Raw genomic sequence first — 144,179 nt, 5'->3', positions numbered from 1 at the left:
CAGTGCTGGAGAAGGTGAGTATAGAAATTCTTTTTATTTCACAGACACTTATGCGTTCTCCGGTGCGTGTCACACAGATCACATCCGTGCGGTCCATGTGACACCCGTGATGCCAGAGAAAAAAGGACATGTCTACGTGTGGATCCACATGGACACATGTATGCTCCACATGGACACACGGTACATGGCAAAACACACACGTGAGCGCAGACCATTGGTTTTAATGGGTCTACGTGTGCCCGTGTCTCCAGCATGTGAGGAAACGGACCAAACACGTACCGGAGACACGGATGTGTGAAGGCGGCTATAGAGGGAGTGTAGGATATTATTCTGCCATGCTGATGCCCTTCATGAGACAAATACTTTATACTAACTATATTGAGAGGAGTGATAAAAAAAAATACTTTATTAGAGGTTTATGGAAATAAGCAGCCCAGTCAGTCTCTTTAATGCAGCTGCTTATTTTTGAATTTTATTATATTTACGATGAAACTGATTTAAAATGATGTCTACTTGACAACTTTATTTAAAGCCTTAATAAAAGTGAAGAAGAAAGAACGGCTGCCATTGACACGCACAAGTACTGTAGAAATACACTCACTTAGCTGAGCTTTATGGGGAAGTTCTTTAAATTCTACTTTATGCGGCCCTGACATTTTTGTGAGTCTATTATGGAAATTACTGAGTGCCTTAAAACCATTAAGTATTGATTCAAGTTGACAAACATTTGCAAAAGATGAAAGATTTACTGTACACAGGTTTATACATCTGCAAGCTCTGACAACATAGATAACAATGAACTATAAATTTACAGGGATCTTGCGGGAGTTCACCACATTCAGTTTTCATTGGTGTCGTTAAACAACTTTGATAAATATTTGCCTCATTTCATTATACATTATTTCTGTGATTTTTTAGAAATAATTTTAGACACTGCTACCTATGTACAAGTGCATCTCAGTCATCAACATTAACAGAAATAAACACATGAAATAGAGCCCTCTGTGTGTAATGACTCTATATGATATATGCATTTCCCTGTTTGTATTGAATTACTGAAATAAATTAATTTTTTTATGATATTCTAATTTATTGAGATGCACCTGTATATTAGGATAAGTTACAACAATGACATTCCTTCTAGACACAGTCCTATGTTTTACAACCCCATGGTAATTAAGCCTAAATTACTATCTGTGCCTCATTCCAAGTGTCAGCAGTGTTTTGGATTCAACTTTCATCAGTGTTTAGTTTTTTACCTTCGGCAGTTCAACATTGATTTTTTGCTATCGAAAAAAAAATCAAATGCGAGGTTCTCCTATACAACACAATGTTAATCATGGAAACCACACTAATGACAATTTCCACAGAACTCATAGATATTTATTGGTATTTGATGCATGAGTCCACTCAAAAATGGAGATGTCTTCGTGAATTTTTTGCAGATATGGTAAACAAAAAACCCCCATGTGATTTGCCTTTTAGACTATTGGGGGTTTGCATTCTATCCGTGAAAATGACAGAACACCTACTTCATTTATGTACACTTGAATGATTCTTTATGGTATATATGTTTTGTCAGAGTAAATGGAAATCTATTTTACCATCATGAAGTCATGGCTCATAGATGAGATTGGGGATCGTGCAGTGCAAACATCATATGAATCTATATATATAATTGCCTTATTCTGTCTGTCTGTCTTGCTCCAAAATTATGTCGTTACAGTGACAACCGTCGCATTGGCCTCTCGCCTCGCCTTGGCTCCGCCCCCCCACATGGATTGGCCGCTCGGCCAGGCTCTGCCCCCTGCACGGATTGTCCGCTCGCCCTGGCCCCCTGCATGCATTGGCCGCTCAGCCAGGCCCCGCCCCCCTCAAACATTGGACGCTCGCCCTGGCACCGCCCCCCGCACGCATTCCCAGAACCCACATGGAGCATCGACTCCCAGGTGACTTCTGCACCCCCGGATGCCCACACCGGCAAGACAAAGTGAAGAAAAGCCGGATGTGTGAAACCACTAGCTTACCCCGGTTCCCGGCACACATGTGCCGGAGGCGGCATAGGCTGGTAATCATGGTACACATCGGGTAACTATAGAAACCGCTTTCCTCAGTTACTCGATGTGTAACATGGTTACTAGCTTACCATGGCTCCCGGCACACGTCAGCACTGTCGCTTTGAATAGTTACTTACCTTTTCTCCAGTTTGTCGGATCCGGCGCGCTCCCGGGCACTGTGTACACTACAGTGGCCGCGCGACAAGCTCTGATCACGTGTTGTCATGTGACCGGAGCATGTGACCAGGAAGTTGCAGCGTGGCCACTGTACTGTACACAGTGTATGGCTGCTTTCAGATGTCCGTGTTTAATCAGGTACCAGTCACAAGCATGGTTATAATCATACGTGTGACATCCGTGTTTGCATGCGTGTGACAGGTACCGGAGAAAACACGGGTCTGTGAAATAAAAATATTCTCCATAGTTACCTGCTTTCTCCGGCTCTGCTGCCTCCCGCTCCTGACCGCCTATCAACACACACACACACACACACACACTGAGCACATATACACACATAGCAGACACACATGGATACACCGAGCGCATACACACATAGCAGACATGCATGTATACACACATAGCGCACATGCATGTACACACACACACACACACTGAGCACACACACACTGAGCACACACACATAGCAGACAGACCCACACACATATAGCAGACACACATGGATACACTGAGCACATACACACATAGCTCACATGCATGTACACACACACACTCAGCACATATACACACTGAGAACACACACACTGAGCACACACACACAATGAGCACACACACACATAGCAAACACACATGGATACACCGGCGCATACACACATAGCGCACATGCATGTATACACACACACACACACACTGAGCACATATACACACATAGCAGACACACATGTATACACCATTCGCATACACACATAGCGCACATGAATGTACACACAAACACACTCTGCTGTATACTCACCCAGCGATGCGGTCCCCGGCACTGAAGTCCCCAGCGCTGTTTCCGCTTCCAGCTCCACAATGCACTGAATATTCAGTGAGTATAATGAGCGGCAATAAGGAGCGGGAGGCAGCAGAGCCGGAGACAGCATCACTGGAGAGAAGTAAATATAGAAAATATTTTATTAAAAAGACCCATATTTTCTCCGGTATGTTTTACACTAATGTCACACGGATCACATCAGTGTGCGATCCGTGTAACATCCGTGCTTCCGGAGATGCCTACGTGTGTGCGTGCGGGGTCATGAAAAGTCACACGGTCCGTGTGCAAACACGGACGTGTGAGGCACATCATAGAATAACATGGGTACGTGTGACATCCGTGTTAAAAACGGATGTCACATGTACCTAAAACACGGACGTCTGAAACCAGCCTACGGCAGCGCGCCGGATCCGACAAAGGGGAGAAAAGCCGGATGTGTGAAACCACTAGCTTACCCCGGAGCCGGCGTAGGCTGGTAACCATGGTACACATCGAGTAACTATAGAAACCGCTTTGCTTAGTTACCCAATGTGTAACATGGTTACTAGCTTACCCCTGCTCTCGGCACACGTGTGCCGGAGCCAGCGTACGCTGTTAACCAGCGTACACATCGGGTAACTATGGAAACCACTTTCCATAGTTACCCGATGTGTACCATGGTTACTAGCTTACCCCGGCTCCCTGCCCATTGAGATGGTTGGTCTCCCACTGTCAAACACGCTGATGCGTGCTGCACAGCAGGAGACCAATGAGCAAAAAATGAACCATCATTATTCAAGACTTACTGATTATATTATTATTCAATCTGCTAACCTACATACACATTCTAGACTACCCGATACGTTAGAATCGGGCCACCTTCTAGTATATCATAAAGGCCATTAGTAATTACTTTAGTAGTAGCAAGTGGTATATAGTGATGGTCGAGCACTACCATGCTCGGGTGCTCGATACTCATAATGCACAGTCAGACGCTTGGACGGGCTTGACTCATATACCAAGTATGATGGACGTCCATGGGGAACTCGAGCATTTTTATAGAAGATTTCTCAGAAAACGGCTCAAGTTTTCCATTGACTTTCCTTATACTTCCGTACTCAAATTACACCCATCTGAGCAACAACTGCTTGTTATGAGTGCCGATCACCCGAGTATGGTAGTGCTCGCTCAGCTCTAGTGGTGTACTTTAAGCGGTCTCACTAAAACAAGTGCACTATACTTATATCTATTGTTAATTAATCGTGCTATTTTCATGTTTCCTTTTGAATATGCTTAACCGAACACAGACACCAGCTGACAAAACCATGCCTGACTTCAATATCACGTAGTCCATTTATCAACATTGTGTAGGTAGTATATTTTACCCGCATCATTTTTTCTGCAGAAAATTTTCTACGTTTATTTATCCAAGCAAAGTGGATGTAGTTGTGCCACCCTAGCAGTGGATCGAACCACTTGGATCCGTGGGTAATATCCGTTCGTGGCTCGAGGGTCTCCGGACCCGGGGGCTCGGGGCCGCACTCTAAAGTTAAAGGGGGGTATTTACAAGGGGATGATAGTTTGTGACGCCAGCCATGGTTTGCGGTAATTGGGGGTACCACCGCTGCCATTGGTTAGAGTACCTGGGGTGATGGAATGGGACAGCCAGGTGTTGTTCCCCTCCACAGGTAGGGGTAGGTCCAGGGGCTCTGGAAGGTTATACTGAGTGCCGATACGGGGAGATCACTCATGTACTCACTCAGCCAATAAGCAGATGCTGACAATCGGGTAAACCAAGTCTCTGGTGCCGCTGCCTCTCTCGGGGAGCTCGTCCGGGTCCCGTCCCCTGCTGTGCTGCTTGGTGTACTGTGATCTGCTTCCTGGCACAAAGCTTAGATTTACTGAAGTGGCCCGGTAATTTTGAACTTGCTGGACCTCGCTCCCCACTGTGGCAAAGTGTGGGAGCCTGCTCTCGGGGCTCACGCTTGGGATCTTGTGGGCTGCATATGGGGAAGGCCCTATCCCCCTCGTTGCGCTAGTGCCCCGATTCTGGAGCTATTGGGAACAGTCCATAAAGTCACCGCTCTCCTCAGGTGAATTGTCGGGTTGCCTGAAGCTTCTCCCCGACCTAGGGTCTGTGTACCCCACCGTGCCTTTGGCCCCGGACCGGTGATAGGACCAGGCTGCTGACCGTCCTCTTGACAGGTCCCAGGTACCTAGCCTCAATCCCCTGCAACCGAGGGTCCGACTCCTCGAGATCCAGACACCACCTGCAACCTAGACAGCTGCTCTCGGAAGCCACCGCTCCCTGCTTCCTCCACTTCACTCCTCTTCCTTCTCTTCTCTTCACTTCACTTCACTGACACTTTCTTGACCCTCCCATCATGACCTCTAGGTGGGCGACCCTATTCCGCTCAAGCCACCCACTGGTGTGTCTGGTGGGTGTGGTGCAGGGTTTTCATAGGATTTGATTTGGTGTTGGAGGCAGCACTGTAAGATGGGGACCCAGAACCATGAGGGATTTGAATACTGCACTAAGGGAAAAGAGAGTGCAGTACCCTGTGACGACCTGATAGCCCAGGGGCGTCACATAAGTTGATGTAGACTCACATGCACCGTGTGTCAAAAGACAATATTAAACTCTGCAATTTTTGGGGCATTTTTTTCTCTGCAGCCTTTAATGGTGAGCTTGAAAAAAATGCATGGAAATAGTGTATTGAATGTATTGAAAAAAATCCTTGTCTGCTTTTTAAACGTAGAGAACCAGAGGTTTTCTTTACTACCCCCCACATCAGAATGCTGCTTTAAATCTTCACCAAAAATGCACCAAATAGGGAAAGTGTATAAAAAAATCTACAATGCAATAATCAAAAACAATTGCTATTAAGGATAATGGACATTTGCAGGATGTGTAAAAGGTGCTTATTGCCCTTCGTGTGCCGTGGTTTTGGTACATGTATGTTCTCCATGTGCTATCCATGATAACTTACACAGAACATTAACTTTCTGCTCACCTGACCCTGGCGCTGCTGTCTGTGGTGCTGATCTACAGTCTCCTGCCCTGCTGACTCCCTTCTGCTGCTGCTGCTTCCGGTCCACTATGCAATGAGCATAATGAGAGGGGGCCAAAAGTAAGTGACAAAAGTGACAACAGTGGTAGAGGCAGCAGCGCTAGAGAAGGTGAGTGTAGAAATTAATTTTATTTCACAGACACAAGTTTTCTCCAGTACATGTCACACTGATGTCACATGGTTCACATCCATTCGGTCCGTGTGACACTCATGCTGCCAGAGAAAAATGGACATGTCTACGTCTGGAGCACAGGGACACACGTGTGCTCCACACGGACACACGGTCCATGGCAAAACACGCATGTATGTGCAAACCCATTGATTTTAATGGGTCTACCGTGTGCTTGTGTCTCTGGTAGGTGTGAAAACAGACGTCACACGTACCGGAGACACACATGTGTGAGGGAGGCCTGTCACCAGATTTTTGCCACCTATTCTGAGAGCAGCATGTTGTAGAGACATTCTTAATAGGCTGCTTGCTATAATTTTGGTAAAATCACTGTTTTATCAGCAGTAGATTATCACTAGAGGATGAGTATACCTACTGCACTGTAGCTGTAACGCCCCATGGGGCAGGTGTTTTAGGCTACTCATTGCCGGGCCAGGGGTGCAGATCCTCTGCATCGTCACGGGGTGGCCTGGCCCAGTTCCGTTGCCCCAAGACATACAGAAAGGAGGGTTGGAGGGTGGTAGGGAAGCAGGATGGAGGATGTGGGTGGTAGTTGGAGGTTAGGAAAGTCTATTAGATGATCGTGATGCCACCTGTGGTACGCTGCCAGGGATGGGGGCCACCGCTGCCTGGTCTCTCACCGGGGCAGATGTTGGGTGCAGCCGGGATGATGTCGCTCCCCACAGAGGGAGCGGGATTACCCATGGGAGGATGATGGGGGTGGTAGTAGTCCCCGTTGGGCAGAGGCACTGAGCAACGGCACTGGTAAAGGAGATGCAGAGACAGGGGCTGCAGTTCCAGGTCTTTTACTCACAGGTAGTTTAAGCGCTGCCCCAGAGTACCAGTCTCCACCACGATGGTCTCCAGCCGATCCCGGATCCGTGAAAGGTCAAGTCCAGTGTGTGTGTCAGCCTGTGAGCCCTTTCCTCCTTTGATGCACTAATACTGGACCCACATGGCATGAAGCACTTGAGGGTCCTGATGTCGGTAAAGTGTTTCATTCTGTATGCTGATAGCGTGGTTCCATTATGGGGCCGGTCCTCAACCCCTGATCCTGTGTGCTATTTGCTAAAGACTCTTTGGGACGGGTCTGGTGACTGTTCTAAGCCGTTTCCCGCACACTTTGCAAAGTTGGTAGATAACGTGAAGTATTTCAGCCCTAGGATTCTGTATCCTGACAGCGCCGGTCCTATGGAAGCAGCCGCCTGCTTCTCCCCAACGACCGTGTTGATCGCCTTTGCCCACAGAGCTGCTTGTGGCATGTTCGCTCTGCTCTGTGTCTGAAGCTGTTCTCCTTTTTGTTGTAGTTGTGTTGTGTGTTCTGAGCTGTTGCCCCCAGCTGCTGCCACCAGCCAGTTCACTACTTTCAGTAGGTCAACCTGCTCTTCCCACTGTGTGCTCCTAACTCCCCCAGGTGGTTGCTTTTCACTGAACCCGGAGTCCCCGGTTCTAGTGGACGGGAAGCCCCTGGTGTGGTGGCATCCTGTAAACACACCTCTGTAGTGATCCCCTACTGTGATACGACCCTGACCCGGTTCCCATTGGGGAGGGCAACCCACTGACAATATGTTTGTGTGAGTGGAAACCGGCATCGACATTCCCTGGACCTGGAATAAGTACTAAACCCTAATGGGGGGTGCAGTACCCTGTGGCGCCTGAAGCCACAGGGGCGCCACATAGCCCTGTATAAGCCTGCCTGACCACTGATTGGCAGCTTTTGCCTATGGACAGTCTAGGCAGAAATCAGTCAATCAGTGGTGTAGTCGGGGTTGTGCAGAGCTCAGCATTAAGAAAAATGGTAGATCTGCAGCAAAGAAAGCAGTCATTTTAATCAAAACTGCAGAAACACAGCCCTGTAAGTGACACTGATTGCAATCAGGGTCTCTGCCCCTATATGATCAGATGGGATTTCAAACACAGATTCCCTTCTAAAGAGTTGTAATTTCTAAACCTTTGTTTGGATTTGCATGTATTGTAATTGAGTCTAAGGCGGGCTTTGCACACTACGACATCGCAGGCCGATGCTGCGATGCCGAGTGCGATAGTGCCCGCCCCCGTCGCAGCAGCGATATGTGGTGATAGCTGGCGTAGCGAAAGTTATCGCTACGCCAGCTTCACACACACACTCACCTGCCGTGCGACGTCCCTGTGGCCGGCGACCCGCCTCCTTGTTAAGGGGGCGGGTCGTGCGGCGTCACTGCGACGTCACACGGCAGGCGGCCAATCAGAGCGGAGGGGCGGAGATGAGCAGGATGTAAACATCCTGCCCACCTCCTTCCTTCCGCATATCCTACAGAAGCCGCAGTGAGGCCGGTAGGAGACGTTCCTCGCTCCTGCGACTTCACACACAGCGATGTGTGCGGCCGCAGGAGCGAGGAACAACATCGGACCATTGCGTCAGCGTAATTATGAATTACGCCGACGCTGTACCGATGATACGATTACGACGCTTTTGCGCTCGTTAATCGTATCATCCAGCCTTTACACACTGCGATGTCGCATGCGATGCCGGAAGTGCGTCATTTTCAATTTGACCCCACCGACATCGCACCTGCGATGTCGCAGTGTCCAAAGTGCCCCTTACAGTTATCAGCATTACTCTGTCTACGTTAAGGGGCACGACTGTTTTACTCTCGTATGAGAATATTGGTCCGCTTATGCTAATCACACTCTGGTCAGACCCTGATCAGAGTGTGATCTGATGTTCTGTAAATGTACAGAAGATTGCTAAAAAATATTTCTCCATTTTCTCCATTCTGTCAGCCCCTGAAAATCGGACTGCACTCGGATGGCATCTTAGCGCAGCACCCATTGATTTACAAGGCCAAGTGTCATCCGATTTATGGAGGCAAATAGTGTATGCTGCGATTTTTTTCCTCAGAGAGACTTTGACTGACAAAAAAATTTGGAAATGTGCCTGGCCCCATAGAATAACACGGGGACATAGTGATATCAGTCAAAATGATGGATAGCACTCATCCGAACTTTAGCCCTAATATTTATATATTCTTCACAAGTTTTAATGAAGCTGTGACTTATTTATACTTAATTAAAAATGTGTCAGCAAATATTCAGTAAATCTTTGATCATTGAAATTGAGGAGGCAGCATGGTGCACCAAAGCCATCTCATTTGCCTATCTAATAAAACTGTTTTTAGATAAAACCTCCAATATACAGTAAGTATGAATTTTATAGGGTCTGAATCTACTATATAAATGGTTTAATTCGGCTTTTGGAGGTTACAGACTCCCTCTAATGCAGCAATATTAAAAATATGTCACTGAAGACTAGGAACCTGTACCCCAAAGATTTTTTAAAGGAATTTTTATTACTGCAAACATCGGTATATTGTTGCCATACCACGCATACTGTAGTCTAGCTAGAATCTCCTCTAAGGAGTAAGTACGCCTAAGTACGTCCCCTAATGCACAGATGGGAACTGGCTTGAGTGGAGAAGAACCTGGAATGAAGTCACAATCATGTGACCCGAAGGGGCAGAGCTTGTGTGCAGAGACTGGGAAAGAAAGTGAAACTGACCAACTCCTCATGTGGTTAGAGCTCTCTGAACCTGGGGAATGCTGGGAGACAGTTGTAATTCTAGTTAGAATATACCCTTGTAACGGGGTGCCAGGGGTGCCTCGGGGATTGTAGTCGTGGCCCCTTCTGCTAGGCTTACCCCTGGTGCCGCCATCACTTTGGGGACAGGAGATGACTTGGTGGGGCAGAGTGTGGTGGTGCAGACGCCGTCGTCAGTTGTACAGAGACTCTGCAGACATGGATCAATTGAACCAGCAAGCATTTTTATTACGCACTTTTCTTCACAGAGGCACAACAATTCAGGTGACTTCACACTTTTTGGCTGAGGGGAAAACCTGCTCCTGATGTCTCCTCCAGTGAGGATGTGCCCGGCTAATCCTCTTCACCTGGCTCCCACTACGGCTACCCACAGACCGGACCCACACCAGTACTGCTTCACACTTGAGGTTCCGCCTTCTCCTCTTCTCTCCGGCTTTCCTATTCACCCAGCTCCCACACTCTGCCCCTTCTCTGCTTCTTCTCTCCCGTCCCGGACTCAACTGCTCGCTGGTTCTAGCTTTTTTTCTTAACAACTCTCCTCCCTCCCCTTTCTGCTGCCGGCTCCTCCTTTCCTCTGCCCTGTTTCTGTGGAGACAGCCGTCCCACCCGGCCACTAGGGGATCCCACTAAAAACAGTGTAATAACATTAAAACATTTTTATTAAATCACATCAACATTCCGGGGAAACTGTACCTCATTGTAAGGGGTCTGCCCACCCCTTACATACCTCCCCTCTTTAGGCCTAAGCCTCCCGGCAAGGCACGAACCTAAAAACACATTCATGTAATAAAGTCATGGTAATAAAACTATAAACATGTCCACCTTGGGGCACACGCAAGGGGCGTACCAGTCCGGCACCCGGAGTCCCTCCTGGGAGCTCCCGGTCTTAGAAGAAAGCGTGCCCGGAGGCCTTCAGTAAGCACTCCCGGTCTTTGCAGGTCTTCCGCCCGGAGGCTTTTGCAGCACTCCCGGTCTTAGACGGCAGGAACACAAAATAGCAAAGTTTCCTTTAACCTCAGTCCAGCGTCAGGCTCCTTCCGGGCTCAGTAGCTTGAACAAATTGCAAACAGCAGAACTTCTCCGGCTCTGAACAATGCCGGTATCTAACATAAACAGGTTCAATAGCTCCCGGTCATGGTAGCTCACTCAGGGTGATAAGCCCGTTGCCATTCAGCCCGTTGAGCCTTCACGTAGTCAGACAAGGACTGACCAGGCAACCGGCGCAGCCTCCGGAAGGGCTCATAATTGACGGTTGGCTCCGGTGTATCAGTCTCCGGTCTTGTCTCCTCAACCCCCGACGGGGGTGATGGGGTCGCTGCACGGGATGGCTGGGGGCTGCCCATGACAATCACCGGGTGAGTAACCAGGCTCTGTTGGATAGCCAGCACCGCCGGGGTCCCCTTCTCTGGGTCAGCGCTTGGTCCGGGCATGATTTCGGGGGCCACTGCCAGTGTGCTTTTCGGATGGGAAATCGCAGCCAGTACCGGTCTTTGCCGTGCACACCGCCGGTATTGGCATTCCTCCCACTCGATTTCTTGCTGCCATTGGGCAGCCTCTTGAGTAGTGGGCATCTGGGTCACTCCTACCGCAAAGAGGCCCCGGCATCCCACCTCTCTCATGAACCGCACTTTCTCTCCCGGGTATAAAGTGTGGAGGCGTTGTGGTAGGCCCTCGGTGTTCAGGTTCACCCGGTTGTAAAAGTAGTGATCACCGGTCTCTTCATCCTCGATGAAACCGTAGCCCTCTTTCTGGTTGAACTTCACTACAGTCCCGACGGTACACTGGCGTTCGAATTCTTCACTCTGGGGACCGGCCATCATTTCACGGGCTACGGTCTCGGCCAGTAGTCTCTCCTGTACCGGGTCGGGTTCTGGTGATGGGGACTTCCGCCGAGTCTGGGACGACGGCTGCACTGGATCCCAGAAGAAACCCCAGTCGTCCTTTTCTAGCTCCCGGGCGTGTGATTCTTCCGGGGCCGGAACTGTTGCATGGGTTGAAGATCCCACCGCGACCGGCGGGGGTACCTCCGGGCACCGATAGGGAGTTCCCAGGAGTCTGTTTCCCGACGGCAGCTGTGCCGTATAGGTAGCTCGGACCTCGGTTGTGGTCTCTCCGGTCGCGGCGTCCCAGGTGGTAACCCAGGTAACCTTCGTGGGTCGCTCCGATCCTCCGGGCACAGCCGGTAAGTTAGGGCTGAGTCCTTCCGCCGCCGCAGTCGCAGTCGGCTTCGGGTATCCTCTGCCCAGGCCAGTCGCGACCAACGCAGCCATCGCAGCTTGCTGTCTTTCGGGGTTCTCCATCTTGCTTGCAGTCAGCATTTCTGGTAAGGGCGTCAGGGTCAGTGGAGATGCTGGAGGAAGTGGAGGCGGGCCTACTTTTCCCGCTCTTGGGTATACTCCACCCCCAGTCTCGCACATCAGATCGACCCCTCCGCGGCGGTTCTTCTTTTTTTCTGGAACACTGCCCACTTCACATGTCTTCTTCAGCATCCTGGGGCCAGCACCTCCCCTCTTTGGGCGGAGTACTCCGTACTTCTTTTTCTTCACCGGCCAGCCCCAGGCTCTTCTTTTGGCGCCAAATCTTCGCGCTCCCACCGTGTCCATGAAGACGGCGGCCATCTTGCTGCCATCTTGTGCCCGGTCCAATGCCTTAGGCACCACTTCTTCTTCCCACCATGGGATCGGGACCCTTTTCCAATAATCCGGATCCTGTGCCCTAGGCACCACTTGGTCTCCATCTTCTCGGATCAGGACCCCTTGCATATAATCCGGATCCTGCCGATTACGCCACATGTAACGGGGTGCCTGGGGTGCCTCGGGGATTGTAGTCGTGGCCCCTTCTGCTAGGCTTACCCTTGGTGCCGCCGTCACTTTGGGGACAGGAGATGACTTGGTGGGGCAGAGTGTGGTGGTGCAGACGCCGTCGTCAGTTGTACAGAGACTCTGCAGACATGGATCAATTGAATCAGCAGGCATTTTTATTACGCGCTTTTCTTCACAGAGGCACAACAATTCAGGCGACTTCACACTTTTTGGCTGAGGGGAAAACCTGCTCCTGACGTCTCCTCCAGTGAGGATGTGCCCGGCTAATCCTCTTCACCTGGCTCCCACTACGGCTACCCACAGACCGGACCCACACCAGTACTGCTTCACACTTGAGGTTCCGCCTTCTCCTCTTCTCTCCGGTTTTCCTATTCACCCAGCTCCCACACTCTGCCCCTTCTCTGCTTCTTCTCTCCCGTCCCGGACTCAACTGCTCGCTGGTTCTAGCTTTTTTTCTTAACAACTCTCCTCCCTCCCCTTTCTGCTGCTGGCTCTTCCTTTCCTCTGCCCTGTTTCTGTGGAGACAGCCGTCCCACCCGGCCACTAGGGGATCCCACTAAAAACAGTGTAATAACATTAAAACATTTTTATTAAATCACATCAACATTCCGGGGAAACTGTACCTCATTGTAAGGGGTCTGCCCACCCCTTACACCCTCATAGAAAAAACTCACCAAAAATAAAGCCAAAAGCCATAAACTGATCAGATAGTGGCAAAAGCACATGCAAGATGCATACGGCCCCCCCATGATAAAGGTTGGAAGATCACAGGTGCAGAATGCCTATAAAACAACCACCCCCAGCCTATGATAACAGGAGGGGGAGGTTGTCTGGCAAAAAACTGCACACAAATAAGATCTATTATAGGGCGTCAGTCACACAGATACGTGCAATGCACAGTGTCCAGGCAAAGCCTATTAATCACGCCCTTCTATTAGGTCAGGCGGGCTGCCCAGCACCTAGGTGCACTGGCACAATGGACAGACATCCCAGGGGACCGGCTGCATCCTGCAAAATTGTGCGATAATAAAATGATAAAATTGATAATAAATGTGAGGTATTGGTCATATTTTGGCCATAATATATAAGCTCGTAACCCATACGTCAAGGGTCCCCACGCTTACAAGTCCCTAACCACATAAAAAAAAAAAAATTGCTTTTGCCACTATCTGACCAGTTTATGGCTGTTGGCTTTATTTTTGGTGAGTTTTTTCTATGAATTTATACTAATGTCCTATGATGAGCTTTTTTTGATGTGGTTAGGGACTCATAAGCGTGGGGACCCTTGACGTATGGGTTACGAGCTTATATATTATGGCCAAAATATGACCAATTGGCTTTATTTTTGGTGAGTTTTTTTCTATGAATTTATACTAATGTCCTATGATGAGCTTTTTTAGAATATACCCTCCCTTTAATATCACTGTCACATAGCCTAGACATGCTGGGAATTGTATTTTTCCTTATACCTCTTCCTTCCCTGTAATGCAGTTTCCAGGCTGTTATGTTCTCTAAAATAATCCTGTGCATTCTGGGACCAGGAATTCTCATATTAACTTCCTGACATGCCGCAGCGGCCTGGACATGCTGGGAGATTTGGGGTACGTGCCCACGATCAGTGTTCACAGCATTTTGGATGCAGCATGCTTCAGCTTTGTCCAAAACGCAGTATTGTACAGTACAAGCATAGTGGATAGGATTTCTAGAAATCCCATGCCCACTGTGCTTATTTTGTCCTCAGCAAACACTGATCTGTGGTGTGACTTTCCAAGCTGCAGCATTTCAATTGTTTTCTGTGGAGTCGCATGCGTCCTCCGTAGGGATAACACAGCAGGAGCCCGCAGCGCATTGAACCCTGATCGTGGGCATGGGCTGCTGCAGTCCATTACATTGTCCTGCGGAGGAGACGCATAGCCCTGCAGGTCAGGACCTGCTGTGTCCAGGATGCAGCGAGTCCTGATCATGTGCACATACCCTTAGTTTGCTCTTTTTTATACAAGAGGGTGTAGCTTGGTGTGGGAGCAGCTGGGGTATATACCCTAGCAGGGACAGTTAAGATTTTTCCTGCCCTAGGACCACAACAATATATACTTCATTAACCCCTCACCATCCTATATCACTGTGGCTGTGCACATTAACCCTTTCTCTGCTACAGACCACAATTTTATTAACCCTTTCTCTTAGGCCTGTTTCACATGTTAGTGAAAAACGCAGATGTTTTTCACTGGTGTGTAAAAAACGCATATGTCCCTCTGTGTGCCGTGAATCACACGTGGGTTGTCCATGTGCAATCCGTGATACGTACTCCATTTTCCATGATGGCACATGGAGATAAACTCATTTGTCCTCGCTCCTGCTGTCTGTGATGCTGAACTCTTCGGGCTCTGCTGTGTTTCCGCCCCCGCTGCAGCTACTTCCGGGTCAGCTGTGGCTGCATATATGAATATGCTTGCCAGTAATTACCTGCCTCTGAAGTAGCAGCATGCAGAGGCTGGAGAGAGCGTCGCTGGAGAAGGGGAGTTAAAAATGTTTTTTATTTTCAGTGTCCTTGTTTTTCTGATATGTGTGTGTGGTCTGGTCCATGGGACATCAGTGATGCCAGAAATAAAAACGGACATGTCTCCGTGCGGAAATCACGGACAGGCATGTGCACCGCATGAAGACATGGTCAGTGAAAAATCAATGGGTCTGCGTATGTCAGTGATTCTGGTAAGTATAATAACTAGCACACTGACGTGTGGAACAGCAGGAATGTGGCCCTTAACCCCGTCACTTTTAAGGTATGTTGATACGGAATGGGGAGTTATAATAGAAACTTCAATTTTTTTTTATTACTGCCCATATTTGGTATATTACTGTGCAAATTGTGTGTTACTGCACTCAAAAAATACTCTGCTGTACCCCCACCTTCAAAAGACATTGGGCTGTCACTAACAAGTTAAATACCTGAAAACCTTTTGTTATGAGGATGTGCAACTCAGTAAACACTTTTACTTTAACTGTAGCTGTTTATTACTGTTACATCTCTTCAAGGTGACTCAATGTTAAAATCGTAAATGTGTTCTGCATTGATATATTAAGAGTTACAACTACAGAGCGCATTTCTTCAACCACAGAAATAGATTGCACTCTCTTCTTCTTTACCACATTACAGTTATGTATTTTCTGTAAAGCATTTTGTTATGCAAGGAAGATCTGGTCTGATGATTCAATTACTTGTACTAGTCTTTCCACTGTGCTAGGTACTCTATCAACAAATAGATTATGGGCTCAGAATACAAAAAATCTGCCAGTGGTGGAGAAAGACCTTCACATTCAGAAAGCGCTAGAATGCCAGAGAACCAGCACAGGACAATAATTCACACATGAAAAAGCACATTAACATTGAAGTATTATTTCATATGGGAAATTAATGAGGAAAAGAAAAATAACATCCCTCTAGCCCTCCTTAGGGTGTTTTTATTTTTGCCCAAATTTTGTGGCTTTATTTCATTTGATGATTTACTTGATTAAAATTAAAGACAAAGACCATTTTTTACTTTTTGCAACAACTATTTACTTATTATACTTTCTTTACATAGTACCATCATATTCTGCAGAGCTTTACAAACACTGCTGTCCCCATCAGGGCTCACAATCTAAATTCCCCAAAAAGGTCAGTGGAGCCTCTATTCGGAGTCTCAATCAAGAAATAACACCTGGAACACCATTCTGAGTCTGAACTGGGTGCAAAAACCTAAAAAATCTATACTATATGGAGAGAAGGTATGCACACCAGTGACTATGTAAGGGGAATATATGAAAAGCAGAAACTGCTGTGTGAATACTGACATGAAAATTCCAATAGCTATATGTAAGAATGAAAATATGAAAAATGGTATCTGCATTACTGCCATGAACATATGAATCAAGAGAAATTTAGTTATTTAATTGATCAATGCAACAGAGCCACAACACTACGCCAAAGTATTTCTCTATGTTGGGGTCCCTAGCTTGTGTGTGTCCTCTCATGCAGTTAAAAAACTTACTGTGTATGGGAAGCTGAGACGCAGGCTATATATGCGTATAATGTGGACTGGCAATAGGTGTGGGTGGGGCCGGGTTCACAAACGAAAGACTTGATTGATTTCATATTTTCATTCTCACATATAGCTATTGGATTTTTCATGTCAGTATTCACACAGCAGTTTCTGCTTTTCATATATTCCCCTTACATAGTCACTGGTGTGCATACCTTCTCTCCATATAGTGTAGATTTTTTTAGGTTTTTGCACCCAGTTCAGACTCAGAATGGTGTTCCAGACGTTATTTCTTGATTGATTTGTAGCCTTTCGTTTGTGAACCCTCCCCACCCACACCTATTGCCAGTCCACATAATACGCATATATAGCCTGGGTCTCAGCTTCCCATACACGGTAGGTTTTTTAACTGCATGAGAGGACACACACAAGCTAGGGACCCCAACGTAGAGAAATACTTTGGCGTAGTGTTGGGGCTCTGTTGGATTGATCAATTCAATAGCTAAATTTCTCTTGATTCATATGTTCATGGCAGTAATGCAGATACCATTTTTCATATTTTAACTCTTACATATAGCTATTGGATTTTTCATGTCAGTATTCACACAGCAGTTTCTGCTTTTCATATATTCCCCTTACAAAGTCACTGGTGTGCATACCTTCTCTCCATATTATGTTAGGAGTCTCAACATGGAAAATGGCCAGATATGCCTCCGGGAAGGACCCAGCCAAGGAGTGGCTCTTTTTAGGAGACCACCACAACCACTATATTAAGTGGCCCTTTTAGTCAAAATCCAACTCTTGACGAGTTTAAAGATATGACAAGGGAAATACCAAGGCCAGGTATCCATCCACAGACAGCTGTTTCCCAGTATTGCCCCTCATCAGTGTGGAGAAGGATTCTGGCCATGTTGGAGCAATGCCTAGTAGACCATCAAGACAAAACAATCACTGATCATGATTTGCATACTTCCCAGGGGGCAATGCACCTAGGATTTCACTGTATTGAGCCCCTTTGTTGGCTGCCGGCAGTGTTTTCTCTGGGTGGTCACCCCGAGATCAGTGATTGTTTTGTGTTGATAATCTCATTTCCCCATCAGTCTTGTGAGAGGAAACCGAAGTACTCGGAGGAAACTTATTCAAACAGGGGAACATACAAACTCCTGGCAGATGTTGTCCTTAGTGGGATTTGACCCCAGAATCCCAGTGCTATAAAGCAACAGTGCTGTCAAAGAAGAACACATCTGTTTTAGGCCTCTGCCACACTCACGTGTCTCTGGAACGTGTGTGCCTTTTTTTCCACGTACCGGAGACACGTGCACACGGGGACCTAGGTAATCATAATGATTAGGACACACGTAAGTATTTCGGAACGGAACGTGTGTCCGTTCCGTACTTACGTGTGTCCATTTTTTCAAAACGGCAGCATGTCAGTTTTTTTCCGGGACCACGGGTGTCACACGGCCCGCACCCGTACCACTCGGATGTAGTGTGGATGCGGGTCAGTGTGACACGCGCCGGAGAAAGTCACGTGACATGTTAAAAATTAAATAAACACATACTCACCTCCACGAGTCCTGCTGTCTCTGCCGCGGCTGTCCCCTGCATCCGTCCCCCAGTGAATTTGAACAGCGCTTCTCCTTCACTGGGGGCCAGAAGTAGCGTCAGCGGGGCATGGCCTGGGGCGGAGACTGACATTCAGCACCGCAGACAGCACCGGAAGAAGTAGGTAAGTCGGGGCTTTCCGTTCTCCGTGTGTTATTACGTATAACACACGGAGAACACGTGCGTGCCACAAACACGGCACACACGGATCAAACCACCCCTTTAACACGTACGTGACAAAAATGGTACGTTTTGTCACGTAAGTGTGGCAGAGGCCTTAAACTGTTTAAACAGATTGGCTTTTTTATCTATCCAATTTTATAAGAAGTTTTGCTGTGGAACAAAAAAAACCCTAAAACATAAGGAGCCCCAATCATTACAGCATTTTTACCAGTTTTTTTATGTGAATAATTCACAGTAAGATATTTTTTGCAACAAATTCATCAAAGGACCTTTTTTAAAGTTTTCTTACGTTGCTTAATTTTTAAGTCAATGTGGCTTTTCCAGGTATTTTAGACCGATTGATAACATGCAATGTGCAAATGTACTCCAGTCATACATTTTGCCCAAATTGTGTGACATTTTGTAGAACACGCACATTTTTTATATAATAAAGGTACAAAAATGTTAACTTAAGAACAAAAATAAGACTATATTTGATTTTGTGTAAAATTATTTAACCATATGCATCATTTTGAAGAATTTGGCATTAAAAAACAACCACAAATACAAGACAAAAAAGAAAGGAGACAAAAGGAACAGTAAATGATGATTATGGGCCAAATGTAAATCTCACTGTTCCTAGATTACACTCAATGAGGCATTACTGTAACGGGAACCTGGCATGTAAAAAAATGCAATTGACCTGCTGATATGATGTTAAACTGCATGTTAATGGTGTTCTGATGCTACGTGGTTACTGCACTGAGAGCCCAGCTACTATGAGGAGACAAACTTTAAGCCTCAAGCTTTCAGTCACAGAGGTGCCACCGGAACTGTTTCGTTCACTACTCCATGCATAGTGGATGATAGTTGATAGTTGTAACCACACCCCCTTACATTGATTGACAGCTCAGCATTGCATCAATACACAGCCATGACTCAAGATGAGCCGGTGATGCCCAAATGACTGAAAGGGTTTGATCAAAGTATGGTATAACTTGGACAATAGTGCCTGAACCAAACTAAAATGATACTATGGAGCAGTGCTAATTAAGTTTTTTTTTTTTCTCATATTGACCTGGCATGAGAAAAAAAGCAGCGTGTTGTGATTTGCAACACAAATCAGATAGCACACACCCATTTGAGTCTATGGGTGCATGGCAATCATCAGACTGCACTCAGATGACATTCGCAAACTCACAAAATGGAGAAAATGGCAAAAATTTATTCTGCATCTTCTTTTCACCTGTGCTGTGATTCTCTCATAGAAAAAGATTGAATCACTCGAAGCTAGTGTGCCGCCCCCATGACAGCGGCCGAGCTGCTCAGTGGCTTGAGAGTCTCTGGACCCGGGGATCGTGCGGCAACGCAAATGAAGGGGATATTTCCAAGGGATTTTATAGAGTTTGTGACGCCACCCGTGGTATGTCGTAATTAGGAGTACCACCGCTGCAGTTGGGAGTATCCGGGGATGATGGAATAGGTCAGTTAGGTGTTATAACCCTCCACAGGTAGGGGAAATACCCCGGTACTCAGTGAGGGGTGCCGTGGGATGCAGGGGGTCCCTTTGGTACTCACTCAGTCCATTAAGCAGACACCGACAACTGGTGAAACAAGTCTCTTGACACCGCTGCCGCCGAGGGGAGCTTAGTTCAGGTCCCGTCCCCAATGGTGCTGCCTGGTGATCCGTAACCTGCCTCCTGGCACTAAGTTTACTTCTTTGGTGGTCCCAGTAGTGTGTAACTTGCCGGGTCCCGCTCCCCACTATGGCTAAGTGTGGGAGCTTGCTCTCAGGGCTCACGCTTGGGATTTTCTCGACTGTTTTGGATTGGAAAGTCTTATCCCCCTCTTTGCGCTAGTGCCCCGATTTTGGAGCGGTTGGGAACGAATCTTGAAGGCTCCGTTCTCCACGGGTAAATTATCAGGTTGCCTGAAGCTACTCCCCGACCTAGGGTCCACGTACCCCGTCGTGCCTGGGCTCCTCAACAGATCCATTCCCCTTGCCATGATCTTTTGCGACCGGGGGTCCAACTCCTCTAGGCCCAGACCACCGTCTGCCACCTAGATTGTTTCACAGAAGCCCCGCTCCCAATTTCCTCTCACTCTCACTCTTCGACTACTCTCTTCTTGACACTCCTCACTTCCCCTCCCCAACCCCCCAGGTGGGCGACTCTATTCAACTCAAGCCGTCTACTGGTGTGTTTGGTGAGTGTGGTGCAGGGTGTATCTAGGGTTTAAATTAAATAATTGTCCTAGGACAATGGTAAGCACTCAACCCAATTTACTTATAATTCTGCAGCTAGTTTTTAGGCAAAACCCCACAAAAAATGCCTAGGGATAAACTAATAATAAAATAGAGATTTTGTTCAAAAAACCAGCGCTGAATAATGGTAAAAATATTTCATTACTATCCTTATTCTTAAAAATTAACAATACTACCATATAGAGATTAACACACAACCTATAAATGAGTGTACAGAACTGTACAATCCACATATAACTTATAGGTACAAAGAAACCAAAAAGGTCGTCGGGCCCCGGCCGGCGGCAACCACGATCAAATAGATTGATTTAAATCAAGATTTTTAAAATATATAGTATTTTTCTCAAGAAAAAAATATATGAGGATTTTTTGGTTCAGTATACTACAAAACCAAGTCTTATAAAAAAAAAGTACTGTGCCAGTAATAATCCATGTATCACATCGATATTCTTGCTTAAAATATATTTCCAGAGGCTATTTCTTCACCGCTTTTTATAAATTTGATAAAAACCATGTCCCACGTAATTCAAGAGCTTTGGATGATACTATGTATACTGCGCTCCTAGCAGGGAGTCTAGTGGTAATTACACCAATGCACCGGGAACCCGTTACAGATCCCTCGTGCAGGTTACCTTACACCGGTATTGGGCGTGGTGTAATTTTCTCCTGCCTGGAGGGAGTTAGTTGAGTGTCAGCTCCTTTGCACATGATCTTCATATCCGAGAAACAGAGCTGGCAACGCGCTGTTAAGTGCAATATACAAGGAGTAAAGTCTTCCTAGAGTGAAGATTTCTCCGTTAGCTGCTTGGGTGTCCACCTGTTAGGGAGCTTACAGGCCCCGCAGTCATTCAGTAGTAATCAGACAGTTACGTCCTTTTCATAGATAATGAACTGAGCAAGATCCGATGCGCGTTTCGGGGGCGTTACCGGTCCCCTTCCTCAAGGATGGCTCAGTCGCTCCTTTGGATGCTATTTATACTTAAAATTTAGCTACGATATACCGCAGTTAAAAATGCATCAAACTGTACATAAAACCATACATAAAACCACACATAGAGTCCACATATAGTCCATATTCAGTGCAGAGATTTTTTTGGAGAATTTTTTTCTATCTCAATATTTTAAAAATTTTAAAAAATGCTTTGAATAATTTGTTTAATAAACCAAAATCTCTAGAGATGATAATTTTTACCCACAATTTGTAACAAACCCTTATAATAAAGTATATGTAACCACATGCAAATATTAATGGAAAAAATAATAAATATATATATATGTCTTTTGTTAAAAAAGTGAAAGTATAAAAATGTGAAAGTGTAAAAAATATATTTGTATAGAAAGTTTTTGCATTTATGAATATAAAACATTTTTTCCTTTTGATATATAAAAACCTTAAATAGCTAATATATAGACATTAATAAAAAATACTATATGAAAAATCTAAAAACCAGAACCATATATATATAAATTAATCAAAGGCAAAAAGCTCAATGTCATTATTAAGTCCATTCGGTTTTAATGTATTCAATTTGAAAATCCATTGGCTCTTAACCCTTGACATTTTTCTTATAAAATCACCTCCACTCCAATCCTTCATTACCCTTTGTATGCCCCAGACTTGAGACCCCCTAAATGATCCCCCATGCTTTAACAAGTAATGTTTAGATAACGTGTGTTTGTTACATTTATTTGTAATACTTCTAATATGTTCAACCACTCTTCTGCATAGGGGTCTAATTGTTCTCCCAACATATCTCTTTTGACAAGGGCACTGAATACAATAAATGACACCTTTTGTCTGGCAGGTGATCAAATCTTTAATAGTAATTTCTTCCTGTCCTTTCAAAAAAAATTTCGTGTAGTATTTTTACATACAATACATTTTTTGCATGGAAAGTAGCCTTTCAAGTTGCATATACCTCCTTTAACAGAAGGTTTATTCTTACCCTTTTGTATAGTTGGTGCCACCAAATTACCTATATTATTGGCCTTTCTGTAAACGAATTTTGGAAAAGGGGGCAACAAATCTCCAATTGTTTTATCCTCTTTGAGGAGGTTCCAATACTTTCTAATAATAATTTTTAAAAACTTCGCTTGTGCCGTATATTGCTATACTATCGGTATATTTAACGTATTTAATTCATGAGGCACAGAATCAGTAGGTTTGTCCTGGAGTAAACGTTTTCTCTCAATTAATTTAGTTTGTTGATAAATATCCTCCAGGAACCTTTCCTCATACCCTTTTCCACAAATTTGTTGGCTAAAACAGCAGCTTCCAATTCAAAATCCTTCATTCTGCTACAGTTCCTATAGGCCCTAATATATTGACTTTTTGGAACATTAAGATGCCAACTGGGTAAATGGCAACTGGTTAGTGAGATATAGCTGTTGGTATCAGTTGGTTTGTGGTAAGTTTTAGTTTCGACCTTACCATTTTCAACAAAAATATTCAAATCCAGAAAATTGATCATTTTTGTGCTAATTGTATAAGTAAATTTTAAATGAAATTCATTCGCATCCAAACCTTCCAAAAACTCAACAAGGGAGTTTTCATCACCTGACCATACAAACAAAATATCATCGACCGTTGTGCCATGGTCCCAGCCCGGTGATGGTGCAAGGCCACCGGCTGCCCTGCTCGACAGATCCGTGCCACCTGCCTTGATCTCCTGCAACCGGGGGTCCAATACCTCTAGTGCCAGACCACCGTCTGCCACCTAGATTGTTTCACAGGAGCCCCACTCCCAACCTCCTCTCACTCTCACTCCTCGACTACTCTCTCCTTGACACTCTTCACCTCCTCTCCCCAACCCCCCAGGTGGGTGACTCTATTATACTCAAGCCATCCACTGGTGTGTTTGGTGGGTGTGCTGCAGTGTGTATCTAGGGTTTGAATAGCTGATGTAGGCAACACCATATGGTTACGGACTCAAAACCAAGAAGGAGGTGGGTACTGCATGGGAGGGCAGATTGTGCAATACCCTGTGACGACCTGATTGTCCAGAGGCGTCACATTCCTCCTTGGTTAAACGTAGCTAGTCCTCGAGTTACAGGACATCAGAGGTTTATTTTTTTCTTTTTTTTTAAAATGAAAGATAGAAAAGGGAAAACATTTTTACTACAGGTTTCACCCCACATTAGGGAGGCTTTTCACTTAAACGTTACGGTAACTTTTCAGTTTATCATATCAACAATGGAACGCTAGCGGTTACGTTAGTAGCAGAGGCTCAACATGCTCCGTTGCAGCCTCTTCCTACGACAGTCCAGTCCCAATGTCCTGTATCCCATCAACCCGCCACCCAAACAACCTTACCCGCTGCATTCCTATTTGTGGGTCCTTGACCAGGTTAAGGTCCTGGGTGTTGCAAAACACGACTCTGTAACAGTCCTGAGCAACCTGGTAGCTGTTGCCCTTTTGCGCCGACCCCCACAGGGGCCTCCTGGTACTGTCTACCAGCACTGCACCGTCCAAGGCCCTGATGGCCTTTTCCCTGTAACAAAGGGTGGAAAAAGGTTCAAGAAGGAGGGTGCAGTCTAATATAGCTTAGTTACGCCTGTCACCTTCCATCATGAACCCTTCAGCCGCCCGCACCACTGCAGCCACCCTCCGCATTTTGACCCAGTCAGCCTCTCCAGGAGCAGCATCCTCGGTGGAGCAGTCACGCTTTCCCGACATCCTGACTTGGCGGTGTCCAGGAACGTTATGGCAGAGTTCTGGCTAGAGATGAGCGATGTTCGAGGGTCGAGGTTCGCCAATTTCATGTTCGAGTGATTTTGGGGGTGTTTGAGTCGTTCGACGAACTCGAACGATTTGGTAAAAGTTCAGTAGTTCGAGTTTCGTTCGAGAACGGTTCGATCAACAAAAAGCGTAGCTAGTTACTAGCTGGCTTCTCACTGTAATAGTGTGAGTTACTGTGAATCATGATATTATCAAAACGCAGCGTATAGTGTGCGGGGGGGAATGGGGTTTAGATCAGTGCTGCTGCTGAGTGCTGAAAGAATGCCGATCGCCATTTTTTTTTTTTTTCAAACCGCGCGTACAGTGGTGCGGACCAGGTTGTTAGCAAATCACAGACACACACACAGCAAAGTGGATTTTTGACAGATAAGCAAGGGCATGTGTCATAGGCTGTGCATGTCACATGTCCTTGCCCTATAAGACACGGCCATGTACCCCTTTGCCGCCATTATCTATCAGCTGTGGGTGGGTGACAGTCACCGCTCCCACTCCCACTGCTGCTGCTGTGTGCTCTATAGACATACAGTGCAATCTACACAGTGCTTTAGGGATTAGGGACTACTTGTAATTTCAGCCCATTTCAGGGCTGCATTACAGCCGTTCATAGGCATTGTTGCTAGGCAGGTACGTTCCAACGCTGTGCAGGGCTTTAAATAACAGCGTCTGGCTACATCAGCTCAGGCAATTCCTTGTTGCATTTTTTCATTGGCAGGAATAGAAACTGAGGCTTCCTTTGCTTTCCTGCTACCTACAGCACCTGTGCATTCTACACAGCTGCCCATTTTTGCTATGCAATTTTTATAGCAAACAGTGCTGACAGTGGCATACTAAAAGTCTGGGATACTAACTTAGTGTTCCTCTGGTGCCATGCAAGGTACACCACCTCAGCATTCTACACACCTGCTCATTTTTGCTACAAAAGTTTTATAGCAAACAGTGCTGGCACTTAGTGGCACACTAAAAGTGTCTGGGATACTAACTTAGTGTTCCTCTGGTACCACGCAATGTACACCACCTCTGCATTCTACACACCTGCCCATTTTTGCTACGCAATTTTTATAGCAAACAGTGCTGACACTTAGTGGCATACTAAAAGTGTCTGGGATACTAACTTAGTGTTCCTATCCGTACAAGCAAGGAACACCCCATGTGCATTCTACACTCCTCTCCATTTCTGCTGCGCAATTTTAATTACAAAAAGTGCTGATACTTTTAGGGGCATAGTAAAATTGTCAAGGATACAGGGATACTACTTTAGGGTTCCTGTCCTGTCAAGCAAGGAACACCACATGTGCATTCTACACTCCTCTCCATTTCTGCTATGCAAATTTAATTACAAAAAGTGCTGAAACTTTTAGGGGCATAGTAAAATTGTGAGGGATACTACCTTAGGGTTCCTGTCCTGTCAAGCAAGGAACACCACATGTGCATTCTACACTACTCTCCATTTCTGCAAAAAGTGCTGAGACTTTTAGCGGCATAGTAAAATTGTCAGTGATACTACCTTAGGATTCCTGTCCTGTCAAGCAAGGAACACCACATGTGCATTCTACACTCCTCTCCATTTCTGCTACGCAATGTTTAACTGCAGGTAGTCCAGGCAATCTGTAACAACGGTGCAGGCGTGGATATTATGTTTCCTTCATCCAAAGGTGGTTCTCTTGATGTCTGAGAGAGCTCAACACCAGCAGCTGTTTCCACTTCAAAAACAACTGACGATCTGCCAATCACACTGCCTGTAGCGGGGAAAGGGGTCGAAGGTCTGCGTAAAAAAACATGTGTGACTGCTGTCTCCACAGTCACAGAGGATGAAGAGCACGCAGATGCGCTTGATGGGGCACACGGTGTTTGCACAGCCCCGCTAGGCCGCATTGTAGCACAGTGAACTTCCCATTGCGACTTATGATTCATTTAAAGTAGTGTACAGGGTGGGCTACCCAGTATACAGCAAAACCACACACTAGGAAAAGGACTCTAGGCAGTTGGGTTGATAAATGATTGTTTAACTTTTCAAAAACAAACAATAGGAACCATGCATAAAACTGAAAGAATAGCAGAATCTATTCACAATTCCAAAAGCCTACACCCCTATGCTGCGACACTCGTATTGGCGATTTATACTCCCTGCTCACCAACTTTTGCTTAACCAAGGGACTGTCTAAACAGTTGCCTACTACCTGGTAATCCCTCTGCGTAGCACGAGTAATTGTGTATATGTGCGAACATGACTTACCAGTGTCGCATCACAAGAGTTAACAACTTAACTACCTAAACATAGACAAAATCCATTACCCCCCCCTGAGTACCCTTGTTAGCTTAAGCCTCACAGATAACGCAGATGATAATAGTGTGAAGGCAAACCACACAGCTCAGCAACACAGTCCTGTAAATCTTGTAAAGCAACAGTCAATGCAAACATGTGTCGCTGTCCCTCTATGATTTTAACTGTACCTGAGAAATTGACAGAGCAGAGGCATCAAGTCTTATTGTCTATATAGTCAGCCTAAGCAGAACAGATATGTGTTTTGCTAAGAAAACAAAGTGTTGCGTGCACGCATTACTGTCTGGTCCCAGCCTACCGTACCCGGGTACTGTGGTGTCCAGTTGTCATCAATACAGAGTTTACGATCCTCTCCCGGTAAACAGTATAGACAGCTGTGGAAGAATGTCGGTCTCTGGCACAGGATGCTGCTCACAGGTGTTACGGTCCTTCTCACCAAACTCCACCAGGAGTCCCCTCACAATTCACCAAAGTGTTTCCGCGGTGGCTCTTTGCTGTAATGCACACCTTTAGTTTTTCCTTCACTTCACAGACAGCACCTCCTCCACTCTCCAAGTCCACAGCCGAAGACCATTTTGCTATTGCTATAGTGACCAAACGGTCAAAGGCAGATGCAAAAAAACAGCAGCCCCTTGTGGGTAGTCTGCAACAATGCATACAATGAGCGGCAAAGAAGCATGTTGCATTCACAGTGGATAAAGCTCATCAATACACCCTCACGCTATCACTTCATATCCATGTGACAGTTCATGGACGAAGTACTCAAAGTAGTGAGTTTTTGGACTCTACTTAGAGATTGGTGACAAATCTTACAGATGACATGACTTGGGTGATCTTTTGCGATGTATAAAAAGCCCCAGGCTAGGCACGGCTTACAGCCCATGCGACCTGCAGAGCCACCACGACTTCTGCTCAAAGGCAGAGTTGTGGCTGAGGATTCAGTTGTTAAAGTGCTTCCAGTACTTTGTCTCTGTCCAGGAAGACGCAACGTAACCTCGTCGTCAGTAGCATCCTCCTCCACCTCCTCTGCTGACCTCATTGACTGGCTGACTTTGGTTTGAAAGTAAGTGGGATCTCCAACCTCATCATCACCCTGTGTGTTTTCAATCCCCTTGTCCTGACTCCTCCGAGCCAACCTCTTCCTGCCCTGACCGAATAGTAAAGTTGTCATTCCAATCAGGTATCTGAGTCTCCTCAGCATGTTCCCCATTGTCTCCACCAGGATGATTTACAGTTTGGGAATGAGGGTGTACATAATGATCAGCACCTTCTTCATCGGGTCCTGGATCCAACTTACAAAGCTTCTGTGCATCAGTGTAGATCATTTCCTTGTCTGTACTCACTGAAGCTTTGTAGCAGACCTCTGATTCCCAGGCAATTGTGTGACTAAACAGCTCTGCCGACTCAACCATCTCTGTTACCCCATACTCAGCAGGGCTGGTGGAAACTTGTGAGCTGTTTGGAATCAAGTGCGATTGGGTTGACTCCACAGAGGAATGGAGTATTTGGGATATTGAAGTGGAGGTTGAGAAGAGGCCACTTGATGAAGCACTGGTGATCCATTGAAGCACCTGCTTTTTTGTTGCCTCATCTATATTTGGTAGCGATGGTCATGTCCCTGAAAAAAGGGATCATAACAGATTATCCAAGGGAAGAAGTACACCTCTTATTTTGGCTGGTAGTTGGTGTTACGAATCGGTGCCACCATAGACGCTAGCAGCCAGCTGCGGTTCCAATTGCACCCAAGCGTCAGCTGCCATTTTTGTCCGTCCCTCGGGTCGTCCAGCTGGCTGCTTCCTCATCCACGTTTGAGTGTGGAGAGATGGCTAGTGTGCATGCGTGTGCCGATTTATCACAGACACAGCCTTAGTACAGTGTTTTGCCTAGTGAGCATGCTCAGCATGACTGTGCCATTCCTGAGGCTAAGTCCTCAGTTTGTGCTACTGTGCATTCTCCCACACTTAGTGCGAAAAGCCTCTTTGCACAGGTACCGTGTCTAAGTCCTGTGTTGGGCCTACAGAGCATGCAGAAGCTGATAGTCTGTTTTCTGAGACTGTTTTCAGGCAAATGAGCATGCTCAGGCACTTACTGCATCAGAGGCTAGGTCCATAAAGGAACTCAATGGTCATGTCCATGAGGTGTCACTCCATGATGCTCCGGAGGGCATCAGGTGTCTCGATGATGTGGCCACTCCGGACTGGCTCGCAGAGGCCCACCCCTATGATTTGGCACCTCATCATTGTTCATCAGATGATGACTGGTGAGGTGTTTGGGGCGTGGCTGCCATGAGGTCATCATTGAAGTAGCAGTTTCAGATAGGCCGCTGGTTATGTCACTGATGACGTGGCACTCTGCTTTTGGCTCATGGAAGGGCATTGTGGTCCACCCTGGGTTGGGGCGGAACCAGGTTAGAAAAGGGGCTGGAGACAGCAAGGAGGTGTGCAGTCTTCTATTATGCTCAGACAGAGTACACCTCCATGTGTTGAACCCATTGCAGCTTTAGGCCAGAGGTAGGCAGGGATAGGGAGGTGGTGCAGGACGCCACCACACTTGGTAACGCAGAACGGTTAATACCAGCTTCTGTCCTACTAGTCCTGCTGCTGCAGCACAGTGGCAGTAACTGAGCTGCGGCTGCTACGCCTGCTGTCCACAGGTGTGCCCCCTATGCACACAGACAGCGTACCCAATGGCCCCTGTGTTGTTAACAGGAAGTTCCTGGGCTGGGTGGGTGTGTGGACCCTGTGACGCTAACAGGGTTCCCAGTCTTCAGATCCGATTGTCGTCTAACTCGGTTCAGGCTACTATTTGTTTCAGAGCCACCCAGCTCAGTATCCTCCGCCCAACCTTCGGGTTGATAGCATGTCCTTTTCCATCTAGGAGCACGGTGGACCCCGACTGGTGATTGGGATATATACCTCCTTATCCAAATCTGCCAGTCCCCCCGTAACAGATGGTGTTTCTTCAGCAGATGTTACTGTTGCTTAAACACCAAACCCACGGACACAAACTTTTTTCTCCTTTCCAACACACCTGTTCCCCTTTCCACCAGCATATGGCCTTTTCCACTCATTTTGTATATGACCAAATTTGCAACTCTGCAGGGACACCCTACTCAACGCCGTCTCAGCACAGCATCCACCCCTCAGTCCCTCAGATGTGGATAAGTGAAAGACCATTTCCTCCTAGCCATGACAAAGCGTTGAGATTCATTCTGTGCAGCACTGGTGTTTAGTGGAAAAGCCGATCTAAGATTGCACACCAGCTTCTGCTGATACTCCTGCATTTGTGTGTCCCTTTCTATGGCGAGACTTATTTTGCCAAATTTTGTCTTGTACCGGGGATTTAAGGGTGTGGCCACTCAGTAGTCAGCATTCATTCGAATTCGGACAATCCGAGGGTCATGTTGTAAGTAGTGCAGCAAGAAGGCGCTCATGTGTCTTGCGTATCCAGGAGGACCAAGTCCTTGCTGTATTGGTGGTGGAGAGGTGAGAATCATGCTTCCTTCCTCTGCCCTCTCCCCCCAACCTCGCACAACAGAAATGTGATCAAGCTCTCCCTCATCTACTGAGTCTTCCATGCCCATCGACAGTTCGTCTTCCATTTCTTCCTGGGGTCCTGCACCTTCCTCAACAGTTTGGCTGATACTATGCGCCCTTGTTAATCCCTCTCCCCCACCGTCCCATGCCTGCCGCCTTGGTAGTGCTGAACGTGTGGACCTTGTAGATCTTGTTATCCCTTCCACATATGACACCTCCTGTACTTCCTCCCCTTCCTCTTGTCCCACCACCTGACTCCGAATAATGTTTAGAGTGTGCTCCAGCATGTAGATGACTGAAATTGTCATAATGATAATGGCATCGTCAGCGCTTAACATCTTCGTCGACATTTGTAAATTGTGAAGAAGGGTGCATAAGTACTTAATCTGAGACTACTCCAGCAGAGTGATCTGCCCCACCTCTGAATCTCGTTAGCCCAGGCTAACGTATTGCATAGTAATAACGTATTGCAGCAGTGCTCACCACAGGCACTGAAACGTGCAGATTCAACTTCCTGCCTGTCGACAAATCGCATTGCAGGCGGTGAACAGGCAGACCGAAAGACTTCTGGAGCAATGCAAGTTGTTCATCTGCTGGGTGTGAACGGTGGAAGTGAGCACATAGTGAGCATACCCTCTGCAGAAGGCCATGTAGGCCAGGACAGTGGTTTAAAAATTGCTGGACAACTAGGTTCAACACGTAAGCCATACAAGGCACGTGTGTCACATTGTCCCGGCGAAGGGCCGCACCAAGGTTTGCATCATTGTCGCACACAGCCTTCCCTGGCTGCTGATTGAGTGGAGACAACCATTGATGAAACTCGGTCTCCAGAGCTAACCGTCCACAACTCCTCAGCGGTGTGACTCACATTTCCCATACATTTCAAAGTAAAGATTTGACCGCCTGATGGCGTTGAGCTCTGCTGCCAGCAAAGTAAGGAGAGGTGTGTGGGATTCCTTGTGCACAGTTACAATGCGGGTGGCCTTACCAGACAGCTTTTGAGCGGAGGTTGAGGACCTAGACGAGGTTGAGGAGGCAGAAGCAGTGTAGGAACTTCTAAATACAGAGGAAGGATTGACACACAACTCGTGGGGACGGCAAGACTTGTACAACAGACCCTTCTCCATCTCTCACCATAGTTACCCAGTGCCCAGTCAGCGACATGTAACGCCACTGTCCATGCTTACTGGTCCAAGTATCTGTGGTGAAATGCACCCTGTCACACACAAAGTTTCTTAAGATAGCGGTGATGTTGTGTGCGACATGCTGGTGTAGCACGGGCACGCCTTTGTTGGAGAAGGAGTGGCGACTGGGCATGGGCTCTTGGGGCACTGCGATGGGCATCAGGTCTCGAAAATCCTCTGTGTACAAAGGGGGGAAAGGCAGCATTTCTGTAGCCAACAGCTTGCAGATGCAGAAAGTCAACCTCTTAGGCATGTCATGCCCTTCTAAAATCATGTAAAACACAGCAAGGGGACTCAAACCACAGTCTCCCTCGTTTCCAAAGATTGGGCCACACACACACACACACACACACACACACACACACACACACACACACACCAATTCACTGGCATCAGTTGTCCCCTTGTAGCAAGCTTAAAAAGATGATTTGAATGAAGCACTCTCAAAAATACACCAGCCTTTCACCTCCCCTGGAAGTCACAGGGGTAGAAATGTCCTCTGTGATCCATGACTTGTTCATCTTGGTTCATTTTTCAAAAGCAAGGGGACTCCAACCACAGTCTCCCTCGTTTCTAAAAATTGGGCCACACACAGACCACTTCACTGGCATCAGTTGTCCCCCAGTTGCAATCTTAAAAAGATGCTTTGCATGAAGCACTCTAAAAAATACACCAGCCTTTCACCTCCCCTGGATGACACAGGGGTAGAAAAGTCCTCTGTGATCCATGACTTGATCATCTTGATGAACGTTAGTCTGTCCACATTGTCACTGGACAGACACGTGCGCTTATCTATCACTACACCCAGCAGCACTGAATACACGTTCCGAGAGAATGCTGGCTGCGGGACACAACAAGATCCCCAAGGCGTAAGTGGCGAGCTCAAGCAATTTATCCAGATTGGAAGCCGAAAATGAGCAAGACTCAAGTTGCACAGTAATGGCATCAATGTTCACTTGCAGATACTCCGATATCTGAGTCTCCTCCTTTTTTTACTCGTCCAGCTCTTTTGTTTTCGCATGAGTATATGTCCTTGTCACTTTCCCATGTGTTTGTGGTGTCTTGGGACTTGTTTGTCACCTTGTGGACACCTTTGAAGGTGTTTTCTATGTGTTTTTATGTGTTTGTGTTTGCCTGCCATTGTTTTCAATGGGGTTCGAGTGGTTCGCCGAACAGTTCGTCGAACGGAGCCTCCGTTCTACGAACAGAACCAAACTCGAACACCAGGGGGGTGGTTCATCTCTAGTCCTGGCATCTCTGCTTTTTTTCTGCTGCTACATGCCGTCACGCCCCCTCGCTTTTCGCCCACCACTCACTTTGGTGCTGTGGCCCTCTGGGAACTTCCGGTTCCGGTCTCACTCTCATGATGAAGGGCGGGGCTTCTGCTTTGTGCGCTTTTGTAGAGAAGATGGTGTTTTGGCGCCAAAAGATGTCGGAAGATCGCAGAATTGGCGGGAAACTGGACTTTTGACTCGCGGTTTCGACTTCTAAGGTGCACGTCACCTAGGTAAGTGGGTCCAGCTCGAATCCTGTTCATGATGCCAGGAATTTGAGGGTGTACCACCCCTGTGCCAGCAGCCGAGCTGCTTGGTTCCGGGTTCTCAGTGGCTCGAGACTCTCTGGACCCGGGGGTTGTGCGGCCACTCAAATGAAGGGGATATTTAGAAGGGATTTTTTAGAGTTCGTGACGCCATCCGTGGTATGTGGTAATTAGGAGTACCACCGCTGCAGTTGAGAGTACCCGTGGATGATAGAATGGGGCAGCCAGATGTTAGAACCCTCCACGGGTACGGAGAATACCCCAGGACTCAGTGAGGGGTGCCGTTGGATGAAGGGGGTCACTTTGATACTCAGTCTATTAAGCAGACACCGACAACTGGTAAAACAAGTCTCTTGACACCGTTGCCACCGAGGGGAGCTTAGTTCAGGTCCCGTCCCCAATGGTGCTGCCTGGTGATCCGTGACCTGCCTTCTGGCACGAAGTTTACTTCTTTGGTGGTCCCGGTAGTGTGAAACTTGCCGAATCCCGCTCCCCACTATGGCTAAGTGTGGGAGCTTGGTCTCAAGGCTCACGCTTGGGATTTTCTGTTTTGGAAAGTCCTATCCCCCTCGTTGCGCTAGTGCCTTAATTTTGGAGCGGTTGGGAACGAATCTTGAATGCTCCGTTCTCCACGGGTAAATTATCGGGTTGCCTGAAGCTACTTCCCGACCGAGGGTCGTCTTACCCCGTCGTGCCTTGGTCCCAGCCCGGTGATGGTGCAAGGCCACCGGCTTCCCTCCTCGACAGATCCGTGCCACCTGCCTTGATCTCCTACGACCGGGGGTCCAATACCTCTAGTGCCAGACTGCCACCTAGATTGTTTCACAGGAGCCCCACTCCCAACCTCCTCTCACTCTCACTCCTCGACTACTCTCTTCTTGACACTCTTCACCTCCTCTCCCTAACCCCCCAGGTGGGTGACTCTATTACACTCAAGCCATCCACTGGTGTGTTTGGTGGGTGTGCTGCAGGGTGTATCTAGGGTTTGATTAGCTGATGTAGGCAATCCCATATGGTTAATGACCCAAAACCAAGAAGGAGGTGGATACTGCATGGGAGGGCAGATTGTGCAATACCCTGTGACGACTTGACAGTCCAGGAGCGTCACACTAGTGCCATGATCAAAGTATGATCAAGCGTCGATTGAAAAGTCATTACCATATTTGACCCAATTCTCTTGCATGAGAGAATTAACACTCATATGACCCTAGCCAAAGCCTGAGGATGCCAGGAGGGGCTTCCAGTGTGGCAGTCGTACAGCGCTAAAATGCTATTAACCTGTAGATTAACTTCGTAATTGCAGGTCAATAATGTTGTTTTACATGATAGCTTCCCTTTAAATGGAACCTGTGTGCCATTTCATCTAAGTACCTCGTGTTAAAAATGTTTGTTATATTCTACAACACTGCAGCATTTAAAATGAAATATAACTTTTAAAAGTGTCAGAATAAGAGCCCACAGAGCAGCTCCCTTTAACTTCTCTTCTCCCATTATAAGAGACCTGTCAATCTAGTCAAGCCAAATGGGTAGAAGCTGGAAGAAACAATCCAAAGCACCCCCCTGCTTATGCATTGACTTGCTTTTTTTAATAAAACATGGTTTTCCTTGAGGCAGCCTGTCTTGAAATATGGGGAGCAGAAGAGGGAAGAAATGTTCACTTTAAATTCAGGAGGCCACACAAAGATTACAGCTCAGCTGTAGCCTACAACTGAAAGAGTAGCAACAAAAGGTTTGGCTTAAAAGAGAAACAGAACATGGGTTTTCTGAATTTTAATCTTTAGTGTGTATCTCCCAAGGGAATGAGAAACTCTGGAACAATTATTAAACAATACAAATTTCAAGCACATCTAACCTATAAACGTTGAGCAGATATGTGCTTTTACCTACCCCAGAAGGAGCTTACCTGGATTATGACCGTGTACAATTGTCAACTGGAGTTTCATAAATTACAATTTTGTTTTATGGTTCTTTAAATCAGTATAAGACTTGTAATATGCATGCATAGAATTATAAGAAATAACATTACAGAAAATTACATGACCTTCACGATCCTGCTTTACTTGGAGTCAATACTGGAACACCGAGCAAAGAGAAAAATACATTTTCAATGTGTAGGTAAATAAATTACAGAAATTAAATAAACATTTTTTTTTACAATTTTTATACACCTGAAGAACATATAAGGGTTTCTCTAGTCTGGAATTTAGTACATAATACCTGAAGAAAAGCATCCCCTCAGCATGATGCTGCCACCACCAAGATTGAAGGTGGGGATGGTGTGTTCGGTGTGATGTGAATTGTTAAGACCGCTTTACACGCAACAACATCACTAACGAGTTGGGGTCACGGAATTCGTGACGCACATCCGGCCTCGTTAGCGACGTCGTTGTGTGTTAAATGTATGAACGACCGCTAACGATCAAAAATACTCACCTTATAATTGATCGTTAACACGTCATTCTAATCTCAAATATCGTTGATGGTGCTGGATTCAGGTTGTTCATCGTTCCTGAGGCAGCACACATCCGTGTGACACCCCAGGAACGACGAACAACACCTTACTTGCGTCCTCCGGCAATGAGGTGGGCGTCACGTTCTTTCAGCTGCTCTCCGCCACTCCGCTTCTATTGCATGGGTGCCGTGTGATGTCGCTCTGACGCTGCACAAACTGCCCCCTTAGAAAGGAGGCGGTTCACCAGCCACAGCGACATCGTTGGGCAGGTAAGTACGTGTGACAGGAACTAATGATATTGTGCGCCATGGGCAGAGATTTGCCCGTGACTAGAGATGAGCGAACCGGTCGCGGTTCGGCTCGAGGTCGGCTCGCCGAACGGAGGTCCCGTTCGAGTTCGGTTCGTCGAACATTCGACGAACCGAACTCGAACCAATAGGCTATACACACATAAAAATGCATGATAAATGTACACAAACAGTTAATAAACATTGCCATAACACTTACCGGTCCCCGCGATCCCTCCTGCACTCTGTCTCCTGCCGCTATTCCATCCGATGATCGCTGAATCCTCCAGGTGACCAGCACTGCCAGCAGCGATGCAGGACCTATCGTGACGTCAAAATAGCCATGTGACCAGTCACGTGGCTATTATCTCATTGGCTACAGACTGGTCACATGACTGACGCGTCATGTAGGACCTGCGAGTGCATCTCTCCGGTACACGGTGCACATTTGTGTATCGCCGTGTACCGGCGACATGCTCTAGCACACGATCGACTCCCCATCCCGTTAGGGACCGGCTGACACAGCCGGTCATTAACGGAGATCACCGTTGCCATAGCAACGCAGTTAGCGGTGACATCACCGCTAACCGCGGCTCCGGGAGCACTGTTGCTATGGTAACGGGTCTGTCAGCGTTACCGCTGTTACCGCTAGCAGCACTGATCACTCACGGAGTGAAGGCTGCACGCTGCTTCTCGTGCAGCTTTCACGGAGTGAAAGCTCCACGGGAAGCAGCGTCTTCCCTCATGCAGCAGTGATGTAGCAGAGCTGCATTTGTTGAACGAGAAAGACAGAAGAGCAGGATCGTGGAGGGCTGACAGGGGGTAATAAAGATGGAGTCTCTAATGTGTCTGTGTATTTATTTCTATTAAAGTATTTTTTCTCTGTGTGGTGTCTTTTTTTTAACCCTTTATTGGAGATTCTTAATGGCCGGGTCAAACGTGCCTGACATTAAGAATCTCTGGCTTAATACTGGCTAGTAAAACAAAGCCAGTATTAACTCATGATTACCCAACAAGCCACCAGGGCTGTTGGAAGAGTTGGATACAGCGCCAGATGATGGCGCTTCTATGAGAGCGCCATTTTCTGGGACGGCTGCGGACTGAAATTCGCAGCAGAGGCGCCCAGAAACCTCGGGCTAACCTGTGCTGCGGATTCCAATCCCCAGCTGCCTAGCTATACCTGGCTGGACACAAAAATGGGGCGAAGCCCACGTCATTTGTTTTTTAATTATTTCATGAAATAAGTGAAATAATTAAAAAAAACGGGCTTCCCTATATTTTTGGTTCCCAGCCGGGTACAAATAGGCAACTGGGGGTTGGAGGCAGCCCGTGGCTGCCTGCTGTACCTGGCTAGCATACAAAAAAAAAGGCGAAGCCCACGTCATTTTTTTGGTGGGCAAAAAACTTCTGCATACAGTCCTGAATGGAGTATGCTGAGCCTTGTAGTTCTGCAGCTGCTGTCTGCTCTTCTCTATACAGACTGTATGCAGAAGTTTTTTGCCCCCTGAAAAAATTATGTGCTCAGAGGTAATAATAGATAAAATTAGTGAGTAACCTCGGCACTCTAAATCTCCCAGACTAAGTCAGTAAGTCACAACGGATAGTAATGCAAAATCACTCTTTATTGGTCCGTATTAAGAAAAAAATTTTTTTCATAAGCATATATGTTTTTGTCCAAAATAAGTTACAAATGACGTTTCGGCCTGAGCCTTCGTCAGATTGGACTTATCTGCATGTAATCATGAAAAATGACAATAATCAGTATCACATAAGAGTGAGAGAACAATAACATAAACTCGAACAATGTAGAGGTACAATTGGGATGCAGCAAAAAAATTGCAACACAGCAAGAAATGAAACACATGATACAAATGTCATAATACAGTACAAGGACAATATAGTAATGACAAATATGGTGTCAGAGTAGGCTTAGACAGCTCTGGTACGAAAGAGATGTCAATCATAAAGTAACATGTGCAGTAGGTGTAGAGCTACACTATGCATGGCAGAGCTAATGGGTAGACCGACCATAGAAAAAGAACGGAGAAAAAGTGGAGAAAAAATGGAGAAAAAGTGGAGAAAAAGTGGAGAAAAAATGTAGAAAAAGTGGAGAAAAGGTGGAGAAAAAGTGGAGAAAAGGTGGAGAAAAAGTGGAGAAAAAGTGGAGAAAAAATGGAGAAAAAGTGGAGAAAAAGTGAAGAAAAAATGGAGAAAAAGTGGAGAAAAAGTGGAGAAAAAGTGGAGAAGTGTTTGTTCATGCCAGATGGGAGATAAATATTTTTTTACCGGCACTGTCATTTACTGTAACGTGATCATCGGTGTACGGTGTATACCTGTGATCACGTGAGCGGGGACCGGAAAAACCGTCCTGAATCATGATCTCCAGGGTCTCAGCTAGCCCTGAAACCCTGGAGATTTTCTGACGCTGGGGGGCGTTATTCACTTATTTCTGCCTGCTGTTTATAAACGGCAGATCAGAATAAGGCTACATTAACACGACCGATCCATTTTTGCGGTCTGCAAAAAACAGTCAGTTTTTTTTCACGGGTGCATCCGTGTGGCATCAGTTTCCGTTCCGTAGACTTTCCGTATGTCATCTGTTTGTCATCCGTGTGCCTTCCGTTTTTTTTTTGTGTACTGCAAAAAAACTGAAGGAGGGTAAATGCATAAATTTACCCAGGATCCATAGCTTCATCCTACATGAGGCGGTCACATGTTCACTCCAGTGCCATTTTCTACTGCTTTTCACAGCGTAGAGCGCTCTGGTGATTTTCTTGTGCTTGTGCACTTCATATCAGTCTTTTCTGTCATTATAATGGCAGAAAGACACATAATGTCCCACTCTCCTTCATTTTGTAATTTTGCACCCTTTGGTGCCTTTCATGTGGCACTAAGGGGTGCTTAGCTTTGTATTTAGCCAAAAAAATGAAAAAAAAAAATGACGTAGGGTTCCCCCTAGTTTTGTAGCCAGCTGGGGTAAAGCAGACGGCTGCAGCCTGCAGACCACAGCTGGCAACCTCACCTTGGCTGGTAATCCAAAACTGAGGGCACCTCACGCTGTTATTTTAAATTAAATAAATAATTTAAAAAAAAAACACGTAGGGGTCCCCCCAAAATTGGATCACCAGCCAAGGTAAAGCAGACAGCTGGGGTCTGATATTCTCAGACTAGGGAGGTCCATGGTTATTGGACTCTCCCCAGCCTAAAAATAGCAGGCCGCAGCCACCCCAGAAGTGGCGCATCCATTAGATGCGCCAATCCTGGTGCTTCGCCCCAGCTCATCCCGCGCCCTGGTGCGGTGGCAAATGGGGTAATATATGGGGTTAATACCAGATGTGTAATGTCACCTGGCATCAAGCCCTGGAGTTGGTGAGGTCAGGCGTCTATCAGATACCCGACATCACCAACCCAGTCAGTAATAAAAAAAAATAGACGACAAACACATTTTTATTTGAAAAAACACTCCCCAACACATTCCCTCTTTAACCAATTTATTAGAAAGAAAAACAAATCCAGGTCTGGTGTAATCCAAGGGGTTGCCATGACGATCCACACTGTCCCAGTCAATGAAGAGCAGAATGTTCCCCATTGGCTGGGAGAGCAATGCAGTGACCTGAGCTAACATCAATTGGTCAGCCCAGGTCACTGCAGGGGATGACAAGTGCTGCTGTTAGCGAGGTACATTACCTGCGCTGATCTCCAGCACCTTGACAGCACCTGTCACTGAGTTCAATGACCGCCGCCTTCACAGCCAAGTATCGCGAGAGGCACGTGACGTCTCCGCTAGTCAGTCTCGGGTCGGAAGTGAGAGAAGGTGATGTGACAAGCAGCGGCCATGGAGGACAGTGACAGCGCTGAGGTCGGGACTTCATCACCGCAGGTAAGCCGAGCGGGACCATGTGTGCAGAGTGTGTGTGTGTGTACGTGTGTACATGCCGCGGGCAGGAGGGGGCGGAGCGAGCTGAGCAGGGAAGTGTCGGCTTCCTGCACGTAACTAGGATAAACATCGGGTTACTAACCAAAGCGCTTTGGTTGGATACCCGATGTTTATCTTGGTTACCAGCTTGTGGCAGGCTGCCAGCGATGGCTCCTGCACACTGTAGCTGTAAAAAGCCCTGCTTTTTGCTGCTAGAACCGTTCTCGAACGTAGCTAGAACTATCGAGCTTTAGCAAAAAGCTCGAGTTCTAGTTCGATCTAGAACAGCCCCCAAAATCACTCAAGCCTCGAACTGGAGAACCGCGAACCGCGCTCAACTCTACCCGTGACACACAATCGACGAGGGTGGGTGTTTTCACCAGCGACATCGCTAGCGATATCGCTGAGTGTAAAGCAGCCTTTAGTTTTTAGCCACTTATAGCATTTTGCACTTAGCCAAAAAATGTCTGCTTTAGTCTCTTCTGACCAGAGCACCTTCTTCCACATGATAGCTGTGTCTCCTATATTGCTTGTTGCAAACTGCAAAGGGGACTACTTACGGCTTGCTTTCAAAAATGGCTTTCTTTTTGCCACTCTTGCATAAAGCCCAGATTTGTGGATTATACGACTAAAGCCTGGTTTACACCTTACAATTAAGCATACGATATTGTATGCGATGTGACACGCCCCCATCGTATGTGGGGCACGTTCAATTTGTTGACCGTGTCGCACAAACGATTAATTGGCATCACACATACTTACCTTCCATACGACCTCGATGTGGGCGGTGAACATCCCCTTCCTGGAATGGGAGGGACGTTCGGCGTCACAGTGACGTCACACGGCAGCCGGCCAATAGAAGCGGAGGGGCAGAGATTAACGGGACGTAAACATCCCGCCCACCTCCTTCCTACCACATAGCCGGCGGGAGCCGCTGGATGCAGGTAAACTGCAGTTCATCGTTCACAGGGTGTCACGCAATGCGATGTGTGCTGCCTCGGGAACATTGAACAACCCCACGTTCAATTTTTAGGTTTTGAACAACGGGTATGCGATCAACATTTATTCGTTCAATCACAATCGCACATAGGTTTCACACACTACAATATCACTAACGATGCCGGATGTGCGTTACTTACGACGTGACCCCGCCGACACATTGTTAGAGATATTGTAGCGTGTAAAGCCCGCTTTATAGCTGTCCTGTGGACAGATTCTTCCACCTGAGCTTTTGTTCTCTGCAGTGCCTCTAAAGTAACCATGGGCCTCTTGGCTGCTTCTCTAAGAAGTGCTCTATCTCAATTTAGGTGGAGAGCCATGTCTTGGTAGTTTTGTAGTTGTGCCATACTCTTTTTCATATATGGATGATGGCTTGACAGTGCTCCATAACATGTTCAGAGATTGAGCTATTTTTGTGTAAACTAACTCTACTTTACTTTATCCCTGACCGTCTGGTGTGTTCCTTGGTTTTCACAATGCTGTTTGATCCCTAATAGTCTCAAACAAACCTATGAGGCCTTCATAGAACAGCTGTAATTATACTGAGAACAAATTACACACAGATATACTCAAGTAACTTCTTAGGTGACTTATGAAGGCAATTAGTAAATCAGTTTTAATTTAAGGATATCAGACTACTGAATACAAATGCACATCAGAATTTATCTATCCATCCAGAAATTTATTTATTTCACTTACTTAAATAGCACTATTAATTCCACAGTGCTTTACAGACATGATTATCACTATCCCCATTGGAGCTCACAATCTAAATTCCATATCAGTTTTTGGAGTGTGTGAGAAAACCCATGCAAGCAATGGGAGAACATACAAACTCATTGAAGGTGTTGTCCTTGGTGGGATTTGATCCTTGGATCCCAGAGCTGCAAGACTGCAGTGCTAACTTTTGAGCTCTGTGCTCCTCATATATATCAATCATTTTACTTAACACTTCACAAATACTTGCTACTTTGTTTTTATATATCAAACAACATCTTAATAAAATATATGTAAGTTTGTAGGTGTAAAGTAAAAAAATATGGAAAAAGTTCACAGGATACGAATAATTTTTCAAGGCACTGTATATGCATGTAATTTAGTGTGAGTGTATTAGTATACTCATCTACTGATGCTCTCTCAGCTGTCCAGTGCATTTCTCCACTGCTTCTCAGTGACATAACTGCAATTGCGATTTTTCGAGTCACTCAGTGCTCCACATGTGAGACAGAGGTCTGTTACAATGAAATCCTATAAAGCCTTGTCCTGAAGATCCATAAACTTACACTGTAAGAGTAAAAGTCATGTTCCAGGTAACACACAGTGCAGCGTGACCCTGACAATCTTCAGTGCAGTAACATAACTTTGTAAAGTTCTTTTCTAAATGTTTGGTGAAGTCCAGTGTATTGACAATTAGGCTCATAAAGGAAAGATTAAGGCTATGTTCACACTGGGCGTTTTTGAAGTGTTGTTTAGCTACGGATTTGCCTTGGTTTAATGCAATTCCATGCTAATAAAATACTGCTTTTTACAGTCCCAGCAAAGCCTATGAGATTTCTGAAATCTTGTGCACACACACACACACACACACACACTCAAACAAGTGAGGATCTCTTCCTTGCGGTTTTGTGAACCCCTCCAGTTTTGCTACATTGTGAAAAAAATAAACATGTCAATAATTTTCAGCGCTTTTGCCACATTTTTTCAATCTAGTGACAGGTGTACTTGCAGATACCCTTGATTGGCGGGGCTTTTTATTAACCCGGTTAGGCCCGGAATTGATCTAGAGTATCTGACGGCACATAAAAATGGTGATGGGGATAGGGGGATTTGAGCAGGCGTGCTATATTTTCCGAATCACCGGCGCGTCTGTACATTCCTACGTACGTTTCAATTTGATAAAATCTTCATCAGGGAAGAGGCATCTCCTCAATGATGAAGATTTTTTCAAATTGAAACATACGTAGGCTCCTCTGAGGCCCCTCTCAAATGGAGCCTCCCCCGTTATCTTTACCAGCCGATGTGTTTGGCCCTACCTCTTATTTTTACAGCCTGCTTGCACAGGGGTCCCCATGGCACCGTGGGTAAATATACCATATGACTTGCATATGGATTCTAAAACTTTAACGAATATAGCCTATTTGACATGCAATGTCGGTATGTTCCCCTGTAACTTTCAGTGTTTCATTAAATTGTTTTGAGCCAACATGTCATAGTCTGTTTAACCATCTATTATATGGGGGGTTGCCCGTCATTCATCTTTTTAACATGCTTTTATGATGTTTTGGATGTTTACCCTTGCAGTGTATTGAATAAAATTTTGTACTGTGTTGCACTTCATAAACTCTTGTCCTCTCTTCCATGATATGTTATCTGTAATTAGTTGCAGTCAGACGCGCCCCAGGATCTGAATGCAACCAATCACAGACCCAGTCTGCGAGTCTAGTGTAGAGAGAATGAGTGAGCCGCTCATTCAGCGATGACATCACTCAGGCTATTCATGGTCACAGGTATCGCCAGCTATAACCAAAAATCACCTGAGTGAAGTCACCGGTGATCATGCGGCTCATTCATTCTCTGGAGCTCACAGCGGGCAATACTGTTCCATGGCGCTCACTGTGATCTTTGCTGTGATCTTCAGATATAGCAGAGCTGAATTGCCGTGGGACCTCGTGTGGATTACGTCATATCTGCAGGGGTGCGATTATGGGGTTAATAAAGTGGTAAAAGAGGGGGCTTTTTATATTTTATTTCAAGCTAGCTGTAGTATCCGGGCGTTGTCTGGGATAGTAACTGTCTCTCTTCCAGTCTCTGTCTGTCTGTCTCTGTGTGTCTGACTCTTTATATCTTTGTGTCTGTCTCTGTTTCAGTCTTTGTCTGTCTCTGTCTGTCTCTGTGTGTCAGTCTCTGTCTGTCTCTCTGTCTGTCTCTTTGTCTGTCTCTCTGTCTGTCTCTCTGTCTGTCTCTTTGTCTGTCTCTGTTTCTGTGGGTCTGTCTCTGTCTGTCTCTTTCCCTGTGTGTCTCTGTATGTCTGTCTCTCTGTCTGTCTCTTTCCTTGTCTGTCTCTATCCATGTGTGTCTCTGTCTCTATCCGTGTCTTTCTGTCTGTCTGTCTGTGTCTATCTCTGTGTGTCTCTGTATCAGTCTCTCTGTCTGTGTCTCTATCTCTGTGTCTGTCTCTTTCCCCATCTGTCATTTTCCCTGTCTGTCTCGTTCCAGGTCTGTCTCTTTTCCCATCTGTCTCTTTCCCCATCTGTCTTGTTCCAGGTCTGTCTTGTTCCAGGTCTGTCTTGTTCCAGGTCTGTCTCGTTCCAGGTCTCTCTCTTTCCCTGTCTGTCTCTTTCCCTGTCTGTCTCTTTCCTCATCTGTCGTTTTTTTTCTGTCTCTTTCCCTGTCTGTCTCTTTCCCTGTCTGTCTCTTTCCCTGTCTGTCTCTTTCCCTGTCTGTCTCTTTCCCCGTCTGTCTCTTTCCCTGTCTGTCTCTTTCCCTGTCTCTGTCTCTTTCCCTGTCTGTCTCTTTCCCTGTCTCTGTCTCTTTCCCTGTCTGTGTCTTTCCCCATCTGTCTTTTTCCATCTGTCTCTTTCCCTGTCTCTTTTCCTGTCTCTTTTCCTGTCTCTTTCTCTTTCCCTGTCTCTGTCTATTTCCCTGTCTCTGTCTCTTTCCCTGTCTGTCTCTTTCCCTGTCTGTCTCTTTCCCTGTCTGTCTCTTTCCCTGTCTGTCTCTTTCCCTGTCTGTCTCTTTCTCTGTCTCTCTCTGTCTGTCTGTCTCTTTCCCTATCTGTCTGTCTCTTTTCCTGTCTGTCTGTCTCTCTTTCTATCTCTTTCCCTGTCTGCCTGTCTCTTTCCCTGTCTGTCTCTTTCCCTGTCTGTCTCTTTCTCTGTCTGTCTATTTCCCTGTCTGTCTCTTTCCCCATCTGTCTTTTTCCATCTGTCTCTTTTCCTGTCTCTGTCTCTTTCCCTGTCTCTGTCTATTTCCCCATCACAGTGCCACACAAAAGGTTGGTACATAAAATGAGAATAATGGGGATAGGGGAAAATATGTGTAACTGGGTTAAAAACTGGCTCAGTGATAGGAAACAAAGGGTGGTTATTAATGGTACGTACTCGGACTGGGTCTCAGTTCATAGTGGGGTATCACAGGGGTCAGTATTGGGCCCGCTTCTTTTCAACATATTTATTAATGACCTTGTTGGGGGCATGCGGAGTAGAATTTCAATATTTGCAGATGATACTAAACTCTGCAGGGTAATCAATACAGAGGAGGATAATTTTATATTACAGGGAGATTTATGTAAATTGGAGAATTGGGCTGAGAAGTGGCAATTGAAGTTTAATGTAGATAAATGTAAGGTCATGCACTTGGGTAGAGGAAATAAAATGTATGATTATGTACTTAATTGTAGAACACTGGGTAAAACAGGCACAGAAAAAGACTTGGGTGTATGGGTGGATGGTAAACTTCACTTTAGTGGACAGTGTCAGGCAACTGCTGCCAGGGCTAATAAACTAATGGGATGTATTAAAAGAGGTATAAGTGTTCATGAAAAAAATATAGTTCTACCTCTGTACAAGTCACTAGTGCAACCGCACTTAGAATACTGTGTACAATTCTGGTCACCGATATATAAGAAGGACATAGCTGAACTGGAGAGGGTGCAGAGAAGAGCGACCAAGATTATTAGAGGAATGGGTGGGCTGCAATACCAAGACAGGTTATTAAACTTGGGGTTATTTAGTCTGGAAAAACGAAGGCTTAGGGGGGATCTAATCACAATGTATAAATATATGAGGGGACAGTACAGAGACCTTTCCAAAGATCTTTTTACACCTAGGCCTGCGACTGGAACACTGGGGCATCCGCTATGTCTTGAGGAAAGAAGGTTTAATCATAATAACAGCTGAGGATTCTTTACTGTATGAGCAGTGAGACTATGGAACTCTCTGCCGCATGATTTTGTAATGAGTGATTCACTACTAACATTTAAGCAGAGCCTGGACGCCTTTCTTGAAAAATTTAATATTACCAGTTATGTATATTAGATTTTATGACAGGGTGTTGATTCAGGGAACTAGTCTGATTGCCGGATGTGGAGTCAGGAAGGACATTTCTTCCCCATTGGAACTTGTTTGTCACATTGGGGTTGTTTTTTTTTTTGTTTTTTTTTTTGCCTTCCTCTGGATCAACATGTTAGGCTACGGGTTGAACTAGATGGACTTAGAGTCTCCCTTCAACCTTAAAAACTATGATACTATGATACTATTTCCCTGTCTCTGTCTCTTTCCCTGTCTGTCTCTTTCCCTGTCTGTCTCTTTCCCTGTCTGTCTCTTTCCCTGTCTGTCTCTTTCCCTGTCTGTCTCTTTCCCTGTCTGTATCTTTCCCTGTCTCTCTCTCTGTCTGTCTGTCTCTTTCACTATCTGTCTGTCTCTTTTCCTGTCTGTCTGTCTCTTTCCCTGTCTGACTGTGCCTGTTTCTTTCCCTGTCTGTCTGTGTCTGTCTGCCTCTGTCTGTCTCTTTGATTGTCTGTCTCTCTCTGTCTCTTTCCCTGTCTGTCTCTGTTTGTCTGTCTGTCTCTGTCTGGCTATCTCTTTCCCTGTCTTCCTCTTACTCTGTCTGTGCCTATGTCTGTCTGTCTCTTTCGGTCTCTCTCTATCCATCTCCCCACTGACATCTTATTACCTCACACATAAGCTTCTTATACTAACAATTTATTTTGTTCCTATAGCAACCAACCACAGTTCCTATTAATAACCTGTAGCTCACAGCTTTATTGACTTTAATGGAGGCAGGTTTTTTGGAGAGTAACTGTAAAGTGCGGGATTACATTTTCCAATGAAAACATAGTCTATGATGTTCCCTGAGCCACATGAGGTGTCTATGCAAAATTCCGTGATTGTAAATGCGATGGTGGGGATTCCTTTAGCGGACATACACACAGACATACATACACTCAGCTTTATATATTCAATAATGGATTTTTTTCAGAGTTTGTGTTTATTTCTTTTTACTTACAGATTGGTGATAGGGGTGTCTCATAGATGCCTGCCATTACCAATTTAGGGCTAAGTCGCAGCTATGAGCTGCTATTAACTCCTGATATTACCCCGATTGCCACAGCACCAGGGCAATTCGGGAAGAGTCGGGTAAAGTGCTGGGATTGTCACATCTAATGGATGCAACAATCCTGGGCGGCTGTAGGCTTATATTTTTAGGCTGGGTCTCTCCAGCCTGAGAATACCAGCCCCCAGCTGTGGGCTTTATCTAACTCTGGTTTCACATTAGCTGTATTCTGCCGCACTACCAGATCTGGCACAAGTGCAGTACAGTTCAATAAAGTTCACAGGCATGGCAGCAAGCTCCAGTCACATGCTGTCACATGCTCTGGTCACATGACCGCATGTGACCAGTGCTTGCCAGTGAACTGTATTGAACTGTACTGCACTTGTGCCGGATCAGGCAGTGTGACAGAATACCATCAATGTGAAACCAGTGTTAGCTGGGTATCAAAAATGGGGGGACTGTACACTGCTTTTTTAATTATCTATTTAAATAATTAAAAAACACAGCATGGGGTCCCTCTTATTTTGATACACAGCCAAGATAAGCACACAGCCGGGGGCTGCAGCCTGTAGCTGTAGGCTTTATCTGTGCTGTGTATCATAATATGGGGGGACCCTATGTCATTTTTTTATTTATTTATTTTTTTTTATTCATTTCTTTTTTTTTACTGTGTGCTAGACCCACAGACTCCAGTTGGGGGGAAGCAGTGAATATGCATGAGGCTAATGAGCGGCATCGGAAGTAGGAGGGGCCATGGGAGCAGATATGGTTGAGCCTAAAATGTATGTGCCCCTTCCAGGTTAGTGGGCGTGACTAGCTGGATTAGTAGGTGTGAACAGCTTGGTTAGTGAGTTTAGCGATGTTTTCTCCCTTCCACTACAATCATGCTTTGCCCTCCCTGCCCCCCATGTTACAGGGGCCTGTTGAATGACGTCATACCTGGAAAGAGCCCATACACTGTAGCATCTACCTGAGATTGGTAAGTATAGCGCACTTGCTTTACTTTTTTTTTTATTTGTACCTTTTTTTTCTACTAGCCAATTGCTGGATCCAGGTCAATCCCGCCCCGGCCTAGCACTCAAGTACTCTTGAACCCTTGCTAGTCTTGACATCACAGAAAGAAACGCTGTTAAAATGCCACAAAAACCGCATCAAAACTGCAGATGACTCCCAGGAGACATCCTGTCACAAGATCAGGTGTTGGTCAGGTTTTGGTCAAGAAAAAAACTGCTACAAAAAAGTCCTGTGTGAACATAGCTTAACTCTACTGGGGAGGACTGTATCAAGTATTGTGGTTATACTTTTCTCCTTTCTTATCCCTCAGTTGAACTTGATGTGCATTTGCCTTTTTTTATTTTGTTTTAACTATGTTAAATGATTGATGAGATTCTGCCTTTGTTTGTACATAGTTCCTATAGATGAGCGAACCCAAACAGTAAAGTATGAGAGTCATACCAGACATAGGACTTAAACACAGGTACTGTCTGGGTGTTAATAACATTTATTGAAAGGCTATAGCACAGCCAATCAACAAGCTTTATTGCATACAGAAGATGACTGTGTGCTGCTGGGAACAATAAAGATAAAAAAATGACGTGGGCTCCCACCTATTTTTGATAAGCAGCACAGGTAAAACAGACAACTTCGAGCTGCAATCCTCCAGCTGCCTGCTTTACCTTGAATGGTTATGAAAAGTAGATGGTATCCCACGTTGTATTTTTAAATATTTTTTTTTACATAATTTAAAAAATCTGCATGGGTTCTGCTCTATTTTTGATAACTAACCAAGGTGAAGTAGACAGCTTGGGGCTCGTATTATCAGGTTGGGAAGGCCCATGGTTATTTGGCCCTTCCTTGCCAAAAAAATATTAGCCCACAGCTGCCCAATTTGTAGCACATCCATTAGATTTGACACTTCTGGTACTTTACCCAGCTCATCCCAATTGCCCTGGTGCATTGACAATTAGAGTACACATGTGGGATTCATATCAGCTGTGAATTGACAGCTGTCACCAAGCCTGGGGATTAGCAACCACAATTATTAACCCATTAATTATAGAGTTAAAAAGCACACTCATACACCGGAATAAAATGGTTTATTCGAGTCTCTCACATTCCCTCAACCACCAATTTATTACTTCAAAATAAATTCTGGAAGTTCCGACATAATACAAAGAGTAATGCCCTATGATGTCCATCAATTTCTATGGAGCATCATTCTGAGAACTCTCTCAGAATGATGATCCATAGGTTACAACCAGTCAGCGTCAGACCCGTGAAAAATTCTGTACTGTTCCCCAGCAGTGACTTCTGGAGCTTTGTACTGAAAATGTTTTCAGAACCACTGCACCAGGGCAATCGGGAAGAGCCAGGCAAAGCCTCATAATTATCACGTCTAATGGATGTGCCATTTCTGGGGTGGCTGCGGGCTGGTATTTTTAGGCTGGGAAGGGCCAGCTATTGAATGGAGTAGCCTTTAGAGAAAAAAACCAATAAAACTGCAGATTTCATAGGCATCTTTAAACACACATGGGTGTAGTTTTCCTGAAACCACAGTGGGCAAAGTTTTCATGAGTTCTAGATGCCAGCACCGCCCCCCTGCTGGAGCTACTGTGCAGAGAGAAGAGGTGAACATAAGCCAGGAAAAGTGCAATCATTACCAGGACAGTCTCGCTGAATCTGGGACAGTTGGACGCTATGTGTCCCTAATAGTTACTCAAGAATAGAGTTGAGCGCGGTTCGTGGTTCGTGGTTCTCAGTTCGCGGTTCGAGTGATTTTGGGGTGTTCTAGATTGAACTAGAACTCGAGCTTTTTTGCTAAAAGTTCGTTAGCTCGAGTTACATTCGAGAAAAGTTCTATCAGCAAAAAGCCAAGCTAATTACTAGCTGGCTTTTTACTGCAATAGTGTAAGACACTCTGTGACTCACATTATTATGAAATTTCAGGGTATAGTGTGCGGGGACTGCGCGTTCAGATCACTGCTGCTGGGATAATGGCCTTTTTTTTTTTCCTTTTCTTCCTTCCCTAAGCGCGCGTGTAGTGGGGTGGGCCAGCATGTCAGCCAATCCCAGACACACACACAGCTAAGTGAACTTTTTGCCTGAGAAGCAAGGGCATGTGTCAAAGGCTGTCACATGTCCTTGCATTATAAAAACGGACATTTTGTTCCAGCACGGCAATATCTGCCTTCTGCGTCTGGGTGTTAGTCACCTCATACGCAGCTCCTGTCCCAATCCTGCTGTGTACGCTATACACACAGCGTTCTACAGATTAGGGACAGAATTTTATTTCAGCCCTTTTAAGGAATAATTACAGCTGGCTCATTGCCATAGGTGACAGTCAGGTCCGTGGAAACAGTTTTTAACAGCTACAGATAACAGCGTCTGTGTAGCTAAGCTCAGGGACTTCCTTGCTGCATTTCACTATTAGGAGGGATAGAAAGTGAGGCTTCCTTTCCTCTACACTGACCCACAACCCGGCCACTGTATCCTCCTGCCCTTTTTAGCAAAGCCATTTCAATTGCAGAGTGCTGCCAGTTAGTGCCATCCAAAGAGTGGTTGCTGTCCTCCATTATTGTGGCACATGTGCCAAGCAAGTCCCACCACCTCTGCATTCTCCCCTCTTGCACATTTTTGCAAAGCCATTTTAATTGAAAAGAGTGCTGCCAGTTAGTGGCATCCAAAAAGTGGCTGTTGGACTCCATTAGTGTCCCACTGGTGCCAAGCAATTTCCAGCACCTCTGCATTGCACCCTCAAGCTCATTTTTCCTAAGCCATTATATTAGCAAACACTGAGGAAACTTAGTGGCATCCAAAAAGTGGCTGTTGGAATTCATTAGTGTCCCACTGGTGCCAAGCTATTTCCAGCACCTCTGCATTGTACTCTCAAGCTCATTTTTACTAAGCCATTATAATAGCAAACACTGAGGAAGCTTAGTGGCATCCTAAAAGGGGCTGTTGGACTTCATTAGTGTCCTACTGGTGCCAAGCAATTTCCAGCACCTCTGCATTGCACCCTCAAGTTCATTTTACTTAGCCATTATAATAGCAAATACTGATGAAACTTAGTGGCATCCTTAAAGTGGCTGTTGGACTTCATTAGTGTCCCACTGGTGCCAAGCTATTTCTAGCACCTCTGCATTGCACCCTCAAGCCAAGCTCATTTTTACTAAGCCATTATAATAGCAAACACTGAAGAAACTTAGTGGCATCCTAAAAGTGGTTGTTGGACTTCATTAGTGTCCCACTGGTGCCAAGCAATTTTTAGCACCTCTGCATTGCACCCTCAAGCTCATTTGTACTAAGCCATTATAATAGCAAACACTGAGGAAACTTAGTGGCATCCTAAAAGTGGCTGTTGGATTTCATTATTGTCCCACTGGTGCCAAGCTATTTCCAGCACCTCTGCATTGCACCCTCAAGCTCATTTTTACTAAGCTATTATAATTGCAAACTGTGCTGCCAGTTTAAGGGCCATAGTTGCATTGTCAGGGATAGTCTGTGTTGTTTCTTCTGCTGTCAATAAAGATAGACCACCTCTGCAATCTACACCACCTCTCAGTTTTTACTACCACATTTTAAGTGGACAATCTTGTGCAATCAAAATGAGTGGCAAAATGACAGATGATTGCGGAAAGGGGAAGAGGCGTGTTGGAAACGGAAAAAAAGTTTTTGTCAGTGGGGAAGGTGGCAAAGCTCCATTAACATCTGCTGAAGATAGGCCATCTTCCAGCAATAGTAAGATGTCTACTACTTTCCGTGGACAATCCGATGTGCTCCCTTTTTTACGAACAAAGAACAACTAAAACAAAGGTAGATGATGCCCAAAAAAAGAACATGCTTGAATGGATCTCAAGTGCTCCAACAAGTGCCCTCTCCTCCAACTCAACTACCGCATCCAAAAAAACAGTCCTCTGAGTGTCATCCCAATCACACTTGCTTTCTCCCAGCTCTCAAGTCTCCATCCGCCCTGCACAGTATGGTGGAACAGAGATTCCTGAGTCTGCAGAGCTGTTCAGTCACACTATAGCCTGGGAATCAGAGGTCTGCTCCCAAGCTACAGTGAGTACAGACCAGAAAATGGTCTGCAGTGATGACCAGAACCTTTGTGACTCAGATTCAGGCAGTAATGACCAAGTTTATGAGCATAATGTTGACCCTTATTCACAAACTGTGACACCTGTTGTTATAGACAATGAGGAACATACTGATGACGATGAGACGCAGATACCAGATTGGGTTGACAACTTAATTATTCGGTCAGGGCAGGGAGAGGCTCGGTCTGAGGGTGAGGGGAGTGCAAACACAACGCTGGATGAGGAAGTTCTAGATCCCACCTACTGTCAACCCTCAGTCAGGCACTCGAGGAGGTCAACAGAGGTGGTGGAGGAGGATTCAACTGATGACAAAGTTACCTTGCGCTTTCCTGGACAGAGGAGTAGTACTGGTAGCACGTCTACAACTGCATCCTCATCCACCACTCTGCCTCTCAGCACTAGTCGAGGTGGCTCAGCAGGTCGCATGTCCTCTAAGCCTTGCCTAGCCTGGTCATTTTTTGACCTTGCAAAGGATCGCTCAAATCATGTGATCTGTAACATTTGTTGGGAACCTCAGCAGTTTGACAACTTCTTCCATGAATCGTCACATGAATAAATATCATATGTCCCAGTGGGAAGCTCACCATGCTGCAATGCGGCCTAGCGGAGCGGACCATCCACCGCCTGCCCCTTCTAGTGCATCCGCGCGCTCTTCATCTTCTAGGACTGTGGGGACAGCTGTCACACCTGGTTTTCCACGCACAACTTCCACCACTGTAACCGCAACAGGCAGTTTGCTTGGTAGGTCGTCAGTTGGTTTGGAAGGGTAAACAAGTGCGTGTGTACAGCTCTCTCAGACATTGATAGCACCAACGTTGGATGAAGGCAACGTCATGTCTACGCCTGCACTTTCCTCGCAAACCTGCATTTTTTCAGGGACATCCTACTCACCACCGTCTACACACAGCAGCCAGATCTCTGTCCCTCAGATGTGGACAAATAAAAGGCCATTTCCTGTGACCCATGACAAAGCTAAGAGGTTTACTTTATCCCTCTGTAAGCTTTTGGCTACCGAAATGCTGCCTTTCCGCCTGGTGGACACGCAGGATTTTTGAGACCTTATGCCTGTCACTGTGCCCCAGTACCAGATGCCCAGTCGCCACTACTTCTCTAAGAAAGGTGTGCCTGCGCTACACCAGCATGTCGCACACAACATCAGTGCTTCCTTGAGAAACTTTGTGTGTGAACGGGTGCATTTCACCACCGACACTTGGACCAGTAAGCATGGACAGGGACATTACATGTCGCTGACTGGTCACTGGGTAACTATGGTGATAGATGCTGAAGGGTCTGCTGCACAAGTCTTGCCATCCCGACTTGTGTGTCAAAACTCTGTCTGTCCAAGTTCCTCCACTGCTTCTGCTTCCTCAACCTCGTCTGGGTCCTCCACCTCCGCCCCAAGCCTGCCTGGTCAGGCCACCAGCATTGTAACTGCGCAGAAGGGATAACACACCCCTCATTACTATGCTGGCAGCAGAGCACAATGGCATCAGGCGGTCTTTATCTTGAAATGTCTTGGAAGTAAGAGTCACACAGCGGCTGAGTTGTGGGCAGCTCTGGAGACTGAGTTTGTTAAATGGTTGTCTCCACGCAACCTGCAGCCTGGTAAGGCCGTGTGCGACAATGCTGCAAACCTGGGTGCGGCCCTTCACCTGGGCAAGGTGACACACGTGCCTTGTATGGCTCACGTGTTGAACCTTGTTGTCCAGCAATTTTTAACACACTATCTCGGCCTAGATGGCCTTCTGAACAGGGAACAAAAACTGCCTGCTCACTTCCGTCGTTCAACTGCCGCAGCTGAGCAACTTGCATCGCTCCAGAAGTCTTTCAGCCTGCCGGTTCATCGCCAGAAATGCGATGTGCCGACATGCTGGAATTCAACTCTCCACATGTTACAGCGACTGTGGCAGCACCGCCGGGCCCTGGTGCAATATGTCAAGACATATATTCTGGGCCAACGAGATGCAGAGGTGGGGCAGATCACCCTGATGAAGTGGTCTCAGATCAAGGACCTATGCACCCTTCTGCACAGTTTCGACATGGCGACAAATATGTTTATCGCTGACAATGCCATTATCAGCATGACAATTTCAGTCATTTACATGCTGGAGCACATGCTAAACACTATTCGGAGTCAGGGGGTGGGACAACAGGAAGGGGAGGAACTACAGGAGGATTCATATGCACAAGGGACAACAACATCACCAAGGTCTAGACGTTCATCATCACCAAGGCGGCAGGCATGGGACCATGGGGGACAGGGGTCAACAAGGGCGCATGGTAGCAGGCGAAATGTTGAGAAAGGTGCAGGAGAACATGAAGAAATGGAGGACTAACTGTCCATGGACATGGAAGACTCAACGGATGAGGGAGACCTTGGTCAAATTTCAGTTGAAAGAGGTTGGGGGGAGATGTCAGAGGAAGAAAGAACGGTTAGCACCTCTATGCCACAAACACAGCGTGGACTTGGTTTGCATGGCTGCGCAAGACACATGAGTGCCTTATTGCTGCACTTCCTCCAACATGACCCTCGTATTGTCAAAATTAGAAGTGATGATGAGTACTGGCTTGTGAAACTATTAGATCCCCAGTACAAGTCCAAATTTTGTGACATAATTCCAGCCATAGAAAGGGACGCACGTATGCAGGAGTATCAGCAAAAGCTGTTACTCGATCTTTACTCGGCTTTTCCACCAAACACCCGTGGTGCACGGAGTGAATCTCCCAGTTGTAACTCGACAAACATGGGACGGTCTCATCATCTTCAACAGTCTAACCGTACCAGCAGCATGGTATCTGGTGCTGGTAACAACAGTTTTATTGAATCTTTTCATAATTTTTTTAGACCATCCTTTTGCAAGGCCACCAGAGACAACAAGTCTGACACATAGTCAACGGCTGGAGAGGATGATGCAGGAGTATCTCCAAATGAACATTGATGCCATGACTTTACAACTGGAGCCTTGCTCATTTTGGGCTTCAAATCTTGAAAAATGGCCAGAGCTCTCCACTTACGCCTTGTAGATCTTGTCGTGTCCAGCTGCCAGCGTTGTCTCTGAACGTGTCTTCAGTGCAGCTGGGTGTGTGCTGACAGATTAGCGCACGCTTCTGTCCAGTGACAATGTGGACAGACTAACGTTCATCAAAATGAACAAGTCATGGATCCACAAGGAATTTACTACCCCTGTGTCATCCTGGGGAGAGTAAATGCTTGTGTATTTTGAATGTGCTTGATGCAAATTTACCTGTGAAGTGTACAACTTAGGCACACGTGCTGCCACTGAAGGGGTGTCTGTGTGGCCCAATCTTTGGAAAAAAGGGAGACTCCGCTTGGAGTAACCCTTGCTTGCAGTGTTTCTAAAAATGATCCAAGATGAACAGATCTGGGATCAGCAAAGACTTTGCTACCTACCCCATTGTCATCCTGGGGACGGTTAAGGATGGCGTATTTTTGAATGTGCTTGATGCAAATCTACCTGTGAAGTGTGCAACTGGGGCACAAGTGCTGCCACTGAAGAGGTGTCTGTGTGGCCCAATTTTTGGAAAAAAAGGAGACTCCGCTTTGAGTCACCTTGCGGTGTTTTTTACATCATTTTAGAAGGTCATGCCATGCCTATATCTGTGTCTCCTCCTCTTTTTCCTTGTCCAGCTCTTGTGTTTTCGCATGAGTATATGTCCTTGTCACTTTCTCATGTGTTTGTGTTGTGTTGTGAGTTGTTTGTCACCTTTTGGACACCTTTGAGGGTGTTTTCTAGGTGTTTTTATGTGTTTGTGATTGTCTCCCATTGTCTCCTATGGGTTCGAGTGGTTCGCCGAACCGGTTCGCTGAACCGAACTCGAACTAGACCTCCGTTCGAAAAACCAAGCTCGAGCCGAACCGCGACCGGTTTGCTCATCTCTACTCAAGAATAATGCGTCAAGCACTGTTTACAGTGTATCTAGGGGTGTAGAGGTCACTCCTGTACATGGACCATTCGGGAGATTCCTCGGTTCCCATCTGAACCAGTTTGAACTTGGTATAGTGTACAGTTTTGTTCAAGCACTGCTTTTTATTAGTTTGTGCCATCTTATTCTTATTAAAGCTGTTTAATTGTGTTTAAATTTATAATTATCTTAACATTTTTCCTTTAGATTTGCAGCAAAGTTGAATTTAGACTGATTGTCAGTGTTGATAGGTTTATTCCCATAAATCTTTTTTCAAGTTTAAGTCCTTTCAAAATGTTTGACAACCATGTCCCTTCTGTAATTTCATCGCAGAGTGAGATGTGTTCTGCTTCACATGTTGACAGATATAACATAGGTTACATTGTTCCTTTACAGTTGGTCGCTGATTGGAAAAATGTAAAGTCATACCCTGCTGTGGATGTCCCATCAGCAGTCCACAATTTCTAGCAGGCATTTGAATATACAACCCTTTCCTGTAATGCATTGCAACACAATACTTGATATTTCATACATTCAAATTTTAAAGTGCACATTCTTAGCTATTGTTCTGAATGTAAAGGATTCTATTAAAAGTAATGGAAAAATGTTGTATTGTGATATTGAAGCATTTCATAAGAAGGCAAACACTACAATTGTCTACGTTCTTCTTGGTCCATGGAAACCACCTTGTGTAACAGACAACTTTTGGCCATTTTGAAGCGAAATTGTTCCTTTGGGGGGGGTATTGCAACGTTTGACCATTTTGAAGCGAAATTGTTCCTTTGGGGGGTATTGCAATTTTTTGCCATTTTGAGGCGAAATTGTTCCTTTGGGGGGTATTGCAACTTTTCGGCATTTTGAGGTGAAATTGTTCCTTTGGGAGGGTATTGCAACTTTTGGCCATTTTGAAGCGAAATTGTTCCTTTGGGGGGGTATTGCAATTTTTTTTCCATTTTGAGGCGAAATTGTTCCTTTGGGGGGGGTATTGCAACTTTTGGCCATTTTGAAGCGAAATTGTTCCTTTGGGGGGGTATTGCAACTTTTGGCCATTTTGAAGCAAAATTGTTCCTTTCGGGGGGTATTGCAACTTTTCGGCATTTTGAGGCTAAATTGTTCCTTTGGGGGGGTATTGCAACTTTTGGCCATTTTGAAGCGAAATTGTTCCTTTGGGGGGTATTGCAACTTTTCGGCATTTTGAGGCGAAATTGTTCCTTTGGGGGGGTATTGCAATTTTTTGCCATTTTGAGGCGAAATTGTTGCTTTGGGAGCGTATTGCAATTTTTTGCCATTTTGAGGCGAAATTGTTCCTTTGGAGGGGTATTGCAACTTTCTGGCATTTTGAGGCAAAATTGTTCCTTTTGGGGGGGAATTGCAACTTTTGGCCATTTTGAAGCGAAATTGTTCCTTTTGGGGGGTATTGCAACTTTTCGGCATTTTGAGGCGAAATTGTTCCTTTGGGGGGGTATTGCAATTTTTTGCCATTTTGAGGCGAAATTGTTCCTTTGGGGGGGTATTGCAACTTTTGGCCATTTTGAAGCGAAATTGTTCCTTTGGGGGTATTGCAACTTTTGGCCATTTTGAAGCGAAATTGTTCCTTTGGGGGGTATTGCAATTATTTGCCATTTTGAGGCGAAATTGTTCCTTTGGGGGGGTATTGCAACTTTTGGCCATTTTGAAGCAAAATTGTTTCTTTGGGGGGGGTATTGTAACTTTTGGCCATTTTGAAGCGAAATTGTTCCTTTGGGGGGTATTGCAACTTTTGGCCATTTAGAAGCGAAATTGTTCCTTTGGGGGGGTATTGCAACTTTTCGGCATTTTGAGGCGAAATTGTTCCTTTGGGGGGGTATTGCAATTTTTTGCCATTTTGAGGCAAAATTGTTCCTTTGGGGGGGTATTGCAACTTTTGGCCATTTTGAAGAGAAATTGTTCCTTTGGGGGGGTATTGCAATTTTTTGCCATTTTGAGGCGAAATTGTTCCTTTCGGGGGGTATTGCAACTTTTTGGCATTTTGAGGCGAAATTATTCCTTTGGGGGGGTATTGCAACTTTTGGCCATTTGAAGCGAAATTGTTCCTTTGGGGGGGTATTGCAACTTTTCGACATTTTGAAGCGAAATTGTCCCTTTGTGGGGGTATTGCAATTTTTTGCCATTTTGAGGCGAAATTGTCCCTTTGGGGGGGTATTGCAACTTTTGGCCATTTTGAAGCGAAAATGTTCCTTTGGTAGGGAATTGCAACTTTTCGGCATTTTGAGGCGAAATTGTTCCTTTGGGGGGGGTATTGTAATTTTTTGCCATTTTGAGGCGAAATTGTTCCTTTGGGGGGGTATTGCAACTTTTGGCCATTTTGAAGCGAAATTGTTCCTTTGAGGGGGGTATTGCAATTTTTTGCTATTTTGAGGCGAAATTGTTCCTTTGGGGGGGTATTGCAACTTTTGGCCATTTTGAAGCGAAATTGTTCCTTTCGGGGGGTATTGAAACTTTTCGGCATTTTGAGGCGAAATTGTTCCTTTGGGGGGGTATTGCAATTTTTTTTCCATTTTGAGGCGAAATTGTTCCTTTGGGGGGGTATTGCAAGTTTTGGCCATTTTGAAGCGAAATTGTTCCTTTGGGGGGGTATTGCAACTTTTCGGCATTTTGAAGCAAAATTGTTCCTTTGGGGGGGTATTGCAATTGTTTTCCATTTTGAGGCGAAATTGTTCCTTTGGGGGGGTATTGCAACTTTTGGCCATTTTGAAGTGAAATTGTTCCTTTCGGGGGGTATTGCAATTTTTTGCCATTTTGAGGCGAAATTGTTCCTTTGGGGGGGTATTGCAACTTTTCGGCATTTTGAGGCGAAATTGTTCCTTTGGGGGGTATTGCAATTTTTTGCCATTTTGAGGCGAAATTGTTCCTTTGGGGGTGTATTGCAACTTTTGGCCATTTTAAAGCGAAATTGTTCCTTTGGGGGGGTATTGCAATTTTTTGCCATTTTGAGGCGAAATTGTTGCTTTGGGGGGGTATTGCAATTTTTTGCCATTTTGAGGCGAAATTTTTCCTTTGGGGGGTATTGCAACTTTTGGCCATTTTGAAGCGAAATTGTTCCTTTGGGGGGGTCTTGCAACTTTTCGGCATTTTGAAGCGAAATTGTTCCTTTGGGGGGGTTTTGCAATTTTTTTCCATTTTGAGGCGAAATTGTTCCTTTGGGGGGGTATTGCAACTTTTGGCCATTTTGAAGCGAAATTGTTCCTTTCGGGGGGTATTGCAACTTTTCGGCATTTTGAGGCGAAATTGTTCCTTTGGGGGGGTATTGCAACTTTTCGCCATTTTGAAGCGAAATTGTTCCTTTGGGGGGTATTGCAATTTTTTTTCCATTTTGAGGCGAAATTGTTCCTTTGGGGGGGTATTGCAATTTTTTGCCATTTTGAGGCGAAATTGTTCCTTTGGGGGGGTATTGCAATTTTTTGCCATTTTGAGGCAAAATTGTTCCTTTGGGGGGGTATTGCAACTTTTGGCCATTTTGGAGCGAAATTGTTCCTTTCGGGGGGTATTGCAACTTTTCAGCATTTTGAGGCGAAATTGTTCCTTTGGGGGGGTATTGCAATTTTTTGCCATTTTGAGGCGAAATTGTTCCTTTGGGGGGGTATTGCAATTTTTTGCCGTTTTGAGGCGAAATTGTTCCTTTTGGGGGGTATTGCAACTTTTCGGCATTTTGAGGAGAAATTGTTCCTTTGGGGGGGTATTGCAACTTTTGGCCATTTTAAAGCGAAATTGTTGCTTTGGGGGGGTATTGCAATTTTTTGCCATTTTGAGGCGAAATTGTTCCTTTGGGGGGGTATTGCAATTTTTTTTCCATTTTGAGGCGAAATTGTTCCTTTGGGTGGGGTATTGCAACTTTTGGCCATTTTGAAGCGAAATTGTACCTTTGAGGGGGTATTGCAACTTTTCGGCATTTTGAAGCGAAATTGTTCCTTTGGGGGGGTATTGCAATTTTTTTCCATTTTGAGGCGAAATTGTTCCTTTGGGGGGGTATTGCAACTTTTGGCCATTTTGAAGCAAAATTGTTCCTTTGGGGGGTATTGCAATTTTTTTTCCATTTTGAGGCGAAATTGTTCCTTTGGGGGGGTATTGCAACTTTTCAGCATTTTGAAGCGAAATTGTTCCTTTGGGGGGGTATTGCAACTTTTGGCCATTTTGAAGCGAAATTGTTCCTTTGGGGGGGTATTGCAACTTTTGACCATTTTGAAGCGAAATTGTTCCTTTCGGGGGGTTTTGAAACTTTTCGGCATTTTGAGGCGAAATTGTTCCTTTGGGGGGGTATTGCAATTTTTTTTCCATTTTGAGGCGAAATAGTTCCTTTGGGGGGGTATTGCAACTTTTGGCCATTTTGAAGCGAAATTGTACCTTTGGGGGGGTATTGCAACTTTTCGGCATTTTGAAGCGAAATTGTTCCTTTGGGGGGTATTGCAATTTTTTTTCCATTTTGAGGCGAAATTGTTCCTTTAAGGGGGTATTGCAACTTTTGGCCATTTTGAAGCGAAATTGTACCTTTGGGGGGGTATTGCAACTTTTGGCCATTTTGAAGCGAAATTGTTCCTTTGGGGGGTATTGCAATTTTTTGACATTTTGAGGCGAAATTGTTCCTTTGGGGGGGTATTACAATTTTTCGCCATTTTGAGGCGAAATTGTTCCTTTGGGGGGGTATTGCAATTTTTTGCCATTTTGAGGCGAAATTGTTGCTTTGGGGGGTTATTGCAATTTTTTGCCATTTTGAGGCGAAATTTTTCCTTTGTGGGGTATTGCAACTTTTGGCCATTTTGACGCGAAATTGTTCCTTTGGGGTGGTATTGCAACTTTTCGGCATTTTGAGGCGAAATTGTTCCTTTGGGGGGGTATTGCAATTTTTTGCCATTTTGAGGCGAAATTGTTCCTTTGGGGGGGTATTGCAACTTTTTACCATTTTGGAGTGAAATTTTTCCTTTGGGGGGGGTATTGCAATTTTTTGCCATTTTGAGGCGAAATTGTTCCTTTGGGGGGGTATTGCAACTTTTCAGAATTTTGAGGCGAAATTGTTCCTTTTGGGGGGTATTACAATTTTTGGCCATTTTGAGGCGAAATTGTTCCTTTGGGGGGGTATTGCAACTTTTCGGCATTTTGAGGCGAAATTGTTCCTTTGGGGGGGTATTGCAATTTCTTGCCATTTTGAGGCGAAATTGTTCCTTTGGGGGGGTATTGCAACTTTTGGCCATTTTGAAGCGAAATTGTTCCTTTTGGGAGGTATTTAAACTTTTCGGCATTTTGAGGCGAAATTGTTCCTTCGGGGGGGTATTGCAACTTTTGGCCATTTTGAAGTGAAATTGTTCCTTCGGGGGGGTATTGCAACTTTTGGCCATTTTGAGGCGAAATTGTTCCTTTGGGGGGGTATTGCAATTTTTTTTCCATTTTGAGGCGAAATTGTTCCTTTGGGGGGTATTGCAACTTTTCGGCATTTTGAAGCGAAATAGTTCCTTTGGGGGGGTATTGCAACTTTTGACCATTTTGAAGCGAAATTGTTCCTTTGGGGGGTATTGCAATTTTTTGCCATTTTGAGGCGAAATTGTTCCTTTTGGGGGGGTATTGCAATTTTTTTTCCATTTTGAGGCGAAATTGTTCCTTTGGGGGGTATTGAAACTTTTGGCCATTTTGAAGCGAAATTGTTCCTTTGGGGGGGTATTGCAACTTTTCGGTATTTTGAAGCGAAATAGTTCCTTTGGGGGGGTATTGCAACTTTTGGCCATTTTGAAGCGAAATTGTTCCTTTGGGGGGGTATTGCAACTTTTCGGCATTTTGAAGCGAAATTGTTCCTTTGGGGGGTATTGCAACTTTTGGCCATTTTGAAGCGAAATTGTTCCTTTGGGGGGGTATTGCAACTTTTGACCATTTTGAAGCGAAATTGTTCCTTTCGGGGGGTTTTGAAACTTTTCGGCATTTTGAGGCGAAATTGTTCCTTTGGTGGGTTATTGCAATTTTTTTTCCATTTTGAGGCGAAATTGTTCCTTTGGGGGGGTATTGCAACTTTTGGCCATTTTGAAGCGAAATTGTACCTTTGGGGGGGTATTGCAACTTTTGGCCATTTTGAAGCGAAATTGTTCCTTTGGGGGGTATTGCAATTTTTTGCCATTTTGAGGCGAAATTGTTCCTTTGGGAGTGTATTGCAACTTTTGGCCATTTTGAAGCGAAATTGTTCCTTTGGGGGGGTATTGCAATTTTTTGCCATTTTGAGGCGAAATTGTTGCTTTGGGGGGGTATTGCAATTTTTTTTCCATTTTGAGGCGAAATTGTTCCTTTGGGTGGGGTATTGCAACTTTTCAGCATTTTGAAGCGAAATTGTTCCTTTGGGGGGGTATTGCAACTTTTGGCCATTTTGAAGCGAAATTGTTCCTTTGGGGGGGTATTGCAACTTTTGACCATTTTGAAGCGAAATTGTTCCTTTCTGGGGGTTTTGAAACTTTTCGGCATTTTGAGGCGAAATTGTTCCTTTGGGGGGGTATTGCAATTTTTTTTCCATTTTGAGGCGAAATAGTTCCTTTGGGGGGGTATTGCAACTTTTGGCCATTTTGAAGCGAAATTGTACCTTTGGGGGGGTATTGCAACTTTTCGGCATTTTGAAGCGAAATTGTTCCTTTGGGGGGTATTGCAATTTTTTTTCCATTTTGAGGCGAAATTGTTCCTTTAAGGGGGTATTGCAACTTTTGGCCATTTTGAAGGGAAATTGTACCTTTGGGGGGGTATTGCAACTTTTGGCCATTTTGAAGCGAAATTGTTCCTTTGGGGGGTATTGCAATTTTTTGACATTTTGAGGCGTAATTGTTCCTTTGGGGGGGTATTACAATTTTTGGCCATTATGAGGCGAAATTGTTCCTTTGGGGGGGTATTGCAATTTTTTGCCATTTTGAGGCGAAATTGTTGCTTTGGGGGGTTATTGCAATTTTTTGCCATTTTGAGGCGAAATTTTTCCTTTGGGGGGTATTGCAACTTTTGGCCATTTTGACGCGAAATTGTTCCTTTGGGGGGGTATTGCAACTTTTCGGCAATTTGAGGCGAAATTGTTCCTTTGGGGGGGTATTGCAATTTTTTGCCATTTTGAGGCGAAATTGTTCCTTTGGGGGGGTATTGCAACTTTTTACCATTTTGGAGTGAAATTTTTCCTTTGGGGGGTATTGCAATTTTTTGCCATTTTGAGGCGAAATTGTTCCTTTGGGGGGGTATTGCAACTTTTCAGAATTTTGAGGCGAAATTGTTCCTTTTGGGGGGTATTACAATTTTTGGCCATTTTGAGGCGAAATTGTTCCTTTGGGGGGGTATTGCAACTTTTCGGCATTTTGAAGCGAAATTGTTCCTTTGGGGGGGTATTGCAATTTCTTGCCATTTTGAGGCGAAATTGTTCCTTTGGGGGGGTATTGCAACTTTTGGCCATTTTGAAGCGAAATTGTTCCTTTCGGGAGGTATTTAAACTTTTTGGCATTTTGAGGCGAAATTGTTCCTTTGGGGGGGTATTGCAACTTTTGGCCATTTTGAAGTGAAATTGTTCCTTCGGGGGGGTATTGCAACTTTTGGCCATTTTGAGGCGAAATTGTTCCTTTGGGGGGGTATTGCAATTTTTTTTCCATTTTGAGGCGAAATTGTTCCTTTGGGGGGTATTGCAACTTTTCGGCATTTTGAAGCGAAATAGTTCCTTTGGGGGGGTATTGCAACTTTTGACCATTTTGAAGCGAAATTGTTCCTTTGGGGGGTATTGCAATTTTTTGCCATTTTGAGGCGAAATTGTTCCTTTTGGGGGGGTATTGCAATTTTTTTTCCATTTTGAGGCGAAATTGTTCCTTTGGGGGGTATTGCAACTTTTGGCCATTTTGAAGCGAAATTGTTCCTTTGGGGGGGTATTGCAACTTTTCGGCATTTTGAAGCGAAATTGTTCCTTTGGGGGGTATTGCAACTTTTGGCCATTTTGAAGCGAAATTGTTCCTTTGGGGGGGTATTGCAACTTTTGACCATTTTGAAGCGAAATTGTTCCTTTCGGGGGGTTTTGAAACTTTTCGGCATTTTGAGGCGAAATTGTTCCTTTGGTGGGTTATTGCAATTTTTTTTCCATTTTGAGGCGAAATTGTTCCTTTGGGGGGGTATTGCAACTTTTGGACATTTTGAAGCGAAATTGTACCTTTGGGGGGGTATTGCAACTTTTGGCCATTTTGAAGCGAAATTGTTCCTTTGGGGGGTATTGCAATTTTTTGCCATTTTGAGGCGAAATTGTTCCTTTGGGGGGGTATTTCAACTTTTCGGCATTTTGAGGCGAAATTGTTCCTTTGGGGGGTATTGCAATTTTTTGCCATTTTGAGGCGAAATTGTTCCTTTGGGGGTGTATTGCAACTTTTGGCCATTTTGAAGCGAAATTGTTCCTTTGGGGGGGTATTGCAATTTTTTGCCATTTTGAGGCGAAATTGTTGCTTTGGGGGGGTATTGCAATTTTTTTTCTATTTTGAGGCGAAATTGTTCCTTTGGGTGGGGTATTGCAACTTTTGGCCATTTTGAAGCGAAATTGTACCTTTGAGGGGGTATTGCAACTTTTCGGCATTTTGAAGCGAAATTGTTCCTTTGGGGGGGATTGCAATTTTTTTCCATTTTGAGGCGAAATTGTTCCTTTGGGGGAGTATTGCAACTTTTGGCCATTTTGAAGCGAAATTGTTCCTTTGGGGGGTATTGCAATTTTTTTTCCATTTTGAGGCGAAATTGTTCCTTTGGGGGGGTATTGCAACTTTTCAGCATTTTGAAGCGAAATTGTTCCTTTGGGGGGGTATTGCACCTTTTGGCCATTTTGAAGCGAAATTGTTCCTTTGGGGGGGTATTGCAACTTTTGACCATTTTGAAGCGAAATTGTTCCTTTCGGGGGGTTTTGAAACTTTTCGGCATTTTGAGGCGAAATTGTTCCTTTGGGGGGGTATTGCAATTTTTTTTCCATTTTGAGGCGAAATAGTTCCTTTGGGGGGGTATTGCAACTTTTGGCCATTTTGAAGCGAAATTGTACCTTTGGGGGGGTATTGCAACTTTTCGGCATTTTGAAGCGAAATTGTTCCTTTGGGGGGTATTGCAATTTTTTTTCCATTTTGAGGCGAAATTGTTCCTTTAAGGGGGTATTGCAACTTTTGGCCATTTTGAAGCGAAATTGTACCTTTGGGGGGGTATTGCAACTTTTGGCCATTTTGAAGCGAAATTGTTCCTTTGGGGGGTATTGCAATTTTTTGACATTTTGAGGCGTAATTGTTCCTTTGGGGGGGTATTGCAATTTTTGGCCATTTTGAGGCGAAATTGTTCCTTTGGGGGGGTATTGCAATTTTTTGCCATTTTGAGGCGAAATTGTTGCTTTGGGGGGGTATTGCAACTTTTGGCCATTTTGAAGTGAAATTGTTCCTTCGGGGGGGTATTGCAACTTTTGGCCATTTTGAGGCGAAATTGTTCCTTTGGGGGGGTATTGCAATTTTTTTTCCATTTTGAGGCGAAATTGTTCCTTTGGGGGGTATTGCAACTTTTCGGCATTTTGAAGCGAAATAGTTCCTTTGGGGGGGTATTGCAACTTTTGACCATTTTGAAGCGAAATTGTTCCTTTGGGGGGTATTGCAATTTTTTGCCATTTTGAGGCGAAATTGTTCCTTTTGGGGGGGTATTGCAATTTTTTTTCCATTTTGAGGCGAAATTGTTCCTTTGGGGGGTATTGCAACTTTTGGCCATTTTGAAGCGAAATTGTTCCTTTGGGGGGGTATTGCAACTTTTCGGCATTTTGAAGCGAAATTGTTCCTTTGGGGGGTATTGCAACTTTTGGCCATTTTGAAGCGAAATTGTTCCTTTGGGGGGGTATTGCAACTTTTGACCATTTTGAAGCGAAATTGTTCCTTTCGGGGGGTTTTGAAACTTTTCGGCATTTTGAGGCGAAATTGTTCCTTTGGTGGGTTATTGCAATTTTTTTTCCATTTTGAGGCGAAATTGTTCCTTTGGGGGGGTATTGCAACTTTTGGCCATTTTGAAGCGAAATTGTACCTTTGGGGGGGTATTGCAACTTTTGGCCATTTTGAAGCGAAATTGTTCCTTTGGGGGGTATTGCAATTTTTTGCCATTTTGAGGCGAAATTGTTCCTTTGGGGGGGTATTTCAACTTTTCGGCATTTTGAGGCGAAATTGTTCCTTTGGGGGGTATTGCAATTTTTTGCCATTTTGAGGCGAAATTGTTCCTTTGGGGGTGTATTGCAACTTTTGGCCATTTTGAAGCGAAATTGTTCCTTTGGGGGGGTATTGCAATTTTTTGCCATTTTGAGGCGAAATTGTTGCTTTGGGGGGGTATTGCAATTTTTTTTCTATTTTGAGGCGAAATTGTTCCTTTGGGTGGGGTATTGCAACTTTTGGCCATTTTGAAGCGAAATTGTACCTTTGAGGGGGTATTGCAACTTTTCGGCATTTTGAAGCGAAATTGTTCCTTTGGGGGGGATTGCAATTTTTTTCCATTTTGAGGCGAAATTGTTCCTTTGGGGGAGTATTGCAACTTTTGGCCATTTTGAAGCGAAATTGTTCCTTTGGGGGGTATTGCAATTTTTTTTCCATTTTGAGGCGAAATTGTTCCTTTGGGGGGGTATTGCAACTTTTCAGCATTTTGAAGCGAAATTGTTCCTTTGGGGGGGTATTGCACCTTTTGGCCATTTTGAAGCGAAATTGTTCCTTTGGGGGGGTATTGCAACTTTTGACCATTTTGAAGCGAAATTGTTCCTTTCGGGGGGTTTTGAAACTTTTCGGCATTTTGAGGCGAAATTGTTCCTTTGGGGGGGTATTGCAATTTTTTTTCCATTTTGAGGCGAAATAGTTCCTTTGGGGGGGTATTGCAACTTTTGGCCATTTTGAAGCGAAATTGTACCTTTGGGGGGGTATTGCAACTTTTCGGCATTTTGAAGCGAAATTGTTCCTTTGGGGGGTATTGCAATTTTTTTTCCATTTTGAGGCGAAATTGTTCCTTTAAGGGGGTATTGCAACTTTTGGCCATTTTGAAGCGAAATTGTACCTTTGGGGGGGTATTGCAACTTTTGGCCATTTTGAAGCGAAATTGTTCCTTTGGGGGGTATTGCAATTTTTTGACATTTTGAGGCGTAATTGTTCCTTTGGGGGGGTATTGCAATTTTTGGCCATTTTGAGGCGAAATTGTTCCTTTGGGGGGGTATTGCAATTTTTTGCCATTTTGAGGCGAAATTGTTGCTTTGGGGGGTTATTGCAATTTTTTGCCATTTTGAGGCGAAATTTTTCCTTTGGGGGGTATTGCAACTTTTGGCCATTTTGACGCGAAATTGTTCCTTTGGGGGGGGTATTGCAACTTTTCGGCATTTTGAGGCGAAATTGTTGCTTTGGGGGGTTATTGCAATTTTTTGCCATTTTGAGGCGAAATTTTTCCTTTGGGGGGTATTGCAACTTTTGGCCATTTTGACGCGAAATTGTTCCTTTGGGGGGGTATTGCAACTTTTCGGCATTTTGAGGCGAAATTGTTCCTTTGGGGGGGTATTGCAATTTTTTGCCATTTTGAGGCGAAATTGTTCCTTTGGGGGGGTATTGCAACTTTTTACCATTTTGGAGTGAAATTTTTCCTTTGGGGGGTATTGCAACTTTTGGCCATTTTGACGCGAAATTGTTCCTTTGGGGGGGTATTGCAACTTTTCGGCATTTTGAGGCGAAATTGTTCCTTTGGGGGGGTATTGCAATTTCTTGCCATTTTGAGGCGAAATTGTTCCTTTGGGGGGGTATTGCAACTTTTGGCCATTTTGAAGCGAAATTGTTCCTTTCGGGAGGTATTTAAACTTTTCGGCATTTTGAGGCGAAATTGTTCCTTTGGGGGGGTATTGCAACTTTTGGCCATTTTGAAGTGAAATTGTTCCTTCGGGGGGGTATTGCAACTTTTGGCCATTTTGAGGCGAAATTGTTCCTTTGGGGGGTATTGCAATTTTTTTTCCATTTTGAGGCGAAATTGTTCCTTTGGGGGGTATTGCAACTTTTCGGCATTTTGAAGCGAAATAGTTCTTTTGGGGGGTATTGCAACTTTTGACCATTTTGAAGCGAAATTGTTCCTTTGGGGGGTATTGCAATTTTTTGCCATTTTGAGGCGAAATTGTTCCTTTGGGGGGGTATTGCAATTTTTTTTCCATTTTGAGGCGAAATTGTTCCTTTGGGGGGTATTGCAACTTTTGGCCATTTTGAAGCGAAATTGTTCCTTTGGGGGGGTATTGCAACTTTTCGGTATTTTGAAGCGAAATAGTTCCTTTGGGGGGGTATTGCAACTTTTGGCCATTTTGAAGCGAAATTGTTCCTTTGGGGGGGTATTGCAACTTTTCGGCATTTTGAAGCGAAATTGTTCCTTTGGGGGGTATTGCAACTTTTGGCCATTTTGAAGCGAAATTGTTCCTTTGGGGGGGTATTGCAACTTTTGACCATTTTGAAGCGAAATTGTTCCTTTCGGGGGGTTTTGAAACTTTTCGGCATTTTGAGGCGAAATTGTTCCTTTGGAGGGTTATTGCAATTTTTTTTCCATTTTGAGGCGAAATTGTTCCTTTGGGGGGGTATTGCAACTTTTGGCCATTTTGAAGCGAAATTGTACCTTTGGGGGGGTATTGCAACTTTTGGCCATTTTGAAGCGAAATTGTTCCTTTGGGGGGTATTGCAATTTTTTGCCATTTTGAGGCGAAATTGTTCCTTTGGGGGGGTATTTCAACTTTTCGGCATTTTGAGGCGAAATTGTTCCTTTGGGGGGTATTGCAATTTTTTGCCATTTTGAGGCGAAATTGTTCCTTTGGGGGTGTATTTCAACTTTTTGCCATTTTGAAGCGAAATTGTTCCTTTGGGGGGGTATTGCAATTTTTTGCCATTTTGAGGCGAAATTGTTGCTTTGGGGGGGTATTGCAATTTTTTGCCATTTTGAGGCGAAATTTTTCCTTTGGGGGGTATTGCAACTTTTGGCCATTTTGAAGCGAAATTGTTCCTTTGGGGGGGTATTGCAACTTTTCGGCATTTTGAAGCGAAATTGTTCCTTTGGGGGGGTATTGCAATTTTTTTCCATTTTGAGGCGAAATTGTTCCTTTGGGGGGGTTTTGCAACTTTTGGCCATTTTGAAGCGAAATTGTTCCTTTTTTGGGGGTATTGCAACTTTTCGGCATTTTGAGGCGAAATTGTTCCTTTGGGGGGGTATTGCAACTTTTGGCCATTTTGAAGCAAAATTGTTCCTTTGGGGGGTATTGCAATTTTTTTTCCATTTTGAGGCGAAATTGTTCCTTTGGGGGGGTATTGCAACTTTTCGGCATTTTGAGGCGAAATTGTTCCTTTGGGGGGGTATTGCAATTTTTTGCCATTTTGAGGCGAAATTATTCCTTTGGGGGGGTATTGCAACTTTTGGCCATTTTGGAGCGAAATTGTTCCTTTCGGGGGGTATTGCAACTTTTCAGCATTTTGAGGCGAAATTGTTCCTTTGGGGGGTATTGCAATTTTTTGCCATTTTGAGGCGAAATTTTTCCTTTGGGGGGGTATTGCAATTTCTTGGCATTTTGAGGCGAAATTGTTCCTTTGGGGGGGTATTGCAACTTTTGGCCATTTTGAAGCGAAATTGTTCCTTTCGGGAGGTATTTAAACTTTTCGGCATTTTGAGGCGAAATTGTTCCTTTGGGGGGGTATTGCAACTTTTGGCCATTTTGAAGTGAAATTGTTCCTTTGGGGGGTATTGCAACTTTTGGCCATTTTGAGGCGAAATTGTTCCTTTGGGGGGGTATTGCAATTTTTTTTCCATTTTGAGGCGAAATTGTTCCTTTGGGGGTATTGCAACTTTTGGCCATTTTGAAGCGAAATTGTTCCTTTGGGGGGGTATTGCAACTTTTCGGCATTTTGAAGCGAAATAGTTCCTTTGGGGGGGTATTGCAACTTTTGACCATTTTGAAGCGAAATTGTTCCTTTCGTGGGGTTTTGAAACATTTCGGCATTTTGAGGCGAAATTGTTCCTTTGGGGGGGAATTGCAATTTTTTTTCCATTTTGAGGCGAAATTGTTCCTTTGGGGGGGTATTGCAACTTTTCGGCAATTTGAAGCGAAATTGTTCCTTTGGGGGGGTATTGCAATTTTTTTCCATTTTGAGGCGAAATTGTTCCTTTGGGGGGGTATTGCAACTTTTGGCCATTTTGAAGCGAAATTGTTCCTTTCGGGGGGTATTGCAATTTTTTGCCATTTTGAGGCGAAATTGTTCCTTTGGGGGGTTATTGCAACTTTTGGCCATTTTGAAGCGAAATTGTTCCTTTGGGGGGGTATTGCAACTTCTCGGCATTTTGAAGCGAAATTGTTCCTTTGGGGGGTATTGCAACTTTTGGCCATTTTGAAGCGAAATTGTTCCTTTGGGGGGGTATTGCAACTTTTCACCATTTTGAAGCGAAATTGTTCCTTTCGGGGGGTTTTGAAACTTTTCGGCATTTTGAGGCGAAATTGTTCATTTGGGGGGGTATTGCAATTTTTTTTCCATTTTGAGGCGAAATTGTTCCTTTGGGGGGGTATTGCAACTTTTGGCCATTTTGAAGCGAAATTGTACCTTTGGGGGGGTATTGCAACTTTTGGCCATTTTGAAGCGAAATTGTTCCTTTGGGGGGTATTGCAATTTTTTGCCATTTTGAGGCGAAATTGTTCCTTTGGGGGGGTATTGCAACTTTTTGGCATTTTGAGGCGAAATTGTTCCTTTGGGGGGTATTGCAACTTTTCGGCATTTTGAAGCGAAATTGTTCCTTTGGGGGGGTATTGCAATTTTTTTCCATTTTGAGGCGAAATTGTTCCTTTGGGGGGGTATTGCAACTTTTGGCCATTTTGAAGCGAAATTGTTCCTTTCGGGGGGTATTGCAACTTTTCGGCATTTTGAGGCGAAATTGTTCCTTTGGGGGGGTATTGCAACTTTTGGCCATTTTGAAGCGAAATTGTTCCTTTGGGGGGTATTGCAATTTTTTTTCCATTTTGAGGCGAAATTGTTCCTTTGGGGGGGTATTGCAACTTTTGGCCATTTTGGAGCGAAATTGTTCCTTTCGGGGGGTATTGCAACTTTTCAGCATTTTGAGGCGAAATTGTTCCTTTGGGGGGTATTGGAATTTTTTGCCATTTTGAGGCGAAATTTTTCCTTTGGGGGGGTATTGCAATTTTTTGCCATTTTGAGGCGAAATTGTTCCTTTGGGGGGGTATTGCAACTTTTCAGAATTTTGAGGCGAAATTGTTCCTTTGGGGGGGTATTGCAATTTTTTTTCCATTTTGAGGCGAAATAGTTCCTTTGGGGGGGTATTGCAACTTTTGGCCATTTTGAAGCGAAATTGTACCTTTGGGGGGGTATTGCAACTTTTCGGCATTTTGAAGCGAAATTGTTCCTTTGGGGGGTATTGCAATTTTTTTTCCATTTTGAGGCGAAATTGTTCCTTTAAGGGGGCATTGCAACTTTTGGCCATTTTGAAGCGAAATTGTACCTTTGGGGGGGTATTGCAACTTTTGGCCATTTTGAAGCGAAATTGTTCCTTTGGGGGGTATTGCAATTTTTTGACATTTTGAGGCGAAATTGTTCCTTTGGGGGGGTATTACAATTTTTGGCCATTTTGAGGCGAAATTGTTCCTTTGGGGGGGTATTGCAATTTTTTTCCATTTTGAGGCGAAATAGTGCCTTTGGGGGGGTATTGCAACTTTTGGCCATTTTGAAGCGAAATTGTTCCTTTCGGGGGGTATTGCAATTTTTTGCCATTTTGAGGCGAAATTGTTCCTTTGGGGGGGTATTGCAACTTTTGGCCATTTTGAAGCGAAATTGTTCCTTTGGGGGGGTATTGCAACTTCTCGGCATTTTGAAGCGAAATTGTTCCTTTGGGGGGTATTGCAACTTTTGGCCATTTTGAAGCGAAATTGTTCCTTTGGGGGGGTATTGCAACTTTTCACCATTTTGAAGCGAAATTGTTCCTTTCGGGGGGTTTTGAAACTTTTCGGCATTTTGAGGCGAAATTGTTCATTTGGGGGGGTATTGCAATTTTTTTTCCATTTTGAGGCGAAATTGTTCCTTTGGGGGGGTATTGCAACTTTTGGCCATTTTGAAGCGAAATTGTACCTTTGGGGGGGTATTGCAACTTTTGGCCATTTTGAAGCGAAATTGTTCCTTTGGGGGGTATTGCAATTTTTTGCCATTTTGAGGCGAAATTGTTCCTTTGGGGGGGTATTGCAACTTTTTGGCATTTTGAGGCGAAATTGTTCCTTTGGGGGGTATTGCAACTTTTCGGCATTTTGAAGCGAAATTGTTCCTTTGGGGGGGTATTGCAATTTTTTTCCATTTTGAGGCGAAATTGTTCCTTTGGGGGGGTATTGCAACTTTTGGCCATTTTGAAGCGAAATTGTTCCTTTCGGGGGGTATTGCAACTTTTCGGCATTTTGAGGCGAAATTGTTCCTTTGGGGGGGTATTGCAACTTTTGGCCATTTTGAAGCGAAATTGTTCCTTTGGGGGGTATTGCAATTTTTTTTCCATTTTGAGGCGAAATTGTTCCTTTGGGGGGGTATTGCAACTTTTGGCCATTTTGGAGCGAAATTGTTCCTTTCGGGGGGTATTGCAACTTTTCAGCATTTTGAGGCGAAATTGTTCCTTTGGGGGGTATTGGAATTTTTTGCCATTTTGAGGCGAAATTTTTCCTTTGGGGGGGTATTGCAATTTTTTGCCATTTTGAGGCGAAATTGTTCCTTTGGGGGGGTATTGCAACTTTTGGCCATTTTGAAGCGAAATTGTTCCTTTCGGGGGGTATTGCAACTTTTCGGCATTTTGAGGCGAAATTGTTCCTTTGGGGGGGTATTGCAACTTTTGGCCATTTTGAAGCGAAATTGTTCCTTTGGGGGGTATTGCAATTTTTTTTCCATTTTGAGGCGAAATTGTTCCTTTGGGGGGGTATTGCAACTTTTGGCCATTTTGGAGCGAAATTGTTCCTTTCGGGGGGTATTGCAACTTTTCAGCATTTTGAGGCGAAATTGTTCCTTTGGGGGGGTATTGCAATTTTTTGCCATTTTGAGGCGAAATTGTTCCTTTGGGGGGGTATTGCAACTTTTCAGAATTTTGAGGCGAAATTGTTCCTTTGGGGGGGTATTGCAATTTTTTTTCCATTTTGAGGCGAAATAGTTCCTTTGGGGGGGTATTGCAACTTTTGGCCATTTTGAAGCGAAATTGTACCTTTGGGGGGGTATTGCAATTTTTTGCCATTTTGAGGCGAAATTGTTCCTTTGGGGGGGTATTGCAACTTTTCAGAATTTTGAGGCGAAATTGTTCCTTTGGGGGGGTATTGCAATTTTTTTTCCATTTTGAGGCGAAATAGTTCCTTTGGGGGGGTATTGCAACTTTTGGCCATTTTGAAGCGAAATTGTACCTTTGGGGGGGTATTGCAACTTTTCGGCATTTTGAAGCGAAATTGTTCCTTTGGGGGGTATTGCAATTTTTTTTCCATTTTGAGGCGAAATTGTTCCTTTAAGGGGGTATTGCAACTTTTGGCCATTTTGAAGCGAAATTGTACCTTTGGGGGGGTATTGCAACTTTTGGCCATTTTGAAGCGAAATTGTTCCTTTGGGGGGTATTGCAATTTTTTGACATTTTGAGGCGAAATTGTTCCTTTGGGGGGGTATTACAATTTTTGGCCATTTTGAGGCGAAATTGTTCCTTTGGGGGGGTATTGCAATTTTTTTCCATTTTGAGGCGAAATAGTGCCTTTGGGGGGGTATTGCAACTTTTGGCCATTTTGAAGCGAAATTGTACCTTTGGGGGGGTATTGCAACTTTTCGGCATTTTAAAGCGAAATTGTTCCTTTGGGGGGTATTGCAATTTTTTTTCCATTTTGAGGCGAAATTGTTCCTTTAAGGGGGTATTGCAACTTTTGGCCATTTTGAAGCGAAATTGTACCTTTGGGGGGGTATTGCAACTTTTGGCCATTTTGAAGCGAAATTGTTCCTTTGGGGGGTATTGCAATTTTTTGACATTTTGAGGCGAAATTGTTCCTTTGGGGGGGTATTACAATTTTTGGCCATTTTGAGGCGAAATTGTTCCTTTGGGGGGGTATTGCAATTTTTTGCCATTTTGAGGCGAAATTGTTGCTTTGGGGGGGTATTGCAATTTTTTGCCATTTTGAGGCGAAATTTTTCCTTTGGGGGGTATTGCAACTTTTGGCCATTTTGACGCGAAATTGTTCCTTTGGGGGGGTATTGCAACTTTTCGGCATTTTGAGGCGAAATTGTTCGTTTGGGGGGGTATTGCAATTTTTTGCCATTTTGAGGCGAAATTGTTCCTTTGGGGGGGTATTGCAACTTTTTACCATTTTGGAGTGAAATTTTTCCTTTGGGGGGTATTGCAAATTTTTGCCATTTTGAGGCGAAATTGTTCCTTTGGGGGGGTATTGCAACTTTTCAGAATTTTGAGGCGAAATTGTTCCTTTTGGGGGGTATTACAATTTTTGGCCATTTTGAGGCGAAATTGTTCCTTTGGGGGGTATTGCAATTTCTTGCCATTTTGAGGCGAAATTGTTCCTTTGGGGGGGTATTGCAACTTTTGGCCATTTTGAAGCGAAATTGTTCCTTTCGGGAGGTATTTAAACTTTTCGGCATTTTGAGGCGAAATTGTTCCTTTGGGGGGGTATTGCAACTTTTGGCCATTTTGAAGTGAAATTGTTCCTTCGGGGGGGTATTGCAACTTTTGGCCATTTTGGAGTGAAATTTTTCCTTTGGGGGGTATTGCAAATTTTTGCCATTTTGAGGCGAAATTGTTCCTTTGGGGCGGTATTGCAACTTTTCAGAATTTTGAGGCGAAATTGTTCCTTTTGGGGGGTATTACAATTTTTGGCCATTTTGAGGCGAAATTGTTCCTTTGGGGGGGTATTGCAATTTCTTGCCATTTTGAGTCGAAATTGTTCCTTTGGGGGGGTATTGCAACTTTTGGCCATTTTGAAGCGAAATTGTTCCTTTCGGGAGGTATTTAAACTTTTCGGCATTTTGAGGCGAAATTGTTCCTTTGGGGGGGTATTGCAATTTTTTGCCATTTTGAGGCGAAATTGTTCCTTTGGGGGGGTATTGCAACTTTTTACCATTTTGGAGTGAAATTTTTCCTTTGGGGGGTATTGCAAATTTTTGCCATTTTGAGGCGAAATTGTTCCTTTGGGGGGGTATTGCAACTTTTCAGAATTTTGAGGCGAAATTGTTCCTTTTGGGGGGTATTACAATTTTTGGCCATTTTGAAGCGAAATTGTTCCTTTGGGGGGGTATTGCAATTTTTTTCCATTTTGAGGCGAAATTGTTCCTTTGGGGGGGTATTGCAACTTTTGGCCATTTTGAAGCGAAATTGTTCCTTTCGGGGGGTATTGCAACTTTTCGGCATTTTGAGGCGAAATTGTTCCTTTGGGGGGGTATTGCAACTTTTGGCCATTTTGAAGCGAAATTGTTCCTTTGGGGGGTATTGCAATTTTTTTTCCATTTTGAGGCGAAATTGTTCCTTTGGGGGGGTATTGCAACTTTTGGCCATTTTGGAGCGAAATTGTTCCTTTCGGGGGGTATTGCAACTTTTCAGCATTTTGAGGCGAAATTGTTCCTTTGGGGGGTATTGGAATTTTTTGCCATTTTGAGGCGAAATTTTTCCTTTGGGGGGGTATTGCAATTTTTTGCCATTTTGAGGCGAAATTGTTCCTTTGGGGGGGTATTGCAACTTTTCAGAATTTTGAGGCGAAATAGTTCCTTTGGGGGGGTATTGCAACTTTTGGCCATTTTGAAGCGAAATTGTACCTTTGGGGGGGTATTGCAACTTTTCGGCATTTTGAAGCGAAATTGTTCCTTTGGGGGGTATTGCAATTTTTTTTCCATTTTGAGGCGAAATTGTTCCTTTAAGGGGGTATTGCAACTTTTGGCCATTTTGAAGCGAAATTGTACCTTTGGGGGGGTATTGCAACTTTTGGCCATTTTGAAGCGAAATTGTTCCTTTGGGGGGTATTGCAATTTTTTGACATTTTGAGGCGAAATTGTTCCTTTGGGGGGATATTACAATTTTTGGCCATTTTGAGGCGAAATTGTTCCTTTGGGGGGGTATTGCAATTTTTTTCCATTTTGAGGCGAAATAGTGCCTTTGGGGGGGTATTGCAACTTTTGGCCATTTTGAAGCGAAATTGTTCCTTTCGGGGGGTATTGCAATTTTTTGCCATTTTGAGGCGAAATTGTTCCTTTGGGGGGGTATTGCAACTTTTGGCCATTTTGAAGCGAAATTGTTCCTTTGGGGGGGTATTGCAACTTTTCACCATTTTGAAGCGAAATTGTTCCTTTCGGGGGGTTTTGAAACTTTTCGGCATTTTGAGGCGAAATTGTTCATTTGGGGGGGTATTGCAATTTTTTTTCCATTTTGAGGCGAAATTGTTCCTTTGGGGGGGTATTGCAACTTTTGGCCATTTTGAAGCGAAATTGTACCTTTGGGGGGGTATTGCAACTTTTGGCCATTTTGAAGCGAAATTGTTCCTTTGGGGGGTATTGCAATTTTTTGCCATTTTGAGGCGAAATTGTTCCTTTGGGGGGGTATTGCAACTTTTTGGCATTTTGAGGCGAAATTGTTCCTTTGGGGGGTATTGCAACTTTTCGGCATTTTGAAGCGAAATTGTTCCTTTGGGGGGGTATTGCAATTTTTTTCCATTTTGAGGCGAAATTGTTCCTTTGGGGGGGTATTGCAACTTTTGGCCATTTTGAAGCGAAATTGTTCCTTTCGGGGGGTATTGCAACTTTTCGGCATTTTGAGGCGAAATTGTTCCTTTGGGGGGGTATTGCAACTTTTGGCCATTTTGAAGCGAAATTGTTCCTTTGGGGGGTATTGCAATTTTTTTTCCATTTTGAGGCGAAATTGTTCCTTTGGGGGGGTATTGCAACTTTTGGCCATTTTGGAGCGAAATTGTTCCTTTCGGGGGGTATTGCAACTTTTCAGCATTTTGAGGCGAAATTGTTCCTTTGGGGGGTATTGGAATTTTTTGCCATTTTGAGGCGAAATTTTTCCTTTGTGGGGGTATTGCAATTTTTTGCCATTTTGAGGCGAAATTGTTCCTTTGGGGGGGTATTGCAATTTTTTTCCATTTTGAGGCGAAATAGTGCCTTTGGGGGGGTATTGCAACTTTTGGCCATTTTGAAGCGAAATTGTTCCTTTGGGGGGTATTGCAATTTTTTGACATTTTGAGGCGAAATTGTTCCTTTGGGGGGGTATTACAATTTTTGGCCATTTTGAGGTGAAATTGTTCCTTTGGGGGGGTATTGCAATTTTTTTCCATTTTGAGGCGAAATAGTGCCTTTGGGGGGGTATTGCAACTTTTGGCCATTTTGAAGCGAAATTGTACCTTTGGGGGGGTATTGCAACTTTTCGGCATTTTAAAGCGAAATTGTTCCTTTGGGGGGTATTGCAATTTTTTTTCCATTTTGAGGCGAAATTGTTCCTTTAAGGGGGTATTGCAACTTTTGGCCATTTTGAAGCGAAATTGTACCTTTGGGGGGGTATTGCAACTTTTGGCCATTTTGAAGCGAAATTGTTCCTTTGGGGGGTATTGCAATTTTTTGCCATTTTGAGGCGAAATTGTTGCTTTGGGGGGGTATTGCAATTTTTTGCCATTTTGAGGCGAAATTTTTCCTTTGGGGGGTATTGCAACTTTTGGCCATTTTGACGCGAAATTGTTCCTTTGGGGGGGTATTGCAACTTTTCGGCATTTTGAGGCGAAATTGTTCGTTTGGGGGGGTATTGCAATTTTTTGCCATTTTGAGGCGAAATTGTTCCTTTGGGGGGGTATTGCAACTTTTTACCATTTTGGAGTGAAATTTTTCCTTTGGGGGGTATTGCAAATTTTTGCCATTTTGAGGCGAAATTGTTCCTTTGGGGGGGTATTGCAACTTTTCAGAATTTTGAGGCGAAATTGTTCCTTTTGGGGGGTATTACAATTTTTGGCCATTTTGAGGCGAAATTGTTCCTTTGGGGGGGTATTGCAATTTCTTGCCATTTTGAGGCGAAATTGTTCCTTTGGGGGGGTATTGCAACTTTTGGCCATTTTGAAGCGAAATTGTTCCTTTCGGGAGGTATTTAAACTTTTCGGCATTTTGAGGCGAAATTGTTCCTTTGGGGGGGTATTGCAACTTTTGGCCATTTTGAAGTGAAATTGTTCCTTCGGGGGGGTATTGCAACTTTTGGCCATTTTGGAGTGAAATTTTTCCTTTGGGGGGTATTGCAAATTTTTGCCATTTTGAGGCGAAATTGTTCCTTTGGGGCGGTATTGCAACTTTTCAGAATTTTGAGGCGAAATTGTTCCTTTTGGGGGGTATTACAATTTTTGGCCATTTTGAGGCGAAATTGTTCCTTTGGGGGGGTATTGCAATTTCTTGCCATTTTGAGTCGAAATTGTTCCTTTGGGGGGGTATTGCAACTTTTGGCCATTTTGAAGCGAAATTGTTCCTTTCGGGAGGTATTTAAACTTTTCGGCATTTTGAGGCGAAATTGTTCCTTTGGGGGGGTATTGCAATTTTTTGCCATTTTGAGGCGAAATTGTTCCTTTGGGGGGGTATTGCAACTTTTTACCATTTTGGAGTGAAATTTTTCCTTTGGGGGGTATTGCAAATTTTTGCCATTTTGAGGCGAAATTGTTCCTTTGGGGGGGTATTGCAACTTTTCAGAATTTTGAGGCGAAATTGTTCCTTTTGGGGGGTATTACAATTTTTGGCCATTTTGAGGCGAAATTGTTCCTTTGGGGGGGTAATGCAATTTCTTGCCATTTTGAGGCGAAATTGTTCCTTTGGGGGGGTATTGCAACTTTTGGCCATTTTGAAGCGAAATTGTTCCTTTCGGGAGGTATTTAAACTTTTCGGCATTTTGAGGCGAAATTGTTCCTTTGGGGGGGTATTGCAACTTTTGGCCATTTTGAAGTGAAATTGTTCCTTCGGGGGGGTATTGCAACTTTTGGCCATTTTGAGGCGAAATTGTTCCTTTGGGGGGGTATTGCAATTTTTTTTCCATTTTGAGGCGAAATTGTTCCTTTGGGGGGTATTGCAACTTTTGGCCATTTTGAAGCGAAATTGTTCCTTTGGGGGGGTATTGCAACTTTTCGGCATTTTGAAGCGAAATAGTTCCTTTGGGGGGGTATTGCAACTTTTGACCATTTTGAAGCGAAATTGTTCCTTTGGGGGGTATTGCAATTTTTTGCCATTTTGAGGCGAAATTGTTCCTTTGGGGGGGTATTGCAATTTTTTTTCCATTTTGAGGCGAAATTGTTCCTTTGGGGGTATTGCAACTTTTGGCCATTTTGAAGCGAAATTGTTCCTTTGGGGGGGTATTGCAACTTTTCGGCATTTTGAAGCGAAATTGTTCCTTTCGGGGGGTATTGCAATTTTTTGCCATTTTGAGGCGAAATTGTTCCTTTGGGGGGGTATTGCAACTTTTGGCCATTTTGAAGCGAAATTGTTCCTTTGGGGGGGTATTGCAACTTTTCGGCATTTTGAAGCGAAATTGTTCCTTTGGGGGGTATTGCAACTTTTGGCCATTTTGAAGCGAAATTGTTCCTTTGGGGGGGTATTGCAACTTTTCACCATTTTGAAGCGAAATTGTTCCTTTCGGGGGGTTTTGAAACTTTTCGGCATTTTGAGGCGAAATTGTTCCTTTGGGGGGGTATTGCAATTTTTTTTCCATTTTGAGGCGAAATTGTTCCTTTGGGGGGGTATTGCAACTTTTGGCCATTTTGAAGCGAAATTGTACCTTTGGGGGGGTATTGCAACTTTTGGCCATTTTGAAGCGAAATTGTTCCTTTGGGGGGTATTGCAATTTTTTGCCATTTTGAGGCGAAATTGTTCCTTTGGGGGGGTATTGCAACTTTTTGGCATTTTGAGGCGAAATTGTTCCTTTGGGGGGTATTGCAACTTTTGGCCATTTTGAAGCGAAATTGTTCCTTTCGGGAGGTATTTAAACTTTTCGGCATTTTGAGGCGAAATTGTTCCTTTGGGGGGGTATTGCAACTTTTGGCCATTTTGAAGTGAAATTGTTCCTTCGGGGGGGTATTGCAACTTTTGGCCATTTTGAGGCGAAATTGTTCCTTTGGGGGGGTATTGCAATTTTTTTTCCATTTTGAGGCGAAATTGTTCCTTTGGGGGGTATTGCAACTTTTGGCCATTTTGAAGCGAAATTGTTCCTTTGGGGGGGTATTGCAACTTTTCGGCATTTTGAAGCGAAATAGTTCCTTTGGGGGGGTATTGCAACTTTTGACCATTTTGAAGCGAAATTGTTCCTTTGGGGGGTATTGCAATTTTTTGCCATTTTGAGGCGAAATTGTTCCTTTGGGGGGGTATTGCAATTTTTTTTCCATTTTGAGGCGAAATTGTTCCTTTGGGGGTATTGCAACTTTTGGCCATTTTGAAGCGAAATTGTTCCTTTGGGGGGGTATTGCAACTTTTCGGCATTTTGAAGCGAAATTGTTCCTTTCGGGGGGTATTGCAATTTTTTGCCATTTTGAGGCGAAATTGTTCCTTTGGGGGGGTATTGCAACTTTTGGCCATTTTGAAGCGAAATTGTTCCTTTGGGGGGTATTGCAACTTTTCGGCATTTTGAAGCGAAATTGTTCCTTTGGGGGGTATTGCAACTTTTGGCCATTTTGAAGCGAAATTGTTCCTTTGGGGGGGTATTGCAACTTTTCACCATTTTGAAGCGAAATTGTTCCTTTCGGGGGGTTTTGAAACTTTTCGGCATTTTGAGGCGAAATTGTTCCTTTGGGGGGGTATTGCAATTTTTTTTCCATTTTGAGGCGAAATTGTTCCTTTGGGGGGGTATTGCAACTTTTGGCCATTTTGAAGCGAAATTGTACCTTTGGGGGGGTATTGCAACTTTTGGCCATTTTGAAGCGAAATTGTTCCTTTGGGGGGTATTGCAATTTTTTGCCATTTTGAGGCGAAATTGTTCCTTTGGGGGGGTATTGCAACTTTTTGGCATTTTGAGGCGAAATTGTTCCTTTGGGGGGTATTGCAATTTTTTGCCATTTTGAGGCGAAATTGTTCCTTTGGGGGTGTATTGCAACTTTTGGCCATTTTGAAGCGAAATTGTTCCTTTGGGGGGGTATTGCAACTTTTCGGCATTTTGAAGCGAAATTGTTCCTTTGGGGGGGTATTGCAATTTTTTTCCATTTTGAGGCGAAATTGTTCCTTTGGGGGGTATTGCAACTTTTGGCCATTTTGAAGCGAAATTGTTCCTTTCGGGGGGTATTGCAACTTTTCGGCATTTTGAGGCGAAATTGTTCCTTTGGGGGGGTATTGCAACTTTTGGCCATTTTGAAGCGAAATTGTTCCTTTGGGGGGTATTGCAATTTTTTTTCCATTTTGAGGCGAAATTGTTCCTTTGGGGGGGTATTGCAACTTTTGGCTATTTTGGAGCGAAATTGTTCCTTTCGGGGGGTATTGCAACTTTTCAGCATTTTGAGGCGAAATTGTTCCTTTGGGGGGTATTGCAATTTTTTGCCATTTTGAGGCGAAATTTTTCCTTTGGGGGGGTATTACAATTTTTTGCCATTTTGAGGCGAAATTGTTCCTTTGGGGGGGTATTGCAACTTTTCAGAATTTTGAGGCGAAATTGTTCCTTTGGGGGGGTATTGCAATTTTTTTTCCATTTTGAGGCGAAATAGTTCCTTTGGGGGGGTATTGCAACTTTTGGCCATTTTGAAGCGAAATTGTACCTTTGGGGGGGTATTGCAACTTTTCGGCATTTTGAAGCGAAATTGTTCCTTTGGGGGGTATTGCAATTTTTTTTCCATTTTGAGGCGAAATTGTTCCTTTAAGGGGGTATTGCAACTTTTGGCCATTTTGAAGCGAAATTGTACCTTTGGGGGGGTATTGCAACTTTTGGCCATTTTGAAGCGAAATTGTTCCTTTGGGGGGTATTGCAATTTTTTGACATTTTGAGGCGAAATTGTTCCTTTGGGGGGGTATTACAATTTTTGGCCATTTTGAGGCGAAATTGTTCCTTTGGGGGGGTATTGCAATTTTTTTCCATTTTGAGGCGAAATAGTTCCTTTGGGGGGGTATTGCAACTTTTGGCCATTTTGAAGCGAAATTGTACCTTTGGGGGGGTATTGCAACTTTTCGGCATTTTGAAGCGAAATTGTTCCTTTGGGGGGTATTGCAATTTTTTTTCCATTTTGAGGCGAAATTGTTCCTTTAAGGGGGTATTGCAACTTTTGGCCATTTTGAAGCGAAATTGTACCTTTGGGGGGGTATTGCAACTTTTGGCCATTTTGAAGCGAAATTGTTCCTTTGGGGGGTATTGCATTTTTTTGACATTTTGAGGCGAAATTGTTCCTTTGGGGGGGTATTACAATTTTTGGCCATTTTGAGGCGAAATTGTTGCTTTGGGGGGGTATTGCAATTTTTTGCCATTTTGAGGCGAAATTTTTCCTTTGGGGGGTATTGCAACTTTTGGCCATTTTGACGCGAAATTGTTCCTTTGGGGGGTATTGCAACTTTTCGGCATTTTGAGGCGAAATTGTTCCTTTGGGGGGGTATTGCAATTTTTTGCCATTTTGAGGCGAAATTGTTCCTTTGGGGGGGTATTGCAACTTTTTACCATTTTGGAGTGAAATTTTTCCTTTGGGGGTATTGCAATTTTTTGCCATTTTGAGGCGAAATTGTTCCTTTGGGGGGGTATTGCAACTTTTCAGAATTTTGAGGCGAAATTGTTCCTTTTGGGGGGTATTACAATTTTTTTTCCATTTTGAGGCGAAATTGTTCCTTTGGGGGTTATTGCAACTTTTGGCCATTTTGAAGCGAAATTGTTCCTTTGGGGGGGTATTGCAACTTTTCGGCATTTTGAAGCGAAATAGTTCCTTTGGGGGGGTATTGCAACTTTTGACCATTTTGAAGCGAAATTGTTCCTTTGGGGGGTATTGCAATTTTTTGCCATTTTGAGGCGAAATTGTTCCTTTGGGGGGGTATTGCAATTTTTTTTCCATTTTGAGGCGAAATTGTTCCTTTGGGGGGTATTGCAACTTTTGGCCATTTTGAAGCGAAATTGTTCCTTTGGGGGGGTATTGCAACTTTTCGGCATTTTGAAGCGAAATAGTTCCTTTGGGGGGGTATTGCAACTTTTGACCATTTTGAAGCGAAATTGTTCCTTTGGTGGGTATTGCAATTTTTTGCCATTTTGAGGCGAAATTGTTCCTTTGGGGGGGTATTGCAATTTTTTTTCCATTTTGAGGCGAAATTGTTCCTTTGGGGGTATTGCAACTTTTGGCCATTTTGAAGCGAAATTGTTCCTTTGGGGGGGTATTGCAACTTTTCGGCATTTTGAAGCGAAATTGTTCCTTTCGGGGGGTATTGCAATTTTTTGCCATTTTGAGGCGAAATTGTTCCTTTGGGGGGGTATTGCAACTTTTGGCCATTTTGAAGCGAAATTGTTCCTTTGGGGGGGTATTGCAACTTTTCGGCATTTTGAAGCGAAATTGTTCCTTTGGGGGGTATTGCAACTTTTGGCCATTTTGAAGCGAAATTGTTCCTTTCGGGGGGTATTGCAATTTTTTGCCATTTTGAGGCGAAATTGTTCCTTTGGGGGGGTATTGCAACTTTTGGCCATTTTGAAGCGAAATTGTTCCTTTGGGGGGGTATTGCAACTTTTCACCATTTTGAAGCGAAATTGTTCCTTTCGGGGGGTTTTGAAACTTTTCGGCATTTTGAGGCGAAATTGTTCCTTTGGGGGGGTATTGCAATTTTTTTTCCATTTTGAGGCGAAATTGTTCCTTTGGGGGGGTATTGCAACTTTTGGCCATTTTGAAGCGAAATTGTACCTTTGGGGGGGTATTGCAACTTTTGGCCATTTTGAAGCGAAATTGTTCCTTTGGGGGGTATTGCAATTTTTTGCCATTTTGAGGCGAAATTGTTCCTTTGGGGGGGTATTGCAACTTTTTGGCATTTTGAGGCGAAATTGTTCCTTTGGGGGGTATTGCAATTTTTTGCCATTTTGAGGCGAAATTGTTCCTTTGGGGGTGTATTGCAACTTTTGGCCATTTTGAAGCGAAATTGTTCCTTTGGGGGGGTATTGCAACTTTTCGGCATTTTGAAGCAAAATTGTTCCTTTGGGGGGGTATTGCAATTTTTTTCCATTTTGAGGCGAAATTGTTCCTTTGGGGGGTATTGCAACTTTTGGCCATTTTGAAGCGAAATTGTTCCTTTCGGGGGGTATTGCAACTTTTCGGCATTTTGAGGCGAAATTGTTCCTTTGGGGGGGTATTGCAACTTTTGGCCATTTTGAAGCGAAATTGTTCCTTTGGGGGGTATTGCAATTTTTTGCCATTTTGAGGCGAAATTGTTCCTTTGGGGGGGTATTGCAACTTTTTGGCATTTTGAGGCGAAATTGTTCCTTTGGGGGGTATTGCAATTTTTTGCCATTTTGAGGCGAAATTGTTCCTTTGGGGGTGTATTGCAACTTTTGGCCATTTTGAAGCGAAATTGTTCCTTTGGGGGGGTATTGCAACTTTTCGGCATTTTGAAGCGAAATTGTTCCTTTGGGGGGGTATTGCAATTTTTTTCCATTTTGAGGCGAAATTGTTCCTTTGGGGGGTATTGCAACTTTTGGCCATTTTGAAGCGAAATTGTTCCTTTCGGGGGGTATTGCAACTTTTCGGCATTTTGAGGCGAAATTGTTCCTTTGGGGGGGTATTGCAACTTTTGGCCATTTTGAAGCGAAATTGTTCCTTTGGGGGGTATTGCAATTTTTTTTCTATTTTGAGGCGAAATTGTTCCTTTGGGGGGGTATTGCAACTTTTGGCCATTTTGAAGCGAAATTGTTCCTTTCGGGGGGTATTGCAATTTTTTGCCATTTTGAGGCGAAATTGTTCCTTTGGGGGGGTATTGCAACTTTTGGCCATTTTGAAGCGAAATTGTTCCTTTGGGGGGGTATTGCAACTTTTCACCATTTTGAAGCGAAATTGTTCCTTTCGGGGGGTTTTGAAACTTTTCGGCATTTTGAGGCGAAATTGTTCCTTTGGGGGGGTATTGCAATTTTTTTTCCATTTTGAGGCGAAATTGTTCCTTTGGGGGGGTATTGCAACTTTTGGCCATTTTGAAGCGAAATTGTACCTTTGGGGGGGTATTGCAACTTTTGGCCATTTTGAAGCGAAATTGTTCCTTTGGGGGGTATTGCAATTTTTTGCCATTTTGAGGCGAAATTGTTCCTTTGGGGGGGTATTGCAACTTTTTGGCATTTTGAGGCGAAATTGTTCCTTTGGGGGGTATTGCAATTTTTTGCCATTTTGAGGCGAAATTGTTCCTTTGGGGGTGTATTGCAACTTTTGGCCATTTTGAAGCGAAATTGTTCCTTTGGGGGGGTATTGCAACTTTTCGGCATTTTGAAGCAAAATTGTTCCTTTGGGGGGGTATTGCAATTTTTTTCCATTTTGAGGCGAAATTGTTCCTTTGGGGGGTATTGCAACTTTTGGCCATTTTGAAGCGAAATTGTTCCTTTCGGGGGGTATTGCAACTTTTCGGCATTTTGAGGCGAAATTGTTCCTTTGGGGGGGTATTGCAACTTTTGGCCATTTTGAAGCGAAATTGTTCCTTTGGGGGGTATTGCAATTTTTTGCCATTTTGAGGCGAAATTGTTCCTTTGGGGGGGTATTGCAACTTTTTGGCATTTTGAGGCGAAATTGTTCCTTTGGGGGGTATTGCAATTTTTTGCCATTTTGAGGCGAAATTGTTCCTTTGGGGGTGTATTGCAACTTTTGGCCATTTTGAAGCGAAATTGTTCCTTTGGGGGGGTATTGCAACTTTTCGGCATTTTGAAGCGAAATTGTTCCTTTGGGGGGGTATTGCAATTTTTTTCCATTTTGAGGCGAAATTGTTCCTTTGGGGGGTATTGCAACTTTTGGCCATTTTGAAGCGAAATTGTTCCTTTCGGGGGGTATTGCAACTTTTCGGCATTTTGAGGCGAAATTGTTCCTTTGGGGGGGTATTGCAACTTTTGGCCATTTTGAAGCGAAATTGTTCCTTTGGGGGGTATTGCAATTTTTTTTCTATTTTGAGGCGAAATTGTTCCTTTGGGGGGGTATTGCAACTTTTGGCCATTTTGAAGCGAAATTGTTCCTTTCGGGGGGTATTGCAATTTTTTGCCATTTTGAGGCGAAATTGTTCCTTTGGGGGGGTATTGCAACTTTTGGCCATTTTGAAGCGAAATTGTTCCTTTGGGGGGGTATTGCAACTTTTCACCATTTTGAAGCGAAATTGTTCCTTTCGGGGGGTTTTGAAACTTTTCGGCATTTTGAGGCGAAATTGTTCCTTTGGGGGGGTATTGCAATTTTTTTTCCATTTTGAGGCGAAATTGTTCCTTTGGGGGGGTATTGCAACTTTTGGCCATTTTGAAGCGAAATTGTACCTTTGGGGGGGTATTGCAACTTTTGGCCATTTTGAAGCGAAATTGTTCCTTTGGGGGGTATTGCAATTTTTTGCCATTTTGAGGCGAAATTGTTCCTTTGGGGGGGTATTGCAACTTTTTGGCATTTTGAGGCGAAATTGTTCCTTTGGGGGGTATTGCAATTTTTTGCCATTTTGAGGCGAAATTGTTCCTTTGGGGGTGTATTGCAACTTTTGGCCATTTTGAAGCGAAATTGTTCCTTTGGGGGGGTATTGCAACTTTTCGGCATTTTGAAGCGAAATTGTTCCTTTGGGGGGGTATTGCAATTTTTTTCCATTTTGAGGCGAAATTGTTCCTTTGGGGGGTATTGCAACTTTTGGCCATTTTGAAGCGAAATTGTTCCTTTCGGGGGGTATTGCAACTTTTCGGCATTTTGAGGCGAAATTGTTCCTTTGGGGGGGTATTGCAACTTTTTGCCATTTTGAGGCGAAATTGTTCCTTTGGGGGGGTATTACAATTTTTTGCCATTTTGAGGCGAAATTGTTCCTTTGGGGGGGTATTGCAACTTTTCAGAATTTTGAGGCGAAATTGTTCCTTTGGGGGGGTATTGCAATTTTTTTTCCATTTTGAGGCGAAATAGTTCCTTTGGGGGGGTATTGCAACTTTTGGCCATTTTGAAGCGAAATTGTACCTTTGGGGGGGTATTGCAACTTTTCGGCATTTTGAAGCGAAATTGTTCCTTTGGGGGGTATTGCAATTTTTTTTCCATTTTGAGGCGAAATTGTTCCTTTAAGGGGGTATTGCAACTTTTGGCCATTTTGAAGCGAAATTGTACCTTTGGGGGGGTATTGCAACTTTTGGCCATTTTGAAGCGAAATTGTTCCTTTGGGGGGTATTGCAATTTTTTGACATTTTGAGGCGAAATTGTTCCTTTGGGGGGGTATTACAATTTTTGGCCATTTTGAGGCGAAATTGTTCCTTTGGGGGGGTATTGCAATTTTTTTCCATTTTGAGGCGAAATAGTTCCTTTGGGGGGGTATTGCAACTTTTGGCCATTTTGAAGCGAAATTGTACCTTTGGGGGGGTATTGCAACTTTTCGGCATTTTGAAGCGAAATTGTTCCTTTGGGGGGTATTGCAATTTTTTTTCCATTTTGAGGCGAAATTGTTCCTTTAAGGGGGTATTGCAACTTTTGGCCATTTTGAAGCGAAATTGTACCTTTGGGGGGGTATTGCAACTTTTGGCCATTTTGAAGCGAAATTGTTCCTTTGGGGGGTATTGCATTTTTTTGACATTTTGAGGCGAAATTGTTCCTTTGGGGGGGTATTACAATTTTTGGCCATTTTGAGGCGAAATTGTTGCTTTGGGGGGGTATTGCAATTTTTTGCCATTTTGAGGCGAAATTTTTCCTTTGGGGGGTATTGCAACTTTTGGCCATTTTGACGCGAAATTGTTCCTTTGGGGGGGTATTGCAACTTTTCGGCATTTTGAGGCGAAATTGTTCCTTTGGGGGGGTATTGCAATTTTTTGCCATTTTGAGGCGAAATTGTTCCTTTGGGGGGGTATTGCAACTTTTTACCATTTTGGAGTGAAATTTTTCCTTTGGGGGTATTGCAATTTTTTGCCATTTTGAGGCGAAATTGTTCCTTTGGGGGGGTATTGCAACTTTTCAGAATTTTGAGGCGAAATTGTTCCTTTTGGGGGGTATTACAATTTTTTTTCCATTTTGAGGCGAAATTGTTCCTTTGGGGGTTATTGCAACTTTTGGCCATTTTGAAGCGAAATTGTTCCTTTGGGGGGGTATTGCAACTTTTCGGCATTTTGAAGCGAAATAGTTCCTTTGGGGGGGTATTGCAACTTTTGACCATTTTGAGGCGAAATTGTTCCTTTGGGGGGGTATTGCAATTTTTTTTCCATTTTGAGGCGAAATTGTTCCTTTGGGGGGTATTGCAACTTTTGGCCATTTTGAAGCGAAATTGTTCCTTTGGGGGGGTATTGCAACTTTTCGGCATTTTGAAGCGAAATAGTTCCTTTGGGGGGTATAGCAACTTTTGGCCATTTTGAAGCGAAATTGTTCCTTTGGGGGGGTATTGCAACTTTTCGGCATTTTGAAGCGAAATTGTTCCTTTCGGGGGGTTTTGAAACTTTTCGGCATTTTGAGGCGAAATTGTTCCTTTGGTGGGTTATTGCAATTTTTTTTCCATTTTGAGGCGAAATTGTTCCTTTGGGGGGGTATTGCAACTTTTGGCCATTTTGAAGCGAAATTGTACCTTTGGGGGGGTATTGCAACTTTTGGCCATTTTGAAGCGAAATTGTTCCTTTGGGGGTATTGCAATTTTTTGCCATTTTGAGGCGAAATTGTTCCTTTGGGGGGGGTATTTCAACTTTTCGGCATTTTGAGGCGAAATTGTTCCTTTGGGGGGTATTGCAATTTTTTGCCATTTTGAGGCGAAATTGTTCCTTTGGGGGTGTATTGCAACTTTTGGCCATTTTGAAGCGAAATTGTTCCTTTGGGGGGGTATTGAAATTTTTTGCCATTTTGAGGCGAAATTGTTGCTTTGGGGGGGTATTGCAATTTTTTGCCATTTTGAGGCGAAATTTTTCCTTTGGGGGGTATTGCAACTTTTGGCCATTTTGAAGCGAAATTGTTCCTTTGGGGGGGTATTGCAACTTTTCGGCATTTTGAAGCGAAATTGTTCCTTTGGGGGGGTATTGCAATTTTTTTCCATTTTGAGGCGAAATTGTTCCTTTGGGGGGGTATTGCAACTTTTGGCCATTTTGAAGCGAAATTGTTCCTTTTTTGGGGGTATAGCAACTTTTCGGCATTTTGAGGCGAAATTGTTCCTTTGGGGGGGTATTGCAACTTTTGGCCATTTTGAAGCGAAATTGTTCCTTTGGGGGATATTGCAATTTTTTTTCCATTTTGAGGCGAAATTGTTCCTTTGGGGGGGTATTGCAACTTTTCGGCATTTTGAGGCGAAATTGTTCCTTTGGGGGGGTATTGCAATTTTTTGCCATTTTGAGGCGAAATTATTCCTTTGGGGGGGGTATTGCAACTTTTGGCCATTTTGGAGCGAAATTGTTCCTTTCGGGGGGTATTGCAACTTTTCAGCATTTTGAGGCGAAATTGTTCCTTTGGGGGGTATTGCAATTTTTTGCCATTTTGAGGCGAAATTTTTCCTTTGGGGGGTATTGCAATTTCTTGCCATTTTGAGGCGAAATTGTTCCTTTGGGGGGGTATTGCAACTTTTGGCCATTTTGAAGCGAACTTGTTCCTTTCGGGAGGTATTTAAACTTTTCGGCATTTTGAGGCGAAATTGTTCCTTTGGGGGGGTATTGCAACTTTTGGCCATTTTGAAGTGAAATTGTTCCTTTGGGGGGGTATTGCAACTTTTGGCCATTTTGAGGCGAAATTGTTCCTTTGGGGGGGTATTGCAATTTTTTTTCCATTTTGAGGCGAAATTGTTCCTTTGGGGGTATTGCAACTTTTGGCCATTTTGAAGCGAAATTGTTCCTTTGGGGGGGTATTGCAACTTTTCGGCATTTTGAAGCGAAATAGTTCCTTTGGGGGGGTATTGCAACTTTTGACCATTTTGAAGCGAAATTGTTCCTTTCGGGGGGTTTTGAAACTTTTCGGCATTTTGAGGCGAAATTGTTCCTTTGGGGGGTATTGCAACTTTTCGGCAATTTGAAGCGAAATTGTTCCTTTGGGGGGGTATTGCAATTTTTTTCCATTTTGAGGCGAAATTGTTCCTTTGGGGGGGTATTGCAACTTTTGGCCATTTTGAAGCGAAATTGTTCCTTTCGGGGGGTATTGCAATTTTTTGCCATTTTGAGGCGAAATTGTTCCTTTGGTGGGGTATTGCAACTTTTGGCCATTTTGAAGCGAAATTGTTCCTTTGGGGGGGTATTGCAACTTTTCGGCATTTTGAAGCGAAATTGTTCCTTTGGGGGGTATTGCAACTTTTGGCCATTTTGAAGCGAAATTGTTCCTTTGGGGGGGTATTGCAACTTTTCACCATTTTGAAGCGAAATTGTTCCTTTCGGGGGGTTTTGAAACTTTTCGGCATTTTGAGGCGAAATTGTTCCTTTGGGGGGGTATTGCAATTTTTTTTCCATTTTGAGGCGAAATTGTTCCTTTGGGGGGGTATTGCAACTTTTGGCCATTTTGAAGCGAAATTGTACCTTTGGGGGGGTATTGCAACTTTTGGCCATTTTGAAGCGAAATTGTTCCTTTGGGGGGTATTGCAATTTTTTGCCATTTTGAGGCGAAATTGTTCCTTTGGGGGGGTATTGCAACTTTTTGGCATTTTGAGGCGAAATTGTTCCTTTGGGGGGTATTGCAATTTTTTGCCATTTTGAGGCGAAATTGTTCCTTTGGGGGTGTATTGCAACTTTTGGCCATTTTGAAGCGAAATTGTTCCTTTGGGGGGGTATTGCAACTTTTCGGCATTTTGAAGCGAAATTGTTCCTTTGGGGGGGTATTGCAATTTTTTTCCATTTTGAGGCGAAATTGTTCCTTTGGGGGGTATTGCAACTTTCGGCCATTTTGAAGCGAAATTGTTCCTTTCGGGGGTATTGCAACTTTTCGGCATTTTGAGGCGAAATTGTTCCTTTGGGGGGTATTGCAATTTTTTGCCATTTTGAGGCGAAATTGTTCCTTTGGAGGGGTATTACAATTTTTGGCCATTTTGAGGCGAAATTGTTCCTTTGGGGGGGGTATTGCAATTTTTTGCCATTTTGAGGCGAAATTGTTGCTTTGGGGGGGTATTGCAATTTTTTGCCATTTTGAGGCGAAATTTTTCCTTTGGGGGGTATTGCAACTTTTGGCCATTTTGAAGCGAAATTGTTCCTTTGGGGGGGTATTGCAATTTTTTGCCATTTTGAGGCGAAATTGTTCCTTTGGGGGGGTATTGCAACTTTTTGCCATTTTGGAGCGAAATTTTTCCTTTGGGGGGTATTGCAATTTTTTGCCATTTTGAGGCGAAATTGTTCCTTTGGGGGGGTATTGCAACTTTTCAGAATTTTGAGGCGAAATTGTTCCTTTTGGGGGGTATTACAATTTTTGGCCATTTTGAGGCGAAATTGTTCCTTTGGGGGGTATTGCAACTTTTCGGCATTTTGAGGCGAAATTGTTCCTTTGGGGGGTATTGCAATTTCTTGCCATTTTGAGGCGAAATTGTTCCTTTGGGGGGGTATTGCAACTTTTGGCCATTTTAAAGCGAAATTGTTCCTTTGGGGGGGTATTGCAACTTTTCGGCATTTTGAAGCGAAATTGTTCCTTTGGGGGGTATTGCAATTTTTTTTCCATTTTGAGGCGAAATTGTTCCTTTAAGGGGGTATTGCAACTTTTGGCCATTTTGAAGCGAAATTGTACCTTTGGGGGGTATTGCAACTTTTGGCCATTTTGAAGCGAAATTGTTCCTTTGGGGGGTATTGCAATTTTTTGCCATTTTGAGGCGAAATTGTTCCTTTGGGGGGGTATTACAATTTTTGGCCATTTTGAGGCGAAATTGTTCCTTTGGGGGGGTATTGCAATTTTTTGCCATTTTGAGGCGAAATTGTTGCTTTGGGGGGGTATTGCAATTTTTTGCCATTTTGAGGCGAAATTTTTCCTTTGGGGGGTATTGCAACTTTTGGCCATTTTGAAGCGAAATTGTTCCTTTGGGGGGGTATTGCAACTTTTCGGCATTTTGAGGCGAAATTGTTCCTTTGGGGGGGTATTGCAATTTTTTGCCATTTTGAGGCGAAATTGTTCCTTTGGGGGGGTATTGCAACTTTTTGCCATTTTGGAGCGAAATTTTTCCTTTGGGGGGTATTGCAATTTTTTGCCATTTTGAGGCGAAATTGTTCCTTTGGGGGGGTATTGCAACTTTTCAGAATTTTGAGGCGAAATTGTTCCTTTTGGGGGGTATTACAATTTTTGGCCATTTTGAGGCGAAATTGTTCCTTTGGGGGGTATTGCAACTTTTCGGCATTTTGAGGCGAAATTGTTCCTTTGGGGGGGTATTGCAATTTCTTGCCATTTTGAGGCGAAATTGTTCCTTTGGGGGGGTATTGCAACTTTTGGCCATTTTAAAGCGAAATTGTTCCTTTCGGGAGGTATTTAAACTTTTCGGCATTTTGAGGCGAAATTGTTCCTTTGGGGGGGGTATTGCAACTTTTGGCCATTTTGAAGCGAAATTGTTCCTTTGGGGGGGTATTGCAACTTTTCGGCATTTTGAAGTGAAAGTGTTCCTTTGGGGGTGTATTGCAACTAGAGTTGAGCGCGGTTCGTGGTTCTCCAGTTCTAGGCTCGAGTGATTTTGGGGCATGTTCTAGATCGAACTAGAACTCGAGCTTTTTGCAAAAGCTCGATAGTTCTAGAAACGTTCGAGAACGGTTCTAGCAGCAAAAAACCAGCTAAATCCTAGCTTGGTTTCTGCTGTAATAGTGTAAGTCACTCTGTGAATCACACTATTATGACATTTCAGTGTATAGTGTGCGTGAACAGCGCCTTCAGATCACTGCTGTTTCTATAATGGCGATCGCCATTTTTTTTTTTCTTGTCTTCCTTCCCTAAGCGCGCGCGTGTAGTGGGGCGGGCCAGCATGTCAGCCAATCCCAGACACACACACAGCTAAGTGGACTTTGAGCCAGAGAAGCAACGGCATGTGTGATAGGATGTCCATGTCACATGTCCCTGCATTATAAAAACGGACATTTTCCTCCCAGGACGCCATTATCTGCCTTCTGCGTCTTTGGTGTCAGACATCACTGTCGCAGCTCCGTCCTCCTGAGTCCTATCGCCGATACAACTGTATGCGCTGCATACACAGCGTTAGACAGCTTAGGGAGAGCACTTTCTAGCAGTCCTTTTAAGGGCTCAAACCGGCAGGGTCAGAGAGCCATAGGTGACAGGTCCTGAAAACAGCAACAGCGTCTGTGTAGCCAAGGTCAGGGATTTCCTCCCTGCATTTCACCATTAGGAGGGAATAGAAAGGCAGGCTTCCATTCCTCTACCTAGAGCACCACAATCCTGCCACTGTACCCTCTTGTCCTCTGCACACTCCAACTCATTATAACTAAGCCATTATACTAGCAAACACTCAGTGTACCTAGTGGCATCCTAAACGTGGCTATTGGACTTTGCTATAGTCCCACTAGTGCAAAGACATTTGCAGAGCACGTCTGCCTGCATTGCACACTCCAACTTTTTTAAACTAAGCAATTTTACTAGCAAACACTCAGTGTACCTAGTGGCATCCTAAACGTGGCTATTGGACTTTGTTATAGTCCCACTAGTGCAAAGACATTTGCAGAGCACGTCTGCCTGTATTGCACACTCCAACTTTTTTAAACTAAGCCATTATACTAGCAAACAGTCAGTGTACCCAGTGGCATCCTAAACGTGGCTATTGGACTTTGCTATAGTCCCACTAGTGCAAAGACATTTGCAGAGCACGTCTGCCTGCATTGCACACTCCAACTTTTTTAAACTAAGCCATTTTACTAGCAAACACTCAGTGTACCTAGTGGCATCCTAAACGTGGCTATTGGACTTTGCTATAGTCCCACTAGTGCAAAGACATTTGCAGAGCACGTCTGCCTGCATTGCACACTCCAACTCTTTTTAACTAAGCCATTATACTAGCAAACAGTCAGTGTACCTAGTGGCATCCTAAACGTGGCTATTGGACTTTGCTATAGTCCCACTAGTGCAAAGACATTTGCAGAGCACGTCTGCCTGCATTGCACACTCCAACTTTTTTAAACTAAGCCATTATACTAGCAAACACTCAGTGTACCTAGTGGCATCCTAAACGTGGCTATTGGACTTTGCTATAGTCCCACTAGTGCAAAGACATTTGCAGAGCACGTCTGCCTGCATTGCAGACTCCAACTCTTTTTAACTAAGCCATTATACTAGCAAACAGTCAGTGTACCTAGTGGCATCCTAAACATGGCTATTGGACTTTGCTATAGTCCCACTAGTGCAAAGATATTTGCAGAGCACGTCTGCCTGCATTGCACACTCCAACTTTTTTAAACTAAGCCATTATACTAGCAAACACTCAGTGTACCTAGTGGCATCCTAAACGTGGCTATTGGACTTTGCTATAGTCCCACTAGTGCAAAGACATTTGCAGAGCACGTCTGCCTGCATTGCACACTCCAACTTTTTTAAACTAAGCCATTATACTAGCAAACACTCAGTGTACCTAGTGGCATCCTAAACGTGGCTATTGTACTTTTGTCTATTCACACTATTGTAAAGATATTTGCAGCACGTCTGTCTGCATTGCACACTCAAACTTTTTTAAACTAAGCCATTATACTAGCAAACACTCAGTGTACCTAGTGGCATCCTAAACGTGGCTATTGTACTTTTGTCTATTCACACTATTGTAAAGATATTTGCAGCACGTCTGCCTGCATTGCACACTCAAACTTTTTTAAACTAAGCCATTATACTAGCAAACACTCAGTGTACCTAGTGGCATCCTAAACGTGGCTATTGTACTTTTGTCTATTCACACTATTGTAAAGATATTTGCAGCACGTCTGCCTGCATTGCACACTCCACCTTTTTTTAACTCAGCCATTATACTAGCAAACACTCAGTGTACCTAGTGGCATCCTAAACGTGGATATTGTACTTTTGTCTATTCACACTATTGTAAAGATATTTGCAGCACGTCTGCCTGCATTGCACACTCAAACTTTTTTAAACTAAGCCATTATACTAGCAAACACTCAGTGTACCTAGTGGCATCCTAAACGTGGCTATTGTACTTTTGTCTATTCACACTATTGTAAAGATATTTGCAGCACGTCTGCCTGCATTGCACACTCAAACTTTTTTAAACTAAGCCATTATACTAGCAAACACTCAGTGTACCTAGTGGCATCCTAAACGTGGCTATTGTACTTTTGTCTATTCACACTATTGTAAAGATATTTGCAGCACGTCTGCCTGCATTGCACACTCAAACTTTTTTAAACAAAGCCATTATACTAGCAAACACTCAGTGTACCTAGTGGCATCCTAAATATGGCTATTGTACTTTTGTCTATTCACACTATTGTAAAGATGTTTGCAGCACGTCTGCCTGCATTGCACACTCCGACTTTTTTAAACTAAGCCATTATACTAGCAAACACTCAGTGTACCTAGTGGCATCCTAAACGTGGCTATTGGACTTTGCTATAGTCCCACTAGTGCAAAGACATTTGCAGAGCACGTCTGCCTGCATTGCAGACTCCAACTTTTTTAAACTAAGCCATTATACTAGCAAACACTCAGTGTACCTAGTGGCATCCTAAACGTGGCTATTGTACTTTTGTCTATTCACACTATTGTAAAGATATTTGCAGCACGTCTGCCTGCATTGCACACTCAAACTTTTTTAAACAAAGCCATTATACTAGCAAACACTCAGTGTACCTAGTGGCATCCTAAACGTGGCTATTGTACTTTTGTCTATTCACACTATTGTAAAGATATTTGCAGCACGTCTGCCTGCATTGCACACTCAAACTTTTTTAAACTAAGCCATTATACTAGCAAACACTCAGTGTACCTAGTGGCATCCTAATCGTGGCTATTGTACTTTTGTCTATTCACACTATTGTAAAGATATTTGCAGCACGTCTGCCTGCATTGCACACTCAAACTTTTTTAAACAAAGCCATTATACTAGCAAACATTCAGTGTACCTAGTGGCATCCTAAACGTGGATATTGTACTTTTGTCTATTCACACTATTGTAAACATATTTGCAGCACGTCTGCCTGCATTGCGCACTCAAACTTTTTTAAACTAAGCCATTATACTAGCAAACACTCAGTGTACCTAGTGGCATCCTAAACGTGGCTATTGTACTTTTGTCTATTCACACTATTGTAAAGATATTTGCAGCACGTCTGCCTGCATTGCACACTCCACCTTTTTTTAACTCAGCCATTAGACTAGCAAACACTCAGTGTACCTAGTGGCATCCTAAACGTGGCTATTGTACTTTTGTCTATTCACACTATTGTAAAGATATTTGCAGCACGTCTGCCTGCATTGCACACTCAAACTTTTTTAAACTAAGCCATTATACTAGCAAACACTCAGTGTACCTAGTGGCATCCTAAACGTGGCTATTGTACTTTTGTCTATTCACACTACTGCAAATCTATGTGCAGCACCTCTGCATGACAACCTCCTGCTCTGTTTTTAATAAGCTATAATGATAGCACAAAATACTGCCATTTAGTGGCATCATAGAACTGGCTGTTGTATTCCATTAGTGCCCCACTGGTGACAAGCTATTTCTAGCACCTCTACATGACACCCTCATGCACATTTTGCTACGCTAATGTTATAGCAAACTCATGGAATTCATTGCTGCATTTCATAATTCGGAGGGATAGAAAGTCAGGCTTCCTTTAGCTTTTCCTTCTGTTCATAGACAGCATCTCCAAGAGCAATTTCCCCTCCACGTCTAAGTGTGGAGAGGCAGCTAGTGCGCATGCGTGTGCCGATGTACCCCAGCTGCAGCATAATTACAGTGTTTCGCGTAGTGAGTATGCTCAGCCTGACTGTGTTATTCCTGACGCTAAGTCTTCTTTTCGGGATACAGCGCATGCTCCCACACTAAGTGTGAAAAGCCTCTTTGCACAGGTGCTTGCATTCCGTGCCGGGTCTAAGTCCTGTTTTGTGCTTAGACACCATGCTAAAGCTGATAGTCTTTTTTCAGAGACTGTATTTCATGCTACTGAGCATGCTCAGGCACTTCCTGCATCAGAGACTAGGTCCGGTAATGAACTCTTTGGCCCTGGCCCTGATGTGGGGGTCCCATATAGACCACAGGGCATCAGGTGTCCTCCCAAATGGCTTGCAGAGGCCCACACCTATGACTTGTCACCGCATTATTGATGGTCAGACGATGACTGGTGAGGTGTTTGGGTCATGGCAGCCATGAGGTCATCATTGAAGTTGCGTTTCCAAATAGGACGCTAGTTATGCCACTCATGACGTGTCACTCTACTTTTGTCTCCAGGAGGTGCATTGTGGTTCACCCTGGTTTGGGGCGGACCCAGGTTATAAAAGGGGCTGGAGCCAACAAGGAGGTGCGCAGTCTTCTATTATGCTCCGAAAGAGCACACCTCCATGTGTTGAACCCATTGCGGCTTTAGGCCAGAGGTAGGCAGGAATAGGGTGTCGATGCAGGCCACCACCACAGTTGGTAACGCAGAACGGTTAAGACCAGCTCCTGTCCTACCAGTCCTGCTTGTGCAGCCCAGTGGCATTAACAGGCCTGCTGCTGCTGATGCGCCTGCTGTCCACAGGTGTGCCCCTACGCACACGGTCAGCGTACTCAATGGCCCCTGTGTTGTTAACAGGGAGTTCCTGGGCTGGGTGGGCATGTGGACCCTGTGACGCTAACAGGGCTCACAGTCTCCAGATCCGAATGGCGTCTAACTCGGTTCAGGCTACTATTAGTTTCATAGCCACACAGCTCTGTATCCTCCACCAAACCTTCCAGTTGCCAACCTCTCCTTTTCCAACTGGGAGCACGGTGGACACTGACTGCTGATGGGGATATATACCTTTCTCTTTCTTTTCTTATTAATTTTCGTTATATAGCGGTCACAGATTATATACCACTTTATCCAAATCTGCCAGTCCCACTGTAACAGATGGTGTTTCTTCAGCAAATGTTACAGTTGCTTAACCACCAAATCCACGGACCAAAACTTTTTTCCCCTTTCCAACACACCTGTTCCCCTTTCCAACAGCATCTGTCCTTTTTCAACTCATTTTGGGATATGACCAAAAGTGCAACTGTGCAGGGACACCATACTCAACGCCATCTCAGCACAGCAGCCATCCCTCGGTCCCTCCGATGTGGACAAGTAAAAGACCAATTCCTCCTATCCATGACAAAGCGTTGAGATTCACTCTGTGCAGCACTGGTGTTTAGTGGAAAAGTAGATCTAAGATTGCGTACCACATTCTGCAGATACTCCTGTATACGTGCGTCCATTTCTATGGCAGGAATTAGTTCGCCAAATTTTGTCTTGTACCGGGGATCTAACAGTGTGGCAACCCAGTATTCAGGATTACTTCAAATTCATACAATCCGAGGGTCATGTAGGTAGTGCAGCAAGAAGGCGCTCATGTGTCTTGTGCATCCAGGAGGACCAAGTCCTTGGTGTGTTGGTGGCAGAGAGGTGAGAATCGTGCATCCTTCCTCTGCCCTCTCCCCACAACCTCGCACAACCGAAATGTGAGCAAGCTCTCACTCATCTGCTGAGTCTTCCATGCCCATCGCCAGTTCGTCCTCCATTTCTTCATGGGCTCCTGCACTTTCATCAACACTTTTTGCTGATACTATGCGCCCTTGTTAATCCCTCTCCCTCACCATGACTGCCGCATAGGTGCCGCTGACCATCTGGACCTCGTAGATCTTGTTATCCCTTCCGCATATGACTCCTCCTGTACTTCCTCCCCTTCCTCTTGTCCCAACACCTGCCTCCGAATAATAATTACAGTGTGCTCCATCATGTAGATGACCAGAATTGTCACGCTGAGAATGACATTGCCAGTGCTAAACATCTTCGTCGACATTTGTGAACTGTGTAGCAGGGTGCATAGGTCCTTGATCTGACACCACTCCAGCAGCGTGATCTGCACCACCTCTTGATCAAGTTATCCCAGGATATATGTCATACCGTATTTCAGCAGGGCTCTGCGGTGCTGCCACACACGCTGCAACATGTGCAGATTCCAATTCCTGCGTGTCGGAACATCGCATTTCCGGCGTTTAACTGCCAGACCCTAAGACTTCCGGAGTGATGAAAGTTGTTGAGCTGCTGTGTGCGCACGATGGAAGTGAGCACATAGCGAGCGTGCCCGCTGCACAAGGCCATGTAGGCCGTGATGGTGTTTTAAAAATTGCTGGAGAATTCGGTTCAACACGTGAGCCATACAAGGCACGTGTGTCACATTGCCCTGAGGATGGCCTGCAGCCAGGTTTGCATCATTGCCGCACACGGCTGTTAAGTCACCAACGGAGTCCACTCCGTCAATTTGTACTCCGGCGCCAGGTGACAACGTGTTCCTTTCATGAATAGTGCTGATGATGGGAGAGTAGTCGATGCCAGCGGCGCAGGTGGATGCAGGTTATGCTCACCCACTGGGCTGTATTACCTTGACAGATGCAGAATCTCTGGCTGAATGTAGCTGGTGGGTATCTCACAGATGAAATACCATCATTCAGCTACAACCAATGGGAAGACACCACACCCTTTTTTATGCCCATCCTGTCTGCAGACCACTGCCAGACATAGCTATGAACCTCTGGTTAATTTTACCCCCAGTTCAGTTTTATGATTTTGTGTGCTTGTTACCTGACTACTTTTCCTGCTTGCTGTTTATGTACCTTGTTGGCCGATCCGCATTTCACCTCTGCTTGTTTTCTGATTAAGTCCTGGCCGTCCCATTCTGTTCCTGTTCCTCAATTAATGTTTTGACCCTGCCTGACTACTATTCTCTGGAATAGCGGTGTGACTCACATTTCCCATACATTTCAAAGTAAAACTTTGACCGCCTGATGGCATTGAGCTCTGCTGCCAGCATAGTAAGGAGGTGTGTGGTAGTCCTTGTGCGCAGTTGCAAGGAAGGGTGGCCTGACCACACAGGGTTTGCGCCAAGGTGGAGGACCCACACGAGGTTGAAGAGGCAGAAGCAGTGTATTAACTTCTACATACAGAAGAAGGATTGAAACAACTCGTGGGGACGGCAAGACTTGTACAGCAGACCCTTCTCCATCTCTCACCATAGTTTGCCAGTGCCCAGTCAGTGACATGTAATGACCCTGTCTATGCTTACTGGTCCAAGTATCTGTGTTGAAATGCACCCTGTCGCACACAGATTTTCTCAAGGAAGTGGTGATGTTGTGTGCGACATGCTGGTGTAGCGCGGGCATGCTTTTCTTGGAGAAGCAGTGGTGATTGGGCATCTGGTACTGGGGCACAGCGACAGACATAAGGTCTGAAAAATCCTGTGTGTCCACTAGGCGTAAAGGCAGCATTTCGGTAGCCAACAGCTTACAGAGGGATAGAGTCAACCACTTAGCTTTGTCATGGGTCGCAGGAAGTGGCCTTTTATTTGACCACATCTGAGGGACAGAGATCTGGCTGCTGTGTGTAGACGGTGTTGAGTAGGGTGTCCCTGGAAAAATGCAGGTTTGTGAGGAAAGTGCAGGCGGAGACATGATGTTGCCTTCATCTTGCCTTCAGATCTGTTCATCTTGTATCATTTTTAAAAAACACAGCAAGCAAGGGTTACTCCAAGCGGAGTCTACCTTTTTTCCAAAAATTGGGCACACAGACACCCCATCAGTGGCAGCACTTGTGCCCTACTTGCAAACAGGATGTTTTGATTGGCATCAAGCACATTCAAAAATACGCCATAATTAACCGTCCCCAGCATGACACCGGGGTAGGTAGATAAAGTCTTTGCTGAACCATGACTTGGTCATCTTGGCTCCTTTTAAAAACAATGTAAGCAAGGGTTACTCCAAGCGGAGCCTCCCTTTTTTCCAAAAATTGTGCCCCACACACACCCACCCATTCAGTGGCAGCAGTTGTGCCATAGTTGTACACTTCACAGCTAGATTTGCATCAAGCACATTCCAAATTAACAAGCATTTACTCTCCCCAGGATGACACAGGGGTTGTAAATTCCTTCTGGATCCATGACTTGTTAATTTTGATGAACGTCAGTCTGTCCACATTGTCACTGGATAGACGCGTGCGCTTATCTGTCAGCACACACCCAGCAGCACTGAAGACACGTTCAGAGACAACGCTGGCAGCTGTACACGACAAAATCTCCAAGGCGTAACTGGATAGCTCTGGCCATTTTTCTAGATTTGAAGCCCAAAATGAGCAAGGCTCTATTTGCAAAGTCATGGCATCGATGTTCATTTGTAGATACTCCTGTATCATCCTCTCCAGCCGTTGACTATGTGTCAGACTTGTTGTCTCTGGTGGCCTTGCAAAGGAGGGTCTAAAAAAATTATGAAAAGATTCCATTAAATTGCTGTTACCAGCACCAGATACGGTCCTACTGGTACGTGTAGACTGTTGAAGATGACGAGACCATCCCATGTTTGTCAAGTTACAACTGGGAGATTCACTCCCTGCACCTGCACGGTTGTTTGGTGAAAAAGCGGATCTAAGATCGAGTAACAGCTTCTGCTGATACTCCTGCATAAGTGCGTCCCTTTCTATGGCTGGAATTATGTCACAAAATTTGGACTTGTACCGGGGATTTAATAGTGTGGCAAGCCAGTAGTCATCATCACTTCTAATTTTGACAATACGAGGGTCATGTTGGAGGTAGTGCAACAAGAAGGCACTCATGTGTCTTGCGCAGCCATGCGGACCAAGTCCACGCTGTGTTTGTGGCATAGAGGTGCTAACCGTTCTTTCTTCCTCTGACATCTCCCCCCAACCTCTTTCAACTGAAATTTGACCAAGGTGCCCCTCATCTGCTGAGTCTTCCATGTCCATGGACAGTTCGTCCTCCATATCTTCATGTCCTCCTGCACCTTCCTCAACATCTCGCCTGCTACCATGCGCCCTTGTTGATCCCTGTCCCCCATGGTCCCATGCCTGGCGCCTTGGTGATGATGAACGTCTGGACCTTGGTGATGTTGTTGTGTCTTGCGCATATGAATCCTCCTGTAGTTCCTCCCCTTCCTGTTGTCCCACCCCCTGACTCCGAATAGTGTTTAGCGTGTGCTCCAGCATGTAAATGACTGGAATCGTCATGCTGATAATGGCATTGTCAGCGCTAAACATATTCGTCGCCATGTCGAAACTGTGCAGAAGGGTGCATAGGTCCTTGATCTGAGACCACTCTAGCAGTGTAATCTGCCCCACCTCTGAATCTCATTGGCCTAGGCTATACGTCATGACGTAATGCACCAGGGCTCGGTGGTGCTGTCTCTGTATCATGTGGAGAGTCAAATTCCAGCGTGTCGATACATCGCATTTCAGGTGATGAACCGGCAGGCTGAAAGACTTCTGGAGCAATGCAAGTCAAGTCAGCTGCGGCGTTTAAACGGCAGAAGTGAGCAGAGAGTGACCATGCCCTGTGCAGAAGCCCATCTAGGCCGTGATAGTGGGTTAAAATTGCTGGACAACAAGGTTAAACACGTGAGCCATACAAGGCACGTGTGCCAGCTTGCCCAGGCGAAGGGCCGCACCCAGGTTTGCAGCATTGTCGCACACGGCCTTACCAGGCTACAGGTTGAGTGGAGACAACCATTTATTAAACTCGGACCGCAGAGCTGACCACAACTCCTCAGCTGTGTGACTCTTATTCCCAAGACATGTCAAGCTAAAGACCGTCTGATGCCGTTGCGCTCTGCTGCCAGCATAGTAATGAGGGGTGCGTGATTCCTTCTGCGCAGTGAGAACGCTGGTGGCCTGACCAGGCAGGCTTGGGGCGGAGGTGGAGGACCCAGATGAGGTGGAGGATGCAGAAGCAGTGGCGGAACTTGGACAGACAGAGGATTGACACACAAGTCGTGGGGACGGCAAGACTTGTGCAGCAGACCCTTCACCATCTATCACCATAGTTACCCAGTGGCCAGTCAGCGACATGTAACGTCCCTGTCCATGCTTACTGGTCCAAGTATCTGTGTTGAAATGCACCCTGTCGCACACAGATTTTCTCAAGGAAGTGGTGATGTTGTGTGCGACATGCTGGTGTAGCGCGGGCATGCTTTTCTTGGAGAAGCAGTGGTGATTGGGCATCTGGTACTGGGGCACAGCGACAGACATAAGGTCTGTAAAATCCTGTGTGTCCACTAGGCGGAAAGGCAGCATTTCGGTAGCCAACAGCTTACAGAGGGATAGAGTCAACCTCTTAGCTTTGTCATGGGTCGCAGGAAGTGGCCTTTTATTTGACCACATCTGAGGGACAGAGATCTGGCTGCTGTGTGTAGACGGTGTTGAGTAGGGTGTCCCTGGAAAAATGCAGGTTTGTGAGGAAAGTGCAGGCGGAGACATGATGTTGCCTTCATCCAACGTTGGTGCTATCGATGTTTGAGAGAGCTGTACACAATCACTTGTTTCCCCTTCCAAACCAACTGACGACCTACCAAGCAAACTGCCTGTTGCGGTTACAGTGGTGGAAGTTGTGGGTGGAAAAACAGGTGTGACAGCTGTCCCCACAGTCCTAGAAGATGACGAGCGCGCGGATGCACTGGAAGGGGCAGGCGGTGGATGGTTGGCTCTGCTAGGCCGCATTGCAGCACGGTGAGCTTCCCACCAGGCCATATGATATTTATTCATGTAACGATTCATGGAAGAAGTTGTCAAACTGCTGAGGTTTTGACCTCTACTAAGATAACCATGCCAAATGTTACAGATCACATAATTTGGGCGATCTTTTTTTATGTCAAAAAAGGACCAGGCTAGGCAAAGCTTAGAGGCCATGCGACCTGTTGATCCACCCCGAATAATGCTCAGAGGCAGAGTGGTGGCTGAGGATGCAGTTGTAGACTGCTACCAGTGCTCCGACTGTGTCCAGGAAGGCGCAAGGTTACTTCGACGTCGGTTGCATCCTCCTCCACCGCCTCTGTTGACCTCCTCGAGTGTCTGACTGTGGGTTGACAGTAGGTGGGATCTAGAACTTCATCATCAATTGTTGTGTTTGCACTCCCCTCCCCCTCAGACCGAGCCTCTTCTTGCCCTGACCGAATATTTAAGTTGTCATCCCAATCGGGTATCTGCGTCTCATCTTCATCAGTATGTTCCTCATTGTCTATAACCACAGTTGTTGGAAAGGCAGCATTTTGGTAGCCAACAGTTTGCAGATGATGAAAGTCAACCTCCAAGCCATGTCATGCCCTTCTAAAAGCATGTAAAACACAGCGAGGGGACTCCAACCACAGTCTCCCTCGTTTCCACTAACTGGGCCACACACACCCCTCTTGACTGACATCAGTTGATGCCCCTTTTCAAAATGAAAAAGATGCTTTGCATGAAGCACTCTCAAAAATACGCGTGCCTTTCCCGTCCCCTGGCTGACCCAGGGGAAGAAAACTCCTCTGAGAGCCATGACTTGTTCATCTTGGTTCTTTTAGAGACACAGCGAGGGGACTCCAACCACAGTCTCCCTCGTTTCCACTAACTGGGCCCCACACACCCCTCTTGACTGACATCAGTTGATGCCCCTTTTCAAAATGAAAAAGATGCTTTGCATGAAGCACTCTCAAAAATACGCGTTCCTTTCCCATCCCCTGGCTGACCCAGGGGAAGAAAAGTCCTCGGAGAGCCATGACTTGTTCATCTTGGTTCTTTTAGAGACACAGCGAGGGGACTCCAACCACAGTCTCCCTCGTTTCCACTAACTGGGCCACACACACCCCTCTTGACTGACATCAGTTGATGCCCCTTTTCAAAATGAAAAAGATGCTTTGCATGAAGCACTCTCAAAAATACGCGTGCCTTTCCCGTCCCCTGGCTGACCCAGGGGAAGAAAAGTCCTCGGAGAGCCATGACTTGTTCATCTTGGTTCTTTTAGAGACACAGCGAGGGGACTCCAACCACAGTCTCCCTCGTTTCCTCTAACTGGGCCCCACACACCCCTCTTGACTGACATCAGTTGATGCCCCTTTTCAAAATGAAAAAGATGCTTTGCATGAAGCACTCTCAAAAATACGCGTGCCTTTCCCGTCCCCTGGCTGACCCAGGGGAAGAAAAGTCCTCTGAGAGCCATGACTTGTTCATCTTGGTTCTTTTAGAGACACAGCGAGGGGACTCCAACCACAGTCTCCCTCGTTTCCACTAACTGGGCCACACACACCCCTCTTGACTGACATCAGTTGATGCCCCTTTTCAAAATGAAAAAGATGCTTTGCATGAAGCACTCTCAAAAATACGCGTGCCTTTCCCGTCCCCTGGCTGACCCAGGGGAAGAAAAGTCCTCGGAGAGCCATGACTTGTTCATCTTGGTTCTTTTAGAGACACAGCGAGGGGACTCCAACCACAGTCTCCCTCGTTTCCACTAACTGGGCCACACACACCCCACTTGACTGGCATCAGTTGAGCCCCCTTTTGAAAAAGAAAAAGATGCTTTGCATGAAGCACTCTCAAAAATACGAATGCCTTTCCCGTCCCCTGGCTGACCCAGGGGAAGAAAAGTCCTCTGAGAGCCATGACTTGTTCATCTTGGTTCTTTTAGAAACACAGCGAGGGGACTCCAACCACAGTCTCCCTCGTTTCCACTAACTGGGCTACACACACCCCACTTGACTGGCATCGGTTGAGCCCCCTTTTGAAAAAGAAAAAGATGCTTTGCATGAAGCACTCTCAAAAATACGCGTGCCTTTCCTGTCCCCTGGCTGACCCAGGGGAAGAAAAGTCCTCTGAGAGCCATGACTTGTTCATCTTGGTTCTTTAAGAAACACAGCGAGGGGACTCCAACCACAGTCTCCCTCATTTCCACTAATTGGGCCACACACACCCCACTTGACTGGCATCAGTTGACCCCCTTTTGAAAAAGAAAAAGATGCTTGGCATGAAGCACTCTCAAAAATACGCGTGCCTTTCCCGTCCCCTGGATGACCCAGGGGAAGAAAAGTATTCTGAGAGCCATGACTTGTTCATCTTGGTTCTTTTAGAAACACAGCGAGGGGACTCCAACCACAGTCTCCCTCGTTTCCACTAACTGGGCCACACACACCCCACTTGACTGGCATCGGTTGAGCCCCCTTTTGAAAAAGAAAAAGATGCTTTGCATGAAGCACTCTCAAAAATACGCGTGCCTTTCCCGTCCCCTGGCTGACCCAGGGGAAGAAAAGTCCTCTGAGAGCCATGACTTGTTCATCTTGGTTCTTTTAGAAACACAGCGAGGGGACTCCAACCACAGTCTCCCTCGTTTCCACTAACTGGGCCACGCACACCCCACTTGACTGGCATCGGTTGAGCCCCCTTTTGAAAAAGAAAAAGATGCTTTGCATGAAGCACTCTCAAAAATACGCGTGCCTTTCCTGTCCCCTGGCTGACCCAGGGGAAGAAAAGTCCTCTGAGAGCCATGTCCACATTGTCAGTGGACAGACACGTGTGCTTATCTGACAGCAGACCCCCAGCAGCACTGAAGACAGGTTCCGAGAGAACGCTGGCTGCAGGACACGACAAGATCCCCAAGGCGTACGTGGCGAGCTCAGGCAATTTATCCAGATTGGAAGCCTAAAATGAGCAGGGCTCAAGTTGCACAATAATGGAATCGATGTTTCCTTGCATATACTCATATATCTGTGTGTCCTCCTCTTTTTCCTTGTCCAGCTGTTTTGTTTTCGCATGAGTATATGTCCTTGTCACTTTCCCATGTGTTTAAGTTGTGTTGTGAGTTGTTTGTCACCTTTTGGACACCTTTGAGGGTGTTTTCTATGTGCTTTTCTGTGTTTGTGATTGTCTGCCATTGTTTCCTATGCAGTTCGAGTTCGGTTCGTCGAACGTTCGACGAGCCGAACTCGAACGGGACCTCCGTTCGGCGAACCGACCTCGAGCCGAACCGGGACCGGTTCGCTCATCTCTAATTGCAACTTTTGGCCATTTTGAGGCGAAATTGTTCCTTTGGAGGGGTTTTGAAACTTTTCGGCATTTTGAGGCGAAATTGTTCCTTTGGGGGGTATTGCAACTTTTGGCCATTTTGAAGCGAAATTGTTCCTTTCGGGGGGTATTGCAATTTTTTGCCATTTTGAGGCGAAATTGTTCCTTTGGGGGTGTATTGCAACTTTTGGCCATTTTGAAGCGAAATTGTTCCTTTGGAGGGGTATTGCAATTTTTTTTCCATTTTGAGGCGAAATTGTTCCTTTGGGGGGTATTGCAACTTTTGGCCATTTTGAAGCGAAATTGTTCCTTTGGGGGGGTATTGCAACTTTTGACCATTTTGAAGCGAAATTGTTCCTTTCGGGGGGTTTTGAAACTTCGGCATTTTGAGGCGAAATTGTTCCTTTGGGGGGGTATTGCAATTTTTTTTCCATTCTGAGGCGAAATTGTTCCTTTGGGGTGGTATTGCAACTTTTGGCCATTTTGAAGCGAAATTGTACCTTTGGGGGGGTATTGCAACTTTTCGGCATTTTGAAGCGAAATTGTTCCTTTTGGGGGTATTGCAATTTTTTTTCCATTTTGAGGCGAAATTGTTCATTTAAGGGGGTATTGCAACTTTTGGCCATTTTGAAGCGAAATTGTACCTTTGGGGGGGTATTGCAACTTTTGGCCATTTTGAAGCGAAATTGTTCTTTTGGGGGGTATTGCAATTTTTTGCCATTTTGAGGCGAAATTGTTCCTTTGGGGGGGTATTGCAACTTTTGGCCATTTTGGAGCGAAATTGTTCCTTTCGGGGGGTATTGCAACTTTTCAGCATTTTGAGGCGAAATTGTTCCTTTGGGGGGTATTGCAATTTTTTGCCATTTTGAGGCGAAATTTTTTTTTTGGGGGGGTATTGCAATTTTTTGCCATTTTGAGGCGAAATTATTCCTTTGGGGGGTATTGCAACTTTTCAGAATTTTGAGGCGAAATTGTTCCTTTTGGGGGGTATTACAATTTTTGGCCATTTTGGGGCGAAATTGTTCCTTTGGGGGGGTATTGCAACTTTTCGGCATTTTGAGGCGAAATTGTTCCTTTGGGGGGGTATTGCAACTTTTGGCCATTTTGAAGCGAAATTGTTGCTTTGGGGGGGTATTGCAATTTTTTGCCATTTTGAGGCGAAATTGTTCCTTTGGGGGGTATTGCAACTTTTCAGAATTTTGAGGCGAAATTGTTCCTTTTGGGGGGTATTACAATTTTTGGCCATTTTGAGGCGAAATTGTTCCTTTGGGGGGGTATTGCAACTTTTGGCCATTTTGAAGCGAAATTGTTGCTTTGGGGGGGTATTGCAATTTTTTGCCATTTTGAGGCGAAATTGTTCCTTTGGGGGGGTATTGCAATTTTTTTTCCATTTTGAGGCGAAATTGTTCCTTTGGGTGGGGTATTGCAACTTTTGGCCATTTTGAAGCGAAATTGTACCTTTGAGGGGGTATTGCAACTTTTCGGCATTTTGAAGCGAAATTGTTCCTTTGGGGGGGTATTGCAATTTTTTTCCATTTTGAGGCGAAATTGTTCCTTTGGGGGGGTATTGCAACTTTTGGCCATTTTGCAGCGAAATTGTTCCTTTCGGGGGGTACTGCAATTTTTTGCCATTTTGAGGCGAAATTGTTCCTTTGGGGGGGTATTGCAACTTTTGGCCATTGTGAAGCGAAATTGTTCCTTTGGAAGGGTATTGCAATTTTTTTTCCATTTTGAGGCGAAATTGTTCGTTTGGGGGGGTATTGCAACTTTTGGCCATTTTGAAGCGAAATTGTTCCTTTGGGGGGGTATTGCAACTTTTCGGCATTTTGAAGCGAAATTGTTCCTTTGGGGGGGTATTGCAACTTTTGGCCATTTTGAAGCGAAATTGTTCCTTTGGGGGGGTATTGCAACTTTTGACCATTTTGAAGCGAAATTGTTCCTTTCGGGGGGTTTTGAAACTTTTTGGCATTTTGAGGCGAAATTGTTCCTTTGGGGGGGTAATGCAATTTTTTTTCCATTTTGAGGCGAAAATGTTCCTTTGGGGGGGTATTGCAACTTTTGGCCATTTTGAAGCGAAATTGTACCTTTGGGGGGGTATTGCAACTTTTGGCCATTTTGAAGCGAAATTGTACCTTTGGGGGGGTATTGCAACTTTTGGCCATTTTGGAGCGAAATTGTTCCTTTCGGGGGGTATTGCAATTTTTTCCATTTTGAGGCGAAATTGTTCCTTTGGGGGGGTATTGCAATTTCTTGCCATTTTGAGGCGAAATTGTTCCTTTGGGGGGTATTGCAACTTTTGACCATTTTGAGGCGAAATTGTTTCTTTTGGGGGTATTACAATTTTTGGCCATTTTGAGGCGAAATTGTTCCTTTGGGGGGGTATTGCAATTTTTTGCCATTTTATGGCGAAATTGTTGCTTTGGGGGGTATTGCAACTTTTGGCCATTTTGAAGCGAAATTGTTCCTTTCGGGGGGTATTGCAACTTTTCGTCATTTTGAGACGAAATTGTTCCTTTGGGGGGGTATTGCAACTTTTGGCACTTTTGAAGCGAAATTGTTCCTTTGGGGGGGGGGTATTGCAACTTTTGGCCATTTTGAAGCGAAATTGTTCCTTTCGGGGGGTATTTCAATTTTTTGCCATTTTGAGGCGAAATTGTTCCTTTGGGGGGGTATTGCAACTTTTGGCCATTTTGAAGCGAAATTGTTCCTTTCGGGGGGTATTGCAACTTTTCGACATTTTGAGGCGAAATTGTTCCTTTGGGGGGGTATTGCAACTTTTGGCCATTTTAAAGCGAAATTGTTCTTTTCGGGGGGTATTGCAACTTTTCGGCATTTTGAGGCGAAATTGTTCCTTTGGGGGGGTATTGCAATTTTTTTTCCATTTTGAGGCGAAATTGTTCCTTTGGGGGGGTATTGCAACTTTTGGCCATTTTGAAGCGAAATTGTTCCTTTGGGGGGTATTGCAATTTTTTGCCATTTTGAGGCAAAATTGTTCCTTTGGGGGGGTATTGCAACTTTTGGCCATTTTGAAGCGAAATTGTTCCTTTCGGGGGGTATTGCAACTTTTCGGCATTTTGAGGCGAAATTGTTCCTTTGGGGGGTATTGCAATTTTTTTTTTCATTTTGAGGTGAAATTGTTCCTTTGGGGGGGTATTGCAACTTTTGGCCATTTTGAAGCGAAATTGTTCCTTTGGGGGGGTATTGCAACTTTTGGCCATTTTGAAGCGAAATTGTTCTTTTCGGGGGGTATTGCAACTTTTCGGCATTTTGAGGCGAAATTGTTCCTTTTTGGGGGTATTGCAACTTTTGGCCATTTTGAAGCGAAATTGTTCCTTTGGGGGGTATTGCAATTTTTTTTCCATTTTGAGGCGAAATTGTTCCTTTGGGGGGGTATTGCAACTTTTCGGCATTTTGAGGCAAAATTGTTCCTTTCGGGGGGTATTGCAACTTTTCAGCATTTTGAGGCGAAATTGTTCCTTTGGGGGGGTATTGCAACTTTGGCCATTTTGAAGCGAAATTGTTGCTTTGGGGGGTATTGCAATTTTTTGCCATTTTGAGGCGAAATTTTTCCTTTGGGGGGTATTGCAATTTTTTGCCATTTTGAGGCGAAATTGTTCCTTTGGGGGGGTATTGCAACTTTTCGGCATTTTGAGGCGAAATTGTTCCTTTTGGAAGGTATTACAATTTTTGGTCATTTTGAGGCGAAATTGTTCCTTTGGGGGGGTATTGCAACTTTTCGTCATTTTGAGGCGAAATTGTTCTTTTGGGGGGGTATTGCAACTTTTGGCCATTTTGAGGCGAAATTGTTCCTTTTGGGGGGTATTACAATTTTTGGCCATTTTGAGGCGAAATTGTTCCTTTGGGGGGGTATTGCAACTTTTCGGCATTTTGAGGCGAAATTGTTCCTTTGGGGGGTATTGCAATTTCTTGCCATTTTGAGGCGAAATTGTTCCTTTGGGGGGTATTGCAACTTTTGGCCATTTTGAAGCGAAATTGTTCCTTTCGGGGATATTGCAACTTTTCGGCATTTTGAAGCGAAATTGTTCCTTTGGGGGGTATTGCAACTTTTGACCATTTTGAAGCGAAATTGTTCCTTTCAGGGGGTTTTGAAACTTTTCGGCATTTTGAGGCGAAATTGTTCCTTTGGGGGGTATTGCAACTTTTCGGCAATTTGAAGCGAAATTGTTCCTTTGGGGGGGGTATTGAAATTTTTTTCCATTTTGAGGCGAAATTGTTCCTTTGGGGGGGTATTGCAACTTTTGGCCATTTTGAAGCGAAATTGTTCCTTTCGGGGGGTATTGCAATTTTTTGCCATTTTGAGGCGAAATTGTTCCTTTGGGGGGGTATTGCAACTTTTGGCCATTTTTAAGCGAAATTGTTCCTTTGGGGGGTATTGCAATTTTTTGCCATTTTGAGGCGAAATTGTTCCTTTGGGGGGTATTACAATTTTTGGCCATTTTGAGGCGAAATTGTTCCTTTGGGGGGGTATTGCAACTTTTTGGCATTTTAAGGCGAAATTGTTCCTTTGGGGGGTATTGCAATTTTTTGCCATTTTGAGGCGAAATTGTTCCTTTGGGGGGGTATTGCAACTTTTGGCCATTTTGAAGCGAAATTGTTCCTTTGGGGGGGTATTGCAATTTTTTGCCATTTTGAGGCGAAATTGTTGCTTTGGGGGGGTACTGCAATTTTTTGCCATTTTGATGCGAAATTTTTCCTTTGGGGGGTATTGAAACTTTTGGCCATTTTCAAGCGAAATTGTTCCTTTGGGGGGGTATTGCAACTTTTTGGCATTTTGAAGCGAAATTGTTCCTTTGGGGGGGTATTGCAATTTTTTCCATTTTGAGGCGAAATTGTTCCTTTGGGGGGTATTGCAACTTTTGGCCATTTTGAAGCGAAATTGTTCCTTTCGGGGGGTATTGCAACTTTTCGGCATTTTGAGGAGAAATTGTTCCTTTGGGGGGGTATTGCAACTTTTGGCCATTTTGAAGCGAAATTGTTCCTTTGGGGGGGTATTGCAATTTTTTTTCCATTTTGAGGCGAAATTGTTCCTTTGGGGGGGTATTGCAACTTTTCGGCATTTTGATGCGAAATTGTTCCTTTGGGGGGGTATTGCAATTTTTTGCCATTTTGAGGCGAAATTGTTCCTTTGGGGGGGTATTGCAACTTTTGGCCATTTTGGAGTGAAATTGTTCCTTTCGGGGGGTATTGCAACTTTTCAGCATTTTGAGGCGAAATTGTTCCTTTGGGGGGGTATTGCAATTTTTTGCCATTTTTAGGCGAAATTTTTGCTTTGGGGGGGTATTGCAATTTTTTTGCCATTTTGAGGCGAAATTGTTCCTTTGGGGGGGTATTGCAACTTTTCGGCATTTTAAGGCGAAATTGTTCCTTTGGGGGGGTATTGCAACTTTTCGGCATTTTGAGGCGAAATTGTTTCTTTGGGGGAGTATTGTAATTTCTTGCCATTTTGAGGCGAAATTGTTCCTTTGGGGGGTATTGCAACTTTTGGCCATTTTGAGGCGAAATTGTTCCTTTTGGGGGGTATTACAATTTTTGGCCATTTTGAGGCGAAATTGTTCCTTTGGGGGGGTATTGCAACTTTCCGGCATTTTGAGGCAAAATTGTTCCTTTGGGGGGGTATTGCAACTTTTCGGCATTTTGAGGCGAAATTGTTCCTTTGGGGGGGTATTGCAATTTCTTGCCATTTTGAGGCGAAATTGTTCCTTTGGGGGGGTATTGCAACTTTTGGCCATTTTGAAGCGAAATTGTTCCTTTTGGGAGGTATTTAAACTTTTCGGCATTTTGAGGCGAAATTGTTCCTTTGGGGGGGTATTGCAACTTTTGGCCATTTTGAAGCGAAATTGTTCCTTTGGGGGGGTATTGCAGCTTTTCGGCATTTTGAAGTGAAATTGTTCCTTTGGGGGTTTTTGCAACTTTTGGCCATTTTGAAGCGAAATTGTTCCTTTGGGGGTGTATTGCAACTTTTGGCCATTTTGAGGCGAAATTGTTCCTTTGGGGGGTATTGCAATTTTTTTTCCATTTTGAGGCGAAATTGTTCCTTTGGGGGGGTATTGCAACTTTTCGGCATTTTGAAGCGAAATTGTTCCTTTGGGGGGGAATTGCAACTTTTGGCCATTTTGAAGCGAAATTGTTCCTTTGGAAGGGTATTGCAACTTTTCGGAATTTTGAAACGAAATTGTTCCTTTGGGGGGGTATTGCAACTTTTGGCCATTTTGAAGCGAAATTGTTCCTTTGGGGGGGTATTAAAATTTTTTGCCATTTTGAGGCGAAATTGTTCCTTTGGGGGGGTATTGCAATTTTTTTTTCCATTTTGAGGCGAAATTGTTCCTTTGGGGGTATTGCAACTTTTGGCCATTTTGAAGCGAAATTGTTCCTTTGGGGGTATTGCAACTTTTGGCCATTTTGAAGCGAAATTGTTCCTTTGGGGGTATTGCAATTTTTTGCCATTTTGAGGCGAAATTGTTCCTTTGGGGGGGTATTGCAACTTTTGGCCATTTTGAAGCGAAATTGTTCCTTTGTGGGGGTATTGCAATTTTTTGCTATTTTGAGGCGAAATTGTTCCTTTGTAGGGGTATTGCAACTTTTGGCCATTTTGAAGCGAAATTGTTCCTTTGGGGGGGTATTGCAACTTTTCGGCATTTTGAAGCGAAATTGTTCCTTTGGGGGGGTATTGCAATTTTTTTCCATTTTGAGGCGAAATTGTTCCTTTGGGGGGGTATTGCAACTTTTGGCCATTTTGAAGCGAAATTGTTCCTTTGGGGGGTATTGCAATTTTTTTTTCCATTTTGAGGCGAAATTGTTCCTTTGGGGGGTATTGCAACTTTTCGGCATTTTGAGGCGAAATTGTTCCTTTGGGGGGGGTATTGCAATTTTTTGCCATTTTGAGGCGAAATTGTTCCTTTGGGGGGGTATTGCAATTTTTTGCCATTTTGAGGTGAAATTGTTCCTTTGGGGGGGTATTGCAACTTTTCGGCATTTTGAGGCGAAATTGTTCCTTTGGGGGGTACTGCAATTTCATCCCATTTTGAGGCGAAATTGTTCTTTTGGGGGGTTATTGCAACTTTTGGCCATTTTGAGGCGAAATTGTTCCTTTTGGGGGGTATTACAATTTTTGTCCATTTTGAGGCGAAATTGTTCCTTTGGGGGGGTATTGCAACTTTTCGGCATTTTGAGGCGAAATTGTTCCTTTGGGGGGGTATTGCAACTTTTGGCCATTTTGAAGCGAAATTGTTGCTTTGGAGGGTATTGCAATTTTTTGCCATTTTGAGGCGAAATTGTTCCTTTGGGGGGGTATTGCAACTTTTCGGCATTTTGAGGCGAAATTGTTCTTTTGGGGGGGTATTGCAATTTCTTGCCATTTTGAGGCGAAATTGTTCCTTTGGGGGGGTATTGCAACTTTTGGCCATTTTGAAACGAAATTGTTCCTTTCGGGAGGTATTTAAACTTTTCGGCATTTTGAGGCGAAATTGTTCCTTTGGGGGGGTATTGCAACTTTTGGCCATTTTGAAGCGAAATTGTTCCTTTGGGGGGTATTGCAACTTTTCGGCATTTTGAAGTGAAATTGTTCCTTTGGGGGGGTTTTGCAACTTTTGGCCATTTTGAAGCGAAATTGTTCCTTTGGGGGGGTATTGCAACTTTTCGGCATTTTGAAGCGAAATTGTTCCTTTGGGGGGGTATTGCAACTTTTGACCATTTTGAAGCGAAATTGTTCCTTTCGGGGGGTTTTGAAACTTTTCGGCATTTTGAGGCGAAATTGTTCCTTTGGGGGGGTATTGCAATTTTTTTTCCATTTTGAGGCGAAATTGTTCCTTTGGGGGGTATTGCAACTTTTCGGCAATTTGAAGCGAAATTGTTACTTTGGGGGGGTATTGCAATTTTTTTCCATTTTGAGGCGAAATTGTTCCTTTGGGGGGGTATTGCAACTTTTGGCCATTTTGAAGCGAAATTGTTCCTTTCGGGGGGTATTGCAATTTTTCGCCATTTTGAGGCGAAATTGTTTCTTTGGGGGGGTATTGCAACTTTTGGCCATTTTGAAGCGAAATTGTTCCTTTGGGGGGGAATTTCAACTTTTGACCATTTTGAAGCGAAATTGTTCCTTTCGGGGGGTTTTGAAACTTTTCGGCATTTTGAGGCGAAATTGTTCCTTTGGGGGGGGAAATGCAATTTTTTTTCCATTTTGAGGCGAAATTGTTCCTTTGGGGGGGTATTGCAACTTTTGGCCATTTTGAAGCGAAATTGTACCTTTGGGGGGGTATTGCAACTTTTCGGCATTTTGAAGCGAAATTGTTCCTTTGGGGGGTATTGCAATTTTTTTTCCATTTTGAGGCGAAATTGTTCCTTTAAGGGGGTATTGCAACTTTTGGCCATTTTGAAGCGAAATTGTACCTTTGGGGGGGTATTGCAACTTTTGGCCATTTTGAAGCGAAATTGTTCCTTTGGGGGGGTATTGCAACTTTTCAGCATTTTGAGGCGAAATTGTTCCTTTGGGGGGTATTGCAACTTTTGGCCATTTTGAAGCGAAATTGTTGCTTTGGGGGGGTATTGCAATTTTTTGCCATTTTGAGGCGAAATTGTTCCTTTGGGGGGGTATTGCAACTTTTCGGCATTTTGAGGCAAAATTGTTCTTTTGGGGGGGTATTGCAATTTCTTGCCATTTTGAAGCGAAATTGTTCCTTTGGGGGGGTATTGCAACTTTTGACCATTTTGAAGCGAAATTGTTCCTTTCGGGGGGTTTTGAAACTTTTCGGCATTTTGAGGCGAAATTGTTCCTTTGGGGGGGTATTGCAACTTTTGGCCATTTTGAAGCGAAATTGTACCTTTGGGGGGGTATTGCAACTTTTGGCCATTTTGAAGCGAAATTGTTCCTTTGGGGGGTATTGCAATTTTTTGCCATTTTGAGGCGAAATTGTTCCTTTGGGGGGTATTACAATTTTTGGCCATTTTGAAGCGAAATTGTTCCTTTGGGGGGGTATTGCAATTTTTTGCCATTTTGAGGCGAAATTGTTGCTTTGGGGGGTATTGCAATTTTTTGCCATTTTGATGCGAAATTTCTCCTTTGGGGGTATTGCAACTTTTGGCCATTTTGAAGCGAAATTGTTCCTTTGGGGGGGTATTGCAATTTTTTGCCATCTTGAGGCGAAATTGTTCCTTTGGGGGGTATTGCAATTTTTTGCCATTTTGAGGCGAAATTGTTCCTTTGGGGGGGTATTGCAATTTTTTTTCCATTTTGAGGCGAAATTGTTCCTTTGGGGGGGTATTGCAACTTTTCGGCATTTTGAGGCGAAATTGTTCCTTTGGGGGGTATTGCAATTTTTTTTCCATTTTGAGGCGAAATTGTTCCTTTGGGGGGGTATTGCAACTTTTGGCCATTTTGAAGCGAAATTGTTCCTTTCGGGGGGTATTGCAACTTTTCGGCATTTTGAAGCGAAATTGTTCCTTTTGGGGGTATTGCAATTTTTTTTCCATTTTGAGGCGAAATTGTTCCTTTAAGGGGGTATTGCAACTTTTGGCCATTTTGAAGCGAAATTGTACCTTTGGGGGGGTATTGCAACTTTTGGCCATTTTGAAGCGAATTTGTTCCTTTGGGGGGTATTGCAACTTTTCAGCATTTTGAGGCGAAATTGTTCCTTTGGGGGGGTATTGCAACTTTTGGCCATTTTGAAGCGAAATTGTTGCTTTGGGGGGGTATTGCAATTTTTTGCCATTTTGAGGCGAAATTGTTCCTTTGGGGGGGTATTGCAACTTTTCGGCATTTTGAGGCGAAATTGTTCCTTTGGGGGGGTATTGCAACTTTTGGCCATTTTGAAGCGAAATTGTTCCTTTGGGGGGTATTGCAACTTTTCGGCATTTTGAAGTGAAATTGTTCCTTTGGGGGAGTTTTGCAACTTTTGGCCATTTTGAAGCGAAATTGTTCCTTTAGGGGGGTATTGCAACTTTTCGGCATTTTGAAGCGAAATTGTTCCTTTGGGGGGGTATTGCAACTTTTGACCATTTTTAAGCGAAATTGTTCCTTTCGGGGGGTTTTGAAACTTTTCGGCATTTTGAGGCGAAATTGTTCCTTTGGGGGGTATTGCAATTTTTTTTCCATTTTGAGGCGAAATTGATTCTTTGGGGGGTATTGCAACTTTTCGGCAATTTGAAGCGAAATTGTTCCTTTGGGGGGGTATTGCAATTTTTTTCCATTTTGAGGCGAAATTGTTCCTTTGGGGGGGTATTGCAACTTTTGGCCATTTTGAAGCGAAATTGTTCCTTTCGGGGGGTATTGCAATTTTTCGCCATTTTGAGGCGAAATTGTTTCTTTGGGGGGGTATTGCAACTTTTGGCCAGTTTGAAGCGAAATTGTTCCTTTGGTGGGGTATTGCAACTTTTGACCATTTTGAAGCGAAATTGTTCCTTTCGGGGGGTTTTGAAACTTTTCGGCATTTTGAGGCGAAATTGTTCCTTTGGGGGGGTATTGCAACTTTTGGCCATTTTGAAGCGAAATTGTACCTTTGGGGGGGTATTGCAACTTTTCGGCATTTTGAAGCGAAATTGTTCCTTTGGGGGGTATTGCAATTTTTTTTCCATTTTGAGGCGAAATTGTTCCTTTAAGGGGGTATTGCAACTTTTGGCCATTTTGAAGCGAAATTGTACCTTTGGGGGGGTATTGCAACTTTTCGGCATTTTAAGGCGAAATTGTTCCTTTGGGGGGTATTGCAATTTTTTGCCATTTTGAGGCGAAATTGTTCCTTTGGGGGGGTATTGCAACTTTTGGCCATTTTGAAGCGAAATTGTTCCTTTGGGGGGGTATTGCAATTTTTTGCCATTTTGAGGCGAAATTGTTGCTTTAGGGGGTATTGCAATTTTTTGCCATTTTGATGTGAAATTTTTCCTTTGGGGGTATTGCAACTTTTGGCCATTTTGAAGCGAAATTGTTCCTTTGGGGGGGTATTGCAATTTTTTGCCATCTTGAGGCGAAATTGTTCCTTTGGGGGGTATTGCAATTTTTTGCCATTTTGAGGCGAAATTGTTCCTTTGGGGGGGTATTGCAATTTTTTTTCCATTTTGAGGCGAAATTGTTCCTTTGGGGGGTATTGCAACTTTTCGGCATTTTGAGGCGAAATTGTTCCTTTGGGGGGTATTGCAATTTTTTGCCATTTTGAGGCGAAATTGTTCCTTTAGGGGGGTATTGCAACTTTTGGCCATTTGGGAGCGAAATTGTTCCTTTCGGGGGGTATTGCAACTTTTCAGCATTTTGAGGCGAAATTGTTCCTTTGGGGGGGTATTGCAACTTTTCGGCATTTTGAGGCGAAATTGTTCCTTTTGGGGGGTATTACAATTTTTGGCCATTTTGAGGCGAAATTGTTCCTTTGGGGGGGGTATTGCAACTTTTCGGCATTTTGAGGCGAAATTGTTCCTTTGGGGGGGTATTGCAACTTCTGGCCATTTTGGAGCGAAATTGTTCCTTTCGGGTGGTATTGCAACTTTTCAGCATTTTGAGGCGAAATTGTTCCTTTGGGGGGGTATTGCAACTTTTCGGCATTTTGAGGCGAAATTGTTCCTTTTGGGGGGTATTACAATTTTTGGCCATTTTGAGGCGAAATTGTTCCTTTGGGGGGGTATTGCAATTTTTTGCCATTTTGAGGCGAAATTGTTCCTTTGGGGGGGGTATTGCAATTTTTTGCCATTTTGAGGCGAAATTGTTCCTTTGGGGGGGTATTGCAATTTTTTGCCATTTTGAGGTGAAATTGTTCCTTTGGGGGGGTATTGCAACTTTTCGGCATTTTGAGGCGAAATTGTTCCTTTGGGGGGGTACTGCAATTTCATGCCATTTTGAGGCGAAATTGTTCTTTTGGGGGGGTATTGCAACTTTTGGCCATTTTGAGGCGAAATTGTTCCTTTTGGGGGGTATTACAATTTTTGTCCATTTTGAGGCGAAATTGTTCCTTTGGGGGGGTATTGCAACTTTTCGGCATTTTGAGGCGAAATTGTTCCTTTGGGGGGGTATTGCAACTTTTGGCCATTTTGAAGCGAAATTGTTGCTTTGGAGGGTATTGCAATTTTTTGCCATTTTGAGGCGAAATTGTTCCTTTGGGGGGGTATTGCAACTTTTCGGCATTTTGAGGCAAAATTGTTCTTTTGGGGGGGTATTGCAATTTCTTGCCATTTTGAGGCGAAATTGTTCCTTTGGGGGGGTATTGCAACTTTTGGCCATTTTGAAGCGAAATTGTTCCTTTCGGGAGGTATTTAAACTTTTCGGCATTTTGAGGCGAAATTGTTCCTTTGGGGGGGTATTGCAACTTTTGGCCATTTTGAAGCGAAATTGTTCCTTTGGGGGGTATTGCAACTTTTCGGCATTTTGAAGTGAAATTGTTCCTTTGGGGGGGTTTTGCAACTTTTGGCCATTTTGAAGCGAAATTGTTCCTTTGGGGGGGTATTGCAACTTTTCGGCATTTTGAAGCGAAATTGTTCCTTTGGGGGGGTATTGCAACTTTTGACCATTTTGAAGCGAAATTGTTCCTTTCGGGGGGTTTTGAAACTTTTCGGCATTTTGAGGCGAAATTGTTCCTTTGGGGGGGTATTGCAATTTTTTTTCCATTTTGAGGCGAAATTGTTCCTTTGGGGGGTATTGCAACTTTTCGGCAATTTGAAGCGAAATTGTTACTTTGGGGGGGTATTGCAATTTTTTTCCATTTTGAGGCGAAATTGTTCCTTTGGGGGGGTATTGCAACTTTTGGCCATTTTGAAGCGAAATTGTTCCTTTCGGGGGGTATTGCAATTTTTCGCCATTTTGAGGCGAAATTGTTTCTTTGGGGGGGTATTGCAACTTTTGGCCATTTTGAAGCGAAATTGTTCCTTTGGGGGGGAATTTCAACTTTTCGGCATTTTGAAGCGAAATTGTTCCTTTGGGGGGTATTGCAATTTTTTTTCCATTTTGAGGCGAAATTGTTCCTTTAAGGGGGTATTGCAACTTTTGGCCATTTTGAAGCGAAATTGTACCTTTGGGGGGGTATTGCAACTTTTGGCCATTTTGAAGCGAAATTGTTCCTTTGGGGGGGTATTGCAACTTTTCAGCATTTTGAGGCGAAATTGTTCCTTTGGGGGGGTATTGCAACTTTTGGCCATTTTGAAGCGAAATTGTTGCTTTGGGGGGGTATTGCAATTTTTTGCCATTTTGAGGCGAAATTGTTCCTTTGGGGGGGTATTGCAACTTTTCGGCATTTTGAGGCAAAATTGTTCTTTTGGGGGGGTATTGCAATTTCTTGCCATTTTGAAGCGAAATTGTTCCTTTGGGGGGGTATTGCAACTTTTGACCATTTTGAAGCGAAATTGTTCCTTTCGGGGGGTTTTGAAACTTTTCGGCATTTTGAGGCGAAATTGTTCCTTTGGGGGGGTATTGCAACTTTTGGCCATTTTGAAGCGAAATTGTACCTTTGGGGGGGTATTGCAACTTTTCGGCATTTTGAAGCGAAATTGTTCCTTTGGGGGGTATTGCAATTTTTTTTCCATTTTGAGGCGAAATTGTTCCTTTAAGGGGGTATTGCAACTTTTGGCCATTTTGAAGCGAAATTGTACCTTTGGGGGGGTATTGCAACTTTTGGCCATTTTGAAGCGAAATTGTTCCTTTGGGGGGTATTGCAATTTTTTGCCATTTTGACGCGAAATTGTTCCTTTGGGGGGGTATTACAATTTTTGGCCATTTTGAAGCGAAATTGTTCCTTTGGGGGGGTATTGCAATTTTTTGCCATTTTGAGGCGAAATTGTTGCTTTGGGGGTTATTGCAATTTTTTGCCATTTTGATGCGAAATTTTTCCTTTGGGGGTATTGCAACTTTTGGCCATTTTGAAGCGAAATTGTTCCTTTGGGGGGGTATTGCAATTTTTTGCCATCTTGGGGCGAAATTGTTCCTTTGGGGGGTATTGCAATTTTTTGCCATTTTGAGGCGAAATTGTTCCTTTGGGGGGGTATTGCAATTTTTTTTCCATTTTGAGACGAAATTGTTCCTTTGGAGGGGTATTGCAACTTTTCGGCATTTTGAGGCGAAATTGTTCCTTTGGGGGGTATTGCAATTTTTTTTCCATTTTGAGGCGAAATTGTTCCTTTGGGGGGGTATTGCAACTTTTGGCCATTTTGAAGCGAAATTGTTCCTTTCGGGGGGTATTGCAACTTTTCGGCATTTTGAAGCGAAATTGTACCTTTTAGGGGTATTGCAATTTTTTTTCCATTTTGAGGCGAAATTGTTCCTTTAAGGGGGTATTGCAACTTTTGGCCATTTTGAAGCGAAATTGTACCTTTGGGGGGGTATTGCAACTTTTGGCCATTTTGAAGCGAATTTGTTCCTTTGGGGGGGTATTGCAACTTTTCAGCATTTTGAGGCGAAATTGTTCCTTTGGGGGGGTATTGCAACTTTTGGCCATTTTGAAGCGAAATTGTTGCTTTGGGGGGTATTGCAATTTTTTGCCATTTTGAGGCGAAATTGTTCCTTTGGGGGGGTATTGCAACTTTTCGGCATTTTGAGGCGAAATTGTTCTTTTGGGGGGGTATTGCAATTTCTTGCCATTTTGAAGCGAAATTGTTCCTTTTGGGAGGTATTTAAACTTTTCGGCATTTTGAGGCGAAATTGTTCCTTTGGGGGGGTATTGCAACTTTTGGCCATTTTGAAGTGAAATTGTTCCTTTGGGGGGTATTGCAACTTTTCGGCATTTTGAAGTGAAATTGTTCCTTTGGGGGAGTTTTGCAACTTTTGGCCATTTTGAAGCGAAATTGTTCCTTTGGGGGGGTATTGCAACTTTTCGGCATTTTGAAGCGAAATTGTTCCTTTGGGGGGGTATTGCAACTTTTGACCATTTTTAAGCGAAATTGTTCCTTTCGGTGGGTTTTGAAACTTTTCGGCATTTTGAGGCGAAATTGTTCCTTTGGGGGGTATTGCAATTTTTTTTCCATTTTGAGGCGAAATTGTTCCTTTGGGGGGTATTGCAACTTTTCGGCAATTTGAAGCGAAATTGTTCCTTTGGGGGGGTATTGCAATTTTTTTCCATTTTGAGGCGAAATTGTTCCTTTGGGGGGGTATTGCAACTTTTGGCCATTTTGAAGCGAAATTGTTCCTTTCGGGGGGTATTGCAATTTTTCGCCATTTTGAGGCGAAATTGTTTCTTTGGGGGGGTATTGCAACTTTTGGCCATTTTGAAGCGAAATTGTTCCTTTGGTGGGGTATTGCAACTTTTGACCATTTTGAAGCGAAATTGTTCCTTTCGGGGGGTTTTGAAACTTTTCGGCATTTTGAGGCGAAATTGTTCCTTTGGGGGGGTATTGCAACTTTTGGCCATTTTGAAGCGAAATTGTACCTTTGGGGGGGTATTGCAACTTTTCGGCATTTTAAGGCGAAATTGTTCCTTTGGGGGGTATTGCAATTTTTTGCCATTTTGAGGCGAAATTGTTCCTTTGGGGGGGTATTGCAACTTTTGGCCATTTTGAAGCGAAATTGTTCCTTTGGGGGGGGTATTGCAATTTTTTGCCATTTTGAGGCGAAATTGTTGCTTTAGGGGGTATTGCAATTTTTTGCCATTTTGATGTGAAATTTTTCCTTTGGGGGTATTGCAACTTTTGGCCATTTTGAAGCGAAATTGTTCCTTTGGGGGGGTATTGCAATTTTTTGCCATCTTGGGGCGAAATTGTTCCTTTGGGGGGTATTGCAATTTTTTGCCATTTTGAGGCGAAATTGTTCCTTTGGGGGGGTATTGCAAATTTTTTTCCATTTTGAGGCGAAATTGTTCCTTTGGGGGGTATTGCAACTTTTCGGCATTTTGAGGCGAAATTGTTCCTTTGGGGGGTATTGCAATTTTTTGCCATTTTGAGGCGAAATTGTTCCTTTAGGGGGGTATTGCAACTTTTGGCCATTTGGGAGCGAAATTGTTCCTTTCGGGGGGTATTGCAACTTTTCAGCATTTTGAGGCGAAATTGTTCCTTTGGGGGGGTATTGCAACTTTTCGGCATTTTGAGGCGAAATTGTTCCTTTTGGGGGGTATTACAATTTTTGGCCATTTTGAGGCGAAATTGTTCCTTTGGGGGGGGTATTGCAACTTTTCGGCATTTTGAGGCGAAATTGTTCCTTTGGGGGGGTATTGCAACTTTTGGCCATTTTGGAGCGAAATTGTTCCTTTCGGGTGGTATTGCAACTTTTCAGCATTTTGAGGCGAAATTGTTCCTTTGGGGGGGTTTTGCAACTTTTCGGCATTTTGAGGCGAAATTGTTCCTTTTGGGGGGTATTACAATTTACGGCCATTTTGAGGCGAAATTGTTCCTTTGGGGGGGTATTGCAACTTTTCGGCATTTTGAGGCGAAATTGTTCCTTTTGGGGGGTATTACAATTTACGGCCATTTTGAGGCGAAATTGTTCCTTTGGGGGGGTATTGCAACTTTTCGGCATTTTGAGGCGAAATTGTTCCTTTGGGGGGGGTATTGCAACTTTTGGCCATTTTGAAGCGAAATTGTTGCTTTGGGGGGGTATTGCAATTTTTTTCCATTTTGAGGCGAAATTGTTCCTTTGGGGGGGTATTGCAACTTTTGGCCATTTTGAAGCGAAATTGTTCCTTTCGGGGGGTATTGCAACTTTTCGGCATTTTGAAGCGAAATTGTTCCTTTTAGGGGTATTGCAATTTTTTTTCCATTTTGAGGCGAAATTGTTCCTTTAAGGGGGTATTGCAACTTTTGGCCATTTTGAAGCGAAATTGTACCTTTGGGGGGGTATTGCAACTTTTGGCCATTTTGAAGCGAATTTGTTCCTTTGGGGGGGTATTGCAACTTTTCAGCATTTTGAGGCGAAATTGTTCCTTTGGGGGGGTATTGCAACTTTTGGCCATTTTGAAGCGAAATTGTTGCTTTGGGGGGGTATTGCAATTTTTTGCCATTTTGAGGCGAAATTGTTCCTTTGGGGGGGTATTGCAACTTTTCGGCATTTTGAGGCGAAATTGTTCTTTTGGGGGGGTATTGCAATTTCTTGCCATTTTGAGGCGAAATTGTTCCTTTGGGGGGGTATTGCAACTTTTGGCCATTTTGAAGCGAAATTGTTCCTTTTGGGAGGTATTTAAACTTTTCGGCATTTTGAGGCGAAATTGTTCCTTTGGGGGGGTATTGCAACTTTTGGCCATTTTGAAGTGAAATTGTTCCTTTGGGGGGTATTGCAACTTTTCGGCATTTTGAAGTGAAATTGTTCCTTTGGGGGAGTTTTGCAACTTTTGGCCATTTTGAAGCGAAATTGTTCCTTTGGGGGGGTATTGCAACTTTTCGGCATTTTGAAGCGAAATTGTTCCTTTGGGGGGGTATTGCAACTTTTGACCATTTTTAAGCGAAATTGTTCCTTTCGGTGGGTTTTGAAACTTTTCGGCATTTTGAGGCGAAATTGTTCCTTTGGGGGGTATTGCAATTTTTTTTCCATTTTGAGGCGAAATTGTTCCTTTGGGGGGTATTGCAACTTTTCGGCAATTTGAAGCGAAATTGTTCCTTTGGGGGGGTATTGCAATTTTTTTCCATTTTGAGGCGAAATTGTTCCTTTGGGGGGGTATTGCAACTTTTCGGCATTTTAAGGCGAAATTGTTCCTTTGGGGGGTATTGCAATTTTTTGCCATTTTGAGGCGAAATTGTTCCTTTGGGGGGGTATTGCAACTTTTGGCCATTTTGAAGCGAAATTGTTCCTTTGGGGGGGTATTGCAATTTTTTGCCATTTTGAGGCGAAATTGTTGCTTTAGGGGGTATTGCAATTTTTTGCCATTTTGATGTGAAATTTTTCCTTTGGGGGTATTGCAACTTTTGGCCATTTTGAAGCGAAATTGTTCCTTTGGGGGGGTATTGCAATTTTTTGCCATCTTGAGGCGAAATTGTTCCTTTGGGGGGTATTGCAATTTTTTGCCATTTTGAGGCGAAATTGTTCCTTTGGGGGGGTATTGCAATTTTTTTTCCATTTTGAGGCGAAATTGTTCCTTTGGGGGGTATTGCAACTTTTCGGCATTTTGAGGCGAAATTGTTCCTTTGGGGGGTATTGCAATTTTTTGCCATTTTGAGGCGAAATTGTTCCTTTAGGGGGGTATTACAATTTTTGGCCATTTTGAGGCGAAATTGTTCCTTTGGGGGGGGTATTGCAACTTTTCGGCATTTTGAGGCGAAATTGTTCCTTTGGGGGGGTATTGCAACTTTTGGCCATTTTGGAGCGAAATTGTTCCTTTCGGGTGGTATTGCAACTTTTCAGCATTTTGAGGCGAAATTGTTCCTTTGGGGGGGTATTGCAACTTTTCGGCATTTTGAGGCGAAATTGTTCCTTTTGGGGGGTATTACAATTTACGGCCATTTTGAGGCGAAATTGTTCCTTTGGGGGGGTATTGCAACTTTTCGGCATTTTGAGGCGAAATTGTTGCTTTGGGGGGGTATTGCAATTTTTTTCCATTTTGAGGCGAAATTGTTCCTTTGGGTGGGGTATTGCAACTTTTGGCCATTTTGAAGCGAAATTGTTCCTTTGGGGGGTATTGCAATTTTTTTTCCATTTTGACGCGAAATTGTTCCTTTGGGTGGGGTATTGCAACTTTTCGGCATTTTGAAGCGAAATTGTTCCTTTGGGGGGGTATTGCAATTTTTTGCCATTTTGAGGCGAAATTGTTCCTTTGGGGGGGTATTGCAATTTTTTGCCATTTTGAGGCGAAATTGTTCCTTTGGGGGGTATTGCAATTTTTTGCCATTTTTGAGGCGAAATTTTTCCTTTGGGGGGTATTGCAATTTTTTGCCATTTTGAGGCGAAATTGTTCCTTTGGGGGGTATTGCAATTTTTTGCCATTTTGAGGCGAAATTGTTCCTTTGGGGGGGTATTGCAACTTTTCGGCATTTTGAGGCGAAATTGTTCCTTTGGGGGGTATTGCAATTTCTTGCCATTTTGAGGCGAAATTGTTCCTTGGGGGGGTATTGCAACTTTTGGCCATTTTGAGGCGAAATTGTTCCTTTTGGGGGGTGTTACAATTTTTGGCCATTTTGAGGCGAAATTGTTCCTTTGAGGGGGTATTGCAACTTTTCGGCATTTTGAGGCGAAATTGTTCCTTTGGGGGGGTATTGCAACTTTTCGGCATTTTGAGGCGAAATTGTTCCTTTGGGGGGGTATTGCAACTTTTCGGCATTTTGAGGCGAAATTGTTCCTTTGGGGGGGAATTGCAACTTTTGGCCATTTTGAAGCGAAATTGTTCCTTTGGGGGGGTATTGCAACTTTTCGGCATTTTGAAGCGAAATTGTTCCTTTGGGGGGGAATTGCAACTTTTGGCCATTTTGAAGCGAAATTGTTCCTTTGGGGGGGTATTGCAACTTTTCGGCATTTTGAAGCGAAATTGTTCCTTTGGGGGGGGTATTGCAACTTTTGGCCATTTTGAAGCGAAATTGTTCCTTTGGGGGGTATTGCAATTTTTTGCCATTTTGAGGCGAAATTGTTCGTTTGGGTGGGGTATTGCAACTTTTGGCCATTTTGAAGCGAATTTGTACCTTTGAGGGGGTATTGCAACTTTTCGGCATTTTGAAGCGAAATTGTTCCTTTGGGGGGGTATTGCAAATTTTTTTCCATTTTGAGGCGAAATTGTTCCTTTGGGGGGGTATTGCAACTTTTGGCCATTTTGAAGCGAAATTGTTCCTTTCGGGGGGTATTGCTACTTTTCGGCATTTTAAGGCGAAATTGTTCCTTTGGGGGGGTATTGCAACTTTTGGCCATTTTGAAGCGAAATTGCTCCTTTGGCGGGTATTGCAATTTTTTTCCATTTTGAGGCGAAATTGTTCCTTTGGGGGGTATTGCAACTTTTCGGCATTTTGAGGCGAAATTGTTCCTTTGGGGGGGTATTGCAATTTTTTGCCATTTTGAGGCGAAATTGTTCCTTTGGGGGGGTATTGCAACTTTTCGGCATTTTGAGGTGAAATTGTTCCTTTGGGGGGGTATTGCAATTTCTTGCCATTTTGAGGCGAAATTGTTCCTTTTGGGGGGTATTACAATTTTTGGCCATTTTGAGGCGAAATTGTTCCTTTGGGGGGGTATTGCAACTTTTCGGCATTTTGAGGCGAAATTGTTCCTTTGGGGGGGGGTATTGCAACTTTTGGCCATTTTGAAGCGAAATTGTTGCTTTGGGGGGGTATTGCAATTTTTTGTCATTTTGAGGCGAAATTGTTCCTTTGGGGGGTATTGCAACTTTTCGGCATTTTGAGGCGAAATTGTTCCTTTGGGGGGGTATTGCAATTTCTTGCCATTTTGAGGCGAAATTGTTCCTTTAGGGGGGTATTGCAACTTTTGGCCATTTTGAAGCGAAATTGTTCCTTTGAGGGTGTATTGCAACTTTTGGCCATTTTGAGGCGAAATTGTTCCTTTGGGGGGGTATTGCAATTTTTTTTCCATTTTGAGGCGAAATTGTTCCTTTGGGGGGGTATTGCAACTTTTGGCTATTTTGAAGCGAAATTGTTCCTTTGGGGGGGTATTGCAATTTTTTTTCCCATTTTGAGGCGAAATTGTTCCTTTGGGGGGGTATTGCAACTTTTCGGCAATTTGAAGCGAAATTGTTCCTTTGGGGGGGTACTGCAATTTTTTTCCATTTTGAGGCAAAATTGTTCCTTTGGGTGAGTATTGCAACTTTTGGCCATTTTGAAGCAAAATTGTTCCTTTCGGGGGGTATTGCAATTTTTTGCCATTTTGAGGCGAAATTGTTCCTTTGGGTGGGTATTGCAACTTTTGGCCATTTTGAAGCGAAATTGTTCCTTTAGGGGGGTATTGCAATTTTTTTTCCATTTTGAGGCGAAATTGTTCCTTTGGGGGGGTATTGCAACTTTTGGCCATTTTGAAGCTAAATTGTTCCTTTGGGGGGGTGTTGCAACTTTTGACAATTTTGAGGCGAAATTGTTCCTTTCGGGGGGTTTTGAAACTTTTCGGCATTTTGAGGCGAAATTGTTCCTTTGGGGGGGTATTGCAACTTTTGGCCATTTTGAAGCGAAATTGTACCTTTGGGGGGTATTGCAACTTTTCGGCATTTTGAAGCGAAATTGTTCCTTTGGGGGGTATTGCAATTTTTTTTCCATTTTGAGGCGAAATTGTTCCTTTGGGGGGGTATTGCAACTTTTGGCCATTTTGAAGCGAAATTGTACCTTTGGGGGGGTATTGCAACTTTTGGCCATTTTGAAGCGAAATTGTTCCTTTGGGGTGTATTGCAATTTTTTGCCATTTTGAGGCGAAATTGTTCCTTTGGGGGGGTATTACAATTTTTGGCCATTTTGAGGCGAAATTGTTCCTTTGGGGGGGTATTGCAACTTTTCGGCATTTTGAGGCGAAATTGTTCCTTTGGGGGGTATTGAAATTTTTTGCCATTTTGAGGCGAAATTGTTCCTTTGGGGGGGTATTGCAACTTTTGGCCATTTTGAAGCGAAATTGTTCCTTTGGGGGGGTATTGCAACTTTTGGCCATTTTGAAGCGAAATTGTTCCTTTCGGGGGGTATTGCAACTTTTCGGCATTTTGAGGCGAAATTGTTCCTTTGGGGGGGTATTGCAACTTTTGGCCATTTTGAAGCGAAATTGTTCCTTTCGGGGGGTATTGCAACTTTTCGGCATTTTGAGGCGAAATTGTTCCTTTGGGGGGGTATTGCAACTTTTGGCCATTTTGAAGCGAAATTGTTCCTTTGGGGGGTATTGCAATTTTTTGCCATTTTGAGGCGAAATTGTTCCTTTGGGGGGGTATTGCAACTTTTGGCCATTTTGAAGCGAAATTGTTCCTTTGGGGGGGTATTGCAACTTTTGGCCATTTTGAAGCGAAATTGTTCCTTTCGGGGGGTATTGCAACTTTTCGGCATTTTGAGGCGAAATTGTTCCTTTGGGGGGGTATTGCAACTTTTGGCCATTTTGAAGCGAAATTGTTCCTTTCGGGGGGTATTGCAACTTTTCGGCATTTTGAGGCGAAATTGTTCCTTTGGGGGGGTATTGCAACTTTTGGCCATTTTGAAGCGAAATTGTTCCTTTCGGGGGGTATTGCAACTTTTCGGCATTTTGAGGCGAAATTGTTCCTTTGGGGGGGTATTGCAACTTTTGGCCATTTTGAAGCGAAATTGTTCCTTTGGGGGGGTATTGCAATTTTTTGCCATTTTGAGGCGAAATTGTTCCTTTGGGGGGGTATTGCAACTTTTGGCCATTTTGAAGCGAAATTGTTCCTTTGGGGGGGTATTGCAACTTTTGGCCATTTTGAAGCGAAATTGTTCCTTTCGGGGGGTATTGCAACTTTTCGGCATTTTGAGGCGAAATTGTTCCTTTGGGGGGGTATTGCAACTTTTGGATATTTTGAAGCGAAATTGTTCCTTTCGGGGGGTATTGCAACTTTTCGGCATTTTGAAGCGAAATTGTTCCTTTGGGGGGGAATTGCAACTTTTGGCCATTTTGAAGCGAAATTGTTCCTTTGGGGGGGTAATGCAACTTTTCGGCATTTTGAAGCGAAATTGTTCCTTTGGGGGGGGGGGTATTGCAACTTTTGGCCATTTTGAAGCGAAATTGTTCCTTTGGGGGGTATTGCAATTTTTTGCCATTTTGAGGCGAAATTGTTCGTTTGGGTGGGGTATTGCAACTTTTGGCCATTTTGAAGCGAATTTGTACCTTTGAGGGGGTATTGCAACTTTTTGGCATTTTGAAGCGAAATTGTTCCTTTGGGGGGGTATTGCAACTTTTGGCCATTTTGAAGCGAAATTGTTCCTTTGGCGGGTATTGCAATTTTTTTTCCATTTTGAGGCGAAATTGTTCCTTTGGGGGGTATTGCAACTTTTCGGCATTTTGAGGCGAAATTGTTCCTTTGGGGGGGTATTGCAATTTTTTGCCATTTTGAGGCGAAATTGTTCCTTTGGGGGGGTATTGCAACTTTTCGGCATTTTGAGGTGAAATTGTTCCTTTGGGGGGGTATTGCAATTTCTTGCCATTTTGAGGCGAAATTGTTCTTTTGGGGGGGTATTGCAACTTTTGGCCATTTTGAGGCGAAATTGTTCCTTTTGGGGGGTATTACAATTTTTGGCCATTTTGAGGCGAAATTGTTCCTTTGGGGGGTATTGCAACTTTTCGGCATTTTGAGGCGAAATTGTTCCTTTGGGGGGGGTATTGCAACTTTTGGCCATTTTGAAGCGAAATTGTTGCTTTGGGGGGGTATTGCAATTTTTTGTCATTTTGAGGCGAAATTGTTCCTTTGGGGGGTATTGCAACTTTTCGGCATTTTGAGGCGAAATTGTTCCTTTGGGGGGGTATTGCAATTTCTTGCCATTTTGAGGCGAAATTGTTCCTTTAGGGGGGTATTGCAACTTTTGGCCATTTTGAAGCGAAATTGTTCCTTTGAGGGTGTATTGCAACTTTTGGCCATTTTGAGGCGAAATTGTTCCTTTGGGGGGGTATTGCAATTTTTTTTCCATTTTGAGGCAAAATTGTTCCTTTGGGGGGGTATTGCAACTTTTGGCTATTTTGAAGCGAAATTGTTCCTTTGGGGGGGTATTGCAATTTTTTTTTCCATTTTGAGGCGAAATTGTTCCTTTGGGGGGGTATTGCAACTTTTCGGCAATTTGAAGCGAAATTGTTCCTTTGGGGGGGTATTGCAATTTTTTTCCATTTTGAGGCAAAATTGTTCCTTTGGGTGAGTATTGCAACTTTTGGCCATTTTGAAGCGAAATTGTTCCTTTCGGGGGGTATTGCAATTTTTTGCCATTTTGAGGCGAAATTGTTCCTTTGGGGGGGGTATTGCAACTTTTGGCCATTTTGAAGCGAAATTGTTCCTTTAGGGGGGTATTGCAATTTTTTTTCCATTTTGAGGCGAAATTGTTCCTTTGGGGGGGTATTGCAACTTTTGGCCATTTTGAAGCTAAATTGTTCCTTTGGGGGGGTGTTGCAACTTTTGACAATTTTGAAGCGAAATTGTTCCTTTCGGGGGGTTTTGAAACTTTTCGGCATTTTGAGGCGAAATTGTTCCTTTGGGGGGGCATTGCAACTTTTGGCCATTTTGAAGCGAAATTGTACCTTTGGGGGGGTATTGCAACTTTTCGGCATTTTGAAGCGAAATTGTTCCTTTGGGGGGTATTGCAATTTTTTTTCCATTTTGAGGCGAAATTGTTCCTTTGGGGGGGTATTGCAACTTTTGGCCATTTTGAAGCGAAATTGTACCTTTGGGGGGGTATTGCAACTTTTGGCCATTTTGAAGCGAAATTGTTCCTTTGGGGTTTATTGCAATTTTTTGCCATTTTGAGGCGAAATTGTTCCTTTGGGGGGGTATTACAATTTTTGGCCATTTTGAGGCGAAATTGTTCCTTTGGGGGGGTATTGCAACTTTTCGGCATTTTGAGGCGAAATTGTTCCTTTGGGGGGTATTGAAATTTTTTGCCATTTTGAGGCGAAATTGTTCCTTTGGGGGGTAATGCAACTTTTGGCCCTTTTGAAGCGAAATTGTTCCTTTGGGGGGGTATTGCAACTTTTGGCCATTTTGAAGCGAAATTGTTCCTTTCGGGGGGTATTGCAACTTTTCGGCATTTTGAGGCGAAATTGTTCCTTTGGGGGGGTATTGCAACTTTTGGCCATTTTGAAGCGAAATTGTTCCTTTCGGGGGGTATTGCAACTTTTCGGCATTTTGAGGCGAAATTGTTCCTTTGGGGGGGTATTGCAACTTTTGGCCATTTTGAAGCGAAATTGTTCCTTTCGGGGGGTATTGCAACTTTTCGGCATTTTGAGGCGAAATTGTTCCTTTGGGGGGGTATTGCAACTTTTGGCCATTTTGAAGCGAAATTGTTCCTTTCGGGGGGTATTGCAACTTTTCGGCATTTTGAGGCGAAATTGTTCCTTTGGGGGGGTATTGCAACTTTTGGCCATTTTGAAGCGAAATTGTTCCTTTGGGGGGGTATTGCAATTTTTTGCCATTTTGAGGCGAAATTGTTCCTTTGGGGGGGTATTGCAACTTTTGGCCATTTTGAAGCGAAATTGTTCCTTTGGGGGGGTATTGCAACTTTTGGCCATTTTGAAGCGAAATTGTTCCTTTCGGGGGGTATTGCAACTTTTCGGCATTTTGAGGCGAAATTGTTCCTTTGGGGGGGTATTGCAACTTTTGGCCATTTTGAAGCGAAATTGTTCCTTTCGGGGGGTATTGCAACTTTTCGGCATTTTGAGGCGAAATTGTTCCTTTGGGGGGGTATTGCAACTTTTGGCCATTTTGAAGCGAAATTGTTCCTTTCGGGGGGTATTGCAACTTTTCGGCATTTTGAAGCGAAATTGTTCCTTTGGGGGGGAGTGGCAACTTTTGGCCATTTTGAAGCGAAATTGTTCCTTTGGGGGGGTATTGCAACTTTTCTGCATTTTGAAGCGAAATTGTTCCTTTGGGGGGGGGTATTGCAACTTTTGGCCATTTTGAAGCGAAATTGTTCCTTTGGGGGGTATTGCAATTTTTTGCCATTTTGAGGCGAAATTGTTCGTTTGGGTGGGGTATTGCAACTTTTGGCCATTTTGAAGCGAATTTGTACCTTTGAGGGGGTATTGCAACTTTTCGGCATTTTGAAGCGAAATTGTTCCTTTGGGGGGGTATTGCAAATTTTTTTCCATTTTGAGGCGAAATTGTTCCTTTGGGGGGGTATTGCAACTTTTGGCCATTTTGAAGCGAAATTGTTCCTTTCGGGGGGTATTGCTACTTTTCGGCATTTTAAGGCGAAATTGTTCCTTTGGGGGGGTATTGCAACTTTTGGCCATTTTGAAGCGAAATTGTTCCTTTGGCGGGTATTGCAATTTTTTTTCCATTTTGAGGCGAAATTGTTCCTTTGGGGGGTATTGCAACTTTTTGGCATTTTGAGGCGAAATTGTTCCTTTGGGGGGGTATTGCAATTTTTTGCCATTTTGAGGCGAAATTGTTCCTTTGGGGGGGTATTGCAACTTTTCGGCATTTTGAGGTGAAATTGTTCCTTTGGGGGGGTATTGCAATTTCTTGCCATTTTGAGGCGAAATTGTTCTTTTGGGGGGTATTGCAACTTTTGGCCATTTTGAGGCGAAATTGTTCCTTTTGGGGGGTATTACAATTTTTGGCCATTTTGAGGCGAAATTGTTCCTTTGGGGGGGTATTGCAACTTTTCGGCATTTTGAGGCGAAATTGTTCCTTTGGGGGGGGTATTGCAACTTTTGGCCATTTTGAAGCGAAATTGTTGCTTTGGGGGGGTATTGCAATTTTTTGTCATTTTGAGGCGAAATTGTTCCTTTGGGGGGTATTGCAACTTTTCGGCATTTTGAGGCGAAATTGTTCCTTTGGGGGGGTATTGCAATTTCTTGCCATTTTGAGGCGAAATTGTTCCTTTGAGGGTGTATTGCAACTTTTGGCCATTTTGAAGCGAAATTGTTCCTTTGAGGGTGTATTGCAACTTTTGGCCATTTTGAGGCGAAATTTTTCCTTTGGGGGGGTATTGCAATTTTTTTTCCATTTTGAGGCGAAATTGTTCCTTTGGGGGGGTATTGCAACTTTTGGCTATTTTGAAGCGAAATTGTTCCTTTGGGGGGGTATTGCAATTTTTTTTTCCATTTTGAGGCGAAATTGTTCCTTTGGGGGGGTATTGCAACTTTTCAGCAATTTGAAGCGAAATTGTTCCTTTGGGGGGGTATTGCAATTTTTTTCCATTTTGAGGCAAAATTGTTCCTTTGGGTGAGTATTGCAACTTTTGGCCATTTTGAAGCGAAATTGTTCCTTTCGGGGGGTATTGCAATTTTTTGCCATTTTGAGGCGAAATTGTTCCTTTGGGGGGGTATTGCAATTTTTGGCCATTTTGAAGCGAAATTGTTCCTTTAGGGGGGTATTGCAATTTTTTTTCCATTTTGAGGCGAAATTGTTCCTTTGGGGGGGTATTGCAACTTTTGGCCATTTTGAAGCTAAATTGTTTCTTTGGGGGGGTATTGCAACTTTTCGGCATTTTGAAGCGAAATTGTTCCTTTGGAGGGGTATTGCAACTTTTGGCCATTTTGAAGCGAAATTGTTCCTTTGGGGGGGTGTTGCAACTTTTGACAATTTTGAAGCGAAATTGTTCCTTTCGGGGGGTTTTGAAACTTTTCGGCATTTTGAGGCGAAATTGTTCCTTTGGGGGGGTATTGCAACTTTTGGCCATTTTGAAGCGAAATTGTACCTTTGGGGGGGTATTGCAACTTTTCGGCATTTTGAAGCGAAATTGTTCCTTTGGGGGGTATTGCAATTTTTTTTCCATTTTGAGGCGAAATTGTTCCTTTGGGGGGGTATTGCAACTTTTGGCCATTTTGAAGCGAAATTGTACCTTTGGGGGGGTATTGCAACTTTTGGCCATTTTGAAGCGAAATTGTTCCTTTGGGGTGTATTGCAATTTTTTGCCATTTTGAGGCGAAATTGTTCCTTTGGGGGGGTATTACAATTTTTGGCCATTTTGAGGCGAAATTGTTCCTTTGGGGGGGTATTGCAACTTTTCGGCATTTTGAGGCGAAATTGTTCCTTTGGGGGGTATTGCAATTTTTTGCCATTTTGAGGCGAAATTGTTCCTTTGGGGGGGTATTGCAACTTTTGGCCATTTTGAAGCGAAATTGTTCCTTTGGGGGGGTATTGCAACTTTTGGCCATTTTGAAGCGAAATTGTTCCTTTCGGGGGGTATTGCAACTTTTCGGCATTTTGAGGCGAAATTGTTCCTTTGGGGGGGTATTGCAACTTTTGGCCATTTTGAAGCGAAATTGTTCCTTTCGGGGGGTATTGCAACTTTTCGGCATTTTGAGGCGAAATTGTTCCTTTGGGGGGGTATTGCAACTTTTGGCCATTTTGAAGCGAAATTGTTCCTTTAGGGGGGTATTGCAATTTTTTGCCATTTTGAGGCGAAATTGTTCCTTTGGGGGGGTATTGCAACTTTTGGCCATTTTGAAGCGAAATTGTTCCTTTCGGGGGGTATTGCAACTTTTCGGCATTTTGAGGTGAAATTTTTCCTTTGGGGGGGTATTGCAACTTTTGGCCATTTTGAAGCGAAATATTTCCTTTGGGGGGGTATTGCAACTTTTCGGCATTTTGAGGCGAAATTGTTCCTTTCGGGGGGTATTGCAACTTTTCGGCATTTTGAAGCGAAATTGTTCCTTTGGGTGGGTATTGCAATTTTTTTTTTCATTTTGAGGCGAAATTGTTCCTTTGGGGGGGTATTGCAACTTTTGGCCATTTTGAAGCGAAATTGTTCCTTTCGGGGGGTATTGCAACTTTTCGGCATTTTGAGGTGAAATTGTTCCTTTGGGGGGCATTGCAATTTTTTTCCATTTTGAGGCGAAATTGTTCCTTTGGAGGGGTATTGCATCTTTTGGCCATTTTGAAGCGAAATTGTTCCTTTGGGGGGATATTGCAACTTTTCGGCATTTTGAGGCGAAATTATTCCTTTGGGTGGGTATTGCAATTTCTTGCCATTTTGAGGCCAAATTGTTACTTTGGGGGGGTATTGCAACTTTTGGCCATTTTGAAGCGAAATTGTTCTTTTGGGGGGGTATTTCAACTTTTGGCCATTTTGAGGCGAAATTGTTCCTTTGGGGGGGTATTGCAATTTTTTTTCCATTTTGAGGCGAAATTGTTCCTTTGGGGGGGTATTGCAACTTTTGGCCATTTTGAAGCGAAATTGTTCCTTTGGGGGGGTATTGCAACTTTTCGGCATTTTGAGGCGAAATTGTACCTTTGGGGGGGGTATTGCAACTTTTGGCCATTTTGAAGCGAAATTGTTGCTTTGGGGGGGTATTGCAATTTTTTGCCATTTTGGGGCGAAATTGTTCCTTTGGGGGGGTATTGCAACTTTTCGGCATTTTGAGGCCAAATTGTTCCTTTGGGGGGGTATTGCAATTTCTTGCCATTTTGAGGCGAAATTGTTCCTTTGGGGGGTATTTAAACTTTTCGGCATTTTGAGGCGAAATTGTTCCTTTGGGGGGGTATTGCAACTTTTGGCCATTTTGAAGCGAAATTGTTCCTTTGGGGGGGTATTGCAACTTTTCGGCATTTTGAAGTGAAATTGTTCCTTTGGGGTGGGTTTGCAAATTTTGGCCATTTTGAAGCGAAATTGTTCCTTTGGGGGTGTATTGCAACTTTTGGCCATTTTGAGGCGAAATTGTTCCTTTGGGGGGGTATTGCAATTTTTTTTCCATTTTGAGGCGAAATTGTTCCTTTGGGGGGGTATTGCAACTTTTGGCTATTTTGAAGCGAAATTGTTCCTCTGGGGGGGTATTGCAACTTTTCGGCAATTTGAAGCGAAATTGTTCCTTTGGGGGGGTATTGCAATTTTTTTCCATTTTGAGGCGAAATTGTTCCTTTGGGTGGGTATTGCAACTTTTGGCCATTTTGAAGCGAAATTGTTCCTTTCGGGGGGTATTGCAATTTTTTGCCATTTTGAGGCGAAATTGTTCCTTTGGGGGGTATTGCAACTTTTGGCCATTTTGAAGCGAAATTGTTCCTTTAGGGGGTATTGCAATTTTTTTTCCATTTTGAGGCGAAATTGTTCCTTTGGGGGGGTATTGCAACTTTTGGCCATTTTGAAGCTAAATTGTTCCTTTGGGGGGGTATTGCAACTTTTCGGCATTTTGAAGCGAAATTGTTCCTTTGGAGGGGTATTGCAACTTTTGGCCATTTTGAAGCGAAATTGTTCCTTTGGGGGGGTATTGCAACTTTTGACCATTTTGAAGCGAAATTGTTCCTTTCGGGGAGTTTTGAAACTTTTCGGCATTTTGAGGCGAAATTGTTCCTTTGGGGCGGTATTGCAATTTTTTTTCCATTTTGAGGCGAAATTGTTCCTTTGGGGGGGTATTGCAACTTTTGGCCATTTTGAAGCGAAATTGTACCTTTGGGGGGGTATTGCAACTTTTGGTCATTTTGAAGCGAAATTGTTCCTTTGGGGTGTATTGCAATTTTTTGCCATTTTGAGGCGAAATTGTTCCTTTGGGGGGGTATTACAATTTTTGGCCATTTTGAGGCAAAATTGTTCCTTTGGGGGGGTATTGCAACTTTTGGCCATTTTGAAGCGAAATTGTTCCTTTGGGGGGGTATTGCAACTTTTGGCCATTTTGAAGCGAAATTGTTCCTTTCGGGGGGTATTGCAACTTTTCGGCATTTTGAGGCGAAATTGTTCCTTTGGGGGGGTATTGCAACTTTTGGCCATTTTGAAGCGAAATTGTTCCTTTCGGGGGGTATTGCAACTTTTCGGCATTTTGAGGCGAAATTGTTCCTTTGGGGGGGTTTTGCAACTTTTGGCCATTTTGAAGCGAAATTGTTCCTTTGGGGGTATTGCAATTTTTTGCCATTTTGAGGCGAAATTGTTCCTTTGGGGGGGTATTGCAACTTTTGGCCATTTTGAAGCGAAATTGTTCCTTTCGGGGGGTATTGCAACTTTTCGGCATTTTGAGGCGAAATTGTTCCTTTCGGGAGGTATTTAAACTTTTCGGCATTTTGAGGCGAAATTGTTCCTTTGGGGGGTATTGCAACTTTTGGCCATTTTGAAGCGAAATTGTTCCTTTGGGGGGTATTGCAACTTTTCGGCATTTTGAAGTGAAATTGTTCCTTTGGGGGGGTTTTGCAACTTTTGGCCATTTTGAAGCGAAATTGTTCCTTTGGGGGGGTATTGCAACTTTTCGGCATTTTGAAGCGAAATTGTTCCTTTGGGGGGGTATTGCAACTTTTGACCATTTTGAAGCGAAATTATTCCTTTCGGGGGGTTTTGAAACTTTTCGGCATTTTTAGGCGAAATTGTTCCTTTGGGGGGGTATTGCAATTTTTTTTCCATTTTGAGGCGAAATTGTTCCTTTGGGGGGGTATTGCAACTTTTGGCCATTTTGAAGCGAAATTGTTCCTTTCGGGGGGTATTGCAATTTTTCGCCATTTTGAGGCGAAATTGTTTCTTTGGGGGGTATTGCAACTTTTGGCCATTTTTAAGCGAAATTGTTCCTTTGGGGGGGTATTGCAACTTTTGACCATTTTGAAGCGAAATTGTTCCTTTCGGGGGGTTTTGAAACTTTTCGGCATTTTGAGGCGAAATTGTTCCTTTGGGGGGGTATTGCAATTTTTTTTCCATTTTGAGACGAAATTGTTCCTTGGGGGGGTATTGCAACTTTTGGCCATTTTGAAGCGAAATTGTACCTTTGGGGGGGGTATTGCAACTTTTCGGCATTTTGAAGCGAAATTGTTCCTTTGGGGGGTATTGCAATTTTTTTTCCATTTTGAGGCGAAATTGTTCCTTTAAGGGGGTATTGCAACTTTTGGCCATTTTGAAGCGAAATTGTACCTTTGGGGGGGTATTGCAACTTTTGGCCATTTTGAGGCGAAATTGTTCCTTTGGGGGAGTATTGCAATTTTTTTTCCATTTTGAGGCGAAATTGTTCCTTTGGGGGGTATTGCAACTTTTGGCCACTTTGAAGCGAAATTGTTCCTTTGGGGGGGTATTGCAACTTTTCGGCATTTTGAAGAGAAATTGTTCCTTTGGGGGGGTATTGCAACTTTTGACCATTTTGAAGCGAAATTGTTCCTTTCGGGGGGTTTTGAAACTTTTCGGCATTTTGAGGCGAAATTGTTTCTTTGGGGGGTATTGCAACTTTTCGGCAATTTGAAGCGAAATTGTTCCTTTGGGGGGGGGGTATTGCAATTTTTTTCCATTTTGAGGCGAAATTGTTCCTTTGGGGGGGTATTGCAACTTTTGGCCATTTTGAAGCGAAATTGTTCCTTTCGGGGGGTATTGCAATTTTTTGCCATTTTGAGGCGAAATTGTTCCTTTGGGGGGGTATTGCAACTTTTGGCCATTTTGAAGCGAAATTGTTCCTTTGGGGGGGTATTGCAACTTTTGACCATTTTGAAGCGAAATTGTTCCTTTCGGGGGGTTTTGAAACTTTTCGGCATTTTGAGGCGAAATTGATCCTTTGGGGGGGTATTGCAATTTTTTGCCATTTTGAGGCGAAATTGTTGCTTTGGGGGGTATTGCAATTTTTTGCCATTTTGATGCGAAATTTTTCCTTTGGGGGGGTATTGCAACTTTTGGCCATTTTGAAGCGAAATTGTTCCTTTCGGGGGGTATTGCAACTTTTCGGCATTTTGAGGAGAAATTGTTCCTTTGGGGGGGTATTGCAACTTTTGGCCATTTTGAGGCGAAATTGTTCCTTTGGGGGGTATTGCAATTTTTTTTCCATTTTGAGGCGAAATTGTTCCTTTGGGGGGAATTGCAACTTTTGGCCATTTTGAAGCGAAATTGTTCCTTTGGGGGGGTATTGCAACTTTTCGGCATTTTGAAGCGAAATTGTTCCTTTGGGGGGGAATTGCAACTTTTGGCCATTTTGAAGCGAAATTGTTCCTTTGGGGGGTATTGCAACTTTTCGGCATTTTGAAGCGAAATTGTTCCTTTGGGGGGGTATTGCAACTTTTGGCCATTTTGAAGCGAAATTGTTCCTTTGGGGGGTATTGCAATTTTTTGCCATTTTGAGGCGAAATTGTTCCTTTGGGGTGGTATTGCAATTTTTTTTCCATTTTGAGGCGAAATTGTTCCTTTGGGTGGGGTATTGCAACTTTTGGCCATTTTGAAGCGAAATTGTACCTTTGAGGGGGTATTGCAACTTTTCGGCATTTTGAAGCGAAATTGTTCCTTTGGGGGGGTATTGCAATTTTTTTCCATTTTGAGGCGAAATTGTTCCTTTGGGGGGGTATTGCAACTTTTGGCCATTTTGAAGCAAAATTGTTACTTTCGGGGGGTATTGCAACTTTTCGGCATTTTAAGGCGAAATTGTTCCTTTGGGGGGGTATTGCAACTTTTGGCCATTTTGAGGCGAAATTGTTCCTTTTGAGGGGTATTACAATTTTTGGCCATTTTGAGGCGAAATTGTTCCTTTGGGGGGGTATTGCAACTTTTCGGCATTTTGAGGCGAAATTGTTCCTTTGGGGGGGTATTGCAACTTTTGGCCATTTTGAAGCGAAATTGTTGCTTTGGGGGGGTATTGCAATTTTTTGCCAGTTTGAGGCGAAATTGTTCCTTTGGGGGGGTATTGCAACTTTTCGGCATTTTGAGGCGAAATTGTTCCTTTGGGGGGGTATTGCAATTTCTTGCCATTTTGAGGCGAAATTGTTCCTTTGGGGGGGTATTGCAACTTTTGGCCATTTTGAAGCTAAATTGTTCCTTTCGGGAGGTATTTAAACTTTTCGGCATTTTGAGGCGAAATTGTTCCTTTGGGGGGGTATTACAACTTTTGGCCATTTTGAAGCGAAATTGTTCCTTTGGGGGGTATTGCAACTTTTCGGCATTTTGAAGTGAAATTGTTCCTTTGGGGGGGTTTTGCAACTTTTGGCCATTTTGAAGCGAAATTGTTCCTTTGGGGGGGTATTGCAACTTTTCGGCATTTTGAAGCGAAATTGTACCTTTGGGGGGGTATTGCAACTTTTGACCATTTTGAAGCGAAATTGTTCCTTTCGGGGGGTTTTGAAACTTTTCGGCAATTTGAAGCGAAATTGTTCCTTTGGGGGGGAATTGCAATTTTTTTCCATTTTGAGGCGAAATTATTCCTTTGGGGGGGTATTGCAACTTTTGGCCATTTTGAAGCGAAATTGTTCCTTTCGGGGGGTATTGCAATTTTTCGCCATTTTGAGGCGAAATTGTTTCTTTGGGGGTATTGCAACTTTTGGCCATTTTGAAGCGAAATTGTTCCTTTGGGGGGGTATTGCAACTTTTGACCATTTTGAAGCGAAACTGTTCCTTTCGGGGATTTTGAAACTTTTCGGCATTTTGAGGCGAAATTGTTCCTTTGGGGGGGTATTGCAATTTTTTTTCCATTTTGAGGCGAAATTGTTCCTTTGGGGGGTATTGCAACTTTTTGCCATTTTGAAGCGAAATTGTACCTTTGGGGGGGTATTGCAACTTTTCGGCATTTTGAAGCGAAATTGTTCCTTTGGGGGGTATTGCAATTTTTTTTCCATTTTGAGGCGAAATTGTTCCTTTAAGGGGGTATTGCAACTTTTGGCCATTTTGAAGCGAAATTGTACCTTTGGGGGGGTATTGCAACTTTTGGCCATTTTGAAGCGAAATTGTTCCTTTGGGGGGTATTGCAATTTTTTGCCATTTTGAGGCGAAATTGTTCCTTTGGGGGGGTATTACAATTTTTGGCCATTTTGAGGCGAAATTGTTCCTTTGGGGGGGTATTGCAACTTTTCGGCATTTTAAGGCGAAATTGTTCCTTTGGGGGGTATTGCAATTTTTTTCCATTTTGAGGCGAAATTGTTCCTTTGGGGGGGTATTGCAACTTTTGGCCATTTTGAAGCAAAATTGTTACTTTCGGGGGGTATTGCAACTTTTCGGCATTTTAAGGCGAAATTGTTCCTTTGGGGGGGTATTGCAACTTTTGGCCATTTTGAAGCGAAATTGTTCCTTTGGGGGGGTATTGCAATTTTTTGCCATTTTGAGGCGAAATTGTTCCTTTGGGTGGGTATTGCAATTTTTTGCCATTTTGAGGTGAAATTGTTCCTTTGGGGGGGTATTGCAACTTTTCGGCATTTTGAGGCGAAATTGTTCCTTTGGGGGGGTATTGCAATTTCTTGCCATTTTGAGGCGAAATTGTTCTTTTGGGGGGGTATTGCAACTTTTGGCCATTTTGAGGCGAAATTGTTCCTTTTGGGGGGTATTACAATTTTTGGCCATTTTGAGGCGAAATTGTTCCTTTGGGGGGGTATTGCAACTTTTCGGCATTTTGAGGCGAAATTGTTCCTTTGGGGGGGTATTGCAACTTTTGGCCATTTTGAAGCGAAATTGTTGCTTTGGGGGGGTATTGCAATTTTTTGCCAGTTTGAGGCGAAATTGTTCCTTTGGGGGGGTATTGCAACTTTTCGGCATTTTGAGGCGAAATTGTTCCTTTGGGGGGGTATTGCAATTTCTTGCCATTTTGAGGCGAAATTGTTCCTTTGGGGGGGTATTGCAACTTTTGGCCATTTTGAAGCTAAATTGTTCCTTTCGGGAGGTATTTAAACTTTTCGGCATTTTGAGGCGAAATTGTTCCTTTGGGGGGGTATTACAACTTTTGGCCATTTTGAAGCGAAATTGTTCCTTTGGGGGGTATTGCAACTTTTCGGCATTTTGAAGTGAAATTGTTCCTTTGGGGGGGTTTTGCAACTTTTGGCCATTTTGAAGCGAAATTGTTCCTTTGGGGGGGTATTGCAACTTTTCGGCATTTTGAAGCGAAATTGTTCCTTTGGGGGGGTATTGCAACTTTTGACCATTTTGAAGCGAAATTGTTCCTTTCGGGGGGTTTTGAAACTTTTCGGCAATTTGAAGCGAAATTGTTCCTTTGGGGGGGAATTGCAATTTTTTTCCATTTTGAGGCGAAATTGTTCCTTTGGGGGGGTATTGCAACTTTTGGCCATTTTGAAGCGAAATTGTTCCTTTCGGGGGGTATTGCAATTTTTCGCCATTTTGAGGCGAAATTGTTTCTTTGGGGGTATTGCAACTTTTGGCCATTTTGAAGCGAAATTGTTCCTTTGGGGGGGTATTGCAACTTTTGACCATTTTGAAGCGAAACTGTTCCTTTCGGGGATTTTGAAACTTTTCGGCATTTTGAGGCGAAATTGTTCCTTTGGGGGGGTATTGCAATTTTTTTTCCATTTTGAGGCGAAATTGTTCCTTTGGGGGGTATTGCAACTTTTCGGCATTTTGAAGCGAAATTGTTCCTTTGGGGGGTATTGCAATTTTTTTTCCATTTTGAGGCGAAATTGTTCCTTTAAGGGGGTATTGCAACTTTTGGCCGTTTTGAAGCGAAATTGTACCTTTGGGGGGGTATTGCAACTTTTGGCCATTTTGAAGCGAAATTGTTCCTTTGGGGGGTATTGCAATTTTTTGCCATTTTGAGGCGAAATTGTTCCTTTGGGGGGGTATTACAATTTTTGGCCATTTTGAGGCGAAATTGTTCCTTTGGGGGGGTATTGCAACTTTTCGGCATTTTAAGGCGAAATTGTTCCTTTGGGGGGTATTGCAATTTTTTGCCATTTTGAGGTGAAATTGTTCCTTTGGGGGGGTATTGCAACTTTTGGCCATTTTGAAGCGAAATTGTTCCTTTGGGGGGGTATTGCAATTTTTTGCCATTTTGAGGCGAAATTGTTGCTTTGGGGGGTATTGCAATTTTTTGCCATTTTGATGCGAAATTTTTCCTTTGGGGGGTATTGCAACTTTTGGCCATTTTGGAGCGAAATTGTTCCTTTCGGGGGGTATTGCAACTTTTCAGCATTTTGAGGCGAAATTGTTCCTTTGGGGGGGTATTGCAATTTTTTGCCATTTTGAGGCGAAATTTTTCCTTTGGGGGGGTATTGCAATTTTTTTGCCATTTTGAGGCGAAATTGTTCCTTTGGGGGGTATTGCAACTTTCCGGCATTTTGAGGCGAAATTGTTCCTTTTGGGGGTATTACAATTTTTGGCCATTTTGAGGCGAAAGTGTTCCTTTGGGGGGGGTATTGCAACTTTTCGGCATTTTGAGGCGAAATTGTTCCTTTGGGGGGGGGGTATTGCAACTTTTGGCCATTTTGAAGCGAAATTGTTGCTTTGGGGGGGTATTGCAATTTTTTGCCATTTTGAGGCGAAATTGTTCCTTTGGGGGGTATTGCAATTTTTTTTCCATTTTGAGGCGAAATTGTTCCTTTGGGGGGGTATTGCAATTTTTTGCCATTTTGAGGCGAAATTTTTCCTTTGGGGGGGAATTGCAATTTTTTGCCATTTTGAGGCGAAATTGTTCCTTTGGGGGGTCTTGCAATTTTTTGCCATTTTGAGGCGAAATTGTTCCTTTGGGGGGGTATTGCAACTTTTCGGCATTTTGAGGCGAAATTGTTCCTTGGAGGGGTATTGCAACTTTTGGCCATTTTGAGGCGAAATTGTTCCTTTTGGGGGTATTACAATTTTTGGCCATTTTGAGGCGAAATTGTTCCTTTGGGGGGGTATTGCAACTTTTCGGCATTTTGAGGCGAAATTGTTCCTTTGGGGGGGTATTGCAACTTTTCGCCATTTTGAGGCGAAATTGTTCCTTTGGGGGGAATTGCAACTTTTGCCCATTTTGAAGCGAAATTGTTACTTTGGGGGGGTATTGCAACTTTTCGGCATTTTGAAGCGAAATTGTTCCTTTGGGGGGGAATTGCAACTTTTGGCCATTTTGAAGCGAAATTGTTCCTTTGGGGGGGTATTGCAACTTTTCGGCATTTTGAAGCGAAATTGTTCCTTTGGGGGGGGGGTATTGCAACTTTTGGCCATTTTGAAGCGAAATTGTTCCTTTGGGGGGGTATTGCAATGTTTTGCCATTTTGAGGCGAAATTGTTCCTTTGGGGGGTATTGCAATTTTTTTTACATTTTGAGGCGAAATTGTTCCTTTGGGTGGGGTATTGCAACTTTTGGCAATTTTGAAGCGAATTTGTACCTTTGAGGGGGTATTGCAACTTTTCGGCATTTTGAA

The sequence above is a fragment of the Anomaloglossus baeobatrachus genome, chromosome 4, assembly GCF_048569485.1.
Source record: "Anomaloglossus baeobatrachus isolate aAnoBae1 chromosome 4, aAnoBae1.hap1, whole genome shotgun sequence".
In the NCBI taxonomy this organism is placed as follows: domain Eukaryota; kingdom Metazoa; phylum Chordata; class Amphibia; order Anura; family Aromobatidae; genus Anomaloglossus; species Anomaloglossus baeobatrachus.
The sequence above is the reverse complement of the archived record's forward strand: the minus strand, read 5'-3'. Positions refer to the sequence as shown.